At 40.8% G+C, this 144179-nt stretch overlaps 2 protein-coding genes across 2 annotated transcripts; one reads left to right on the forward strand and one right to left on the reverse strand.

Annotated features, from left to right (window-relative positions):
- Window positions 1-8666: 8666 nt before the first annotated feature.
- Window positions 8667-52687, reverse strand: b4galt5 (UDP-Gal:betaGlcNAc beta 1,4- galactosyltransferase, polypeptide 5). The gene is made up of 9 exons (XM_056233328.1): window positions 52298-52687; window positions 22491-22610; window positions 20980-21093; window positions 18552-18679; window positions 17208-17324; window positions 16745-16932; window positions 16533-16655; window positions 9441-9542; window positions 8667-8885 (listed from the first exon to the last, which is right to left on the reverse strand). Exons 1-9 carry the CDS (start codon window positions 52401-52403, stop codon window positions 8738-8740), a joined length of 1146 nt encoding a protein of 381 aa, XP_056089303.1. The 5' UTR covers window positions 52404-52687; the 3' UTR covers window positions 8667-8737.
- Window positions 52688-53380: 693 nt separating this feature from the next.
- Window positions 53381-94121, forward strand: slc9a8 (solute carrier family 9 member 8). The gene is made up of 16 exons (XM_056233326.1): window positions 53381-53681; window positions 54692-54873; window positions 58361-58441; window positions 61090-61148; window positions 73157-73240; window positions 73747-73848; window positions 74030-74064; window positions 74153-74296; window positions 87501-87633; window positions 90151-90256; window positions 90340-90456; window positions 90554-90636; window positions 90865-90976; window positions 91848-92068; window positions 93213-93359; window positions 93698-94121. The coding sequence occupies exons 1-16, from the start codon at window positions 53500-53502 to the stop codon at window positions 93809-93811; spliced, it is 1902 nt and encodes a 633-aa protein (XP_056089301.1). The 5' UTR covers window positions 53381-53499; the 3' UTR covers window positions 93812-94121.
- Window positions 94122-144179: the final 50058 nt, after the last annotated feature.

Genomic DNA, 144179 nt, shown 5'->3' on the forward strand with positions numbered 1-144179 from the left:
ACACACACACACACACACACACACACCTAACCCTGGTCTGGATGAATGTGAGTTCCCTTTTGAACGGGAACTTGCACTGCGTCCTACAACGTTTTGGGAAACGCCTCCAGCGTGACCGGTGTTCGAAGCACGTGTCTAAACTCAACAATAACGTGACGACAGTATCGGTGCGACCAGAGAATAAAAGGGCTCCTGGAGTAGCCTACACACCAACAATTTCTTTTGTCTTCAGGATCCATGTACATGTGAAGACAATCACTCAGCCAAGCGTCTCAGGAAGTACAGTATGTGCCTCTGTATCAGAGCTGGTGGGCGGAGCTGCTATCCGATCTGCTATTACTAATGTGTGAGGCCTAATTCTGTGGAATTAGATGCAGAGAGAGTGAAGACAGGTGTTATTTTTTAGATCTGCCCCTCTGCTGGCCCGCACAGTAGCAGTGCTCGTGGTGGCGATCTCTGGAACCCGACAAGAAACGTTTATTTGCCCCTAGTTTGCGAACCCTTCCTAGTTGTAGGCACCTTCGTGGGTGTTGAAGTCCAGAGAGGTCGTTTTTCCTCTGGTTCGACTGAAGAACTGAACTCTCCCCCTGAGTCGGGTCTTGAAGCAGTCTTTCAGTCCCTGGGACGAGCTCCTTCAATCTCGAGAACCTGACAGAAAGTGGGTTTTTAACCCCATTTAGCGAACCCTTATTTATAGTAAGGCACCTTCAGGAGTGAAGTGTTGTTAGGCCTCCTCTCGCTCTAGAGAGTCATCCTGCTAAGGCCTCTGCTGCCAAGAGCTGTGCTTGGATAGCAGTATCGAGTTGTCAGGCTCTTTTGTGAGCCTCCTTGGTAAGCAGTCCTTAGTGTAGAGTGTAGTTAGGCTTCCTCTTGCAATAGAGGGTCGTTATTAGGGTTGGGTACCGAAACTCGGTGCCAATAGGGAACCGGTTCCGACGTAAACGGTAGTAACCAGACCGAATAAGAACGAAAATTTCGGTGCCTGATTTCGGTGCCTAACTTCATTAGGCACACACGCACACACAAGGTCTCTCGCTCTCTCCCTCTCCGCCGTGCGTGTGCTACACAGTTTGGAGCACAGTTTCTTCTGTCTCGCATGCGCGCTCTTTCTCGCAAGGTTTGGCTGCATTTCACGTGTAAAATTACGTGTCAGAACGCCCTCTGGGTGTGCCGATAGTCTGAATCCCATATAGAATCAAGCCAATTCATTGGCTGATGGCGCGGGCGCCGCATCGACGCACTTACGTCGTGATATTATGTTGGCGCGCGCGCGCCATCTGCTCCTCTGATTTCTCTGCCGAAAAAGGAAGCTGGTCGGCAGCGCGAGGAGCTTGGCAGCGTCCCGTTCCCTATTGAGAGATATGTTACACCAGTAACCAGAGATGTTCTCTTTCATAGGTTCACTCAACGCTGCGTAGCTAAGAAGCAGTGGATTTGTATTTGTAGGCTGCTGTATCACGTGCCGTTTGAACTGACGCGCTACAGCGATCTGTCACATTTCAATGAGCCAAAACGTTATTTATTGTGTGAATCTCGTAAAAATATTGACAGAATCTGACAGCTGTGGATTTGTTCCATATCAAAAGTAACCTTCTCTGTCTTGTCTGTCCGTGTCCTCTTTGTCCGCGATTTTTCTGTGTGAAAAGGGTCATTTGCGTGAGTCTCACGGTCAATGCGTGAGAGTTGGCAGCTCTGCCTGCTAGTAATCTCTATTAATTCTCCAGTATTATTACATTGTTTGATACAATATTGTTTCATTTGATATTATGTAAATATGAATTTTTATTTTATATTGGTTTTATTATTACCATATGTTACTTGTATTTATATTGTTTAAAGATTTAAGTTAATATTGTGTCCAGTTTGGCCCTGTAAATTAAAGGGTATTATTTTTTGATAACGTGTGTGCGGTTTCATTTTCTTAAGTACCGATTTAAGAACCGTTTAAGCACCGGAACCGTTTAAAAAATACCGAGTAGGTACTGGAATCGGATAAAAAACAAACGATACCCAACCCTAGTCGTTATGCTGAAGCCTTCGCTCTGGGAGATCCGTGGAGGCAGTGGACGAACTTTAGGCTCAAAAAAGAGCCCACAACCCAAAGTTTCAAGTTTGTTTTATTTAGCACATTTAAAAACAGCAAACACAGCTGACCAAAGTGCTGAACAACACATAAAACGAAGAAACAAAGGGCAAACCACACATTCATGACAGAAGCTCACAGTGAATTGAAAGCCAAGAAAAAAAAAAATTTTGGTTTTAAGAGACGATTTAAAAACAGTTAGGGACTATGCCCATCTGATATACGCCGGAAGGCTGTTCCACAGCGTAGGGCCGGCAATGGCAAAGGCTCTATCTCCTCTGTGCTTTAATCACGGTCTGGGCACAGAGAGCAGTCTCTTATCACCGGACCTCAGATTTTGTGTGGGGTTGTGTAGAGTAGCTCAGACAAATAGCTTGGTGCCAGACTATTTAAAGGTGGGATATGTGATTTGGAAAATGACCGGCAGATTTTGAAAATACACAATTCAAATGGTCCTACCTTCTTTCCTCCAACGCTGGCCCTAACTGGGTCACGCACGCTGGGGGGAGGGGGGTATGCTAAGACCGTTTGATTGACTAACTTACTGTCCAATGATTCTAGGTGGTCTTGGAAATGATTGGCTGGAGTTTTTCGAGTCCTGCCTGTTGCACAGATGATTAAATTGCTTAATTTTCATTTCAGTGCTTCTAACTCAGTGGATGTAAGTGGGTTAGGAATAGGATTTCAAGTTATTTTGAAAAAATGGACAAAAAAGAGAATCACATACCCCACCTTTAAGGATTTAAAAAAAATAAAGAATTTTAAACTCAATTCTAAAATGCAGGTAGCTAATGCAGAGATTTTAAAATTGGAGTAATGTGATCAAATTGATGTTTGCCTTTGAGGAATTTTGCAGCCTCCCTGATCTTGTCTTCAAGGTGGGCTTTGCTAGTCTTCCTCTCGCTTTAGAGAGTCATCTTGCTGAGACCTCTGCTCTTAGAGCTCGTTCAGGGTGGCTATGCCCGGTCGTATGGCTCTCTGTGAGCCTCCTTGGCGTACCACCCTTAGGGAAGCGTTGTTAGGTTGCCCTAGGAAATAGAGTCACTAATAGAGTCCGCTGGTGCGTACCATCTAGGACAGGGAATGGTGACTCTGGACTTAGCTCTATGGAGTCATTAATGTTATGTCAGCTGTTACGGCATTCATTCCTTCAGCATGGCATGTGAGTATGTGTACCCAAAAGCGTCCTAGGATGCAGTTTCAGTTCCCATTCAAAAGGGAACATCTTGGTTAAAAATGTGTCCCTAGTTCCCTGAGAAAGGGAACGAGACACTGCGTCTCGTTGCCATGCTTCGAGTATGCCTGCACAGGTAGTGAGAGCATAGGCTGTCACTGGCCGATGTTATTGTTGCGTTGACAAGTGCTTCAGACACCGGTCAATGCTGGAGGCATTCCCCAAAGCGTATAGGATGCAGTGTCTCATTCCCCTTCTCAGGGAACCAGGGTTACATTTGTAAACAAGACGATTGAAAATGTTGTCCCAGTCCTGGTCCTGGGGTTAGCTCACATATAGTTGCAAAATAGGTAGTAGAATGTCTAAAATGGACGATCGAAATGAAGTGTTACCAAATATTTTTAAATAGTAATTATACAAATGCAGTGTATGATACAGTACATGCACAAACAGCCACATCCCATCAAGCTCTAAAACTGCTGTTTCAATTCCTTTTCTGTTCCCAACATAAGCGGTCCATTCAGAGCTCCCATTCCTTTGAATTGAATTCATTCATACTGCTTCCTGTTTGACACAATCACCATCTTTGTATTTCTGCTGCTCGTTGAGTCTCTGCAGCTGTCTGTTGAAAAGAAGCAGATGAGTGCTAAACATGGGGAGCGTTATTTTTAGGGGAGGACAAAAATGCCAATTCTGTTTCAGTTTAGCGTCTGATGAAAAGGCAGTTGGGGCTGGATGATATGTGAATGGAAAGTTCAGCGCACTTTAGTTAAAACGTAAGCATGAAATAAAAATGGACTATTAACATTACTTAACACACTTTATTGGCACAATTCATCAGTGCAAAAGAAGGAAACAATTGAAAAAAATGATGTCACTGAGCCCTCTTTACTTTACAACCCCAAACATCTGTCCCATCCCTTGTTTCTCATTGAAGATCCTGTAATATTTACATTATAAGGTTAAAAGTGAGTCCTCCGAGCATTACTTGAGTGCAGATGTCTCTTAGTGTTGATCACTTGTTGATCACTTGTAGGTATAATGCAATGAAAGACATTGTGAAAGACATTGTGTGCAATGAAAGACAAGTGACTGAATCACTCAAACATAAGGAGATATTGCTTAAACTTATTTTATTGGTGTACTTCAGTCATTTCAACAATGATAATAGCAAAAAAAGATCAGACGTCATGGAAAGTGTCTCTACTCAAATATATGTTCATACACAAACACTAAGGCCGAGATGTGTTGTCCGAGTGGCAGATGGCTTCACTTCAAGGAGACCGGGTCTCCTTATAATGGACGACAGCATCTTATCTTCTCATAACATTTCAATTGTCTTGATATTATACAAATAATGTTAAATGTTTTTCATTTTGAGATTGATGCAGAGGTTTGGTCGACAAAAGACCTTTCAGTAAGACATAAATATGATAATGTTATAAGAGGAGCTTCTTCATCATCACAAATAATCCTGAAACAGTATTTAAGGCCTGGTATGATAAAAAAAAAGAAACAAATGTTGGAGTGAATAGAAAATACATGGCATTCACAGAGAGGTAAATGGCACCAAATCATTGTCAGACTAAATGGCTCCAAACTCTTTCTTAATAGTAAATCAATCTTTTTAGTTCCTTTATATGACACCTTATGCTCCTAAACACACTACACAAATGCACAAGTGAAAAAACACATTAACATATTTAAATATATTTGCTTATAAAAAATAAAAACATGATAACATTGAATAAATTAACAGGTGTTAAGGCAGCCAGTTGTTCAAGGTACGGGTTAGTGCCGTCCCTGTCATTTCAACTGGAGCTGAATGGGTGATAGAGGAGTGTGCCAATGACGGGACCTTGAGCGCCCTATCTCTGATTCAAGACCAGTATTGCATTTTCTTTGATGTGGAAGTTAAATCAACCCAGCAGCTGCAAGAAACTTTTGATTCTGCAAACATTTTCCTTACACTAAACAATGAAATGGAAACCCATAATGAATGCTAATCATACTTTGGAACCAAGGAATCAAATACTGTTGAAATCCTGTAAAAAAAAATAAAAAAATAACGAAACAACTCTATTGAAATATTTGGGAATGTTCAAATCCATATATGATTCGTAGAGAATTCCTATTTGACGATTAGATGCGTTCCCGCCATGTCACAAACTATTCTGCAAAACCATTCAAGTCCTCGTGGAGCTCGAAATTAGCCTACAACTTGTATGCTCGGAATTTTCTGAGAGCTCCTACTTGTACCCCCTGACCGTTGTAGGTTCATTTACACATTGATAGTGTTGCAATAGAAACACATAATTCCCAGGTGTTAACAGCTCAGAGTAGACGGGTTGTCATCTCGAAATGACGGTAATTACAACCCGATCTCACAGCAATTCGTACGAATTTTACGAGGTGGCTAATTCGTACGACCTCACTCATATACGAATTCGTACGATTTTTGAAAAATCGTACATATTTTACGAATTGGCCAATTTGTATGAATTCGTACGAATGACCTACACCTGACACCCGCTCCTAAACCTAACCGTCACGTGAGCTAAGACAAATCGTACGAATTTAAACGAATTTGTACGAACTAGCCACCTTTTACTCCTCACTCGTTCGAATTCGTACAAATTGGTCACGAGATAGCGTTGGTAATTACGACATGGCGTGAACGCAGCATTTGATTCCAAAATATTCCATTAGCAATACATTAATAGGGATTTTGAACTTATAACTGTGTCCTACACTGTAAACAAAAATCTGTAGTAAAGCAGAGGTACTGGCCAGTACATTACCTAGCATTTCCATATGGGCTAAACACCGGCGAATCAATACGGAGCATAGTGACTTTACTTCTGTATTTAGATGCACAACTCAGCAACAAATTACTCTTCCATGTAAAGTCTTTTTTTTTCCTTCCGTGCATTTTTTCTTCTTCTTTTTAAACCAAATTTGACAAGTGACAGGACATTTAGTTGGTAGCTTGGTTTTTACATGGACACAGTGTAAGAATATTAAGTGTTAGCTTTTATACGAGGTAAAAAGACCCCAAACATTGGCGCAGAACTCCACGAGCGTCAAACACGGAGAGAAACAAACATTAGAGAGAAGTGCTTGGAGCGCTAAACACGCTACATAGATAGCTTACGCTGCCGACATGGTCAATGAGGGTCATTAGTTTCAATCCCGTATAATTATCTGTTACGAGACAGAAGTAGCACAATACTAATGTCCGTGAGATCAGCACCATCGGTTATATGTGCGCTCAAGAACGGTCTCTCTAACCGTCTCCTCCTCTCGTGTCTTCATACGAAACAGCTGTCCATTCAGGTTAACAGCAAAAGACTTAGCCTCACATAAGAAACATATTTCAGTGCTTGTTTTTACATCACAGTTATCTTATCGATCTGTTTCCCTCAAAATAATCACAATTACAGTAAAACAATTAACTAAAAAAAACTAAAATGTTCATAAAAGAATGAATAAATATGAGGGCCAGCCTCTATGATTTGATGAATACACACAAACACACGCTCACAAATATGCATTACGAAGCCTCTTGATCTCTAAACGGCATAAACGCATGTATTGGGAATATACTAGTAAGATGGAATGAAAGCAAAGGGCCTCGTTCATGATTCATAAATGATTGACGCGGACATCATGTTTCAGAATCGAACGAAACACATTTATGTGCAAATTGTTCAGAATGTAATTTGCATTAAGGTCAATGTGACAAATTGAAGAATGTTTTTATGAATGATAAAGCAGAAACTGAGTCTGCTTTCATGAACGTATCCTGCGGCATCGTATATTTGAACGGTTTGCACGCAAATTCCTTATGCGTTTCTTGAAAGCAACCTGACGGATAAATATGAAAACTTTAGCAAAAATAGTTTCATTAATGATTTAGACCGAAAATCATTCTCGTGTTTCATGAAGGAGGCCCGAAGTGAGAGTGTTTGGTCTAATAAACTGGCTTCTTCAGCCAAATGTTTGTTCAAGTTTAGCTCAAGAGATTAACCGGTATAACACTCAGAATTAAGCAATGTCAATTGTTAGCTTTTTTAAAACTTAATAGCGCAACAGAGTTGTATCCCCTCACACACACACCCTTTGTGTCAATATGAGGTGAGTACACACATCCAGAGAGGCAGCACATATTTCTCCAAATGCAAAGCGTGTCAATGTGTTTGTAAAGGGCAGTGTGTGGGAAACACTCTTAAAATATCAACACAATGCAAGCAGGAACTAAAGGGAAAACCCCTCTGGGAGCACAAACCACAAAATGTTTGTTCGTCAGACAATCCAACTATTTTAAACGGCCTGCAGACCCACATAAGTACAGCTTGACAAATTTAAAAACTATCCAGTCAGCTGGTCCTTATCTACCTCCCATGGACATATTATCCCAGTGTACAGAGCGAAATACCTGATCGCTCAGGCGAAAGCGCATTCTGCTGGCTTGTGTACGGCTTGGGTTTGTTAATGATCCCATTGTGTGGCTTTTAGTCCATGTCTATTAGCTCTGAAATGCTGGTGTACTCCTGAGAGTTGAAAAAATTCACTTGCATTAATGCATTAAAATGGCAAAACTAATGATGACTAATCTTGCGCTTATGGGCATGTCCAGTTTTTTGTTTAATCAAATGTCCCTCTCTCTAATACCATCTGTGATTCACATCTGTGAGATATACTAAAAGCTGCTGGCTATTTTTGTTTGTTTAAGGCATTTGATACGCCCGACAACCTGTTTTAGTGGAATATACATCAACACGTGAAAGAAAACTTTGCTTGTCAAGCCATGTCATGGGGTCATAATGTCAAGAATCATAATCTCTATTGTATGCGTTTGCCGGTAATAAGCATGTTTATATTGTACAGCTAAAAGGACTATGTGAGGTGTTCGTTTCCACACAAACGTGTGATGTTAGTAGCATCTACTGTGAGTATCAGTGCATGCTTATTTATTATACATTTAATAAATGTTTTTTTTTAGTTTTTATTAGTTTGATATTCTAACACACAGATCCAGCTGTGTTTGTTTCTGGCAGAGGAAAGGGCATAGTCCCCAAACCCTGCAATGGCTATTCTGAAGTGGTTTAGCATAACTGCCATCGACCTGTCCCACAACTTCTCTCGTTCCTGCTGTAAACATGTGACTTCCCCCTGGAGAAGTCTGATCAGAAGACACACCGCACCGTATCTGATCGGTCCGGCGAGGGAAAACCAGCGGATGGGGTTTGGGATTCCAGAACAGATCAATTTACATGATAGACAGACAGTGGATGAGTGACAAAGGAAAAATAAAAGGTCAAATATGGTGAAATTAACACAAAAAAAATATTTAAGTAAATGAAAAAAGAAAACACAAAAGGATCTGTGGAATCACCCCCTTTCCTAAAAAAATAACTTAAATGGATAACGTGGTTTGGCATGTGGCATGTGTCTCTCCGGCCGTCCCGTGTGTGATGTCAGTAGTCAGCGATGGGCGCCAGGTCTCGACTGAGTGTCACTGACACATTCGTGTAAAGACTCCTCCGGGACACTAGAGGGGAGTAATTCAAGTTATTCAGGCCATCCAGACTCTGTCTTTCCTTGGATCTACGAAGCAACTTGTATCTGAAAAGCAAAAGGAGATAATGTGCATAAGTCTTCAGCAACCAGTCGAAAACTGAAACTTGACACATGGGGCCCTATTTAATGAGGGAAAAAAGGTTGACATGGTCTAAAAGGGTTGTCTCTATTCTATAAATAAGTAAATAGCAACGTGCTAACAAATGCGCTTGAACACACACCTGGTTTTCAGACCAGCAGCCCATGGGCCATTGCATTTGCTATTTAAACAACGTGGCGCTGGAACTGAAAATGAAAAGTGCGTCGGGCTGAAACTAGCAAGAAACACTCGCTTCGTGGCTGGCGCTGCATTGCACCGGGTGTATGATAGTGTATGATAAGGCCCAAGAATGATTTAGGAAGGATTTACACAGAAATTTATCCTGCTCATGAATAAGGCCTAAACTTACAAAAGATTGGGCCTTTTTTCATTAAATACAATTCAATGCAATAATGAGAATCATGACATTCTAGAACCCAACAATCCGTCCGACATCTCCAAAGTGGAAAAGGACTACATGGAGACTTCAGACATTTAGAAGAGGCCTGTCCTGAACCTACCTGCCCAAAAACTGCACTTCTCCTCGGTGGTGGTGTGGTATAGACATGTAACGGCCGAGCTCTCCATGAGGTCGACTCACTTTGTAGCCGGCGAACTGAACCCTGAAAAGAAACACACATATTAGTGTCAACAAAGTCTCAGGCCACCGCACAAACTATCAAAGTGTTTATTTACAATATTTACTATCAACTATTTACGATACTCTATAACTACTCTATTAACTATACTCTATAGATGCAACATCATGCAAAAGCAATAGATTTTGGTTACAATAGATTTGGCCATGGTTAATTTATTCAATGTTTCATAACGGGGGTTGGACAAAACAAAGTGAGCAGTGTTTGGCTATCCTTACAAAAAGAAGTTTATTCAGCCGGGCAATTAGTGTACGTCTTTAAAACTACAGAGAGAATATACTTTCAGTCGACTTTTTATATGAAATATACTTACATTTATATAAGTGTACTTGGTTTATACATATAAACCAAGGTATATTTGGTTTATAAGTGTACTTGGTTTATACGTATTTGGCCCATACTTGTACTTAATCTTTTGATCGAGATACATGGTACATCGGGGCTAAAGCCACACCTTCAGAAAAATGTGCTTTTCACTTCTCCCATAGTTAATTATTTTCATTACACGAGAGTCGATGTTAAACCTCATGCTGATTTGTACTCGGCTTTCGCCAAGATAAGCACAAACTAAGACGTAGTTTTACAGTAACCTATGCTTCTCTCTCTCCATCTCTCCATCCATTTACGCTTCTTTCCATTTGGTGGTGTGACTCCCCTTCTGTCCGGCGTTAACGACTGCAGTGTACTTGGCGCGTCAGTACACACAACGGCTGCAACTACAGTGTGGTCTCCCCAGTGGACCAGCACGACAACCGTCTGGATTGAGCCGAGTAGGGGACATCTCTAGGGTCTTCAAGTGGGCACCTTCCGTCCTCAGTGTTTCGTCGACTAGCCCACGACACCTCAAGAGGGCTCGACAGTGACTCTGGCATCCCAGAGTCACCCCCCTCCGTCCCCCACTCAACTCAGCCCAGCTTACTGACCTTTACATCCCTCCTGCTGCTGAGGTTGCTCCTTCCTTGTAGTTCACATGTGACCTAACCACAATCTCACAATCTCTCCGCAACCCAACCATACGCGCCAACCCGTTTGACTAAGGCTGTCGAGCCCCACTGTCTTCGTTAATGCAGTTTCAGTGGCAACGGTTCCGTATGGCATACTACCTACCGCAAAACACAATATTTGCCCAAACACCAAACCTCATTCACGCAATATACACAGGAACGTAATAACTGTAATTACTATGCAAACTATACAAATAAACCAACAGACTCTTCGAGTTTTTCAAGAATTCTACGAAACCGTAGCATGGCGGCCTGCACACAGCCAGCCAGAATCTTTCCGTCTCAACCACAGCCAGTTGCTGCTCCTCTCTGCGGCTTCAGATAAGTTCTTTACTGTGTGACGCAACTCTTGGCCACTGAATCCGACGTCTCTGAGGAACCGGGTTGTAGAGTGTGCCACAAATCCTCGACAACCCACTTCCACTGGATAAACCTGAACTCTCCATCCACGCTGTTCTGCTTCAGTGGCCAGATGAGCATACCGCAGTTTCTTCCTCTCATATGCCTCATCTACCGCATCCTCCCATGGCACTGTTAACTCTATCAGTTCAGCAATGCGTGCTGATCCAGACCACAAAACAATATCTGGTCGTAGGTTAGTGGTGGCAATCTCAGGTGGAAAAATAAGCCGTTGATCAAGATCAGCCAGCATTTTCCAGTCCCTAGCAGCTTCCAGTTGTACTGGGCGAGAATTGGTTTTAACACCTTTTCTTGGTGGTTGCTCGCCTGGGCTGAGAAATATTGTCTTCTGTGTGTAATGTTTTGCTAGAACGGGTGGCAACTTATTGGTCATGTTGCGCTTGCCTTCCAATGCTAAAGCCAAACATCGCAATACTTGGTCATGGCGCCAAGTAAACCAACCTTGCCTAAGAGCCACCTTACATCCTGTCAAAATGTGCCTTAATGTGGCAGGTGAGGAACACAAAGGACAAGAGGGATCCTCTCCTACCCAGAGGTTTAGGTTCTGTGGTGATGGGAGAACATCATATGTTGACCTGATAATGAAACTGATCCTACTCTCTTCCATTGACCAAAGGTCTTGCCAGCCCATCTTGCGTTGTTGCACACTCTCCTTTCTCATCCACTCTCCCTGCTTGGCCTGGGAAATGGCCTTTATACACCTCATCCTCTCCTCCTGCTTTCGCACCTCGTTGACTACCAGCTTCCTCCTTTGAGCTGGGCCTACCTTGTGCCATTTAGGAGGAGCTAAACTGAGCCCAAAACCCCCTCTTCCATGCTGTACCTGTCCCACAATATCACCAATTTGAAGGGCAGCCTTTGCCTCTACCACAGATTTTTTTGCTGACCACTTCCTACCAGTTTTTAACACAGGTGCTGCCTCCCTTACACATTTGTCGCGTGACTCTACTAAGGTCAATTCCAGTCTGACCTTGGCGCACTTAAACTCCTCGGTTAAAGCAGAGACTGGCAGCTGCAATATTCCTTTACTATAAAGTCCCACTCTGCTGAGGCAGCGTGGAACTCCCAACCATTTCCTGATGTATGAACTTATTAACGCTTCCAGCTTATCCACTGTTGTCAAAGAAACCTCGTACTGAAAGCACCAGAGTTTTAGTTTGCCTGGTAGAGCACAGCTGTTTCTGCTCTTCAACCCTTCCACTGCTTGTCGTCTAACTTCTCCCACTCGAACTGTGTCCTTTAGATCCCCATTGTACCATCTCACAAGACTCTTCACTGGCTTCTCAGAAACTGTTGGTATTGCCTCACCACATTTACATTTATGGAGCAACACATTTTGTGTGCAAATAAATAATGAAAGTGGTTAATATTGTTTAAAAATCGTATAAATGTATGAGGTTGTGGGCGGGGCTGGGCGGGGGTTACCCCACAGACACACGGGGTAAAACCAGCAAGGGGCAAAATAAACACAGTATTTATAAGCAAAGTATACTTTAATTTAGTCCTAAGAAGTATGGAAGTGGTACACTTACAAGTATACCAGCAGTTCATTAATTCTAGTATACAATATTTAGTATACATAAAATATACTCTTCACTATACTGATGAAATGAACTTAAAGTATAGGTCTTCTTTTTTTTTAAAAGTAGTCATGTAATCTCGAAATTGTGACCCTCTCCATGTAAAATAAAACAGTTCTCTTACGAGAGGTTCTCTCGTATTGCGTAAGTTGCTTACGCTACGGGTAAAGTCATCTTTTCTCAAGATCTGAAGCCAAAAAATTATCCTTAATTTTGTATTTATTTTCAACGCAGTGCGGCGGACAGCAGACCATAGCAGGCTGTATAAGCGTGCTCATTGGCTGTCCTGTGGCAACTGCAGCAGCCTACCGGTGAGCCCTGCATGACGTCACGCCCAATGAGGGCGCTTCGCACCCTCTACGCATCACACCCCGCCAGAATGGGAGTGGCTAGCGTTTATAAAGAGGGGGTCAACAGGCTGAACTCTGATTTTCATCTCTTCAGCGAAACTCTTCGCATCGCTGGATCTTGAGAAGCTACCGCCGTCGAAACAAGTAACCAAGCAAGCTTAGGAAGAGTCTGAAAAAAAGCCGCCCGTCTTCACCTCCTTCAGCCGTCAGGGCGCTGAGAGTTTACATCACGCGCTCCGCCGCCTTCAGGCGTTCTGAGCAGCTCTTTGTTTCGTTTGGAGGGCGCACCGAGACATAGCCCGGAACATAGCCTGTCCAGATGGATAGTGGACGCTATCGCAGCAGCTTATGCATCCAAACACCTGCAGTGCCCTATGGGCCTCAGGGCCCATTCCACTGGAGGCATGGCTTCGTCGGGGGCTTGGTCCAGCGGGATTTCTATTCACGATATTTTGTATGGCGGCAGGCTGGGCCTTCCCCGCTACATTCATGAGGTTTTATAACCTGGAAGTTCCCGCCTTGCAGGCTAAACTTTTATCAGTCTAAGCCAGGGGCGTCACTAGGATTTTCATTTTAGGGGGGCTAAGCCCCCAACATGATTTTTTTTTTAAATATAAAAAAAGGTAACACTTTAGTTTAGGATCTAAAGATCACTATTAACCATCTTCATTATTAACGATGCAAAGGCACGGTTTTATAATAACTGTGATCCCAAATGTGAGATAGAGGAAATAGAGGGGTTCGGGGTCTCCCCGAGAAAATTTTGATTTCTCTGATCTACATTTGTGCATTTTAAGATGTTCTGAAGGTCAAAAAACTTGGATAGTGGGCAGCTGATTATTTTTCTCTCCACATCAGCATCACACTCTTTTTCTCTTTGTTTTTATCTTGCCCTGTCTCTTCCCCTCCTAAAGCTGAGCTTTGACTGATAAAGGCTTTTCATTTTTGTCTGTCAGTGAAGAAAGTAAACATAGGGTCAACTGATAGGTTGATTTTCCCTATGAATCATTTTCTCAGAACCGTTTATTTACTGAAAGCTACTAAATGTAATTAAGTTTATTAAATGCATTCACAATTTGTAGGCTACACATTTATTATTGATCTTATGCCTAATATAGGGCCGTAGACAGGGCTTTATAATCACAGAGGTCCTAAATTTGAGGGTGGTAGGGGGTTCAAATTTTTTATTTCTCTGATATGTGCATTTCAAGATGTTTGAAGACCAAAAAAAAGGATAAGAAATGGCTTTAAAGGAGAACTCCGGCGCAAAATGAACCTTTGGTCTAATTACACATTTTTACCTAGTCAACCGTTATCTGAGATTTGTTTTCATGATTATCGAATGTAAATAGTTTTATCTCTAAAAACAGTTTAGCCTATAAAGCTAGTATAACGCTAGTATATTGGGCATGGAGTAATGACAAATAAAAATAGCTTGTTAATACCACTAACAAGGCTCAAAATAGCCCCACACTAACACGGTAGCATAATGAGGGTCCCTACCTTCAAACCGAAGCATTGAGAACTTTGTCAGTGTCCAGACAGTTTAATAAGAAGATATTTTATACATACAGTCAACTTCGCGTATACAGGCAGAAGCCATCTTTGGAAAACAGTCTCTCCCAGTTGATCTACGAACGCCGATCCAAGTGCGCTGGTGAGATGTGAACGAGCTATAAGTTGTGATAAAGTGAGCGCGAACAGCAGGCTTGGATCGGCGTTCGTAGATCGACTGGTAGAGACTGCTCACCGGTAGGCTGCTGCAGTTGCCACAGGACAGCCAATGAGCACGCTTATACAGCCTGCTATGGTCTGCTGTCCGCCGCACTGCGTTGACAATAAATACAGAATTAAGGATAATTTTTTGGCTTCAGATCTCGAGAAAAGATGACTTTACCCTTGACTTACGCAATACTCGTTCCCTCTTCTAGAGAGAACTGAGGTTACGTTAGGTAACCGCAGTGGTGGGCCGTCAGAGCCAGCAAGGCCTTCTCTGCTGGCCTAAACACTATCAGAATCACTGACTTGCACTTTAATATATTTTTTCCATGAATGAGTATTAAATTATTCCCAATAGTTCATTCTCTTAATTTCATAGCTTTTCTCTTGGTTGCGCTGCTTCCAGTAGTGTATGTTTATTTTAGTGCTTTTATCCAATCATATTTCAGCCATCATGCGTTGCCAGGGTCAAAGAAATCTGCCTTCAGGCCTTCAGAATCGACAGTGCGGGCGCCTGTAGCTTGCAATGAATGGCAATGAAAACGTTGCTTTAACCAATCAGATAAGCAGTCAGATTTAATCAGCCAATCAGATTTCGATTTGACTGCAGCGGGGCCATCTAGCAGGCATACAATAACGTCGGCATTTTCACGTTCTTTGATTGGATGCTCAGAGCGCGTACTATTACTGGTAGTCAGTAGGCTATCCGCATCTGTAGCGAACTGCAAACTAAAATATATTCCTGTAGATTTAATAGTTTTTCAACCCACAAATTAATGTTTCTTTCCCTCCTTGACCCCCAGCAGGTTCAAACCTACCGGAAAAAATCCCTTATTCAGCCTGAGCTTAAACGCAGAGTCACGGAACTCTTCGATCTGTCCGGGTAAAAACTGACTAATGTAAGTTATGCCACGAATGATTTTGAAGGCAAAAGTCCCGCTGATCTCATTGCTTTCGTTCAAAACTCTGTGTGAGAGCATGGGACAGCTGTACACATCGTCAGGTTATGCGGTGACTGTGTCCACTGCTTTTTTCGAGCAGACACTCTATAAAGCGAATTAAAACTTATGCTAGAAATATGACGGGACTCGACTTTCAGCATTAGACTCGTTATTGTTGGAACTGAAACGCACAGATAATTTAAGTCTTCCTGAGGAAAGAAATAAGGATGGATTTTGTGTAAAAATTAATCAGTAGTTTTGGTGAGTATAATGCTTTTTTCCCCGTGGTGAATCTGATTTTCTTCTTAATTTTTCTTTTAAATTTATGATCGAAACTTAATTTTTTTTCAAACATCCATACTATTGTAACCATTGAACGACAAGATAAGGGAGGCTCCGTTTCTGAACTTATAATCGGAACGCAAGAACAACTGTACACAAACAGCAGAACTCACGCGCTCGTTTCTCTCTAACGTTACCGGCCTTTTCCAAACTCACCGCATTAACCCAATAACTGCCGGTGCAAAATAAAAACAACAATTATAGCGTCTTTGCGCTGCTACACTATTAAAAGTTATTAATTCAGGTAGGACAGAAGGCCTAGGTGTGAAATGCACGGCCCGCCACTGGGTAACCGAGTACGTTTTATTAGGCTAGAGATATGACTGGAGATATGTTTATGACATATTGAAAAGTACTATTCATCTTTTATCTGTAAACCATCTTAATTGAGGAAAAGATTATTGGGAGCAGCTTTAACGGCCATTGTCAGTAATTACTTTTATAGTATGTACTATAGATTTAGTGGGATCCAGATAGTCCTGTCCGGGAAGCATTACTGTCAGCTTTTACAGTCCTCTGGGAGCGTCTCTTCGGAAAAGACATGAGATCATAGTGTTGCAAAACCCTATTATGTGTTGTGAGGAGTTTGGACGTGTACCTGTGCCAGAGGTCGTCGTCTTCCCCTCCCCAGCCCCAGAAAGCATTGGGAAAGCCGTTTATCTTCCGGAACTGATCCGCGGTCATCCCGCTCACGCCACCGAAGAACTCCTCATAGGGAAGCCTATACAGGTCCCAGAGACAAATAATTCACATACTGAACAGCATTTCAAAATGGCATGCGAGGAAAACAAGTGTATTGTGGAAACTTACATGTAAGAGTACTTGTTGAGTTCGACTGCAAAGTGTCGTGGCATTTCACCACAGCCATAGTAGTTGCGGTCGTTCTCCAGGATGTGGTCGACATCGTGGAATATCACGCAATCCCAGTTCAAGTCCTTCATGGCCTCTTTGAACCCGACATTAAACAGCATGGCACGATTGAACGGTTCGTTTCCGGCCTGTACAGACACACACACACACACACATCCGTCTATTTACTTCCTGTCCTTTACTCTTAGCACTATTGTAAAATGACTGTTTGACAATAAAACAAGACTATTTTAGTGCTGCCCATGACAATGGCAATCTTGCAGAAGCACATATTAGCAGAATGAATTTGTGTCAATCATTTTTAGAAATGGTGTGTCAGTCCAAACTTTGTGTGTGTGTTTAGAAAAGCTAAGAGGACACCGCAGTCTCAGCCGGTGAGATTCACTCGCTCTGTTACTCTCACCTGTTCGATGACGTAGACGCCGAACTGCAGTCTCTGTCTCTGCAGTGCTGGGATCAGATGCCGGAAAAGTATCGGGAGGTGCTCAACGCGATTTCGGAAAGGTACCAAGATGGCCACCTAAAACATGTGAAATCGGAAAAACAACCGCAAAAATGAGGAAATATCAATTCAGAAAAAGCACTTGAATTACCTGTGTGTTCAACATGTGTGTGTGTGTGTGTGTTAGGGATGTACACTGAATATTTAAGATATATTTGATGTTTATTTGGTGTTTTCTAAAGGCTGTCCCAATGTCGCATCTGATTTAAAAATCACAAATATAAATTTTGATTCATTTCCATGAAATAGTTATTGTGTCCATTTTAATGAATTGTGTCATTACACTGATTCACTGACTAAACTGCTTCATTACTCAGTGTTGAAGCTCCCATGCAGCATTTTTAATGGTTTTAAATTGATGTTTTTATTTATTTATTTGTAACATATAATAATATCCCCCATTTTCACAGACAGGGTTTAGATTAAGCCAGGATTAGGCCTTAGTTTAATTAGGGCATTTAAGTAGCTTTTATAAACGTGTCTTAGAAAAAAACATAACTGATGTTCATCTTGAGACAAAGCAATGCCACTGCTATATTTTAAGATTTGCTTTCAGTTAAAACAGCTCAAACATGCATTTCACACTGTGACTATAGCCCTAAAGGTGCAGTCTGTAAGATTGACAGCCAGTGGTGGAAATAGACACTGCAGTCCAAATTAAAAATATCGGAGATCGTTGTTTCTCCCGCCCCGCCTCCTCAGACTCGACGGTTTGAGGACACGCGACAGGAACGACCGCAATGGACAATGCAAATTGGCAATGTACAGTATCACAGACCAAAACAAAAACAAACACTCCAGCCTGGAAACGCACTTTTCACAGTAAAATAACCGGCCGTAGAAGTGATTTCTCAGAGAAACGAGAATGTGAACTTAGCATGTTTCCTCAATATATGCAAACATATTATGGTATTTTTAGTAGAGTGGAAAAGTTACATACAGCTCCTTTAAGCCTCATCTGTGAAACCAGGGGAAAATGTATTATTATATTGAAGCAACGAAATTAAACAAAAAATAATTATTGTACTTCTCGCATAAAGCATTTTAAATGAACTTGGCAACTATTGCTGTTTGCAAATGAATCACTCTGACCCAAATGAACACTATTTTGAACACCGAGTCCCAGTGTGGTTTTAACCAGATGATGCAACAACCTTTTTTTCCACTGGTTGGCATCTATGACCACAACACTTCTGAAGAGAAAGTTGGCAACAGAGAGTTGTTTTAGGTTTCGCATTGACTAACCTTCCAGCGTGGGAGACAGTCGTGAGGTTTCCAGTGTCCTCCGAGAGAAAGACTCGTATCTGCCCGGTCCAGAAGCTTCTCCACGTCTGATAGAGCGATCTCACTCATGTTCACCTTCAGCCGGCCTTCTGACAGACAGAGGAGAGAATACTCATCAACAATTATTTATGTGATCTTATAAGCACATGTGTAGCTGATGACACCAGGAACACGCACAAGCTCTGTGTCAAAACCTTGTGGAAACCTATTTTCAAGTGGACTTATTTGATTTGCTAGCCATGACAGCCATATTGGATGTCGGTTTAGTTTATTATTGCACATTATTCTACGGGGCTGTTGAATGCTTGATTCTGTGTGGTTGACGAATGTTCTAAGGTGTGCAATTATTTTCAGGGAAAGTAGTTCCAGCAGGTCTTAATTATTGTTTTGTGCCACAAAATTACATTTTATTATGGATTATGCATGTATTAGTGACTATGGAAAAGCACATATCACTTACTCACACTCACTCTCCCACTCAAACACACACACACACACACACACACACACACACACACACACACACACACACACACACACACACACACACACACACACACACACACACACACACACACACACACACACACACACACACACACACACACACACACACACACACACACACACACACACAAGTGTGATGTCAGCGCTGCTCTGACGATTTTATCAGTAAAATTGTTTAGCAACTTCTACATGACGTTTCTCAGTGGTGAGGTGCAGATGAACGTAGTTTCGCTATTACTAGACGCTGGTGCTGAACACTGTTAAGAGACACATGCTGAGGTAGTTCGCACATGCTTAATCTCTTTCTCTCTCTCTCTCTCTCTCTCTCTCTCTCTCTCTCTCTAATACTGCATTAGTCTGGTAGTATCAGTGGCTCAAGTCTCTGTTACTAACTCTAAAATGGCTTTTTGTAATTAGCAACGGTGGCGAGAGATGAGATGCGTAAGAAATTGGTCCCACACACAAGAGCGTTTCAAGGACAAAAACCTGTGTGCATAATGTGCATAATTTTTCTAATAATTCATTATTCAGTCAATTATTCCTTACATAACCGGCCTCAGGGTGAGATTAGACCGTCCTGGATGATTTCCATGACGCGGCTCTGTTAATGGTTCTTCGTGGTCTACATTTGTTCCATCAGCAAACACAAAGCGCAAACAGAGGAGTCTGATTCACTGATTCACTAATGATTTACTCTCATTACTCTTTACCTAAAACGTGATCAAACTGATTCCAGTTCGCATGGATCCGCGGAAACGTCTTTAGTTCTGTGTTATGCCGGCCAGACCAGTAATTTGGCGATGTCAGTTTGTAAAGAAAGACTGCGCACATATATATTCAAACGCGCATACCTATAGACTAAACGAGTAATATGCATGTGCACGCTGTCAGCGTTTTCACAGATTCACGGTTTTGAAGTTTACACGGAGATGATAACGCTTTTCAAAAATGTTCAAAACTTGCACCAAACGCTGCTGTCGTGCAAATGAACGGCCAGAACGCATTAGAAGTTTTCTGTTTTCTGTTAGAACGGTGTCGTGTTAGCGGCCCCTAAGTTAATAACTAATGATCGTTGCGACGGAAGTGAATCAATCAAAACTAACTTTAGCTGGAAAATAACTTTATTCTAGAGCTGTCATAAAGCCAACACAATCTCTGTTACTTTAATCTCCTATTATCACTGTAAAGCAGCTTTGAAACAGTCCATATTGTTAAAAGCGCTATATAAATGAAGGTGACTTGACTAATGGGTTTTAAAATCTCACTGATTGAATGTGTCAAGGAGAAGATGTGTTTTCATCACGGGTCAGATTGACTAAAACTATTTTATTTTCAGTATTTTAAGTTCAGTATTTTATTGATAAAATAAAATAAAATTCTGTATCAAAATGTATAGGCAAGACAAGTAGTTTTAGGCATGGTTTGTAGGGAATTACAAACCTGCGCACATATATTCAAACGAACATATAGAATCAGTTCTTAATGCGCATGTGAAGGCCATCAGCGTTTATCACAGGTTCAGTTTAAAGTCTGTTTAGAGAGAACGGTGTCGTCTTAGCGGCCCCTAATTTAATAACAAATGATCATTTCAATGGAAGTGAATCAATCAAAACTAACTTTAACATTATTCAAGAACCGCTATAAAACCAAACCAATCTCTGTTACCTTAAATTATATGTTTATCTCTGTAAAGCTGCTTTGAGGCGATCTACATTGTTAAAAGCGCTGTATAAATGAGGATGACTTGACTTCAGCCGCAACAATAACCCTTTCCATGCCTTTCCAGCGCTCATTTTTCACTGCGTGTCTTTAGTAAATCCTGACAGTAGTTGTTTAACATTTTGTAAAGCTGTTAGTAACTAGTCTGAGGCTGAGCACTTACTCATGGAGGGCAGCTTCTCCGGGCACACGTGATCCGGCCGGTATGTAAAGCCCAGCGGGAGGAAAGGAGTGGTGGGAACTTCTGTCTCGTTGAAGTTAAACTCATACGTGTACTCTAAAAAACAACGAGAGAATCATACATTCATGCATCAGTGCATTACACACATCACCAGCACTATCTTCCATGAAGCCTGGCGTATCCTGATGCAGCGCTCCTCCAGTCGGGATCCACATCCCAGGATGTTTCAGACGTCTCCCTATTCAACATGCTGAGCGTCAGGGGTTTAACTAGTGAGACGTCCAACACCTTCTGGGAGGTGGATCACGGGGACTGGGGTACATACATCTTGTATATCTCGTTTTCATCAAATCAATGTCGCATAGTACTTTGTTAAACGGGTACACTGGCTTTAAAGCTGCCTTGATTTATGAATGAAAAATATAAAGTCTCTTTCTACAGAGCATGGGATTGAAAAACTTTTTCGGTAACTCTTTATAACACTGTTCCTTCATTAATGAATAACTACACAGGAACAAATGGGTATCGCACTATTAATATTCTACTAATAAGAAACTCTGATTAACACATTAGTAGGTAACAGCGCTCAGATTAATGTGGAAGTTCACTATTAGCTAATCAATAACTTTTTCATACCTCACTGAAGTCTACTATACAGGTTCATAATTGACATGAATTATGCATAATTTATAATAAAAGGTTACGGTAACCCATTAGTAATGACTCAAGTGTTACTAAATCCTTCTAAAGGAACTACTCATTATTTGGATCAGTATTATAAAGTGGAAAACATGATAACTAATATTGACTGAAGTCATTGTAAGCTTTTGAGACTTTTGTCAGATTTTGAATAGTAATTTCTTCTGATGGATTTGGCAACACTTTACTCATCACTAGTGTGTTCCCATGATCTCCACTTTACTGATCCAAATAACTAGTAGTTCCTTTAGAAATATTTTGTAACACTTGATTCATTACCATCCAAAATCTTACAAAAACCTCAAAAGCTTACAGTGACTTATTAAGCTTTTCACATTAAATACTGATCCAAATGTTTAATAGTTCATTTTGAAGGATTTAGTAACACTTGATTCATTACTAATGACTTACAATGAATTACCTTATATTACACATGATGCATTATTAATATTAATTATGAACCTGTATATAGTAGTTGTAGACTTCAGTGAGGTATGAAAAATAGTTATTGATTAGCTATAGTGATACCCACATTCATCTGAGCGCAATTACTTACTAATGTGTTAATCAGAGTTTCTTATTAGTTAATAGTAGTTACTAGAATGTTAACAGTGCGTTACTCTTCTGTTCCTGTGTAGTTATCCATTAATGGAGGAACAGTGTTATAAATGGTTTTAACTTTTTTATATATATTTGGTGTGTCTCAGGAGGATCTCATGCTGTGTTTCTCCGGCGAGGACACGCCGTTACTGTCGCCCGTGTGTCTCCGTTCCCTCAGCCGGAGCGTGTCGTACCTGTGCCGTTGACGTTGTAGGCGCTGCGCACCATCTGCTCCAGCACCTGAGCGCCCATGCTCCTCACGTTCTCCCGGATCTGGATCCCCCGGGCCTGAGCCATGAACAGGTATTCATTAACTGAGGACACACACACAGAGAGAGAGTGTGCTATTACCACTAGAATAACTATATACTGTACATACTGTACTGACACAACACATTAGTATCATCATTATGGTCATCAGTCTGCAGCTGCTGTGAGACATTTGTAACATTTGGGCCATAAGCATAGGTTCATCTTATATCCAAGTGTTCTCAAGCCATGTGATAGGAAAAGTTATTCATTATAAATTAAAATTCTTCCCCTCCACCACTTAAGTGTGCACATATTCAACTTTTGTCCGAGGAGAAGAGTATCAATGAATATCTGAAGTTTCAGTCTCACATGCTTGTGTCACATGCTTTCAGAGGACTGGTAATATAGCACACAAGATATGGACTACTTTTATAGTATTTATTTTTTTGTTGTTGTCATTTTTCGAGCTTGAGCCTCATCATCATTAACTTTCACTGTATTGAAAACAAAAAAAACAACATTTTTTGTTCCATGAAAAAAGAAAAGAAAAATATATAGGCTATGTGTGACATGACTGACATGAGGGTGACACGGTGTTATTTTAATATACTGCTATAATACACTTTTACTTAAACCTATTTTATTTCAGTTAGTTGCCAAGGCAACATATACATTTTTTGTTGACATTTGTTATCTATTAATTTTATTTTATTTTATTATATGAAACCCAATCAAATAATTTACAAGTATTGCAGGTGTTTCACATAATATATATTATCATATATCACATTGTCATATACTTGCTGCAAAGTGCAACAACTTTATCAAATCTATTTGCGTAGTGGTGTTATGTGTGAGAAACCCACAGGCAATGTGTTGCTGTGAGCTCAATGTCACACACGTTCAACTCACTAATCCATTCAAACCTTATTTTCTGGCATTAATGTTTGATTTTTGTATCAGCAAGATAAAATGTGATGAGCCATCATTTAATGCTGGACTCCGTCCTTCACGAGTATGTGTGTGTGTGTGTGTGTGTGTGTGTGTGTGTGTGTGTGTGTGTGTGTGTGTGTGTGTGTGCAGTCACAAGGCCGCACAGATAAAGCAGAAAACAATCACTTTTTATGTGCAGATACGAGTGTCCCTCAGATAACCCAGCACACATCTTCATGCTCACTCTCTGAGTGTGTGTGTGTGTGTGCATCTTTAGATATACACCTGCATCCCTCCCTGAAACACTGCACACACACCACAGCCCTCGTTCCAGTGCGATCTCCTCTCCCTGAAACACTGCACACACACCACAGCCCTCGTTCCAGTGCGATCTCCCCTCCCTGAAACACTGCACACACACCACAGCCCTCGTTCCAGTGCGATCTCCCCTCCCTGAAACACTGCACACACACCACAGCCCTCGTTCCAGTGCGATCTCCTCTCCCTGAAACACTGCACACACACCACAGCCCTCGTTCCAGTGCGATCTCCCCTCCCTGAAACACTGCACACACACCACAGCCCTCGTTCCAGTGCGATCTCCTCTCCCTGAAACACTGCACACACACCACAGCCCTCGTTCCAGTGCGATCTCCCCTCCCTGAAACACTGCACACACACCACAGCCCTCGTTCCAGTGCGATCTCCCCTCCCTGAAACACTGCACACACACCACAGCCCTCGTTCCAGTGCGATCTCCCCTCCCTGAAACACTGCACACACACCACAGCCCTCGTTCCAGTGCGATCTCCCCTCCCTGAAACACTGCACACACACCACAGCCCTCGTTCCAGTGCGATCTCCTCTCCCTGAAACACTGCACACACACCACAGCCCTCGTTCCAGTGCGATCTCCTCTCCCTGAAACACTGCACACACACCACAGCCCTCGTTCCAGTGCGATCTCCCCTCCCTGAAACACTGCACACACACCACAGCCCTCGTTCCAGTGCGATCTCCTCTCCCTGAAACACTGCACACACACCACAGCCCTCGTTCCAGTGCGATCTCCCCTCCCTGAAACACTGCACACACACCACAGCCCTCGTTCCAGTGCGATCTCCCCTCCCTGAAACACTGCACACACACCACAGCCCTCGTTCCAGTGCGATCTCCTCTCCCTGAAACACTGCACACACACCACAGCCCTCGTTCCAGTGCGATCTCCCCTCCCTGAAACACTGCACACACACCACAGCCCTCGTTCCAGTGCGATCTCCTCTCCCTGAAACACTGCACACACACCACAGCCCTCGTTCCAGTGCGATCTCCCCTCCCTGAAACACTGCACACACACCACAGCCCTCGTTCCAGTGCGATCTCCCCTCCCTGAAACACTGCACACACACCACAGCCCTCGTTCCAGTGCGATCTCCCCTCCCTGAAACACTGCACACACACCACAGCCCTCGTTCCAGTGCGATCTCCCCTCCCTGAAACACTGCACACACACCACAGCCCTCGTTCCAGTGCGATCTCCCCTCCCTGAAACACTGCACACACACCACAGCCCTCGTTCCAGTGCGATCTCCCCTCCCTGAAACACTGCACACACACCACAGCCCTCGTTCCAGTGCGATCTCCCCTCCCTGAAACACTGCACACACACCACAGCCCTCGTTCCAGTGCGATCTCGTGCAGAAGCTCTGGAGTAATGTGTATGTGCTTAACACTGCACTGTACGGAAACTCAGCTCAGAGTATGCATTTTGTTTTTTGGCATGGGCTTTTTTGTATTTTATTTTATTTAATAAAGATAATTTAATTTTGTCAATGTGAAATACATTGGACATAAACACAGTGAATTAAGTTTAGTTTATTTGCAGTAAACTATAGTGAAGCATTTTTTTTAAATGAATTTTTTTTACATACACACATGCAGCTTGTCCATGTTGAGCACATCTAAAACATTCTCTTCAAACACACTCACACTCGCACACACTCGCACACACTCGCACACACACACACACACACACACACACACACACACACACACACACACACACACACACACACACACACACACACACACACACACACACTCACACACACACACACTCACACTCGCACACACTCACACACACTCGCACACACACACACACACACACACACACACACACACACACACACACACACACACACTCACACACACACACACTCACACTCGCACACACACACACACACACACACACACACACACACACACACACACACTCACACACACACACACTCACACTCGCACACACTCACACACACTCGCACACACACACACACACACACACACACACACACACACACACACACACACACACACACACACACACACACACACACACACACACACACACACACACACACACACACACACACACACACACAGTAATCTTAGGAATGTATATGCCCACCTTCAGCTCTGATTACACAATCATACCCGTCAGTCCACTATCTGACTAATGCAGCAACATGGGGAACAACACTGAGTGCAAACATTGCGTAATCACAATTTTCCTGAAAACCGTTTAAGATAATTCATATACGTACATAATGCTCTGAACCAAAATTGGTGTAAAACAATATTTACTAGTTAATTCCACAAATAAGAAACGGAAAGTAACACAATTAATTAAACGTGAAATTTTGAAGAAGAAAGACTGTTTATTTACAACTTTGTGAAAACAGTTTTTACAGCACATACATTGGATGTTTCCTCAAACCATCAAGAATGATGGTATTAAAAGTACCTTATTCATCAATAATGTAACAAGAGGCTGTGTTATACTGTGAATATAGTCACGGCTAATGGACAACAAAGTACATTCCCAATATATCCTTGATTTTTGTAAAGCAAGTTATTACTGTGGGTGGCATGGACTCGTCGACCGGTTCTGCCAGTTGTCTGTGTTTACTAGTGTCGACAAGTCATGTATTACTGCAGTTGTGCTCGCGCTAAACCAGGAGCGCTTCCAGTCTCCCAGTGTACGCACGCCGTGGGCAAACATCCGAACGCAACACGCGCAATTACTGACAATGGATAGACGACATTCGCTAGTTTTGTTTTCAGTTTTTTCCATGCTACTTCGGTGTGAGACAACACTGCAAACGATTCAGGAAGTCAAATCACCAACTATTTCAGAACATTTCAATAGAGATTCATTTGCGAATCTGGCATCGCTAGTTAATCCCATTGTAGCTACATGATATTGTCATGATATTTCACCACATTAACACACATTAATAACTCGAACCTGCAAATACTATAAGTATATCCAACTTTTCGCAAACACACAGTATAGCCTACGCTCACATAAAGCGATATATAGCAAATCTCAACTGTTCACAAAATGCGAACTATATTATTATATATTATGCAAAATGCAACTATAAGTCATGGAGATATAAAGATATTATAAAGATTAACATTTGATTTTCTGTAAAGCTACTCTGAAACAATGAGTATTGTGAAAAAAGCTATACAAATAACATTGTATACTGCAAAGTAACCTGTAATGGCAAAATATATTTGTAGTTGAGAAAAAGTGAAAATAAAGTGAACCCGGAGAGCTCTGCATTCCCAGAGCGGCCTGTGGATGAGCCGTGTTGCTCAGAGGAGGACACAAACCAGACGCAAGCGGGACACTGTTTGCCACTGCAAGCCAAGGGTCATTTACATGAGATGAGCACTAACACACACACACTGCTTAAAGGGAGGCAATGCTGTTCATACACAATTGTTGTTACACTGGTTGAAACTCTCTCCACATCCTGATAGTAATCAATTAGAGAAGATCTCAATATTTAAAAATGTACATATATCTTCTATATGTGTTCGTCCAATCATTTGATCAGGTCCGAATCCTGTCAACATGTGTGTTTCCATCCCTCTGCGCACAACACAACGAGTTCATGTCATCCCCGTAATGAAGAGATGGCAACCCGTGGCGTGACCCGGATCTGTCCACGCACTCAGACTCTAGAAGCACTTCAGTGTCGACTCTATCAGCGCTGACATGAGTCTGCAGCAGTCGGTCTACGGTCATTATTACTGCAATGTTACGTGCTTTGAGACACGGGTAGTTTAACACTGCTTCTCTCTCCGCTGGGATCTCATGCTTTCAATGCACTGGAGAAAATGACGTGATCAATAAGTTACGACAACATATGTTTTTACATTGCTTTAACTAATTAAAAAAAAAAAAAGCAATTTTCAACAAAAAATATAAGTTATGCAAGATTCAACTCATTTTTTAACTCAGTTTAATGTAATTTAAGTTGAAATGACTTAAACATCCAAGTTGATTGTCCTAAAGGAATTAAGGCAGCTAGTTTTTTTCACAGTGTACTAGCTTCCTCTCTTCCTGGACAACTACTATAACAACTAATAATAGCAGCCGACTGAACACAAAAAAATTTATTAAAATATTTTTTACTGTGCAAATTCATGAATGTATCCCTCCTCTAGAAGATTTAGCTCATGACATGTACATTCATTTCGTGTTTTAGCATAGCTGACCAATCAGCATTCAGGCCCTTAACCTCCATTTTATAATCATATTGTTTTTCTGTTTGAGAAGCAGGAGCCTCTACAATATATATATATATACACTCACCGGCCACTTTATTAGGTACCCCATGCTAGTAACGGGTTGGACCCCCTTTTGCCTTCAGAACTGCCTCAATTCTTCGTGGCATAGATTCAACAAGGTGCTGGAAGCATTCCTCAGGGAGTTTGGTCCATATTGACATGATGGCATCACACAGTTGCCGCAGATTTGTCGGCTGCACATCCATGATGCGAATCTCCCGTTCCACCACATCCCAAAGATGCTCTATTGGGTTGAGATCTGGTGACTGTGGAGGCCATTTTAGTACAGTGAACTCATTGTCATGTTCAAGAAACCAATTTGAAATGATTAGAGCTTTGTGACATGGTGGAAGTAGCCATCAGAGGATGGGTACATGGTGGCCATAAAGGGATGGACATGGTCAGAAACAATGCTCAGGTAGGCCGTGGCATTTAAACGATGCCCAATTGGCACTAAGGGGCCTAAAGTGTGCCAGGAAAACACCCCCCACACCATTACACCACCACCACCAGCCTGCACAGTGGTAACAAGGCATGATGGTTCCATGTTCTCATTCTGTTTACGCCAAATTCTGACTCTAACATCTGAATGTCTCAACAGAAATCGAGACTCATCAGACCAGGCAACATTTTTCCAGTCTTCAACTGTTCAATTTTGGTGAGCTCTTGCAAATTGTAGCCTCTTTTTCCTATTTGTAGTGGAGATGAGTGGTACCCGGTGGAGTCTTCTGCTGTTGTAGCCCATCCGCCTCAAGGTTGTGCGTGTTGTGGCTTCACAAATGCTTTGCTGCATACCTCGGTTGTAACGAGTGGTTATTTCAGTCACTGTTGCCCTTCTATCAGCTCGAACCAGTCTGGCCATTCTCCTCTGACCTCTGGTATCAACAAGGCCTTTCCGCCCACAGAACTGCCGCTCACTGGATGTTTTTTCTTTTTCGGACCATTCTCTGTAAACCCTAGAGATGGTTGTGCGTGAAAATCCCAGTAGATTAGCAGTTTCTGAAATACTCAGACCAGCCCTTCTGGCACCAACAATCATGCCACGTTCAAAGTCACTCAAATCACCTTTCTTCCCCATACTGATGCTCGGTTTGAACTGCAGGAGATTGTCTTGACCATGTCTACATGCCTAAATGCACTGAGTTGCCACCATGTGATTGGCTGCTTAGAAATTAAGTGTTAACGAGCAGTTGGACAGGTGTACCTAATAAAGTGGCCGGTGAGTGTATATTCAAAAGGATCTTATCTGGGACTTTTCTTTCCAATGATACGATCAGATGATGAGCAGGTGCGTTTTCTTCTTCTCAGAGACCAACAGCACACTGAGCTTTTAGCATAAAATATATTATGACCAATGGGCTTTTCATTAATATCAGTCTAAAGCACTAAAGCGATAAACCTCTCCATAAACCTTTGTGATTCTAATTCCTCCATCTCGTTTCTCATGCATCCTGAATCCTGATGACCTCAAGCTTCTTAGGCAAACATTTGTGTACATAATTACATTCATGAGTGCCATTATGAGGAATTGTTTGTGTAATATCAGCACATATTTTATAGCTTTACTGCTTCATCCTGCCATGAAGCATCTGATGTCCCGTCTGGACCTCGAGCGAACCGTGCTCGTGACTTCAGTAAAGCTGCGATCACATGATCATCCGCTGCTGGGGGGGGGGGGGGGGGGGGTCTGGTTAAAAAACTTAAAGAACAAGCAGTTCAGACTGAATATGGATCTGATGGTCTATTAATAAAAGCACTGCTTCACAAAAAAAAGGAAGGACAAATAAGAAGCTCACTTAAACTGAGTCGCTAAGATTGTTTTAAAGGCTCTCATTACGCCAGTCTCCAGTGTCACATGATCCTTCAGAAATCACTCTAACACAAGTTGAGTTTCTGCTCAAGAAACATTTATTATTATTATAAGTGTGGAAAATATACATTTACTTTTCAGGATCCTTGGATGAAAAGAACAGCATGTATTTGAAATAGAAATCTTCTGTTACATTGTAAACTTACTTTTCTGTCAATCTTCAATTAATTGCATCCTTGCTAAATAAATGTATTATTTTTTAATATGTTATTATATATATATATATATATATATATATATATATTAACATATCAAAAATAATACATATATATATATATATATATATATATATATATATATATATATATATATATATTATATATGAAAAAAATGTAAAGCAGAGAGAAACATGTGACCTGATCTGAACTCTGCACCACATCACATGAAGGCCAGTCATGCTTTACTCATAAGACATCAGTGTATAGCCCACCCGTGCACCACACACACACACACACACACACACACACACACACACACACACACACATCGCAGTAGTGGAAGGGCACACAATCACAGGAACCCTTATCAACACACCAGCTCTTCACACACACAACTGAAGTGTTACTTGGAGTCATTCTTACTAACACATTAAAAATCAACTATATATGCTGATGTGGTTTATCATATCACAGCTCTAACACACACTCACAAAAGCACACACATGTCTGCTTCACTATCTTTATGGGGACTCTGCATTGACACAATGGTTTTTATACCGTTCAAACTGTATATTTTCTCCCATTATGCGACCCATCACAGAAAACACACACACAGCTTTATGAATATCGTTATCTAAATGGGGACATTGCATAGATTTCTATTGTTTATACATAAATGGCCAAAAGTATTGACAATGACATCGGTTTTGTGTTTCACAAAGTTTTCTGCTTCATTTGTTGTGATGTTGATTCTCATTGTTTCTGGATTATTGAGCAGATCACTTGGTCTAACGTTACACTATCACACTAAACGGCATTTAAATGTGTGTTGAAAGTTATAATGTTATACTACGTGTTAGTTCGTTTGCTATACGAAACTAGCAGTGAGCTAGATCAACATTAGAATGACACACTGACCATATTCTAACATTTCATCATGTTGAGCTAACGTTATATAACATTGATTTGTTTTATGTACATTTGCTCACCTGTCTAATAAAGTCGTGACTCGTGAAGCTCTGTCGAGTCCAAGTTAGTCGCGGACGCTAGCTCTCGGCATCTCGAAAACGCCACGCTGATATTGATCCTCATTTCAGTTTTAGTCATTGAACGGAAACCGAGGATAGCGTGGATATTGCGTCATTGACAGGCGACATTTGTTCCGGGACGGCCACTTATTTAAAATTGGAATTTCTCTGAAATAAAAATCTTTGGAGACTTTTGGGATATTGTAAGTACACAACTGCAGGAAATATATCACACTGTGCAAGTGATTTTTGGATATTTTATTACAAAATGCTTACATATTGTACCTTTAACATATGATAAATATCAACACCTAACACTGGCAAAAAAACACATTTTCAGTGAAAAGTGACATGTGATCTACTTTTGGCCTGTTTAAAATAAATGTAACATAAAATCACTGTCCTCTTTTTCTTGTGGCATATAGCAGTCTGACAGTTTAGGATCAGACTGATGTTCTCAAAAGGATACAATAAAACCGGCTCTATTATGACACGGTAAGCCTGAGACCTGCTGCCGTGACGACGATATCAACAGAGGTCCCAGTTGCTGTAACAACAGGACAAACGGAAGGTGCGATAGTCTTTCCTTCCTTGTTGTCAAGTCACCTTTATTTATATAGCACTTTTTACAATACAGATTGTATCAAAGCAGCTTTACAGAGATAACAGGAAAGTTTGTTTCTAGAAGAAAATAGCGTCATCGTCCACCTGAAGTAACGCAGATCAAAAATATTGTTGAATATTAAATGTTGTGATGTATATCTGAGTGACATTGGTTTTTTGACAAGAAAAAATGAATTGATTGAATGGTTGTGGTTTGCTATTGGCAAATAAAATAAAATTGTTAATACCCTAAATTGTGTTTAAAAATACAATGTAATATGTTAATGAAGTACTATAGAGAATATTATCAGCTGTACCCTAACCATTTAGTAAAAAACATGTTTCACAGGAATTAATCCTGTGGTAATTTGATCAAAACCTTTAAAAAAACCAAGACAGCACTAAACACACTAAACTTGGCAATTCATAACTATTTCGCATATTGATGAATTAGTGTCAAACTCGTGAGAATGAATAAGATCTAATCTGTACTCTCTGGTGTACAGAGCTTTACACCCACGAGGGCTTCGGTGTAGCGGGTTTTAAGGTTTTGTTTGAATGAAATCTCACGTAAAATTGTAACTATTTCATGAGATCATAATAAAACTGGTTATTGCTTTGGCTCACGTATTTCCTTGTCATTTCCCTGACAGGGTACAGTAAACTTCAGGCAGTTTACAGCTGTACTGCAAGCTGTTCTTGTTGTTTTATTTAGGCTGAGTAAGTCATTTCAGTTCGCTAGCTGGGTTAAAGTAGGGCAGACGGTTGCCCTCCGATTACGCTCTGTTTATTCTTCAGACATATTTGAGGATTTAACTTGAAGGAAACAGGATCTGTGGGAAGATTCGACTCTCGAGAGGTTCTTCAGTTCAGCAGCAGTCGGATGAGAGTAATGCTGCATACCAAGCTTGTGAACACACACACACACAGATGTGCAGGAGAGCCAAACTACACATCGTCTGCCACAAAGGCCCCGGTGGCATTTCACATTCAAACTGTAGAGTTTGTGTGTGTGTGTGTGTGTGTGTGTGTGTGTGTGTGTGTGTGTAACCCTCAGGCTTTGGGTTCTAACATAACCCTCTCAGAAAGATGGTACAAAAGCTATCACTGGTACGAATTACCGCTTTTCCACTGTTGGGCCATGTAAAAATGTTCTAATATGTACCATTAGCCGCTTTTCCACTGTCGGGCCAGTGCAAGCCGGGGCTTTAAACGGGCGGGTGGGGCTAATAGCCTCGGGCCTGGAGCACCGAGCCCAAAACCTGCTGTGTTTCCACTGTCGGGCCAGTGCGAGCCGGGGCTTTAAACGGGCGGGCGGGGCTAATAACCTCGGGCCTGGAGCACCGAGCCCAAAACCTGCTGTGTTTCCACTGTCGGGCCAGTGCGAGCCGGGGCTTTAAACGGGCGGGCGGGCGGGGCTAATAACCTCGGGCCTGGAGCACCGAGCCCAAAACCTGCTGTGTTTCCACTGTCGGGCCAGTGTGAGCCGGGGCTTTAAACGGGCGGGCGGGCGGGCGGGGCTAATAACCTCGGGCCTGGAGCACCGAGCCCAAAACACGGCGTTTCCACTGTCGGGCCAGAAGCTCCACAGCGCTTCCCTGAAACACGCCCGAAACACGCCTCTCTGGAACAGCGTCACACTAACCCATCATTAACCAACAGATGGAAGTTTTAATCAGAACGAAATCACAGGAAACTAGCGAGATCGCAAAACGAACATGATAAAAGTTGCCGTTTGTTGGCTTTTTTGTTGATTACTTAAATATTTCAAACCCAAGCATCGATGTTTTACGACAGGTTTACAATAAAAAGTGATCATAATGAATTACCTTGTGTCAAGATTGCACATTACTCACACAGAAAAAAGTGGTTTACCATTATTTCACAAAAGAAAGAGGACACGCGTAGCCTACTTATTCAGTCACGTCTGTTTCTGTTTAATTGTAGTCACCGGACCGTATGTTTACATCACATTTAGAAAGAATGATCATTTCCACAAATTTTCTTCCAAAAATATCCGCTTTTTTTCATGACATATGCGGAGCTAAATATGGATATCAGACAGTCCGGTACAAACCCAGACAGCAGCGTAGTGTCGGCCCAGATCCGGCCCACATCTGTTAAGTGTTGAATCCACATGTACTATGTGGCCCGGATCTAGGCCGACACTACGCTGCTGTCTGGGAAGAGACGAGACGCACTGACAGATAAAATAAATGCATAAAATAAAATAAAATGATTTCTTCATTGGTCGTATGTACCATGTTTACTATTGACAAAAGCGCCACCTCGTAAAATAGTCACGTTGTCCCGTGTGATCGGCTTGCCAACAAATGTTGTTCCAAACCTTTCTGGCTGACTAACCCAATCTCAATGAGAAAACGTCTCTGTTACGAGGTGACATTTTTTTTTTACATGTATTCATGCGATTTGATTTATAGGAAAACATAAGCTTTTAATTCCAAGCCTAAACCGAACCATCAGTGCGGCGTAAAGCAGATCGTATGAACACGTTTGAATGAGATCATACAAATCAGCCCCCAATTAGCCAACATGTAAATGTAAAACCATTCACTTTGACTGCATTCTTTTGTCATCTCCTTATTTGTTATTTGATATGTGCTTATGATTGTTTATGTCACACTTTATGTTGTATAGTAAATATTTAACGCCATGTGTTGTGTAGCTTGATTGTGTTTTGTTCAGTATTTGCTGGAAAAGCATCTTTTGATGAACTTTCAGTCATAATCTGAACATCTCTTGTACCAACTGTGCTAAATACAATGGGTTGGGTACATCAACTGCCAGACTGGTTGGTACATCCATCACAATCATTTCATTTAATACAGTTAATGACGTACGAGACAACTTTTCACGGTAACACTTTACAATAGTACATGAATAATCATGTTCTAATACCTGAATTAATAATTACTTAACTATGAACTAATGATGAGTTAAGACATGTACTAAAGAGGAACTAACCTTAACTACGACATGAGTCATATGAGTTCCTGCATGAATATATGTACCATCTTAACTACACGTTAGTACATGCTTGTTAATGAATGCATTAATTAGCATTTCGGGGTAAACAATAGTACGTTATTCATGTACTATTAAGTGTTACCCTTTTCACAAGCTATTTTGTACAGTGTACAGGGTGTGTACTAAATGCTCGAGTCTTGTGACTTCCACACAGTCCGGGAGTATATGTACTGTAGTTCTTCTCTCGGTCACGAACAGAAGATAAGACTGTTGATTATCGTATCACTGAATGAGTAAATAGATTAGCTCAGTCATTTTTCACGTGGCTATGAAAGAGGATTACATGTGGTGGTGACCGGGAAGGTGGCGTCTGCCTCCCACATTGATGTTTAACCAAATTCCAGTCTTAATGTGGCTGTGGGTGTCACATGGCCGTCCTCGGACCCTAACAGCGGCTCCAGCGGATGGGCTTGCCATGCTGGGACAACACCGGGTTAACAACCCGCTATATCTGAGCACTGTGAGCATCGTCACCCATGCACACCACACAGGTTATCATTAGACTGATGCTATAAGGGTTCAGCCGGCACTAGACGCATCGGTTGTGTTTCTGTTCAACAAATGACGCTGCAAAAAACAAACCTGTCTACTATAGTTCACATTTCTCAAGATTAGAATGCAAATAACTTATTCTTTAAATAAATTGCTATATGTCCAGTTTCTTTTTTCTATGCAAATAGCAGTTTTGTGGGGTGTAATCACACACTGTTGTGTCTGCCGACTGAGCTTGGGTTCTGCCAAGGTGTTTTCCTAAAAATGAACCATCGCTGAACTTACTTAAGCTGGACTGTGACGTGATTTCCTTCTAGAAACAAACTTTGTTGCATTATTTTCCTGTTATCTCTGTAAAGCTGCTTTGAAACACTCTGTATTTGTAAAAAGCACTATATAAATAAAGGTGACTTGTCACTTGACTAGCATGCGCACCAATGCGTAGGTGTAAATCTACCTCTGTCGATCCTCCCTGGCGCATTTCCATGTGGCCTAATCTTCTGTAAACAAATGGCCATGCAAATATGACACTGACCAGAGACCAGCTGGAGCGCTCTGCCTCTACGCGTCATTTCCACACCGGCTCAGATATAAACGACTTTCACCAAGATGAAACTATGTAGAAGGAGAGCGTCTGGATCCTGCATTAGATCCTCTTATAAACGTCCTTCAGTTGAAGATATGCTTGCATGTCTTTACATGCGCTGTTTCTGCACGGAAAAGTTCATTTCTAGCAGCATTTGCATGTGTCTCCATGAGTGTTCATCTAAGTAGGGTTTGTGGTGTTGAATATCCTGCACATTATAAATGCACCATGCATGCATGTTAACCAAAGCTAGAAGAGCAGAAAAGCAAAAGTCACACACGAATGATTGGCAAAGCACTTATGTTTCTCGCATTCATGCATTAATTCACATGCACCTTTAAAACAACCAACAAAACTCATTTTTATTAAATCAGTTGCTCTTTAAACTATTGCTGGTTCCCACTTTTAGTGTGTAGACCTGAACATCATTGAGTCTTGGGGCTCTTTTGGCAAAGACAAATACACCTCAGCAACACCTCCGCATTCACCCGGCAGCCACTCATAAAGGCTCGTGTGGGGAAAGGAGACAAGCAGGAACTTGACTTTCTGACTAAATAAAAGAAAGAGCTTCATGTGGTGAGTAATTGTACCTTTTGATTTCAAGTCGGCTCATTTGGCTCATTGCCCCGAAACTCATACAGTCAAACCAAAATATATTCAGAAACCCTCAACATGTCTCACATTATCACAGTTTATTCGCTATAGTTTAGAAAATGGTAATAAAATATGAGCAGAACTCAGAGTTATCAGATCAGTTGATGTTTCACTGGTTTCTGTTAGACTCCCACACATGAATTATGTTGAATATCTGTCAGCTGTTAAATTTAACATCACAATTAGATAATACCAGTTTAGGTCAAACAATTACCAGCTAATCCGTAGTCCACTGTATGAAGGATTTTGGGGTATATTATGTCACAGTTTACATTATTTTGCTATCCTCACTTACATAAATGAACTATAATAGTGTCCTGCACACACTAGTAAAAAATAACACAAACATACCGGGTGTCTGAATAATTTTTGGTTTGACTCTACATGACGGTGATGATCACCGATGTGTTTTCAAGCCTGTGTTCCTGTGTGCATGCAGTTCTCACGGCACACGAAAGCCCACGTAACCACAGTCAACCACAGGCTTCACTGTCACGGAAATTTTGCTAGACTGCCATTCAGAAAGACAAAAGCATAACCTTGATCAGTGCAACACACAAATGGGGTTTGGGGAATCAACTTCAACCTGTTTTTCTGACAGAGAGAAGGTCACCGTTCGTGTTGGGCTCGTGCTCAAAAAAGAGAGAAAAAAAAACGTTTTTACTTACTCCCTGCCAACAGTAATTCGTTACACTACTCGATATATTACTTTTCCATTACACCCCACAGAATTGGTAATTGCATATGTTGTCTATTAGGGCACAAACACACTTAGTTTGTATTTCTTCAGAAGGAATAATACTTTCTATTACTTTTCCAGTGAATCCTGCGATCTGGTGAGCGTATTGGTGGCTTCTGTAGTCAGCTGTTATGATTCAGAGGAAGGTCATTCGTTGCTCATACGTCTCTCATATTACAGTGTTGCTCATAACCTGCAATTCTCTTCCGATGACAAACACACTAGCCCAGAGAAACGTTTCTACACACGAAACATGAAACTAACAAACACATGATTACGGCAGCTTACGATTGTATTTTATTTTCATGAGATTTGGGCTATTTTTATGAGAATTAGAGCGATCTGTTATCAGAGGTGACTGTGTCCAAGTTATGTATTTCAGAAATGTACATATACAAATCACACTTAGCTAATAATGTATTCATTTAAACAATGTATTCATTTAAAGGTGCTCTAAGCGATGTCACGCGTTTTTTAGGCCAAAACTTTTTTTGTCACATACAGCAAACATCTCCTCACTATCCGCGGGCTGCCTGTCCCCTGAACACACTGTAAAGAAACGCGATCTCTGCAGACACCCCAGGCTCCACAAACAGCAACAAAAACAAACTGGGCTAACCCGCACCACGAAACAAACTGTTCCAGCCAATCACCGACAAGAAGGGCTTGGGGTGGGGTTTGGGGGGTTAGTGTGCGGATGAGGAGGAGGGAGGGTCTAGCTAGCCTCCGTTTTGTTTGAAAATAGTTCGAACGTCAACAAGAAGTGACGTCACCCAGGATCGCTTAGAGAAACAATGAGCTCATTGAAGTAATGAATACATGTTTGTTAACAAATGTTTAGGATATATATATATATATATATAAACATTTCCGCCTTATCATATGACCAAAATCCATATCGCAATCTGTTTACAAAGTTATTATTTACAAATTAATTTTTATTATTAAAGTTAAAGTTATAAAGTTATTTTGGAGTATCAATCTCACAAATTGTCATGCGTAGCTTGATGCTAAAACTGTAGCTATAATTACCTGTTACCCAGATATGATAACATGTCATGATGTATCTAGAAAGATGTGTGATAATAGTTGGGCCAATGTACCGGTATATCTTGGGATCAAAGTGAGGTGGATGGGCGATCCATGTAACGTTCAGTAATTAAAGCCTTACATTCGACAACGGTGTTATTGGCATCTTTTCTCCCAACAAAACCAAAGTAATGGCAATATCTCCGGCCGCTTTTAGATAGCTTTCTGCAATGGTGGCGTCACACAAGTCACGAAGATTACGAAAATTAAAGACTGAATTATTGAGGCAACACAAATAACATTGTAACAAGCTATTTTATGGATGGCAACTTTAATATAGTTACTGTAATATATTTACTTTGCAGTGGAGTTAAATAATTATGAGCTAAAGCAACTTTTTGTCACAACTTAATTTCATTTTGTTCAATCCACTAATATATAAAACGTAATACTGAAGTTTACTTAATTCGTTTGCACTGGGACTACATGGATCATTTTTGTTGACATAACTAACTGGGCAGAGCATCTGCAGTTCCCTGCACACTGTAAATAAATATTGTTGGTTTAACTTAAAAAAGTAAGTTCAATCAATCAATCAATCAATAATTTATTGCCATGTCAACTAAGTTGATAGGAATTTGTCTTGGTACAACTCTCAGACATAAATAACCAAAAAACAGACATCATAAGTACACCAACAATGAACCCAACAATCCCCAGCAACCATAGGACATAGGACCAAAACCCTGCAGACATTAAAAAGGACAATACCCTATGGCAGAGAAAGTGCACAATGCATACAGTTAATGAGGTGCTGCTAGCCGTCAGTGCAAATTCAGATATCTGATAGCCAGAGGGAAAGTGTTGTCTCTAAAACGTGATGTAGAAGTTTTAATGCTCCTATATCTTCTTCCTGATGGGAGTAGTTTAAAGAGATGGTGAGCAGGATGAGAGTGGTCCGCTATGGTGTTTTTAGCCTTTCTGATAATTCTAGTGGAGAAGAGTGAAGAAAGTGAAGGGAGGCTACAGCCTATGATTTTTGATGCTCTGCGTACTACTCTTTCCAACCGAGTTTTGTCCTGAGCGGTCAAAACTAGGTTGGAAAGAGTAGTACGCAGAGCATCAAAAATCATAGGCTGTTACAAGTTACCTGTATGCCTTAATATTTTGAGTTTTTTGAACTTCAAAATTTGAGTTAATACAATGAAGGAGATTCATACATAGAAACCCAAAATATTACATTATGTAAAGCACATAAATTAGTTTATTTGACAGAAGAAGAAAAAATTGCAATAACAAATTATGAAAATATATTTTCCCAGTGCATGTTTTGGACCTGCATTAGGTGTGCAGTATGTGCTTTCAGTACAGGAAAGACATGCTCGTGTTTAATGTGCAGTTATGCTGGACATTTCATTTCTGTGATGTTTGTGAATGTTGTCATCATTGTTCTGAAGAGTTGTGGTTAGACTGTGATCAGATATCTGTCTATCTATCCATCTATGTGTGTTAGTTCCTGTGTGATACTAACCAGCAATAGTGCATTTCAGTAAAGACATGCCAGGCTAGAATGACACATGGAAGTTAGGGCTGTAACAATATATCGAGTCACAATATATAATATATATTGTCCTGTCCTTTGGTTTTCCAGCACAAAGCCCAAGCTTATTCATTTAGACACACAATGTAATATCAAATTTAGCATTTTAATCAATGGTGCTTTTTTTGTTAACCTTTTATCATATGTCACAATAATAAAGAAGTGTGAGTTCAGTATCGTGATATCGAATCGTGATATGAGGGTATCGTTACACTCCTAGTGGAAGTTAAACAGTATAAGTTTAAATAAACTTATTTCATTCTTATTGTACTGAGTCTGACCTGAATTAATTGCGAGGAAAAGTATTCCTTAATTTAATTAAGTTCATTGAGCAAACTTCAACAACGCTCAACATTTCTCAAACAAACAGACCTCAACCATTAACTAAAATGAAAGGGAAAACAGTTTGACAAACTCAACCCCCGTCCAAAGCCTTCCCCTAACCCTCAAATCTGATCTGCTTAGTGGGAATATTTGTCCAGGACCAACAACGATGTTGATTGCTACTTGGCATAATCTCATATAGGAGCATCATCTCATGGGAGTCATCTAATCCCGTCGTCATGGATTATAGACACCGCTCAACAATTTCAACAATGATTTCATGAACATCAGGATTATGTCAGATGTATCCCATTGTTTCTCCAATCCCCAGATCTGACCCTTTTTGTAGATCAACTGTATATTCAGGATTGGAGCAAAGGCAGTCCTGCAGAAAGACAGTTCCTCTTCCTCTTTTGTCTGTTTTGTTTTTTCTACGAACGGAGGCACCTGGGGTCCGCGTCCGTAAATAGGACCTGTGCTCTAGCAGGATGTTCTCTAGGTTTAATTGAATAAACTGCATCAATCAGACACACCTGTGTCCCGCGATCCGTCCCCCGAGCTGCGGCGTGTGGGAAATGAGCTTTCCCGAAGGTTTCGGTGGCCTTCAAACCTTGACAAGCATTAAATACCCCTCGGGGGTCGTTACCATGGGGACACGAGACATGTATCTCCATGGATCCACTGTATTTCCAATTGAGACAAGTATAGAGATACACATCACTCTTATTGTGTGCACTTCGACAAATTGAGGTCAGTTGCATCCGATTCGTGATGCACTGAACTCTGGCCATTGTCCTTGATATCCATAAAGTCGGCATTAAAATTTAAATTCACCCGGTAACACTTTATTTTAAGGTGCTTGTAATAACAGTTAATAAGACACTTATAAGACCCTATAAGATGCATATAAGATGCATATAAGCATTAACTACTTCATATAAGGGTAAATTAAAGGTCCAGGCCCTGAAGAGATCAGGGAAACTACTCCCTCTTGGGAAGGTCAATTTTTAAGGGACTGGGAGTTTGTGTTACCATTTATGTTTGTTCGGCTGTTCTAAAAGTGCAATGTATTGATACTTGAGAAATGTATTATATAATTTTATTTATTTATTATCATTAGTTAATGCTTATATGCATCTTATATGCATCTTATAAGGTCTTATAAGTGTCTTATTAACTGTTAATTACTGCTTATTACAAGCACCTTAAAATAAAGTGTTACCTTTATTGTTTATCAAAATATCATAACTGGATCTTGTGGTGAAAACAACTGACCTCTCTCTGGTGACGTACACTGTGTCCAATAATTTAGTCCACTTCAATCCCTCCACTACAAGCTCATATTCATCCGCCTCCGACGGCCACATCTCAACATCCAATCAGAACCAACAACCAATTTCTTTTTCAATAATCTGCAACACTCGCATATACAAAAGAAAATATGTCTTACTTTAATTTTGCATGGCCAAAGACATCAGTCTGCATGTTAACTTTAAACCAACTTAATATACTGACAGCTAAAGCTAGTTTTTGCAATGTCTATTCAAAGCTTTTGTCTGCCACAACAATGTCATTTCAACTGTTGTCATTTTGGGTATTACTTGCAATCGATTCGATTAATTAATTACAATTCATTCATCTGAATTTAGAAAGTTATAGTCAAGACTTTGAGAGCAAGGTGGTCAAATATAATATCAGTTTATATAGCCTAATACAATTTAAGGATATTCCGCCCAGAATGTATAGCAACTGGTTTTATAAAATAAACACTTATTTTGCACTTAATGCACAATATAAATATAGTATTTGAAAATGCATTGTCCTTTGACAAGACTGTTAGTGAATTAGAAATCACCTAAAAACTGACCTAAAAGAGTAACCAACACTTTCGTCAATGTGACTCATGATTCGACTGTGTTTCAGGACTTTTATTTTGATATTCTTTTGTCTAGCTGTGCCTGTGTTCTCTTCCTTTGGTTTATTCCCGTTTGCCTTTGGCTGCGTCCGAAATCGCATACTTCCCTGCTGTAAAGTACTCATACAAGAGTAGGAAAAAGTACCCGGATGACCTACTACTTCCGGCAAGACGTGTGCATACGATGGACACTTTACTATCCCATGAGGCCACGGGAGAGGATTTGTGAATGGCAGTGAAACGACGCAACTGGTAGATCATGTGATAATGACAACATGGTGAATAATATACATTCATACTATATAGGTAATTACTTATTTAAAATAAGTATCTACAGAAGAGAGTATGTGATTTCGGATGCTGCCATTGTTTCCCTCATTAGTTACCATGGTGACTAATGAGCTTCACCTGTTGCTTGTTAGCCTCTTGTTACCCAGTGTATTTATACCCACTGTGTTTCAGTCCTTGTTTGTTGTTCGTTGTCTTTACACTTCAGTTGTAAAGCTGTTACATTTCCCTGTTTGGATTATTGCCACTGGCTTCTTGTTTGGATTATCTTTGTGTGTGTGTGTTCACAGAATAAAGGCTGCTTGCTCAAAGATCCTCACCGCTCTTCTTCCCTGCAGGCCATTGACAGTGGCATGGTCATTTTAAAAGTGACATTTTATTTCAATGATCCACTTTAGAGTAGACATTCTACTAACTACAAGTAACTTTGCAACTACATCTCAACGTATTCTACTAACCCTAACTCTAAGCATCTCTAACAGTCTACTAGTAGTTGTACATGTAGTCGTAAAGTTTGATTGTAGTTGTTAGTTAGAAGTATGTTGATGCAAAAACTCATGCAACCTCAGTGTTTTCATAGAATCGTACAGTGCTCAAGGGTTTAGCGGTTGACGAGGAATCTTACCAAAGTCTATAGCTCATTCAAATCTGCAAATTTGTATTACCAAATGAAGTACTTAAAGGAATTTAACTCTTAATTCTGTCATCATTTACTCTCCCTCATGTCGTTCCAAACCGACATGAGGGAGAAGACTTTTATTCAAAAGACTTTTAAACCAGAAGACTTTTATTCATCCTCGGGGCATGAAGACATTTTTAATATATTCCCTCATCATTTTTGATGTCAAGTCCATGCGACCTAAAATTTTCAAGCTTCAAAAAGTTCATAATGACGTCATAAAGTAATCCATATGAATCTGCGGTTTAATCCAAACGTTTTATATGATGACCAGATTTAATGTAAGCTTTTATTCGCATATAAAAATTTATCAACACACATATTTACAGCACACCAACCCCACTTTCATAGACAAGAGCCACTTTTCCACCGTCGGCCGAATGGTTCTCATCCCATTCTGTGCCGATCCGGTCCAGCCGGTAGAGTTACGGTTGCGCTTTCGTTTTCCACTGAGGGTCTGATAACGGAGCTGTTTGGAATATAATACAAAAGCGTCAGTCGTTGCCTTGGTAACGCAAGAGTTTACAGGCGATATGAGAGGTAAATAGTGACCGTGTTATGGAGGATGATCAGATATTTCTTTTCATTTTATTATTAATTTGTGTTTTCCGGGCGGGGAACAGTTTGTAATCGTGCCGTGCCGTACCATGGTACCAGGCTTAAGTGGAAACAAAGCTGGAACTGATCCTTACAGTTTTAAGATCCGTTCGGCTAAGGATGAGGCTAGTCCAAGACTAAAATGCACGTTTGAGCTGTTTTAACTGAAGGCAACTTCTACTGGCATATCTTAAAATGTATCAGTGCCATTGTTTTGTCTGAAGATGCACACCAGTAATGTTTTTTTTTTTTCTAAGGTATGATTATAAAAGCTACTTAAAGACCCCCTGTGGTCAATAATGTTATCCCAAAATGACATATTTAAATGTTTTTTCCTTGAAAAAAAAAATGTCTTCATGCCTTAAAGTAGCTTGAATGTAACTCGACACCCTTGCCTCATTTAGTATGCGCGGTTCTATGAATATGCAAATGAGCCCCGCCTCCACTCACTCACTCAGCTCAGAGACAGTGTTGCCAGATTGGGCGGGTTCCCGCCCAATTGGGCAGTTTTGAATTTGATTGTGCGGGTAAAAAGGGTTTGGGCGGGTGGTCAAAATTTGGGCTGGTTTGGGATCATTTCGGCGGTTTTCAAACATTTACATTTTAAAGTCTAATTGGTTAAAAAAACGAAACTAAAGTGCATGTAGTCCATAAAATCAGTCATCATGACATTACTGTACACACACGCTCATGCAGAGTCAGCTGGCGTTAGTGTTGACATCACCGACGAGCACGCACTTTTAGCCAATCAGCGATCCGCAGGCAGACGCGATTGAGCGCGAGAAGTTGTAGCTGTATATTCAAGTGATCGCTAAGGCACAGTGACATAGCCTACTATACAAAAGAGTGTAAAGTAGTGAGCAACTCTAAAAACGCACACGTGGAAGGAGATCACTATGGTGAATATAACTCTGAGAGGAGAGCACAGTTGAATGACTTGAATTGAAATCAAATATGCGACGATTCCTGATACATGTCATGTGCACACTAGCCTAACCAAACATCTGCAACTTTAACGTTACACCATCCAGACTGCACTCTACTTGTCCCTGACAGCTGCTGAAAAAGGTTTAAATCAACGATGAATCCATTTTGACTGCTAAATTCTGCGTTATGTTCTGCAATTTTGTTGGAGTGAAAGATAATTCATATAGAATGTGCGAGGACACCGACGCACTGAATCGTTCTTTGTTTTTAATAGTTCAAAGTTACTATTAAATTTAATGTGTACTTCCGAGGGTTAAAGTCATCGGTTCATTTCTTGATTGCCGTTTTGACAGTGTCCACCTGGACATTTTAGTCATATTGGCTAATTCTCCTTAATTATTGCCCTGTTTTGATCTGTTTTGGTGGAATTTTCTATTTTATTTTTTTATTTTATCATCGTTATTTTGTTTAAAGGAGATACAAATTGTGCTTATCAACCTTAAATGACATGGTAATGAAATTATATCACATTATTTTGGCAGTAAAATTTTGGGCGGTTTTTTCTTTTGGCGGGTTTTGGTGAGCTTTTGGGCTGGAAATCACCGTCCCAATCTGGCAACACTGCTCAGAGATCCACTGGTTGAGGATCACACGTTGATCTGATTGGTTACAAGGTCGTTTGTGGCGTCAGAAACACCAGCGATTTCAAACCGTGTGTTTGAGACTGTCTTTGGTTCACTGCAGTTTTAAGGAGAAAATACTCGACTTTTGAATTTGCACATGGTTTGTCTTAAAGCCCATTAAAAACACCACATAAACAACAACATTAAAAGCTTGATTTTCACCTAAATGCCTTAATTTAACTAAGGCCTAATCCTGGCTTAATCTATAAACCCTGTCTGTGAAACCAGGCCCAAATATGGTAAACACAAGTTCAAGTAATCTAATGTGCCACGCGATCGTGTTTAAGTTCCCACAAGAACCAATGAGGTTACGGTTGAGCTATTTGAGTGCTCTATATATGTGCATTCATGAGAGAATATTAATAATATCTGCATTTGTGTCCCGAAGACTAAAGGAAGCCTTATATACGGTGGCCGAGAGAGCTCAACGCGCTGCAACTGAAGAAAACACGTGCAAATACAAAAAAACACATGCAAATAAAATAAAACGCATGCAAATAGAAAAAAACGCGTGCAAATAAAAAAAAACACCCGCAAATTAAGAAAACATCTTCATCAGTTTCACAACACACGTGTGCTCCAAATACTCACAACACCACCAAATACAAACGCGCTGCAAAAGCTCACAACACAAATACAGAAAACGCGCTGCAAATAACACAGAGCACAACGGAAATGTTTCCAGAGGAACCAAATAAGTGACGAACCCGGCTGGGACGTGCGTGCTGGCAGTGGCATAGATATCCATAAATCTATGCGTGCTGGTGCTTACAGCTTAAAATTATACTTTATTTATTTATTTGTGCAAAACATACAGAGATTACATTTTTTTATGACATACAACGTGTATACAATGTACAAAATGTATTAACAATGTGTTCAATGTCATCAGAATACAAATGAGAAAAGAACAATGAGCTGGAAACTAAAATAAATAAATAAAAAAGATAAAGAAGAAAATCATGAAGGAAAGATATTTATCTATACATCAGTTACACTGTACAAATTGTTTCATGTTATTACATTTTCATAAAGAAAAGTTTCGTAAGAAATGTTAGGTAATGTAGGGTCCAAAATTTTAAAGTTGAGACACACAGATATAACGCATATTTTAAAAGCTTTTTTGTAAACTAAAAATAAAAATGTATTTGCATCCGTTATGTTGACAGCATTATATTTCTGTGGTAAGAACAGCTCTTCAGCTGATGGACGCTGTGCTGCGTTGTCATGGGAACATCCCAGGTGAAAATAATGAGGAAATTAATTTCAATTTCAATTTTATTAATGGATAGCCCCTTGAGATGCAACATCTCATTTTCAAGAGTCTCCATACATATAGACATAAAACTATATGTATGGACGCATAGATTTATGGATATCTATAGAGGGTATGCGCATGACGTCAGCGTCGGCCGGAGTGAATGCGGTCACGCCCACAAGTGGCAAAAAGACTGAGCGGCAGCATTTGTTTTCAGCGTGAACGCCGTGAAAATCACACAAAACACATCTAAAACGGGAAAGAGCTTTGCGATTGACTGTACAACTAGATTTGACCAGAAATCTGAGGTACTGTATATTTTTACAGACTGCAAAAAGCTACAGAACAGACTATATTCTGCATAATTGGATGTTTTTAAATAAACACTGACAAAAAAGTATACAAGTTTTAGGGCTGGACGATATGATGATATACAGTATAACATTAATGTAAGTGATCACTCGGATTTAGACCTATCTATATTGTATTTATATAAAACGTTTACAGGCAAATTGTCTTCATTTATTTCCCCGGCGTCGAAATCAGGCACATATAAATGTCAGGAAACACGATTCCTGGCTGCATGTCAATATCCATGGATCACTGGATCTTTGATAAGTTGTAAGGAACACTATATCGAGTCCAACTTTTAGTTTAAACTGATAATAGTTTGTTTTACTCGCGTTAACGCAGTTTCCCCTATTAACTCCAGTCACGCAGCAGCTCTTCTACTATGGCGTTATTATCCTGTCCAATGTCGAGAGCGCATTATTGTAGCGCGAAAGTACATTAATATTATGCGCGAGCGTGAATCTCTCTGCTCGCGCGCGGAATATGATGTGCCGAGCGTGAATCTCTCTGCTCGCGCGCGGAATATGATGTGCCGAGCGTGAATCTCTCTGCTCGCGCGCGGGAACTGGGCACGCGCTCTCAGATACACTTCTCTTGTAAGAATTCTCTCTCTGGGCTGAGTGGGCTCGCTGCCTCGCTCAGAGAATATGCCTGCACTTAAAACGTGTTCAGTGCAATCGCGAATCGCTCCTCTTCCCCGCAGCTAACAATTTTAGGTTATAAGAACGTTTTCATAACGTTCCCATTAAGTTATAAAAACGTTATTTCTGAATGTTCTAGGGAATTTCAAAAAGTCCAGTTTTTTAGACGTTGTATTAACGTTATTTCTTGGTTATAAGAAAGTTCAATTCTCCCGTTATGTAAACGTTGTATTAATGTTATTTCCTGGTTATAATAACGTTAGAACGTTCAATTCTCCCTTTATGTTATAAGAACGTTATTCAAACGTTCAATTCTCCCATTATATAAACCTTCTCTTAATGTTTTTCTAAGATAATGAAAAACGTTTCATTCAATAAAAAAAACATTAAGAAATGTTTTAATAATTATTAAAACCTTTCTTAATGTTTTTTATATAACAAGGTAGCCTATATAATAGGCCTAGCCTATATGAAGAACCTAAAATAAATAAAAAAAGACCCATGAATCATGTCTATAATATGTGTAATGTAGTCCACTGAAGTCGAGTTGAATTGAACCCAAGTAGGCCTATAGTTTATTCCAGTAAACCGATTTGGGTTGAAGTGACCATATGAAATTAACATGAACATAAACTTGGACTAAACATAGAATCACCAACAATGGTACAGGGAACAAAGCTAGACAAGAGACAATGGGAACACAAGGACAAGGATTATGACCAAAAACAACCAATGACATCCACAAGTTAAAGTTAATTTAATTTATATAGCTCATTTTTACAACAATTTCCAAGTTTATGTTCATGTTAATTTCATATGGTCACTTCAACCCAAATCGGTTTATTGGAATAAACTATAGGCCTACTTGGGTTCAATTCAACTCGACTTCAGTGGACTACATTACACATATTATAGACATGATTCATGGGTCTTTTTTATTTATTTTTGTCTTAATTTTAAAATCTGAAAGTTCTTGTTTTAGGTTCTATAGGCCTATTATATAGGCTACCTTGTTATGAATGAAACGTTTTTCATTATCTTAGAAAAACATTAAGAGAACGTTTATATAATGGGAGAATTGAACGTGTGAATAACTTCTTATAAGTTAACCAAGCAAGAACGTTAATACAACGTTTATATAAAGGGAGAATTGAACGTTCTAACGTTATTATCACCAGGAAATAACATTAATACAACGTTTACATAACGGGAGAATTGAACGGTCTTATAACCAAGAAATAACGTTAATACAACGTCTAAAAAACTGGACTTTTTGAAATTCCCTAGAACATTCAGAAATAACGTTTTTATAACTTAATGGGAACGTTATGAAAACGTTCTTATAACCTACAATTGTTAGCTGGGGAAGAGGAGCAATTCGCGATTGCACTGAACACGTTTTTAAGTGCAGGCATATTCTCTGAGCGAGGCAGCGAGCCCACTCAGCCCAGAGAGAGAATTCTTACAAGAGAAGTGTATCTGAGAGCACGTGCCCAGTTCCCGCGCGCGAGCAGAGAGATTCGCGCTGGGCATATCATATTCCGCGCGCGAGCAGAGAGATTCACGCTCGGCACATCATATTCCGCGCGCGAGCAGAGAGATTCACGCTCGGCACATCATATTCCGCGCGCGAGCAGAGAGATTCACGCTCGGCACATCATATTCCGCGCGCGAGCAGAGAGATTCACGCTCGGCACATCATATTCCGCGCGCGAGCAGAGAGATTCACGCTCGCGCATAATATTAATGTACTTTCGCGCTACAATAATGCGCTCTCGACATTGGACAGGATAATAACGCCATATTCTGCCACTCAGTCCCGCTGAGGGGGGCGTGTTTCGGCGGGGAAGTGACGTTAATGCATTCCCTCTATTCCAGCACGTCCCAGCCGGGTTCGTCACTTATTTGGTTCCTCTGGAAACATTTCCGTTGTGCTCTGTGTTATTTGCAGCGCGTTTTCTGTATTTGTGTTGTGAGCTTTTGCAGCGCGTTTGTATTTGGTGGTGTTGTGAGTATTTGGAGCACACGTGTGTTGTGAAACTGATGAAGATGTTTTCTTAATTTGCGGGTGTTTTTTTTTTATTTGCACGCGTTTTTTTTTGTATTTGCATGCGTTTTATTTTATTTGCATGTGTTTTTTTGTATTTGCATGTGTTTTCTTCAGTTGCAGCGCGTTGAGCTCTCTCGGCCACCGTACTTATAGGGTTGGAACGGCATGAAGGAGAGTAAATAATGACAGAATTCTCAGTTTTGAAAGAATAGATTTGCATCACAGTAAAAATATCCGATCTACATGAACACAAAAACTAACACAAGCACTTTTTTTTCTTTTTTAAAGAATTTGTTTAACAAATTCCTAAGCTTTATTTTCCAGGCGAAGGCAACCAAAAATCACTGGTTTCCAAAGGAGAGCTCATATCTTTCTATTTCATCCTGTGCCAAAAGTACAGTATGCCCCACAAACACCAGAAATACACTTGGGACTCGACATTTCCCGGCATTTACACAAAGCCTTCCTCCAGAAGAGGACATTCCCGTTTAACATGTCAGTCACCCCTCTCCATCCGGGACGCTCACCACAAGCCAAGTTTCATTCATTATTAACATACTAGAATTTCTGGTCCTTGTTCCTCTTTTAAACACCTATTACGAGCGGGAACCCCCGAGGCAGAAGGAAGCTAAAATGGTTTCTTAAGTGACTTTCTTAATAGTTGAGCGAATTTGCATACGTGGAGAACAATGCAGAACAAGGCTAAACAGAGGAGAAAGGACAACGCAGTGATGGGAAACACTGATGGTAAAAGCGCTCACAGGCCGGCACACAGTAACACACTTGACCACACCGGACTGAAGTTTACCGGGACCCAGGGGAAGACCCTTGCCCTGTGTAGCGGACATTATATTTCAGTGAGTTTCTCCCACAGCATACATGTCACAGTTTTAAGTCCGGGTGTCTTGTAGAGAGCACATTCAGGGCTTTCCAGAGACACCAAATGTGTGGAGGTTTCACCATGAAAACTCCCTCTCCTTTTTCTTTAAATATGACTGATATTAATTTAGTGAAAAATGTAGCACTCTTATTTGATCATATTTTGTAATTATCATTTAAATCTGACTAATTTCCAATTCTTTTGTCATAATTCAACATCTCAGGAAGATGTCATGCTGTTTCTAATCAAAACATGACTTTCTGTTAGAGAACATCATCCATGTCCACCGTAGACACCAGGACGCACAGCATGTCTACAGGCATTGATAAAGCGATGTTATATATCAATATTCCTAAATCTTAGATTACATTAGGAAGATATTGCCAATTATTCCTCCCATTATTACACCTCTTTTTTCATGTTTCTCCAAGAATACATTGATATGCAAATTAGATACAGTGAATAGATACATTGCATTGAATGGCGCTATTGCATAAAGAAAAATGGTATGTAAATTCATTTCGTTATATCTTTCATAACATATAGTTGATCATCTTTATACAAAGTTTTGTTAAAAAAATCCTGAAACCTATGTATTGGCGAATGACAAACATCCCATTGTTTTGCCTATCGGCCTACATGTCATTTTATGTATTTTGCTTTAACAACTGAGTGCTGGTGTACTGAGACATGGCATAACATATATGCATAACATATTTAATCTTTTCCAAAAACTTTTTATATATTCACAAAACAGCTTTGCAATGCCTCTAATTTGGTTCAGTACAACTAACAATTATAGTTTTACACTCATTTTTTATTGATTTTTTTTTTTTTACCTAATACACATCTCTACATGAATAGATTACGTCATATATGGCTTTTAAAAAGCTTTAAATTAATAACTTTTTTTTACAACAAAAATTAACCATCACTGAACGTAAGCTGGACTATGACGCTATTAGACGTTGTTGCATTATTTCCCTGTTATCTCTGTAGAGCTGCTTTGAAACAATCTGTGTTGTAAAAAGCGCTATATAAATAAAGGTGACTTGACATGACTAAAAATATACAGTTTTATATTTCATGTCATCTGTAATTATTCATATTAAATAATCTTTTAAGCATGGTGTAATAACGTCTGTTAATGTAGCCTGTTGTTAAATGTTTGATACTGCATTATTTAAGATCGTTTCAATAAAGCTAATTAAAAGTTATTCGCGAATCGACTATTAAGATTTATGATTCAGTTTTTCCTCCAGTGGGAGTTAACAAAACGACGTCAGCATGTCCTGATTGAATATTCATGTCTGAATCATGCGGTCACAGGACTGTCCTCTCTCGCTGTCGGGAAGGAGCGTCTAGTGGGCGGGGCTTTACCCAAAACCGTGCGCGTCCGAGCCAACGCACCCGGAAAGCACGGATCACCCATAGGCTATACTATATAGCACAATTCATAATTTCACCGGAATACAGTCTATAAACAAAGTTGAACGGTCCAAAAAGATAAACGCGAAATTCACCCAGTGTGTTAAATGTTCTCTAAATGGACATCTTCATAGGCTACATGATGCTTGGCAGAACGCGCTTTCCAAACACACACACCGATCGCGGATTTATTACATTAAACACGAACACAATTAGGCTATTTATCGTATGATCATCATCAATGGAGAATTCAAAAACACAGACCAGCCTAAATAATAATCACACAGCAGATTTCACATCATAAGGTCGGTGTTATTCTTATAAAACAAAAACAGATGTTGCCTTACCTATACCAGGAGCTGAATAGATGAAGTACAGTGCAGAAGTGGACAGCGAGAAGAGAAATATAAGCCCGAGAAATGACCTTCTCCGAAGTCGTATATGTGTCGGCATTATATAGACAGATCTTCTTCTATATGTGGCCTATAGGCAGATATGATCCGTTAATAGACCCAGATGGAGAGTCCTAGCGCAAACACGCTGATTCAGGTGCGATCCCGAAAGGTATCCAATCTAGAAGGATCACTCGTGTTAGCAGAGTCTCATCATCTCCATGTGTAGAAATCAGTAGGGACAGCGCGCGCGGGAGCACACAAACACACACACTCGCTCACACCCGCGCGCTGCTAATGAATGGGAGCGCATGGGACTCGCGTTACGCACAGATATCAGGGCTGTGAAAGGGACCGTCAGCAAAGGAGGGAGTGTGTGAGCATGACTTTACGCGATTACGTAACGCTGCACTCATGGTCCGGTTTCCATCAAAGGCTGTAAAACACACAGGGAGTAGCCTACTACATGCGTATTGATCGCCAAGGGCTTATTCTTTTTTTTTTTAGCTTATACAGTATGAGCTAAAAACAATCACATTAGCAATGAATCCATATGTCTTAATGAACATCGACACCACGAATAGAATAAAACAAGCTTAAAAACAACACCAAATAAAATGGAATGGAATAAAACAGAACAATATGTTAATATAACAGTGACTGTATTGCACATTTTATATAGTTAGGCGGCTACTCCTACACACACACACACAAACGGAAAATGACAATCATTGTAGGTCGATCATAAATGTAAACACTATGGCATGAAACCTTTCATACAAGACTGATGCATCACAGAAATGCGCATTGTTGACACGCCCACCTTAAATGAACTATAACTCCCAGCAACCATCGCTGCATCAGCTCCGTTTTTTAAACTAGCCTACATTTTTTTTTTCTATACAACGATACGTCATTTATTTTGTGGATATAATGTATGTGGATATCAATACAGGATATATACGTTTTATGTCATTGTTTATGCTTAAAAAAAATACCCAGCGGTTAAAACTACAAATTAAAACTACATTTCCCGGAGCTTCCGGGTAAATAATAATGACGATATATTTACTCTGCGAAACATGGATTGTGGCGACATGAGTTTAATTTTGCGGTTTTTTCCTTACGTCTAATGATCATTTGTGTTTATAAGCACGATGCGTGTCAGTAACCGAGCTGCTGTAATCGGTGTGTTATTAATAATATTGACGGCTGATCTCGCGCGGCTTGTTGCGGCAGATGATCAGACACACGGTGAAGAACCTGTCGATAATAATACAGCTGACAGTGATCCACAGGATCAGAAAACTGCTGATGGACACGCAGAACAGCTGACCAGGTATTACTGTATCACATATCTTCACATATTATCAGTTTGCTCACAGTTTAACAGCAGGAAGTGTAAGTGCGTGATTGATTGACAGCTGTGATGTGGCGTACAGTGACGAATAATATTTAGTAACATATGTTAATCATCACTAAGTTCGAATATGTGCACACACACAAACACACACACACACACACACACACACACACACACACACACACACACACACACACACACACACACACACACACACACACACACACACACATATATCAAAGTAGCTTGGTATTAACACCTGATACCTTCCCCGTACAAGTATAGATCTACAGTTATTGGCTGTAAATGTCATGTTGTACAGATAAGTATTTTTTCTGTCTTTCTGTGTAGTTAGTTAGTTTTGTAGGAGCGTTTAGAAAATCCATCTGTCCACTTTCATTGACAATATAGATGTGAATGTCATACAACTTATATGAATAATATATTTTCATGAGGTAAATACGTTTCATCATTGAGATAAATCTTAGGAGATAGTAGGCATTTAATTAAAAAAGTGATTATAAAGTCAAATATGTAATAATATATTATGTACATATATTAATCTGACAGGTTAATGTGACCCTGGACCACAAAACCAGTCACATGGGTCAATTTTTTCACATTGAGATGTATACATCATCTGAAAGTTGAATAAATAAGCTTTCCATTGATGTGTGGTTTGTTAGGATATGGAAACTATTTCAACATCTGGAATCTGAGGGTGCAAAATAATCAAAATTGAGAAAAATCCCCTTTAAAGTTGTCCATTTATGTTTCGAGATTGTGCTTCATTCACTCACAAAAATAAAAGTTTGAAATATTTACGTTAGGAAATTTACTAAATATCTCCATGGAACATGATCTTTACTTAATATCCTAATGATTTTTGGCATAAAAGAAAAATCTATAATTTTGACCGAGACAATGTATTGTTGGCTATTGCCACAAATATACCCGTGCGACATGTGACTGGTTTTGTGATCCAGGGCCACAAATGACACAGAAAGCTCCAGCAATGACACTGTTCAGAGCACCACAGCTGTGCCCAAGCCCGCGACCCCTGAGCCGCCGAAAAACGAGCCTATCCTGCCGGAGCAGACGGGGGTCAAGGCCCAGGAAGAGGAGCAGTCCAGCGGGATGACCATTTTCTTCAGCCTGCTGGTCATTGGTGGGTAGCAGCAGTTGTTTTGAAGGCAGACATGATCTCAATGTGAGAATGATGCATATTTCTTTTCTTTTAATAACTAAACTGCTTCAGAACTGTATCCGAAGCTCTCCAGTTCTCCATCAGTGACGAGCAATAAGGAAATGCAGCTACAGCATTTCCTTATTGTTCGTCACTGATGGACAGTTAAAAGGTTAAAGTCCTCCTGTAGTCGATCATTTCATCCCTTAAAACTCATCTTTGATCACCAAAATAACATATTTAAAGTTTTTTCATTGAAAAGAAATATTGTCTTCATGTCTTAAAGTAGCTTGAATGTAACTCGACACCCTTGCCTCATTTAGTATACGCGGTTCTCTGAATATGCAGATGAGCCCCGCCTCCACTCACTCACTCAGCTCAGAGATCCACTGGTTGACGATCACACGTTGATCTGATTGGTTACAAGGTCGTTTGTGGCGTCAGAAACACCAGCGATTTCAAACCGTGTTTTTGAGACTGTCTTTGGTTCACTGCAGTTTTAAGGAGAAAACACTCAGCAATGCTGTCGACTTATGGTTTGTCTTAAAGCACATTAAAAACACCACATAAACAACATTAAAGCTGTATGTTCAGCACAGGGCACTTTAAGACAGTTCCTGTAATGGGAGATGGTCAACTCTCTGAGGTTTTCCTGAGTGGTTCCCAGTCCTGAAGAGAACATGTGCCGCTCTCGGCTCGCCGGATCATGAGTGCAGAGATCTGCAGCGCTGGACACATTTACCGGCAAATTGTAGTCGTTACTGATTACAAATTACATTATAAAAATAGTAACGTTATCTAGATTTACATATTTTAGGTGATGTACTCTGACTACTTTTTGAGTACTTTTAGATTACTCTTTTGACCTATCTCAGTTATCACATATATATAAATATTTTCCATTCTTTGTTATAAACAACATGAAACGCATATTATGCCAGGGTTTCCCAAACTGGGATTAATAAAAAAAACTGCAGGAGGATTGTGAGTTGATGAAAAGCTAATGATTGATTAAATCGTAAAAATGTACAATTGAAATGAAGAAATTATTTGAAAATAAAAACAATCAAAATATTATAAAATGATAAAATTAGAAATAATTGACTGCCATTGTATGAATATGTAATCATGTAATCCATAAAAAGTAACTAATCAGATTATTAGCATTTAAAAACATAATATATTATGTAATTACAAGTACTATTTATAGTATTTTTTTGGGTAGTGTGGCTGATGGGAATGTCAAAATGGTTCAAAATGAACTTTTTTTTCTACATCTTCACATCAATTTGACCAGCAATAAATATATCTTAACACCCACGAGACTGTATATTTGATCAAATTCATGTTCTAAGATAAATACTGTTCTTTTGAACTTTCTTTTCATTAAAAAAAAATCCTGAAGAAAACAAAATATAGAAATGTTTCTTGAGCATCAAATCATCATATTAGAGTGATATCTGAAGGATCATGTGACACCGAAGAAGAGTAATGATGCTGGAAATAAATTCAGCTTTAAATGATATATTTTAAAATGTATATTTACATAGAAAATAGCTATTTTAAATTGGAATAATATTTCACAATTTTACTGTTTTACTTTAGTTTTAATATAAATATAAATTGAAATATATATATATATTTTTATATATATCTTACTGGCCCCTGCCGAAGATAAATGTAGCTTTTTTTTCCTTCGTGTGACTTGAATCGCCACATTTGATGGCAAGTGTTAATGGACTCTGAATGCTGATTTATGCATAGCACCATATTTTATGGAGAATTTATAGAGAACTCTTTTTCTATGCATCTTTTGTCATTAATGTTCAGCTGTTCCTCCGCTTCCTCTAAGCATGAAGGTGTTGAGTCATCATTTCCTCCTCGGATGCTAAGGGTTACGCCCGCTTCTGTGCACCTGACACCGCCGGACCGATGATGTCACAGCGAGACTCCTCATGTGTGTTGTGTGTCATTTAAAAGCTCCGAGGTTTCAGGTTACGTGTTGATGTTTTGGGATAGGCCCTCTGCAGTGATGCGTCTCCCTGTGATGTCATGCGTTAATGTGTGTGTTCGGTGTAGTCTTACATACTGACCAGCTCTGCGTATGACGAGGACTCATGCCTTGAATTCGTCCATAACGTCTTCATAATGTGATCCTGGAGGCTTAATCTAGGTTAAAGTGTAGCTCTAAACCTGCGCGACACATCACTATGGGTAACAGTGACAGCTCTCTCACGGCTCATCTTCCCCTGTCTCTTTACACCTAGTCTGACTGACAGGTAAAGCAGCCAATCACAGTTCGGCTTGCTCCGCGTCGTGTTTAGCGGCGTGGAAATGTAGCGTCGACGTCCCCACACCAACAGTGTAAAACTCTTGGACGTATTTTAAAGAGTCTATGCCATGAACTTCACGTACTTTTGGACATCCAGCGTTTAGTTGATCCTGATAAGCGCTCATTGTCACAGTTGTGTTTTTCCATGAGGGGGTTTGGCTTCACGGCGTCTCCGTTTCCAGGCGAACCGTTATAATCCTGCAGAATTCAACCAATCACACGACGACTTTGAAAATCTGAAGTGTTTCCAGTTTTGTGTGCCATATCAAAGACGATAGAATAACAAATATCATATGATATTGCATATTAAATAGCGATGTACTTGTTGAGTGTATAATTTATTGCATATTTAAACAAAAAACAACAACATCCAATTACAAAAGAGAGACAAAAAAAAAAAACATGACCAAGGAACAAGCACATATACAAATTTTTTTATAATTATTGATAACATAAAATATATATTTTAACTCTTTCTTTACCCTTTATTAAACACACATAGACTACCGTTAAAAGGTTTGGTCTGTAAAATGTTCACACCAAGGCTGAATTTATTTGATCTAAAATACAGTCAAAACAGTAATATTGTGAAATATTATTACAAATGAAAATATCTGTTTTCTATGTGAATATACAGTAAAGTGTAATTTATTCCTGTGGTCAAAGCTGAGTTTCCAGCATCATTACTCCAGTCTCCAGAGTCACATGATCCTTCAGAAATCACTCTAACATGATGATCTGATGCTCAAGAAACATGTCTGATCATCATCAGTGTTGAACAGTTGCGCTGATGAATATATGTGTGTGGACACACAACGCATTCTTTGATGAACTGCATCTTCTACCAATACAAGTCTTACTGGAACTTTGTATTGATCGCAAAATGTTTGTGTATTTTTCCTGTTTATCCTATATATTTACCTACATTTACTTAGAATTTTAAGATAATTATTTTAGTGCCTTAAATACTTGTTATTGCAAAACAAGGGTAAATGAATTAGATGTGTCAAACATGTATTTTATCTTCTCGGCGTGAAGAGTGTGGATACGGAGACGTCGCTGTGTTATTGCAGTGACTATAACTGTAGTGACTAGTGTGTGTGTGTGTGTGTGTGATCTCTCGATGTTCCCCCTCAGGTATCTGTATTATACTGGTGCACCTGCTGATCAAGTTCAAGCTGCACTTCTTGCCGGAGAGTGTGGCTGTGGTCTCGCTGGGTACGTGTGTTCATGATCTCACTCGTTCACCTCACAGTTGCTCTCGCTCTTTTCTCCTCGATGTCGGCCGAAGCAATCGAGTCAGTCATAATGACAGAAACACAAAACAGAATATGTTCTTGTTGCATGTGACTAACTAATGTGTCAGATCACACTGTTTTAGGAACAATCAAAGAACTGATCAATAATGAATGTCATTAGGTCAGTAGTAGGTGTGTGTGTGTGTGCGGTGTGACACAGTTGTCTGAATGAACACAAATGTGGTTCCTGTTAGATTACATGGGGATTGATCAGTTCCTCTTAGCGTACAGAAGTATTAAAGACAGTGGCTCAGTGAACATTTCAAGCGATAGTTCACCCATAAATCCTGTCCTCACCCTCATGTTGTTCCAGAGGAAGGTGTGTTAGTGGTAGCCTAACAGTTTTGACTGCCATAGACCTGTACGGGATAGACTTGTCAACTCAAGTCTTTGTTTACTGAGAGCTTGTGGAACGATCATGTTTCGATAGCTGAACATTTGGCATCTTGTTAAACCACAGTATAGTCCATTGAACACACTGGACTTCTGTCAGGCACAGCTTTGGTTTCAATTCTGGCAAAAATGTAATATGGCACTAGCCTGACTAAGATCTGTTGTATGGAAAGAAGAAACCCTGAAGGTGTGTCCCAATCCACGTACTTATGCCGTTTTGTAGTGTTAATAGTGCAAATAATAGTGTGTTCACTGAAGACAAAATAACCTCATAGAGTGCATACACTACACGGTTGAGTACATACAGGTCCTTCTAAAAAAATTAGCATATTGTGATAAAGTTCATTATTTTCCATAATGTAATGATAAAAATTAAACTTTCATATATTTTAGATTCATTGCACACCAACTGAAATATTTCAGGTCTTTTATTGTTTTAATACTGATGATTTTGGCATACAGCTCATGAAAACCCAAAATTCCTGTCTCAAAAAATTAGCATATCATGAAAAGTGTCTCTAAACGAGCTATTAACCTAATCATCTGAATCAACTAATTAACTCTAAACACCTGCAAAAGATTCCTGAGGCTTTTAAAAACTCCCAGCCTGTTTCATTACTCAAAACCGCAATCATGGGTAAGACTGCCGACCTGACTGCTGTCCAGAAGGCCATCATTGACACCCTTAAGCAAGAGGGTAAGACAGAAAGAAATTTCTGAACAAATAGGCTGTTCCCAGAGTGCTGGATCAAGGCTCCTCAGTGGGAAGTCTGTGGGAAGGAAAAAGTGTGGCAAAAAACGCTGCACAACGAGAAGAGGTGACCGGACCCTGAGGAAGATTGTGGAGAAGGACCGATTCCAGACCTTGGGGGACCTGCGGAAGCAGTGGACTGAGTCTGGAGTAGAAACATCCAGAGCCACCGTGCACAGGCGTGTGCAGGAAATGGGCTACAGGTGCCGCATTCCCCAGGTCAAGCCACTTTTGAACCAGAAACAGCGGCAGAAGCACCTGACCTGGGCTACAGAGAAGCAGCACTGGACTGTTGCTCAGTTTTGCATGTCATTCAGAAATCAAGGTGCCAGAGTCTGGAGGAAGACTGGGGAGAAGGAAATGCCCAAATGCCTGAAGTCCAGTGTCAAGTACCCACAGTCAGTGATGGTCTGGGGTGCCATGTCAGATGCTGGTGTTGGTGCACTGTGTTTTATCAAGGGCAGGGTCAATGCAGCTAGCTATCAGGAGATTTTGGAGCACTTCATGCTTCCATCTGCTGAAAGCTTTATGGAGATGAAGATTTCATTTTTCAGCACGACCTGGAACCTGCTCACAGTGCCAAAACCACTGGTAAATGGTTTACTGACCATGGTATTACTGTGCTCAATTGGCCTGCCAGCTTTCCTGACCTGAACCCCATAGAGAATCTGTGGGATATTGTGAAGAGAAAGTTGAGAGACGCAAGACCCAACACTCTGGATGAGCTTAAGGCCGCTATCGAAGCATCCTGGGCCTCCATAACACCTCAGCAGTGCCACAGGCTGATGCCTCCATGCCACGCCGCATTGAAGCAGTCATTTCTGCAAACGGATTCCCGACCAAGTATTGACTATTGAGTGCATAACTGAACATAATTATTTGAAGGTTGACTTTTTTTTTGTATTAAAAACACTTCTTTTATTGGTCGGATGAAATATGCTAATTTTTTGAGACAGGAATTTTGGGTTTTCATGAGCTGTATGCCAAAATCATCAGTATTAAAACAATAAAAGACCTGAAATATTTCAGTTGGTGTGCAATGAATCTAAAATATATGAAAGTTTAATTTTTATCATTACATTATGGAAAATAATGAACTTTATCACAATATGCTAATTTTTTGAGAAGGACCTGTAGTGCATAAGTGCATAGTGTGTCATTTGGGATGCAACTTGAGACATTTCTCAAAATGTCTTCTTTTATGTTCCACAGAAGAAAGATTCGTTTAGGAATGACATAATGGTAAAACATAAATAAGTAATAATTGCATTTTCATTTTTGGGTGACCTACCAAATATTGTTCCTCTTAGTTGGTCCAACCTATTTCTTTGTTAATAATTCATATGGCAGGTAATTACTTCTTCAAAAAGGGTAGTTTGACAGGAGTTGAACTGATACTAATATATCTGGCGTTTGTTTTCCAGGGATTCTGATGGGAGCGTTTATCAAGATCATTGAGTCTCTGCAGTTGGCCAACTGGAAGGTATGATGCTTTGGTTTTATTTTGCAACTGGTACTAACATCAGTGTTTAGTAATCCAGTAACACGTTGTCAGCCGGGTCTTGTGACCAATTGGGAATTTCATTAAGCGGCGACTGTCTCATTACTCGACTACATACTGTTCTTTTCTTACTGAGATTTGGTTGAAATGTGTCAACATTTACACTACTTTTCAAAACTTGGTCAGTAAGATTTTCATTTTTTACTTTTTGAAATAAATTGATACTTTAGGATGCAATAAATGGATTAAAATTAACAGTAAATGCGTTTACATTGTTACAGATAATTCTTTTTCAAATAATGTTATGTAAAATTTTCGATTCATCACAATATCCTTAAAAAAAATCAAAGGGGATCACGGTTTCCGCCAAAACATTACAGGAATAGCTCAGCCAAAACTGAAAATGTCCTGATTTCTTACTCACCCTTTTTCTGATTATTCACACACTCCTTGTAAACAATTCTTCGCAAAGCTAGCCTAAGCGGGTATATGTATACACGGCAAAATCCCCAGTGTTAAATCAACAATGCTCAGAGTACATTTGGTCCCACTCTACAGAGTGTTAAAGTTACACTGAAGCAGTGCTAAAGTTAATGCGATCATTAAGTGACTAATTGGGTGATGATTGAGCATTAGTGATGAACACCTGCTGTTAACAAGCCGAATCACTGAAGGAAAGAGAAACTCAAGAACTACAACTGACTTCCAGTCACAGCCTTAGATTAAATCAGACGAAGATTAAAAGAAGACATTAAATCGGTGAAGATCTCAGCAGAGGAGGATTAAACAACTCCACAAACAGCATTACCAGCTTCACTTATTACTAACCAGACTGACTTTATTTCTGTCAGACGTCTATGAACGGAGGTTTAGATGTTGATGTTTTAAAATGTTTGGTCACCATTATTGTGATCAGTTTCCTTTAGTTGAGCAGTTTGACTCTTGGCATTTTAAGTGCAATTTTGGTATATACAGGTCCTTCTAAAAAAATTAGCATATTGTGATAAAGTTCATTATTTTCCATAATGTAATGATAAAAATTAAACTTTCATATATTTTAGATTCATTGCACACCAACTGAAATATTACAGGTCTTTTCTTGGTTTAATACTAATGATTTTGGCATACAGCTCATGAAAACCCCAAATTCCTGTCTCAAAAATTTAGCATATTTCATCCGACCAATAAAAGAAGTGTTTTTAATACAAAAAAAAAAAAGTCAACCTTCAAATAATTATGTTCAGTTATGCACTCAATAGTTAATACTTGGTCGGGAATCCGTTTGCAGAAATGACTGCTTCAATGCGGCGTGGCATGGAGGCAATCAGCCTGTGGCACTGCTGAGGTGTTATGGAGGCCCAGGATGCTTCGATAGCGGCCTTAAGCTCATCCAGAGTGTTGGGTCTTGCGTCTCTCAACTTTCTCTTCACAATATCCCACAGATTCTCTATGGGGTTCAGGTCAGGAGAGTTGGCAGGCCAATTGAGCACAGTAATACCATGGTCAGTAAACCATTTACCAGTGGTTTTGGCACTGTGAGCAGGTTCCAGGTCGTGCTGAAAAATGAAATCTTCATCTCCATAAAGCTTTTCAGCAGATGGAAGCATGAAGTGCTCCAAAATCTCCTGATAGCTAGCTGCATTGACCCTGCCCTTGATAAAACACAGTGCACCAACACCAGCATCTGACATGGCACCCCAGACCATCACTGACTGTGGGTACTTGACACTGGACTTCTGGTATTTTGGCATTTCCTTCTCCCCAGTCTTCCTCCAGACTCTGGCACCTTGATTTCCGAATGACATGCAAAACTGAGCAACAGTCCAGTGCTGCTTCTCTGTAGCCCAGGTCAGGCGCTTCTGCTGCTGTTTCTGGTTCAAAAGTGGCTTGACCTGGGGAATGCGGCACCTGTAGCCCATTTCCTGCTCACGCCTGTGCACGGTGGCTCTGGATGTGTCTACTCCAGACTCAGTCCACTGCTTCCGCAGGTCCCCCAAGGTCTGGAATCGGTCCTTCTCCACAATCTTCCTCAGGGTCCGGTCACCTCTTCTCGTTGTGCAGCGTTTTTTGCCACACTTTTTCCTTCCCACAGACTTCCCACTGAGGAGCCTTGATACAGCACTCTGGGAACAGCCTATTTGTTCAGAAATTTCTTTCTTTCTTACCCTCTTGCTTGAGGGTGTCAATGATGGCCTTCTGGACAGCAGTCAGGTCGGCAGTCTTACCCATGATTGCGGTTTTGAGTAATGAAACAGGCTGGGAGTTTTTAAAAGCCTCAGGAATCTTTTGCAGGTGTTTAGAGTTAATTAGTTGATTCAGATGATTAGGTTAATAGCTCGTTTAGAGACACTTTTCATGATATGCTAATTTTTTGAGACAGGAATTTTGGGTTTTCATGAGCTGTATGCCAAAATCATCAGAATTAAAACAATAAAAGACCTGAAATATTTCAGTTGGTGTGCAATGAATCTAAAATATATGAAAGTTTAATTTGTATCATTACATTATGGAAAATAATGAACTTTATCACAATATGCTAATTTTTTGAGAAGGACCTGTAAATATATATATATATATAATTTTTATTTTATTTTATTTGTATTTTTTCTGAAAACGACTGACTGTTTTCCTAGACCCTTGTGTGTCGTCTGGGGTCGCGTGGCTCTTTGAAGCTAACTAAACATGGATCTTTGACCATCAAAAATGGTCTACGTTGGGCAGCATTCACTTGCTTTAGATGTTTTTCTCCAACACTTACATTTCTCTTCGGCTGAGGTACATAGTACCTAAGTACATATTGGATGGCCTGGGGTGGAGTAAAGAATCCGGTCACATCCAGTTTTGGCTGTACTACTCCTTTAATCAGCACAACTGTTTTCAACATTGATGATAATCAGAAATGTTTCTTGATCAGCAAATGAGTATATTATAGTGATTTCTGAAGGATTTCTGGAGTAATGCAAATGTCAGTTGAAGCCTTCATTGTAGAGGTTTTGAGAGCAGAGGAAACCATTCCATGCACCATATATCCTTCCTCTTTTCCTTCCTCTTCTCATATTTTGACTCTTTCTGTGTCCTGTTTCATTCTCTCGGGCTTCACAAAGTCTCTCTCTCTAGCATTTGCTTCTCATGCCTGCCTCTTTTCTCTTCCTCTCTCCACCTTTTCATCTCTGTCTCTGGCCTTAATTAACATTTTTGTCTGGGATGTGAGGTGATGCCAGGCTCTGTGAGTACAGAGCTTCCTTTTGTTTCAGGAAGTCTAAAGGTCAAGAGGGCCCCTCAGCTCTCGCTGTGTTTTGGTAACCAGAGACCCTCTGGATGAACGGCTCGACTGGAGCGTGTCTCCACTGCACTCGTTCTAAACTGCGCTTCAACTCTTTTCTGCTTTTTGTAGACCACGGATTCTTGAGATGTGGCATAAAACATGTTTCTAGAAGGCACATAATGTACAAAACATATTTTCAAAGTTGATTATTCATGTAACCATCTTGTCGATTTTGAAAATATGTAGTTTTGGAAGACCAATCTTCAGGACCTTTGAATATTTAGGCATTTTTGTTGGTTCATCTGACCACAGTAAGGCACTTTTCTCACTTTAGTCAGTCCCAATACCAACATTTCACGGTTCTCACTACCATTGCAAAAACACAGGAACAGTCAGGAGCTAGGAGAATACAAGTCAAGTCACCTTCATTTATATAGCGCTTTTTACAATATAGACTGTTTCAAAGCTGCTTTACAGTGATAATAGGAAATTACAGTAACAGAGATTGTTTAGGCTTTACAGCAGCTCTAGAATAAAGTTATTGTCCAGCTAAAGTTAGTTTTGATTGATTCACTTCCATTGCAAAGATCATTAGTTATTAACTTATATTTAAGCTCCAATCTCCCCTCGAAAATCCCCCCAAAAGTCCGTTGGTGCCTCAGTGACTACTTGGTTTAGAGAAGCTCAATCACACAACTGTCAATCATTACGTCACATTCCCATTTTTATGGCATCAAATAACTAACTAAGACCAAACTTATTTCAATAAACTAACACTTAAACGTACATCAGCGTGATAAAAACTACTCCAAAATGACAGAAATGGGGGCGATCGAGACGCTTTGGCTTCACTTTTCAGGACGCTTCGTCACAACACTGCAGCAAAGTCAGTTGCAACTTCTGGTTTACGCGGACTTTAATAGAAACACTCATCACGGAGCACTCACGCAAACACACCTATCAGAGGGTTTTGGATTGACCCTGTACTCGGTAGCCTACTAATGGTACTAAAGAAAGTCTGGTATCTACATCTAAAAAACAAAAGTCTATATATATATTTCGACTTGATACCTGTCACGGTTAGTGGCTGTACTAAGCACACGACAAAAGAGTCCAATGGAATAATATGTACATGTTTTTACATTGTACTTCTATTTTAAATATACCAGCATGTAATTACAGCTGTAATTAATTTATGTAATTACATTTGTAATTACACAGTTAACCAATCCCTTACACCTCCTCACCTGTTCCTAACCTCACCCGTATCACACCTCAATAGCAGCAATGTGTTTTACAGTACAACATGAACACAATTACAGTACAACATGAGTACATTGCACTTATTTTTTGATGTAAGTACATAGTACTTAAAGCCACTTAATTTAAAGTGGGGCCGACTGAAAGTGAAGGCTTAAATACATGGGGCAAACAAAGGAACTGATGGGTTGATTAACAAGTTTAAAGAATCAAACACATGGGAAAAAAACTGTTATTGAACAATAACTCAGACAAAACACGACATATCTCTGACAATACCAAAGCACCAGTACATTTGACAACACTAATATATTGAGTTGAGACAGCTGGTTTTAGGGGTTGTGAGTGATAAGGTAATGACATTGATATAGAGAAAATCAAATGAAATGGTACACTTGTGTTAAGAACATATGCTAATGATCATCTCTGACCCATTTCAAAGTAGAAATGTTGCTATTTTACAAACTAAAGACAGGTTGTGTGACATGTTTTGTCTCATTTTGCAAGAACCAGTGAGCCGACTATTAGTTTAAAGATGAGATGAGCTAAAAAAAATGAACTGAGTTTGTAATAAACTGGATCGGTTGATTGATTGAGGCTAGCCTCAAAATAGCATGCTGGTTGTTGGCAGCAGCTTGTCCTCCTGAAGCTACGGCATGCTGTTGTCCTGTCACTGCTACAGATGGACTCGACCACCTTTAGCCGTCTGCCCATATGCTCGAGTCCAGAAATAAGGCTTTGCACCCGATGCACATGTAAACCATGTGTCTTGACACAACGTTCCTGAGCCCCATTTCTAATAAAAATGTGCTGAAATATGAGGATTTTCTGCCTCGTGATGTACATGTTTCGTGCCTGAACTGAGCCTTCAGCAAGGCCTAGTTGGCTGCATTGTTGTCTGCTGTCTACACAGGCACGACCTCCTAAGGCAACACCCTAACCGAAGGGAAGCTGTTAAAGGAGAACTCCGGCGCAAAATGAACCTTTGGTCTAATTACACATTGTTACCTAGTCAACCGTTATCTGAGATTTGTTTTCATGATTATCGAATGTAAATAGTTTTATCTCTACAAACAGTTTAGCCTATAAAGCTAATATAACGCTAGTATATTGGGCATAGTGTAATGACAAATAAAAATCGCTTGTTAATACCACTAACAAGGCTCAAAATAGCCCCACACTATCACGGTAGCATAATGAGGGTCCCTACCTTCAAACCGAAGCATTGAGAACTTTGTAAGTGTCCAGACAGTTTAATAAGAAGATATTTTAAACATACAGTCAACTTCGCGTATACAGGCAGAAGCCATCTTTGAAATACAGTCTCTGCCAGTCGATCTACGAACGCCGATCCAAGCCTGCTGTTCGCGCTCACCTTATCACAACTTATAGCTCGTTCACATTCTCACCAGCGCACTTGGATCGGCGTTCGTAGATCGACTGGTAAAGGCTGTATTTCAAAGATGGCTTCTGCCTGTATACGCGAAGTTGACTGTATGTTTAAAATATCTTCTTATTAAACTGTCTGGACACTTACAAAGTTCTCAATGCTTCGGTTTGAAGGTAGGGACCCTCATTATGCTACCGTGATAGTGTGGGGCTATTTTGAGCCTTGTTAGTGGTATTAACAAGCGATTTTTATTTGTCATTACACTATGCCCAATATACTAGCGTTATATTAGCTTTATAGGCTAAACTGTTTGTAGAGATAAAACTATTTACATTCGATAATCATGAAAACAAATCTCAGATAACGGTTGACTAGGTAACAATGTGTAATTAGACCAAAGGTTCATTTTGCGCCGGAGTTCTCCTTTAAGTGGTGATTTGAAGAGCTTTTACAAGCCAAATGCTAACATGAGCGATTCCACAAAAGACTTGTTCACACCAAGAGTGAATATTTACTGCAAATATGTATCATAAATATTTGTCTCAAGTTAGACTGAATCGAAACTGGTTCCAGTGATGGAACACACATTTCTTAACCCCTCTTTACGTCTTAAGTCACGTTTTTGTCAAGTCAAGTCATCTTCATTTATATAGCGCTTTTAACAATGTAGATTGTTCTAAAGCAGCTTTACAGTGATAATAGGAAATTAAAGTAACAGATTGTGTTGGCTTTACAGCAGCTCTAGAATAAAGTTATTGTCCAGCTAAAGTTAGTTTTGATTGATTCACTTCCGTCGCAGCGATCATTAGTTATTAACTTAGGGTTATTAACTTTAACTTTATAGTTAAGTTATTAACTTTAACACGACACCGCTCTAACAGAAAACTCTTAAAGGGATAGTTAGGCCAAAAATGATATTTAACCCATGCATTACTCACCCTCAAGCCGTTCGAGATGCATATGTCAATCTTGTTTCAGACGAACACATTTTCAGTTATTTTAGAAAATGTCTTAGACCCTTCAGTGGATATAATGTGAAGCAATGGGGTCCACCTCCTTCAAGTCCCAAAATGTGCATATATCCTTCACAGAAGTAATCCATCCGGCTCCAGGGGGATAAACGAAGGCCTTCTGAAGGTAATCCGTGCGGTTTTGTCGTAAAAATATACATATTTAAAACTTTATAAATGAAAATATCTGACTTCCGGCAACGATCGACGCACGTTCACGGGTGATGTTTTGCTCTGTTCTCTGGCTGCGCGGGCGCGTTCGTTCTACGTCACGACGCTACGTCCTACCTCGTACGCCGACTTCCATCACCCGTGGACGCGCGTCGCTCGTTGCCGGAAGTCAGATATTTTCATTTATAAAGTTTTAAATATGTATATTTTTACGACAAAACCACACGGATTACCTTCAGAAGGCCTTCGTTTATCCCCCTGGAGCCGGATGGATTACTTCTGTGAAGGATATATGCACATTTTGGGACTTGAAGGAGGTGGACCCCATTGCTTCACATTATATCCACTGAAGGGTCTAAGACATTTTCTAAAATAACTGAAAATGTGTTCGTCTGAAACAAGATTGACATATGCATCTCGAACGGCTTGAGGGTGAGTAATGCATGGGTTAAATATCATTTTTGGCCGAACTATCCCTTTAAGTTCTCTCTACGCAAACTTTAAAAACGCGAACCTGTGAGAACGCTGATGGCGTGCACATGCGTATTAAGAGTTCATTCTATAGGTATACGCGTTTGAATATATGTGCATGGGCATGTAGTCCTTCCCTTAAAAACCAACCCTCAACAAACTACTAATCTGGCCTTAAAATTTATAATACAGAATTTTATCGCTTTTTATTTTGTCAAAGACCACATCCAGCTTGGATTCAGAACGATGATAAAAACACAGGTCGAGTAGATCATGTCCATCAACACCGCTAAAGCTTCACAAGCCATGTTTTCATTACTTGTTTGCGCAATATTTTCTAAATGTCGAAAAAAAAACTTTTGCGAAATGACGGCGTTTCCATTAACCGATGTTTATGCGACTAAAACGTCACTTTTTTCCTCTCGCGATAAGTCATTACAGAAATCATGGCAACAGATGTTGGTAGGTTTACGTATATCAGAGCCACCGCACTAGCCATTATGTTTAATGAAAGGAGACCGAGGCGTGTTTATCCAAGCATTAACGGCAAGGAAGTTCCTGGGAGCGGCTCATATGAGGCGTTTCTGGGTATTTCTCCCTCATATCTGCCTCAAGCTCTTGAGAAATTGTGGCATTTCTTTGTTGTTTAGAATCAGGTGTTCCCGTAATACTTTTGTCTTTTATGAGTTTAATAAAGAACTCTGTCTCGTCTTCTGTCCAAACACACCACCCCATCTACGTCAGGTGACCTGTAAATGCTTCAAAACCATTTCCATTGCAGTTTTGTGAAATATTCCTTTTCCGAATTGCCTGAAAAACCTCCTCATGTGAGTTTAAAAACGTTTGGTTCCACTTTAGACATTCTACTAACTATAAGTAACTTTGCAACTACATGTCAACTAACTGTCATTAGAGTATTAGTGGACTGTTAGGTGTTAGGGTTCGGGTTAGGAGAATAAGTTGACTTGTAGTTGCCAAGTTACTTATAGTCAGAAGAATGTCTGTTGGGGGCCATCAAAATAAAGAGTTAGCAGATATTAAACACAGTCTACTAATACTCTAATGATGGTTAGTTGACATGTAGTTACTTACAGTTAGTAGAATGTCTAAAGTGGACTATTGAAATAAAGTGTTACCAAACTTCTTTGCGATATATGGGAGTTTTTGCGAAATTGACGTGTTTCCATTGGGCGTATTTTAAATTTGCAATTTCAATTCTGCTTCTTTGCTTGTCTTTGGATAGGAGATTCAGTACTCTTTCAGAAGATGTGTAACAGCGCCCCCTACCGTATAACAGTGAAAACATGGATTGCCGGAAAATCCCAACAATGGTTGGGGAAGTGTTGTCATTAATGAAAGAAAATTCTGTCAATGCCAGGGAAAGAGTAAAAGGGATATTTCACGCAAAAATAAAAGTTCTGTCATTTGCTCTCCTCATGTCGTTCCAAACTCAGATTACAAATTAATATAATTTTAATGAAACCTGAGAGATTTCTTTCCCCTCCTTTTGATAGTTCATTTCATCAAATGTTTCAAAAAGTTCACAAAGACATTGTAAAAGTAATCCCTGAATTAAACGTGTTCATCATATGAAGCGATTGTGTTTCTTCAGAAGTCTTGAATTGAACTTCTTGATTATATACCGTAGATTACTTAAAAAATTTTCATGAACTTTTTGAAGCATCAAAATTTAGGTGAAATGGTTTCATGAAAAATATCTTCATTTGTGTTTCGAAGATAAATGATGACAGAAGTTTTATCTTTGTGTGAACTAACCCTTTAAAACATGAAATCTGGATTATTGGCTGGGTCGCTTTTTCCATTAAAGCATGTAAATAAACAGACATTTGAAGCTATTTGGTTTTGCTCGAAGCGTGAATAGACCTTTCACTAACAATTCATTTTCTTTGCTTGTTAGTTTAGTTATTGATGTTGTTGTGAACTATTTCCTTCTAAAGTGTAGAAAAGTCAGAAGCGCAGACCAGGAGACGTTAAGGTATCTTTCAAGCAGAAGTTCTTTATTGCGTCGCTGTAGCATCTCAATCTCGTCTGACTAAGGGAACTTTTACATTGCAATTTATACATTCAGGGGGAGGGATTTACATAGAGGTGGAGCAAACTCGTATACAGGTTTAGGAAACCTGTATTGAAACTGAGAGTGATAACTTATTCAAACACTGAGACTCAAGAACAGGAATGCCAGGACACTCTCTTGCTGAGACAAAAGCTCACGAGAGTCCCCAAGAGTTTCAGTAATCGGTTTAATTTAACTTACAATAGAGAGAAACGGGTCTGGCGGCTTTATAGAGAGAAACAGAACAGGACAGGAATCTCGTGCTCAACAGCTGAATGCTAAATTCAATCTACAGAACTTTCTCAGTTTATATACTATACTGGAACCTAAATTAAACATTTAAATAAATGTGTAATCCTACAATGTTAATAACCTTTCCCTGGTGTTTTGCTCACATTTCTGTTGGTCTAAAAGCCAGATGTTAAACTAAAAACTTGAAACTCTATTAAGCACAAAAAACACAACACACATTTTGGTTGAAATAATCAATTTTGAGTTGGATGGAACTGAATCTTTTAGTTAGATTTCAGAATGACATTTTTAAAATGATCATTTCCACAGAGCTTGTTGCAATGCATCCTGGGATTGCCTTGGGCTCAAGGAACGGTTAAAGGACTCCTGGTTTACACTAATGCCCAACCTTAGCAGCTCTTGTGACAACTCTGACAATGCAATGTTTACTTCCTTTGTTACGAAACGCATTCTGACAATTTTTATCAGATCAAGCTTGCGTTGAGTGTATTTGCATGTAGACATGTCTGGGTTCATCCACGAAGATTAGTGCTTTTAATTTGATCCATTTTATAAGGCGACGTCATTTTGCTGCCTTCTGATTGTAAAAGCTTTGCCGTCAGAAGCTTGCGTATCATGTCTAAAAGTTACAACAAAGATTGTGAGATGCCGGCAGAAGAAATGCTGCATTACCGCTGACTGTTGCAAAATGCGGGAGCGCTTGGTTGGCTTTCCAACATCTACCAACAACTCTCATCTAAGGGTTCATGTTTGAACAATTACACAATTCCAAATTCCTCTCATATTTCTCTGCCGTTGTCAAGACGGTTCCATGAATTTCTCTAAACGTTCATGACCCAACATGTAGCGTTTGCCTGGAGTGATGGGTCTTTCTGGAACTGAAAGAGAATGTGGTGGAGCGAGGCCTCCCTACACAGGAACGTCAAGAATGGCAGTGTGGAAGTGAGGAAATGTGATGCGCTGGTGGTTACATGCGTGAAGGGGATCTTTGTGCCTTTCGGCACACATCCCATCGTTATCACTGTCACGGGATCAACACGATTCTGCTTTGTACTCCAGTATAATGTACGTTTACTTGCACACACAAATATACGCATATGCTCGCAAACACGACACACACTCAGTCACTGACACTGTGTGTGTGTGTGTGTGGGGGGGGGGTGTTGGCAAGGGAAGTGAGTTTATAAACAATCTCATTTACAACAGTAATTCAGAGTGCCTTACATTACATTAGTATTATAAAGAGAATAAATCATCTTTATTATATAAAGGCCAGGGTTAAAATGATCTAAAAAGAAACCGGAGTTTCATCTGAAAAATATAGTTTAATCATTTGTTTTAACTATAATTTTTTTTTTTTTTTAATAAAGAGACCTAAACTAGACTAAACATGATTACCAGGCAAACTATTACTACTGTTACTGTGCTTAATATCATTGGCAATTACTATGTTAAAGGGATAGTTCACTTTGAAATGAATTTTTGGTATGTTTTAGCTTACCTCAAGGGCATCCAAGATGTAGGTGTCTTTGTTTCCGCAGTAGTTTCAATTTTGATATTTTTAGATCAAACCGTTCTTGTCTGTCAGTCATATAATGCAGGTCCATGGTCACCACCTCAAAGAGCATGCACAGAGAAGTCCAAATTAAACATGATTTAATGACTCGTAAATGTAAGTACACATTGATGGCCTAAGACACGAAACGAGCGGTTTGTGTGAGAAAACGAACAGTATTTATATCGTTTTTACCTTTTGTAACCACAGACCGAAGCGCCCGCGCCCTCAGATCACTTGGACGTGGCTGTGGTTACAAAAGATAAAAACGATATAAATACTGTTCGTTTTCTCACACAAACCGCTCGTTTCGTGTCTTAGGCCATCAATGTGTACTTACATTTACGAGTCATTAAATCATGTTTAATTTGGACTTCTCTGTGCATGCTAAAATGCATGCACAGAAATGCCAATTTCAAGATGTATACTTGAAAATGTACATTTACATTAATGCATTTAAAATGCCAAATGCATTAATGTAAATGTACATTTTCAAGTATACATCTTTCTTTCTTTCTTTTCTTTCTTTTTTTCTGTCACAGGAAGAGGAGATGTTTCGTCCCAATATGTTCTTCCTATTACTTTTACCGCCAATCATTTTTGAGTCAGGATACTCATTACATAAGGTAAATATTACTGTGATATTATTCATTTAAATAAAATAAAAAAAGAGCCATGAATAAGTTGTTGTAAAATATGTCAGCACTGTGCTTTAAGCACCCGAATCTGTCTAAAAGATCAGTAGTTACTAGTTAGATTGAGTCCTCCACTGAGTGAACCGAATGGCTCAGAGCAGTTAATGAATTTTACTGCATGTTTAGTGTATTTAAGCTTTGTGAAACTGCCTTTAGCCATGCGTGTGAAGACTTGGCCTTACAAATGATATATTGTAACGGTGAGACCGAAAGTCAAAAAGAGAAGTTTGAATGAAACACTAAGTCATGTGATGCAGACTGTTTATTGCTTTAATAATAATAATAATAATAAATATTACAAGTTGTATAGAGTAGCAAACCTTTTTTATGAATGTTATTACTGGTTGTCCTCAAGCCGTCAACTTTTGAGTCTGGATTCAGAGACTGTTATAAAGGTCTATAAATGGAATATAAACAAACAAGTTTTTATTCCACAGGGTAATTTTTTCCAAAACATCGGCTCAATCACATTATTCGCCGTCTTCGGAACAGCGATTTCAGCCTTCATCGTGGGAGGGGGGATCTATTTCCTGGGACAGGTATTTTCTTTCTGTTTTAATAGACATCAACAGTTTCCATGTAAGCAGACCTATACTGTAAGTGATCATAGGTTCAGTAAGTGGTTTATCTAGTTAGACTAGTTGGCACACCTTAACCGCTTCTTTTGCCATGATTTCTCCATGATTATGACTGTTATGTTTGGATGTGTTTCTTGAATAGGCTGATGTTATTTACAAGATGACAATGACAGACAGGTGAGAAAAACCTCCAAAACCATTGAGCAAAGGCTTTGGCGTGTACATTCATGTCTTCATGGTTTTCCTCTGTTGTTCTTCTCTCTAGTTTTGCGTTTGGTTCTCTGATCTCCGCTGTGGATCCAGTCGCCACTATCGCCATCTTTAATGCTCTGAATGTGGATCCAGTGCTCAATATGCTGGTGTTCGGGGAGAGCATCCTAAACGACGCCGTCTCCATTGTATTAACAAAGTACGCCTCACTGAATCATCATAACTCTTTGTCTGTCATTTTACACCAACTGGTACTGAAACCTAAGCACAATCTCAGCCCCGTTCGACATGTTTCCCCCTGTGGGCAGAAAGATTAGCTCTGCACCAGCTGGTCTAAAACCAGCACTACTATCATTGGCCAAGTGGTACAATTCTTCAAAAAGCAAAAGAGAACTACATTCACAGCTTCTCAAGAGAGGTTCACAGACACTGTGCTTGAGCTTTGATTTAGGAGAAAATGTTGTGTGACAGCAGTTGGTTGCAGTCTCTTTTTTCTCGTACATAAACTGGTCACACGTTGTTTCTGTGCAGGTTTGCGTGCAAGTGTGTCAGGCATTTTTCTGTTGTAGTCTGTGGCCAAGCTGCCGTTGGCTGTGTGGCCTGCAGACATCCTCATTCTGAGTGTTTCTGCCTTCCGCTCGTTTTCTGCTTCCACGTCCCATGATTTATGACCACATAAAGGTGTGCTTTCAAGTCACCTTTTTTTATATAGCGCTTTTTACAATACAGATTGTATCAAAGCAGCTTCACAGTGATAACAAGAAAATAATACAAGAAGTTTGTTTCTAGAGGAAAATTGCGTCATCGTCCACCTTAAGTAAGGCAGATCAATAATATTGTTGACTATTAAATGTCCCCAACTAAGCAAGCCAAAAGCCAAGGCAACGTTGGCAAGGAACCAAAACTCCATCAGTGACAGAATGGAGAAAAAAACCTTGAGAGAAACCAGACTCAGTCGAACGAACAGTGTGTGATTATAATTCAGGCAACATTACAGGTCAGAAGTCAGATTGGATCAGAACATTCACAATAATTATCCAGTTCCATCTGGTCGTGTCCAGGCGCAGGTTCACCATCTGATCTGGATACGGTCCGGATCAGGCTGACTTCAGTAAACCTCGGAATAAATGGAAAGACTAACATTAGCGTAGATGCCATTCTTCTTATGATGTAGCGAGTACATCAGGTGTTATAGGAAGTGTTCCCGGTTCCGGCTGACCTAATCTATGCAGCCTAATAATCATTTAACTGATTTGAATAATAGAAATGTATAATGTTCTATGTGAATGCCAGGTAAAAGAGATGTGTTTTTAGTCTAGATTTAAACTGACAGTGTTTCTGCTTCCCGGACAATGGTAGGAAGACTGTTCCAGAGTTTTGGTGATAAATAGGAAAAGGATCTCCCGCCAGCAGTCGATTTAGATATTCTAGGTATTATCAACTGGCCGGAATTTTGAGATCGCAATAGACGTGAAAGACTATAATGCGTTAAGAGCTCGCTCACGTACTGGGGAGCTAAACCATTTAGTGCTTTGTAGGTAGTCAGCAATATTTTAAAATGTATACCATGTTTAATAGGGAGCCAATGCAGTGTTGACAGAACCGGGCTAATATGGTCATATTTCCTGGTTCTGGTAAGAACTCGAGCTGCTGCGTTTTGGACCAGCTGTAGTTTGTTTATTAAGCGTGCAGGGCAACCACCCATAAGAGCATTACAATATTCTAGCCTTGATGTCATGAACGCATGAACTAACTGTTCTGCATTTTTCATTGAGAACATATGTTGTAATTTAGATATATGTTTAAGATGGAAGAATGCGGTTTTACAGATGCTAGAAACGTGACTTTCAAATGAAAGATTGCTATCAACCAACTGCACCATCATATATATGTGCTTTAATTACGCCATCTATCTATAAATTACAGGAACGTCTGTCTGTCTGTGTGTGTGTGTGTCTGTCTGTTAATCGCATATCTCTCGAACCGTTAGTCCGATGGATCTCAAACTTGACAGGTGTCTTGCTACGGGCCCGAGTAAGTGCAGTGCCGAGTTTGACGTTGTTTGGATTAGAAATGCAAAAGATATCGCTAAATATATCGCTAAAAGAAGCACACATTGGTTTTTGCCGCTCTAGCCGCTGGCCACTCCCCCTCTCACACCGCACACTGAGTGAGCACAGCGCAGGACCAGAGACAGAGGGACGAAGAAAGCAGATTTGCTCCCTGAATCGTCGCGCTTATTCATTTGTTAACTGAATCTGCAAGTCAGCTACGCTGTTTACTTCTTAATATTATATTTAATGCGTTCGCAGTCTCTTTCACGGCCATCATTTGTAGTAAATGCTATTAACGTTATGTGTCATGCGCGCTGAAGTTAGCATGTATATGTTAACTATGTGATGTTTAATATGCTATGGTAAATAGTTGCCCTGCCTATTCAACAGTATATAACAGGCTTTAACAAGCTTAACGAGTATAGTAATCCTCTTACCGATCGTGTGACAGCAAATCTATGAAGGTAAAATGATGACATCAAGAATCGCATGCACAGGGTAAGATTTGTGAAAGCGTACATAAGATTGCAAGCGTAAATTAAATTTGCATGTGCAAGAGAATATTTGTAAAGGTGTAAATCGCCCGCAAAATAAATAGGATCTGTATTCTTCAAACTTTCATTTTTCCGCGCTTATACTTTTGGCACGGCTTTTGCGCACAAATGCGGCCAAAAGCACTGCAAGCCTGTGAACAGCAATTTGCAACCGAAAACAACAGAGGCAGGAACTGCAAAACAGATTAACTGCGTAAAAGTTTAATATGTTTCTTTAAACCTACGCTGTTTACTTCTTAATATCTATCTATCTATAAATAGATATTAAGAAGTCAACAGCGTAGCTGTTTTTACTTCTTAATATATTATTTAATTCTGGTGCGCTTAACATTTTCGCTATCTTTCACGGCCATGTAAATATATTACTGTCATGCTTAACATTATCGCTATCTTTCACGGGCATGTATCTGTATCCACTCTAAATATATCCTCCAATGCATCATTATGTCAGTATCAGTATGCTTTCTACCATGCACAAATAAAAATGTCATTGAACTTTTGCTGTGTAATTGTAACAATGAGCACTCAAACACACCAAACCAACATTTGCTAAAAACACACACAAAAAAATTATTTTACACGGGCATTTTGCACTAGTATATAATAATAATAAAAATAATCAATTTTATTTATATTGCGCTTTTCTTGTACCCAAAGCGCTACAAGTACAGTACAAAAATAAATACATTAAAAAAAAATAAGATACATTAACATACACCAATTAAGACACAAACACCTTCTTAAAAAAGATGGGTTTTTAACAGTTTTTTAAAACTCGTTAATGTAGTAGCATTCCTAACCGTTAAAGGAAGTGCATTCCACAACCTGGGGGCTGCCACAGAAAAAGCTCTTTCACCCATCGTTTTCAGTCTGCAGGAAGGCTGTTTAAGTAGAAAAGAGTTGGCGGAGCGGAGAGATCGAGAGGGCATACATGGCGTAATTAAATCACATATATATGATGGTGCAGTTCCATGTACAGCTTTATATGTTAAAATAAGAGTTTTAAAATCAATACAGGGATGTACCGGAAGCCAATGCAGGTTCCTAAGCACACTAGAGATATGCTGACGAAAAGGAGTATGTGTAAGAACACGTGCAGCTGAGTTCTGTATGTGTTGCAGTCGCTTAATGGACTTTGCAGGTAGGCCAAGATAAAGGGCATTACAATAATCAAGCCTAGAGGTCACAAGTGCATGGACAAGCCTCTCAGCATCAGGTAATGAAAGAAAAGGCCTAATCCTGGCAATATTCCTTAAATGGAAGAATGCAGATTTTGAAGTGCTCTTGATATGGGCTTCAAGTGTTAAGTGAGAATCAAAAATTACACCAAGGTTGCGAACTTGAGGTGATGGAGACAGTACATTATTTTCAATGTCTAAATAAAAATTTTTGCCATTACAGGTAGCTGAATATTACAGGTTATTACAGAATATTACATATTTTTTGCCATTACAGGTAGGTGAATATATGCCCTCTCGATCTCTCCGCTCCGCCAACTCTTTTCTACTTAAACAGCCTTCTTGCAGACTGAAAACAATGGGTGAAAGAGCTTTCTCTGTGGCAGCCCCCAGGTTGTGGAATGTACTGCCTTTAACTGTTAGGAATGCTACAACATTAACGAGTTTTAAGAAACAGTTAAAACCCCATCTTTTTTAAGAAGGTGTTTGTGTCTTAATTGGTGACACTGGATGCATATTGTATTATAACTCTTTTTTTTTATTAATGTATTTACTTTTGTACTGTACTTGTAGCGCTTTGGGTACAAGAAAAGCGCAATATAAATAAAATGTATTATTATTATTATTATTATTATTATTATTATTATCAAAGGTTCCTAACCGACGACGAAGACTTGACAGAGCAGCCATCAAGTGTTAGACAGTATTCTAGGTTATTACGTGAGGAAGTTTTTTGTCCAATAATTAGAATCTCTGTTTTTTCAGAGTTAAGTAGTAGGAAATTACTAGTCATCCAGTTTTTTATATCAGCTATGCATTCCGTTAATTTTGTGAATTGGTAAGTTTCGTCGGGCGCTAAGAAATATAGAGCTGAGTATCATCGGCATAACAGTGAAAACTAATGCCATGCTTCCTAATGATATCTCCTAATGGTAGCATGTACAGAGTGAACAGCAGCGGTCCTAGTACTGAGCCTTGTGGTACACCATACTGAACTTGTGATCGATAAGACATCTCTTCATTTACTGCAACAAACTGATAACGGTCAGATAAGTATGATTTGAACCATGCTAATGCAATTCCACTAATGCCAACATCATTTTCAAGTCTATTTAAAATAATATTGTGGTCGATGGAGTCAAATGCAGCACTAAGATCGAGTAGCACTAATAGAGAGATACAACCACGATTGGATGATAAGAGAAAATCATTTGTAACTCTAATGAGAGCTGTCTCGGTACTATGGTACGGTTTGAATCCTGACTGGAAATCCTCGCAGATATCATTTCTTTCAAGAAAGGAATATAGTTGTGAGGATACTGCCTTTTCTAGTAATTTTGACAGAAAATGTAGATACGAGATCGGCCTGTAATTGACCAATTCTGTAAGAACAAGTTGCGTTTTTTTAATAAGAGGTTTAATTACAGCCAGCTTAAAAGTTTTCGGTACATATCCTAGTGACAAAGATGAATTAATGATATTGAGAAGAGGATTTATGACCTCTGGAAACATCTCTTTCAGTAGCTTAGTCGGTATAAGGTCTAACATACATGTTGTTAATTTAGATGATTTAACAAGTTTAGAAAATTCTTCCTCTCCTATAGTAATGAATGAATACAATTTTACCTCAGGGAGACTAGAATGCACTGTCTGATGCAATACTGTTGTAGACGGTTGCATAGTTATAATTTTCTCTCTAATATTATCTATTATTTATAAAGCAATCTTTAGTGGCAGAAGTGATATTTCTACCATATTTATAACACAGAGTCGGCTTTGCAACCTTGGCTAAATTAAGTATACATGAGATTAAATAATGATCTGAGATGTCATCGCCTTTGTCAATGTCTTTAAAGGCCAATCCAAATGCGTATTTTTCGTTATCTACATGTATATTAAAATCACCAACAATTAGTACTTTATATGCAGCCAGTACTAACTCTGATAGAAAGTCAGCAAATTCTTTGATAAAATCTCAATTGTGCCCTAATGGCCTGTATACAGTAGCCAGCACAAATCTCAAACAGGATTTGTCACTTGCGCTACATAACGTTACAGAAAGCACCATCACTTCAAATGAATTATATATTCAGCAACCCGAGCTTTATCATTTGTTCATCTGCATTATATTTGTTTTTTATTTGTTGAACATCAATCAAATTTTTACCCTTAAAGCTGCCGTCGGCAACATTTTTTTGATCATATTCAGTGAAATCGACACTATAATCTGACAGAACAACATAAATAAAGTGGTTTTAGAAAAAAACCCGAGCTTCTAACTCCACCTGGAGCGTGTTATTTGTTTAGCAAAAATCCACAGCTCCCGGTTCATCATGTCCAATCAGCGCAGGGGGGTGTGAGATCTGACTGTCAATCACAGATCGGGCACACGCCACCCCTCGCGCACGTTACAATCACATGCACACGCCTGAAGTTCGCGGAAGTTCGCGCAGTAACAAAGAGTGATGGCGGAAAATCAAGTAAGCTCATTTAGAGTATAAATGACGTTAGCAATTGCAATCTATCGGTTGATTAGCCGGGGCAGCATACCTCCAAATACTCCATGGTGTTGATGGATCCTGATGAGACGGGCGCGTTCACTGAAAATCTGGTGCACACGCACTGACGAGCATGAACTCGGTGGGAGGGTGTCCGTTGATAGTGGGGGAGGGGCATGAGAGTTGTAAACATTCAAAATGTTCCTAAATCCACTCAATCTGCCAGACTTGCCGACTGCAGCTTTAAATGGGTTTGGGAGTTTTTTGTATTTCCTAGTTCTGGGAACAGACACAGTCTCTATGTGATGATATCTAAGTGAAAGAGCCTCTATGTGATGGGATTTATCTGACCTCAGTGACGTGAGACAGCTGGCAGACGGTCGGTTTAGCCAGTCTGTCTGCTTCCTGACCTGAGCCCCAGATTGTCATGTTTGAGCTCTAAGACTATGTGCCATATTACTAGAGAGAAGAGCAGCACCAGCCCAGGAGGGATGAATTTCATCTCTTTTCAAGAGGTCAGGCTTGCCCCAAAAACTTTTCCAATTGTCTATGAATTCTATGTTATTCTGCGGACACCACTTCGACAGCCAGCCATTGAGTGAGGCGATTGGCTAACTCAATGGCTGGCTAACTATACTAACTATCTCATCACTCCTGCGAACAGGAAGGGGGCCAGAGCAAATTACAGTACCTGACATCGTACTTGCGAGTTCACACACCTCTTTAATGTTAATTTTATGGATGTCCGACTGGCGGAGTCGAACATCATTAGTGCCGACATGAATAATGATCTTAGAGAATTTACGATTAGCATTAGCCAGCACTTTTAAGTTTGCTTTGATGTCAGGCGCTCTGGCTTCTGGCAAACATGTGACTATGGAGGCTGGTGTCTCTATGTTCACTTTCCGTGTGATCGAATCACCAATAACTAGGGCACATTCAACAGGATTCTCAGTGGGTGTTTCACTGAGTGGGGAGAACCGGTTTAATGTTGTAATCAGAACGGAAGAGCGGTGTTTTGTCCCGCGACTACAGCGTCTCACAGTCACCCAGTTGCCCTGCTGCACTGGCTCTACAGCCGGAACCGAACAATGTACAGAGTTCACTATGCTAGTCGCATCCCTTGCACTCTTACTATCCTCGATTAAAGTTTGGATGCGTGTCTCTAGTTCTGAAATCTTCTCCATCAGCCTGACTGTCTCCCTGCATTTATCACATGTGAAGCCCTCTGCGCTGACAGAGAAGGCTATACTATACATGAAGTGCAAGTGACAATAACAGGAGAAGACATTGCTTACCGTGTTTGTTGACTGGTGCTATACTTACCACAGTTATTTGATGGATTCGTAAAAGGCGCGAGAGAAAAAATAAATAAAGAACACAGGCACAGGTTAACAGGCTAGCGAGTTACTAGCGTGTTGTGCAGGCTCAATATGATAAATGACTTTTGCGCAGTATATACATGCAGATTTTATAATCAACTAGGACTGATGGACTTTATCCCCGTATAACCTTTTTCTGGAATGCCACATTGAGTTGATGATAGTTCTCTAGAATGGCATTGTGTGGTGCTAATGCTACGTTTGTCTTCACTAGAATTACTGGAACAGCCAAACCCATTCATTAGAAGGAGGTGTCCATATACCCTTGGCCATGAGGTGGATATAAATGAATGGGTGTTGCTTTAGTCCGCTTCAGCTTTTCCAGCTGCATCAGCAGGAACACACTCTCTTCTCAGATCAGGAGATACTCTTATTTAAAGGTGGCACATCATGAAAAACAGGATATTGCTGTTTTGTACTGTATGCAGATCTAATCCTGCCTGGAAAATCATTGAAATTAATCAAATATTTTTTAAAAAAGTCAAGGAAATTTGTGTTTACGTGGAAAATGATTATAAAAAATATTTCTGTTTTAATAAGCCTTAACTAACATTAGAAAGTGGAATTCAGAGAAAAAATAGACGATAAAAACAGAATTTATGACATTTCAAGGGCTTTAACCTTCCTTTCTGCTTAGTCATTTAGCACTTCTCTATTGTGGAGGTCTTGTCTCGTCAATTATTTAAAAGCCCTGATCTTAAATTAGCCGTTAGATCCACTTACGTGCCACATTGTAAGAAGTTACCAGAACTGACTATTATATGAAACTGAACACCCTTTAGTGATCAACTTTTGTCTTTGTGATTGGACAAATCGAGCTCATTTAATGAGTTCCAGGAAATATGGAGCCTATAATAAAGTGCAGTAATGTGACTCATCTTTCACCACCTTTCCCTCCAGCTCTTGAATGATGGGAGATTACAACTGTGGATTTGGGTCAGGGTGGCCGGGCAAATCCTGAATTTGCTGAGCACGACAAGATCAGATCCATGTATAACATGAGCGCTTCTATCTTTATAACCGGCTCATAAGCATGTTTACATGTATCTCTCATACAGCGTCACATTAGGCAACGTTTGAAATAGCCATTTTATTTTTGTGCACATATAGTTCCGCATACATGATTAATGATTATAATGTCAGTCCACTAGGCAATTACACGCAGTCATGCTGGTTTTGTTTTAGCAACACAATTGTGTCTTTGTGCGTTTATGTAGAAACTGCTGATTCTAATGGAATATCAGAGATTAGAAGTCAAAACCTCATCATTAACTGTTGACCTCATGGGGAGATGTAATGTGTGAGGAGGTCATGGCCATGTGACGTCTTTTAAATGCTTTTACATGTTCGATGGGACTTTGTGTTTTTGAAGATTCACACAGAATGAATGTGACAGAACTATCTTGATGACATGACGTTGCAAACACGTTAAACATGAAGGGTGCGACGTGTGGACTTCTGCAGCACATACTTTATCTCGTCTCATGTCATCTAGCTTCATCTCTTTGGTCTCTTCTTTTCAAATCATTTTTTCTATTTTCTCTTCTGTTCATCTCTTGTCTCTTTTGCGTGTCATGTTTCTCATCTCTTCTCATCTCTTATTTGCTTGACTTTTGTCTTATCTTGGCCCTTTTGTCTCTTCTCATTTCATAGTTTGTCTTCTCATCTCTTGTCTCATCTCTTATCTTTTCTCTTTTCAAATCATCTGTTTTCTTTTCTCTTCTTGTCTCTTCTATTTTCACCTCTTTTTGTTTATTCTCCTCGTCTTTTCCATTCTTGTCTTGTGTCTTCTCTTGTAGTCACTTCTTGACGTTTCTTCTTCTCTTCTCTTGTCTCTCTCATCCCGTCTCTTCTCATCTCTTCTTTTTCAAATTTTTCCTCATCTCGTCTTTTGTGTCTGTTATTACATATAGCGTATTTTCTCATCCCCTAGTTTGTCTCAAATTGCCCCTTCTCTCTCATATCTCCACGTATATTTTTATTCTAATTTCTCATCTCCTTTCTCTTTTTTCTCTTCTCATACAGTCTCTTATTTAACTTTACTTGTCTCATCTTGTCTCTTCTCATCTCATAGTTTGTCTTCTCTTTTCTTGTCTCATCTTGTCCCCTGTCTCTCTTATACTGTCTAATCCTCTTTTCTCATTTCATCTTGTCTCTTGCTAGTCCGTCTCCTCTCATCTTTTGTCTCGTTTGTTATCTCTTGTCATTTCTTGTCTCTTCTCTTGTTCCATCATATCTCCTGTTAAGGTTTTTTTGTGCTCACTGTGAGTGTGTACTACGACTGTCTCTGGGGTGTAGGGTGGTAAAAGGATCTCCTCCATAATTGACGAGTCTGCGGAGTTGCTGTGTTTCAGCTGTTTGTGTGTTTCCTAGAAAGCAGTAAATCTTCTCTGGGTGGAGTTTTACAGGTGCAAAGCTGTCATGTCCTGGCTAATGTTCCTTTGTAATGGTTCTCTGCGCACAAAAATACATTCTTCTAAATAAAACCAGGTTCACATATACAGTGGTATACTGTAGTAGACTGGTAGGTTAGGGATAGGTGTCAGTAGAATAAGTTGACATGCAGTTGCAAAGTTACTTTTAGTCAGCAGAATGTCTGTTGGGGAGCATCAAAATAAAGTCAAGTCACCTTCATTTATATAGCGCTTTTAAGAATATAGATTGTTCCAAAGCTGCTTTACAGTGATAATAGGAAATTACAGTAACAGAGATTGTGTTGGCTTTACAGCAGCTCTAGAATAAAGTTATTGTCCAGCTAAAGTTAGTTTTGATTGATTCACTTCCATTGTATTAGTTAATAAACAACACCGTTTTAAATGAAAACTGAAAACTTTTAACGTGTTCTGGACGTTCATTTGCACAACAACAGTGTTTGGTGGCTCCAGAACGCAAACATTGAAATAGGTTCCAACAAGGTGTGAGTTTTGCACATGCATTTAATGTGTTTAGTCTATAGGTGGGCCTATGCGTGTTTGAATATATATGTGCGCAGGCGCGTAAAGGTCTTTCTTTACAAATTTACCTCACCAAATTACTGGTCTGGCCTGCATAATACAGAATTTTTAGTCGCTTCTGCGTATCCATGTGAACTGGAATCATTTTGACAACGATTATCTGTACAGAGGTGAAGGGAAGGAGGCCTTCACAGGGAGAGACTAGTGACACTTCAGGACTGCGTTGTCGTCGTGTCAGGCGCAGGTCCTTCATCAGATCTGGATACGGCCTGGATCCGCCGGACTGCGGTAAACCTCGGGATAAACAGAGAGACTAATATTAGCGTAGATGCCATTCTTCTTATGACGTAACGAGTACATCAGGATTTATGGAAAGTGTTCCCGGTTCTGGCTGACCTAATCTATGCAGCCTAACATTGAATAATAGAAGAAGTCTATAGTGTGTTGTGTGTATGCTAGGTCAAAGAGATGTGTTTTTCGTCTAGCTTTGAACTGACAGGGTGTGTCTGCTTCTAAATAAAGCTGTAGTTTGTTTATTAAGCGTGCAGGGCAATCAGTCAGTAGCATTAGCATTACAATAATCTAGCCTTGAGGTCATGAACGCATTAACTAATTGTTCCGCATTTTTCATTGAAAGCGTATGTCGCAATTTAGATATATTTTTTAAGATGAAAGAATGCGGTTTTACAGCGACTAGAAACGTGATTTTCAAAAGAAAGATTGGTATCAAAGAGCACACCCAGGTTCCTAACCGACGACGAAGATTTGACAGAGCAGCCATCAAGTGTTAGACAGTATATTTCAGTATTTTAGAGATTTTTGGTTCAATAATTAGAATCTCTGTTTTTTCAGAGTTAAGCAGTAGGAATTTACTAGTCATCCAGTTTTTTATATCAGCTATCAATTCCGTTATTTTTGTGAATTAGTTTATTTCGTCGGGGTGTGAAGAAATATAGAGCTGAGTATCATCAGCATAACAGTGAAAACTAATGCCATGTTTCCTAATGATATCTCCTAATGGTAGCATGTACAGAGTGAACAGCAGCGGTCCTAGTACTGAGCCTTGTGGTACGCCATACTGAACTTGTGATCGATAAGACATCTCTTCATTTACTGCAACAAACTGATAACGGTCAGATAAGTATGATTTAAACCATGCTAGTGCAACTCCACTAATGCCAACATCATTTTCAAGTCTATTTAAAATAATATTGTGGTCAATAGTTTCAAAAGCAGCACTAAGATCGAGTAACACTAATAGAGAGATACAACCACGATCGGATGATAGGAGCAAATCATTTGTGACTCTAATGAGAGCTGTCTCGGTACTATGGTACGGTCTAAATCCAGACTGAAAATCCTTGCAGATATCATTTCTTTCTAAAAAAAGATCTTATTATAATATTACCACCCCTTAAAACCTCATTCTTGTGTGTTACCCAGCACGTTTGAGCTTCTGCAAGAACCAACGAGGTTCATTCGAGGGCGTTGTGTGCCTCCAAAAAAAAAGAGGAGGCACACAAAACTCCAAAAGTTTGAAAAAGTTTGGAAGCCACTGGGCTAGCTCATAATATCAAGTTAGTTATCAAACACCAAAAATAAACCTGCCCACCATATGTTTTGATGTTAAAATATGTTCACCTATCAGTTAAATGAGCAGAGACAACTGAATGAAAGCATGCACACATCACTTTTAATCCATTTGTTTTCGGATGCTCAGGTAGCCTACATGCAACAGTTTGTTAAGTGTTAACAGCTCATCTGTGGCTCAGTCACTGAATCACTTTAGTGTTCAAGTTTTTGTGTAGTAAAATACTAAACCTGGTTAAGATATTTATCTGACAAAATTGTTTGGTTAAAAAAAGGGCAAACTACAACTACAGATTTTATTTTACCAACCCCAAGTAAAAAGCACAGTAAAAAGCATACATTGACTACATCATAATCAGTTATTAATTTTGCTTTGGTTCTCTCTTGTGTTTGCATGTGTTCGTAATTTCTTTGTATGACAGCCTGGCCAAAAATGATGTTGGCATGTTTCATTGTGTTATCACAAATAAAACAATTGACTCCAAGCACAACTATGCAATGCTGACAACATCTTTATACATTTTTTAAAATAATATTTCAATAATGGGTGAAGATGTCAATATTTCTAGGCCGGAAATCATGTATGGCCACTAACTGTTCAATAAATAAGGGATCTGAATGTGACTTTACTGCCCCCTGCTGACCAAATTGAAGCTATTTGTTTAAGGCTAGGAGATCAGTGGGCATGATGAACAGAAATAATCAGATAAGATACACATGATTTATTACAAAAATCCTAGTTATTTTTCTAGTACTTTGCAAATACTAAATATTGTATTGGATGTACATGATGCAGACCTTGATTTTAAACATCGAACACATTGCAGTCAAATTCTGGTTTGAGTTTTACTCTTTATTGAGTTCGCAGATGTGAGCAGTCCTTGATTATTATACCTTTATTTAACCAGGAGGTCCCATTGAGATCCAGAATCTCTTTTACAAGAGAGACCTGGCCAAGGTAGCTGCCAAATCACAACAAATGCATACATAACAAACACCAAATTACATTTTCATGATAAAAGTAGTACAAAAAGAACACAATGAGACTCTTAAGAAAAACAAGAACATGTCTCCATCACAACACTCTTTACAGTAGTTTTAAATTCATTAATGGACATAAGGGTTTCTAACCTTAGCTCTTTTTGTAGATTGTAGAAAAAGCATTGATGTGTGTGTTGTTGTTGGTATTTCAGCACCGCGGAGGGCTTTGCTGGTTCAGATGTCTCGACGGGCTGGGAAACCTTCATGCAGGCGCTCGGCTACTTCCTGAAGATGTTCTTTGGGTCGGCTGCCTTGGGCACACTCACTGGTCTCATCTCTGCTATTGTATCCTTGTGAGTTTGTGTGTTAAAGTGCCCCTGTTATGCTATTTTAAATGTTCCTAATGTTGTTTTGGAGTCTCCTACAATAGGTTTACATGCATCCAAGGTAATAAAAATAAGAGAAAAAAACTAGTTTCTAACAATATACATTGCACACCCCCCTCATTACTCAAAGTGTCTGAAAATGGTTTGTTCGACGAATCATGAGTTGCTCTAAACCACTCCTTTCCGCGAGCCTGCTCTGCTCTGATTGGTCAGATGGCCCGGTCTGTTGTGATTGGTCTACTCTGCTCTGATTGGTCAGATGACACAGTCTGGTGTGATTGGTCTACTCTACTCTGATTGGTCAGATGGCCCAGTCTGCTGTGATTGGTCTACTCTGCTCTGATTGGTCAGATGACCCGGTCTGTTGTGAGTGGTCTACTCTGCTCTGATTGGTCAGATGACACAGTCTGGTGTGATTGGTCTACTCTGCTCTGATTGGTCAGATGGCCCAGTCTGGTGTGATTGGTCTTCTCTGCTCTGATTGGTCAGATGACCCAGTCTGTTGTGATTGGTCTTCTCTGCTCTGATTGGTCAGATGGCCCAGTCTGTTGTGATTGGTCTACTCTGCTCTGATTGGTCAGATGGCCCAGTCTGGTGTGATTGGTCTACTCTACTCTGATTGGTCAGATGGCCCAGTCTGCTGTGATTGGTCTACTCTGCTCTGATTGGTCAGATGGCCCAGTCTGGTGTGATTGGTCTACTCTGCTCTGATTGGTCAGATGGCCCAGTCTGTTGTGATTGGTCTACTCTACTCTGATTGGTCAGATGACCCAGTCTGCTGTGATTGGTCTACTCTGCTCTGATTGGTCAGATGGCCCGGTCCGTTGTGATTGGTCTACTCTGCTCTGATTGGTCAGATGACCCAGTCTGGTGTGATTGGTCTACTCTGCTCTGATTGGTCAGATGACACAGTCTGGTGTGATTGGTCTACTCTGCTCTGATTGGTCAGATGACCCAGTCTGCTGTGATTGGTCTACTCTGCTCTGATTGGTGAGATGGCCCGGTCCTTTGTGATTGGTCTACTCTGCTCTGATTGGTCAGATGGCCCAGTCTGCTGTGATTGGTCTACTCTGCTCTGATTGGTCAGATGGCCCAGTCTGCTGTGATTGGTCTACTCTGCTCTGATTGGTCAGATTACCCAGTCTGCTGTGATTGGTCTACTCTGCTCTGATTGGTCAGATGACCCGGTCTGTTGTGATTGGTCTACTCTACTCTGATTGGTCAGATGACCCAGTCTGCTGTGATTGGTCTACTCTGCTCTGATTGGTCAGATGGCCCGGTCTGTTGTGATTGGTCTACTCTGCTCTGATTGGTCAGATGGCCCGGTCTGTTGTGATTTGTCTACTCTGCTCTGATTGGTCAGATGGCCCGGTCTGCTGTGATTGGTCTACTCTGCTCTGATTGGTCAGATGGCCCAGTCTGCTGTGATTGGTCTACTCTGCTCTGATTGGTCAGATGGCCCAGTCTGCTGTGATTGGTCTACTCTGCTCTGATTGGTCAGATGGCCCAGTCTGCTGTGATTGGTCTACTACTTACACCGCGTGTCAGAAACCAAGTATTCATTACCTTATCAGAATTTCAGCTCCAGAGGCTTCCTCAGAGCTTGCATAGGGATATAAACCTTAACGATGGCATCAGTTTTACCGTATCAATTTTAGTGTGAGTCCTTATCCTTTGCAGTGCAGAAAACAGCGTCTTCTCGACATGTCGACTACACGAACCAAACTCTTCCAGTCTCAGCTACAACTGCATCTGTTTGAGGGCAGGGCAAAGTAGACATTCTTTTGTGGGCAGCCAATGAAGAACATAGGCTGGCATTATGCCAATTTGTTTCATTGTAACGTAGGTATGTAACAGGAAGTGAGATGGAATTGTTGACGACTTGTTTCGGCAGTTCACAATCGATTCTTTCTTTTAGGAGACGATAACTTTATTTGTCAAGCACTTTGGTCTTTGAAACTTTGCAGACCTTTTACATTCACAAACAGCTCTATTACACACCGCATGAAAGATAATATTAGAAAAAAACATAATAGGGGCACTTTATTTTATTTTTTGTATTAATGAGTAGACAGTGTTTTTTATTAATTAGTTGAATAAATACATGTATCATTAATAAAATTGTATTAATAAACATAATTTGTTTTTATTATATAATGCTTATAATATTTGTATTCATTGTTTATTTATTATATCTGAAAGTTGGTGAAAATAATCGGGAAAAGTGATCAGAATAAACACTATTAGTATGTTTGTATTTAGTCGGTCAGTAGTACATAGATGCTTGGAGTGCTAAACATATAGTGAATAATATCCTATATTAGATTTTTTTTTTTTATTATAATATTACATTTATTTGCTTGTATGTGGGCCAATTAATGTACATTTTTAATGTTATATTGTTTATACATAGTTGTTTATTTTAAGAACTCTACTGAAGTCCTGTGAGATTATTTTTCTGAATGAGAGTTTGCAGTCTCTGAAGCACTTCGACCTGAGGAAGACTCCGTCTCTGGAGTTTGGGATGATGATCATATTTGCATATCTGCCGTACGGTCTTGCTGAGGGCATCAAACTCTCTGGTGAGCTTAAAAGCACATCCATATCAAATGTGTTGTGATTTCAGTATCAAAATCCATTAGAATTGATGTCTTTCTGCTTTTAGGTATCATGGCCATTCTGTTCTCAGGAATTGTCATGTCTCATTACACTCATCATAACCTGTCGCCAGTCACCCAGATTCTCATGCAACAGACTCTTCGAACCGTGGCCTTCATGTGCGGTCAGTTCCTCACACGCCTTTCTCAAACAGAGCGCTTCATAGAGGAGTTCTTCTGTGAACATGACCTTTACTCTTCTCTTCTGTTTGTATTCCACAGAAACATGCGTGTTTGCGTTCCTGGGCCTGTCTATCTTCAGTTTCCCTCATAAATTCGAGCTATCTTTTGTCATCTGGTGTATTGTATGTGCCTTCAAAGTGCTTGTTATCTCTGTTTGCCCCAGTGCATTACTGCTTTCTGCTCTTTAATATCTGATGACACATGGATGCTTGCTGAGGCGTGATACGTAACTGGTTCTGTAGAGTCTTATCTAAACTGAGTTGTAAAAAAACAAAGAAAAAGGTTTATTATTATAATGTTAATACGTTTTTATGTCATCAGAGTTCAGTCGAAGTGTTTTCCTGTCACAGGTTCTGATTCTTGTTGGTCGGGCTGTGAATATCTTCCCCATCTCCTTCATGCTCAACTTCTTCAGAGATCATAAAATCACCCCCAAAATGATGTTCATCATGTGGTTCAGTGGTAAGAAGACCCAGTCAAATGATATATTTGAATTTCTTTGTGATCTGAAGGTTAGAAGTGAGTTTACCTCTTTCTGTTTCAACCTTCGCATTTAAACTGCAGCCCTGCAACACTTATACTTCAAACATTCACATTTTTAACCTATATCCTCTTAAGTCATTCACTTTTTTAATCAGCAGTTGTTAATTATATGGACTTTTTTTATTGAACATCTTCTATCCAACAACATCTTAAAGTCCCCCTGTGGTCAATAATTTTTTTCCTTAAAACTCATTTTTGATCGCCAAAATTACATATTTAAAAGTTTTTTCCCACTTGTTTTTTCCAAAAGTTTTTAAATGTAACTCGACATCCTTGCCTCATTTAGTATACGCGGCTCTATGAATATGCAGATGAGCCCCGCCTCCACTCACTCACTCAGCTCAGAGATCCACTGGTTGACGATCACATGTTGATCTGATTGGTTACAAGGTCGTTTGTGACGTCAGAAACACCAGCGATTTCACACCGTGTGTTTGAGACTGTCTTTGGTTCACTGCAGTTTTAAGCAGTGCTGTCGACTTATAAATTTACACATGATTTGTCTTAAAGCATATTAAAAACACCACATAGACACATAAACTACATTTAAAAGCTGGATTTTCAAGTAAAATTTTAAGTAAAATTTTATATCAAGGTATAAGACAAAGAGATATTTTAGAGACAGCAACTGGTCACTATTCCTTCTTCCCAATTTTAAGTTACATTTGAGTTTTTTTAGTAGTTACAGTAGTTTTACCATAATGTGTAAATTGTTAGAAATACAATCGTTCCATATAGTCATAAAACTGGTTTGAGTCTAAGCCCGTGTCTTCCATGCTCGTGTGGTCAGGTCTGCGGGGTGCGATCCCATACGCCCTCAGTCTTCATCTGGGTCTGGAGCCCATAGAGAAGCGTCAGCTGATCGGCACCACCACCATAGTCATCGTCCTCTTCACCATCCTGCTGCTGGGGGGCGGCACCATGCCCCTCATCCGCATCATGGACATCGAGGAGAGCCAGTCACGGCGCAAGAACAAGAAAGACATCAACCTGAGCAAAACTCAGAAAATGGTGAGACAAATGGTATCTTTATCATTTGAAAAAAGTTGCCAGCCGCCACCGGCATTTTGGATCATTTTCACAAAGGTCCTCAGGGTATTTTGTTGTATGAATATCTGAACATGAATATATCAAAGAAAGTACAGACCCTCTGCTTTAAGAAAAAATTGATGGAGTAGATCGGGTCCATCAACACCTTCAAAGCTTCACAGTCCTGTAGCTCGTCCGGTGGGGTAAGCTGTATTTCAGAAGTGCTGTTGGAAAATGTTGATATTTGAAATCCACCCAAACAAACACACCCCTCTCTTCAATGCTCACACTCCCATCCTAACAGCCCTGCTCTTAGTCGGTCTCGAACCCCGATGCCCCGCACGCCGGTCGAGTGCACTAACAACAGCGCATTCACTAGCAGCCGTCAGCGCGACTCTGTTACGCACGCAATGCAAGAGAGGATGTTTCTTTATCATAGCAGAAGTTGACAGAATAATGCTTCATGAAAAATAAAGCGCAGATGATAAACGAATGACCAGAAGACACAAAAAAATGAACGTACAGTACACAATAGTAATTACAAACAAGAGTTGGTTGTTAGTTGCCGACAGCACAGCAGCTCCAGACACACAATGACACTCAAAGCCAGTGTTACTCGCGTGTGGAGCGAATCAAAGCAACATCCGTGTGTTAAACGGATTCCCGCTTCGCTCTCTTCAACACTGGACAGCTAACCAAGAGGGTATGGAGCCAGGCGGCTGGGGCTGGTTCACTATAGCAGGGTAAACAAGGGGACGGCCACAAAACAACCCAGATTTCACACTTTCATTTGGGGGAGGGGTTGAAAACGCAGACGTGAAGTCACAGATGAACTTTTTCACAGATGAACTGGATTACATGAAATGTTTGTCAAATACACAGATGTTTTCATGTAGCTACTGTAACACTTTTCAGTCAACTATGAATTACAACTATGTGAATTACGTGTTACCCACGCTGTGGGATCTTCTGGACTCCCTTCACAGGTTTGGTTTCAGTAAATTGCATAAATGCAATCTCTCTCTCTCTCTCTCTCTCTCTCTCTCTCTCTCTCTCTCTCTCTCTCTCTCTCTCTCTCTCTCTCTCTCTCTCTCTCTCTCTCTCTCTCTCTCTCTCTCTCTCTCAGGGCAACGCCATCGAATCTGAGCATTTGTCTGAGCTGACAGAGGAAGAGTATGAAGCTCAGATTTTTCAGAGGCAGGATCTGAAGGGTTTCCTGTGGCTTGATGCCAAATATCTGAACCCTTTCTTCACCCGTAGACTCACACAAGAGGTTAGACTGGTCATAACCTTCCTAACAGATTATTCCAGTTATGAGGCTTATAGAAAAAGTGTTTGCCTGGGGCTCGCAAGCAACCACAGTGCATATACACTACTCAGAACACCAAGCCGAAACGTTCCAGCGACTGCAGAGGAACATGCAGAAACAGGCCTCAGATCTTCACCTTAGCACCTGCATAGCAACATCCTGGCAACCAGCCAGCCACATTTACACATTTAAAATATTGAATGTGTGTCATTGTTTGAAAGTTAGCAAATTATTTAAATAATGTGAAGAGTCTACTACTTGAAGAAGTTGTTGTCATCCATTGATCTTCCTCCCTCTCTAAGGATCTTCTGCATGGCCGGATCCAGATGAAGACGCTCACTAATAAATGGTACGAGGAGGTCCGCCAGGGTCCGTCCGGCTCTGAGGACGAGGACGATGAGGCAGAACTGCTCTGAGACCATCATAAGGGGCGCACGGGTGACTCCGGACTCAAAGGAGCCAGTCTCACAGCAGGTAAATGGACTGTAACGCACAGTGATGGACTCTTCGGCTTCACACGAACTCCATGAGCAGAGCGATTCAAAAGGACAGGAGTATGTGGGACAAGACAGCTTGGGACTGTTTTGTGTAGAGTTTAGGCACTAGGAGCAAAAACACTGAACGAATAAAGATGGAAGGCTAAAAAGAATTTGACGGGGATAGCAAAAAATAAACATCAATGTTGGACACCTTTCTATTATTTGATTTATTTTTATTTTTTACAGGTTGAAGCACTGTAATATAACTAATGGGATTGTTGCGCTACTTTTTTTTTTTTTTTTTTTTTTACATACAGGGAAATGACATCAATGAATGTTTCTGTGATTGGAACTAATTTAACAAACGTAACCTATTTTTCATTTTTATTAAGTATTTATTTGCTGCGTTGTCTTTATAAATGGGAGTAAAACTTAAAAGGGTCTTTTATAATGTTTTTGTTGACTGTATTTTGGAGCTGAATTGAGTTTATAACTATCTCTAATGAAGCTGTGACTGAAGTAATAATAAACATAAACTCTATGCACAAAGCTGCAGTGGGACAGTGGTGTAAAAACAAATGTGAATAAATGAAGGATTATAAAAACTTGAACTCTGTCCAATCCCTTTCTTCATTTGCTAATACATTTAGATGCACAGAAAACAAAATGTAAGTTCTTTGATAATTATAGAAACACAGACCTTGCTGTGAGGGATAGACCGTGTTTTCAGTGGCATCCGCGGTAAAAAGCTCTAGAAAGCTCCTAGATCACTTATCATTTACCACAGCTCAAGTTTTTTGTCTACTGAAACTTCTTGTAATGATATTTGTATAGCAGTAAATCCAAAAACACATTAAATAACAGAACAACCCTCTGAAGAGATGTGTCTATCCTTCACAGCCTCGCTTTCATTCGATTCTCTTTTACAGAGTGATGTTTTATCTGGACACTAGGGGCTAGTAATATACAACGGTTTCAGTGTCTATCTATATTTTCATCATAAATGCCTTTGGTTATGAGAGCATAATTATATGAAAATGCCACATAAAGCCATCTCGACAATATAGAATAAAGGCTCACTGTGATTGACTCGAGTCTGGGAGGATACGAGAGTTTTACACTGGAACAGGCTTTCCTTTATTCTGCCTTCAAGCGCACCATTCATTTCTGACATGCCAAACATTCAGGTCAGAACATGTTTTCTTTTGAATCTTTTTTATAATCATTTATATTTGACATTATTTTTTATTATAGATAGATTGTTAATATTGAATAGCACACTACAGTACTTTACATGTGCTTTAGCAAAATATCAAAAGTGTACTTTAATGCAAAGCTAAATATTATTAAAACGGTGGTTAATTTGACATTATTAATTGGCCTTTTATTCCATTATTGTTACTTTATCTGCATATATATATACTTTCAAGATTTGAAGTGATCATTTATCAATGCATTTAACTGATCATTGAGCCATTATGTAGATAATTAAACACTTTTGTAATGTAGGAATGTAGGCATAGGTTTGTCAAGTTAAGTAACCTTTATTTTCTATAGCGCTTTATACAATACAGATTGTTTCAAAGCGTTTTACAGGATAACAGGAAAATTATGCATTTCGACTGTTGTTCAGCTGTTTTTTTAGTTCTATTGTAAAGATTATCATTTATAAAATTAGTTAATTTCATCTATAAAACAGTTATGTTATCATCCAGCTCAAAACATGCATGTTCCATTATACCTACTAGAACTAGCCGAATTAACTTCTGTTAATCAGAAGACATGTCAAGTCACCTTCATTTATATAGCACTTTTAACCAATGTAGACTGTTTCAAAGCAGCTTTCCAGTGATAATAGGAAATTAAAGTAACAGAGATTGTTTTGGCTGTACAGCTGGAAAGTCATTGTCTTTTCATTGCATGAATTAATTCACATTGTAAAAATCATTAGTTATGTAAGGCCTGCCCAAAAGGTCCAACGACAGTTTCCGATAAGCGGGTGAAGGTTTACTGCATTACTGTCTTTTCCGTGTGGCTAAGTAATTTAATTCCAATTAAACTTATCTGACTCCATTTTATCACGACCTCAAATTTAGGCTAGATTGCCAATTGGTTATTGTCATTAATATAATAGTTTAGCAATACATTTGATTATTCTATTTAACTCTTTACTTTATATTTTACTCGTTCATTAGGAATCTATGTCGCTCAGAGAGTCTCACGCCGTCCGTTCTTTTTTACGTGGATCTCACGATCACAAACTCGCCAGTCTGATAGATAACCGGAGGTTATGGCTAAAGCAGTTTAACAATGCCAACACACTTGCTATTGTTAAAAAGTACCCATGTAACCCCCTACAGTCGCCCAAATAACAACTTAGTTAAAGCCCAAACAATAACCAGAGGTTGTGGCTAAAATAATGCCACTCCAAACCCTGCTATTATCTCAATAGTATTTTTATCTAGCCCTCTATTTGCGACTGCATAACAACGTAAAGTCGAGCAGTTAGTCAGGAATCTAGAATCCCACCAGATGTGCCTCACGCTCCATCTAAACTGGGATCTAGTGTGTACTTAACCCTGGCTTTGCGGAAACATAAGACTGAAATTATTTTCTCAAGTGGATTAAGTTAAGAGTAATTCAGAATAAAATGAAATGTAACAATTTATTATGTCAGGTAAATGTATCATGCCAATTTCATAATCAGTTAAAAGATAATCAATACAATAACATGAAATGCTCATAGATAAAGAGTAAAAGATGTACCTGACTCAAGAAATGCATGATGCTGAGTGTCTGAAAGATAATGGGCCGATCTCATTACAAATCACGCCGAGCCTCTCGCTGCATTCAACTACGCAGACTCAGACAGAAACTTCTTTCACATGGAAACATTTGCTAACAATGGAAATTTGCATTCAGTTTACACCTTTTGGGAGCAGGATGCCATTTGCCTGGAAAACACACTCCTCTGTGTTAAAGTTATCTCTAAACTGTTAAAAACTTTATTACCTTTGGTTTACTTATTTGGGAATGAGACATTTGTACTGGTCGCACTGAGACATTCCAAATGATACCAAACATGTATAGTGTTGTATGATAATTGTTCACATTAACCATATAGATTTCTGGGTGAATTTCAGGTGATCTCAGCATGAGAGAGAGAAGGAATGGGGGAAGGTGGGTCAAGGGAAAGAGATGTAGATTAGGATGATGCTGAGGTGAGACTTGCGTCTCGAAAGGTGATGCTAATTTCACAATAGAGGGTTTAAATGTTATTTTCCATTTTCTCCGAGAGTTGCCCTCTCTTCCAGTTCCTCTAGTTTTTCCAGTCTTACAGTTATTATATTATAGACCACTTACATAATACCGTTTTCAACTGAAAATACAAACATTTAATGCATTCTGGCCATTCATTTACAGGAAAACGGAGTTGTGGTATGTTTCAAATGCAAGTTTTTGAAAACGAGTTTTGAAGGTAATAACATTAACATCTCCAAACTGTGAATCAGTGAAAACGCAGACGGCATGCACATGCATATTACGTATTTAGTCTATAGGAATGCATGTTTGAATGTGTATGCGCGCAGGCTTTCTTTACAAAGTGACATTGCCAGTTACTTGTCTGGCCTACATAATACAGCATTTTTAGTTGTTTCCGCATGAACGGTAATCATTTTGATAATGTTTTCATCTGTACAGAGGAAAAAACTTTTGTCGTGAAATTTTTTTTTGTCATGTCGATGAGGCCTTCACAGGGGAGTCTAGTGAAGTCTCTAGTTGATACGGTTTGTTTATTAAGCGTGCAGGGCAACCACCCAGTAGAGCATTACAATAATCTAACCTTCAGATCATGAACGCATGAACTGACATTTCCGCATTTGTCATATGTCGTTGTTTAGATATATTTTCAAGATGGAAGAATGCTGTTTTATAAATGCTAGAAACGTGGCTTTCAAATGAAAGATTGGTATCAAAGAGCACACCCATTTTCCTAACGGCTACGAAGACTTGACAGAGCAGCCATCAAGTGTTAGACAGTATTCTAGGTTATTATGTGCGGAGGTTTTTAGTCCAATAATTAGAATCTCTGTTTTTTCAGAATTAAGTAGTAGGAAATTACTAGTCATCCAATTTTTTATATCAGCTATGTATTCCGTTAATTTTGTTAATTGAATTGAAATATAGAGCTGAGTATCATCAGCATAACAGTGAAAACTAATGCCATGCTTCCTAATGATATCTCCTAATGGTAGCATGTACAGAGTGAACAGCAACGGTCCTAGCACTGAGCCTTGTGGTACACCATACTGCACTTGACACCTCTTCGTTTTTCTGCTACAAACTGATAACGGTCAGATAGGTGCTGTAATGGCGATTTTTTCCTCAACTTAAATCAAACAAGAAATAAAAATAAAATAAACAAACTCAAAATCAAACGGCCACTGAGGCACCTAAAGATCAAATCTTACGCAGGGCACAATAAGTCCAATGTCCAGGCAAGCATATCGTTCATGTGGTTTATTTCCATTTGAGCAAGCATACAAACAGGCGTCTGCAGCCTCTCTTTCCCTGGTAAAAAACCAACAACCTTTCCCAGTGCCTAGCTGTCCTAAGTGTGACCACCATTATATACACGCAAACAGGTGCGCAGTACTTTCAAAATAAAAGTCCCCAAAAAAATACTCAAATTAACTAAAATAATAACATTAATATTCTGTATCTACATCAATAAAATAATCATGCAAATTATTTAAGGTGAAACAAAATAAAGTAATTTAATTATTAACTTAATTACAAAACAAGGAAATAGCTCCAACAGGTGCTCTCACCAGTATGAGAGCCACTGGTCTGTAGTTGTTAAGACAGTAGACTGTGGCTTTCTTTGGAACAGGCATGATAGTGGTGGATTTGAAACAGAAGGGGATTGTAGCCAGGGTGAGGGAAAGATTAACGATGTCAGTGGTTACGCTGGTCAGTTCTGAAGCACATAGCTTGAGGACGCTTCCTGGAATGTTATCTGGACCTGCCGCCTTGCGTGTGTTTACTCTACTCAGTGACTTGTTAACCTGAGTAGGGGTTAGCGTTAACATCTCTTCCGCCTCGTCAGGAGCCACGTCCAGCGTTGATCAGGGCTCTGTGTTCAGTGCTTCAAAGCGTGTATAGAAGAGGTTGAGCTCATCAGGCAGAGATGCATAGCTTTTTGCAATTGTCCGGCCTTTATAGTCTGTGCTGTGTGTTAGACCTTGCCACATTTTCCTGGAATCATAGTAGTTTTCCAGTTTCTGTCTGTAAGATACTTTGGCAACTTTTATGCTCCTGCGAACTTGTCTATCTTGTCTATTTTTAAGTGTTACAACCCTTCTTTGGCTCTTAACAATCTAGGGATTGAGAAGGGGAACATTAAACCAGTTCGGACCCCTGTCCATGGGTGTCAGTTTGGTTTGAAATGTGCTGGGGACAGAGACGCATTCGGAAGGGCATTTTCAAAAGTGCTGGGTACAATGACGCATTCATTATTTTTTCTCTTTCGCGCAGGTCATGTTTTGAAAGACGATGTCATGTAGCTTACTGATGTAAATAAATAAAAATGTATACAAAGATGTGATGTCTGACCAAAAATGTGATGGTACTTTGGGTTTAATTGGTCGTACAATGAGATCTAATATATGTTGTTAGTATCGTGAATTTTGCATGTTGCGTATGTACTGTAATGGTCCAGTGGCAGAATTTTTGCCAAGCGTGTCGGAGGTTCTGGGTTCTAATCCGCACTCGTATAGTTTTTTTTCCCTCATCAAAACCGATAATGTTTATCAGTGGTTGTATATCACGAATCTTGATATACTTTATCACTGATAAACATTATCGGTTTTGATGAGGGAAAAAAAAACTATACGAGTGCGGATGGATTAGAACCCAGAGAAGCAGGGACACATTTGTGTGCATTTTGATTTGTGATTTCACCGGAACGAATAGAATCTCCGCAACGGATTGAAGCGCGCGTCCGAGTGAAGACAACACATTTTAGCGCTAGATCGCCTCTTAACAAATGAATGAAACGAATGCTGCTAGTTAACTGGAGACGTTTTATTTGTATTGGTACATCCGTGCCGCGAGATGTTTCAAAAGTGGTGGGGACAATATCGACCCTGGCAAAAAGTGGTGGGGACATGTCCCACCCGTCCCCCCCGTAAATGACGCCTATGCCCCTGTCACCAATAGTCACTGTGAATGAGATGAGAATAACGAGTGACACAAGACTAAAAGTAGAATGAACTTAAATTAATAAACGTAAAGTGATAACTATTTTACATATGATTAAAGAAAATCAATATTTACACAAAGATAAATAAACCAACCAAAAACAAAAGAAAACTAAACACACCGGCACATTTTAGGTGCTAGGGAGAACAAAGGGGAAAACTAGATTGTGCCAAACAAAAGAAAATAATCTTTAAAAAAAAGGAACTATCCCCTATATACCCTATAACTATACCCTAACTATCCACACAATAGTCAAGCTAAAATCAAGCTAAATGTGTATGTCACGTGACATGCTTACCTAACCCCTCTCCTCCATCCAACTTAACCCTGCTTTGAAGAACTGTTAAAGACTTTCAAAACTCACAAATGAGAAGTTTCTAGGGCAGTCAAAAATAGGCAAGTTTAACATGACAGTCAAAGCACTTAACTAAACTAAACCAAACAAAGAGAAACAAAACACATCACAAGTTAAGTTCAATACAAAAACAGTCTCTCCCGCTCTGGAAGTAGCATGTCCCTTAAGTCGGGTGCACATTGTGCGATTTTGGCCGCGATTGGGCCGTCTGAGACAAATTCAGCAAATCCTAAAAGAATCCTCTGATCCTATGCTAAAATCTGAAGTCTTTGATCGTTAGTTAAGTTTAACATGTTCACCGACAGCCGTTTAATGACCGTTGCGATCAAATCTTACCTCAGACAAAATTAACCAAATTGGGGCACAGCCAATCCACTCATCACGAATGATTGATAGGCAAAACAGCCAATCAGCACGTCACCTGTTAAAGTGAAAGTAAGAGAGAGAAAAAAGGAACTGAAAAGAGAAACACGCACGAAAAATCCCCAAGGATGTAACAGTAAGCTTCAGAGTCACCGGATTTAAATGTCATAGAGCAAGCATGTAGACTGTAGAGTACCTGAGCAGTAACCCATGGTTTCTGATTTGGATATGTACAGGTCTTCTGTGGTATGATATTTGTATGCATGTGCTGATGTAGGCCGTAACAGTTGATGCATATTCATCAACATTGACAGTGGAATGCTGCTGTATTGCTGCTGTCATGAATACATCCCAATCAGTACATGCAGAGCAGTCTTTCAGAAACTTACCAATTCACAAAATTAACGGAATGCATAGCTGATATAAAACACTGGATGCCTAGTAATTTACTACTACTTAATTCTGAAAAAAAAAAACAGATTCTAATTATTACAGATTCACGTTGTTGTTGTGCGGGTGAGCAGGTTAAGTGTTTTCTGTTAGAACGGCGTCGTGTTAGCGGCCTCTAAGTTAATAACTAATGATCTTTGCAACGGAGGTGAACCAATCAAAACTAACTTTAGCTGGACAATAACTTTATTCTAGAGCTGCTGTAAAGCCAACACAATCTCTGTTACTTTAATTTCCTATTATCACTGTAAAGCTGCTTTGAAACAATCTACATTGGTTAAAAGTGCTATATAAATGAAGGTGACTCTGTTCAGATGCCTCGGACAACACTCTGATGGTTGTGAGATAGCATTGTCCGGAATATCCTCACTTGTTTCAGTAAATATTAAAGGTGCTCTAAGCGATGTCACGCGTTTTTTAGGCCAAAACATTTTTTGTCACAAACACAAAACATCTCCTCACTAACCGCTGGCTGCCTGTCCCCTGAACACACTGTAAAGAAACGCGATCTCTGTAGACAGCCCAGGCTCCACAAACAGCAACAAATACAAACTGGGCTTACCCGCTCCACGAAACATGACAAACTGTTCCAGCCAATCACAGACAAGAAGGACTTGGGGGCGGGATTTGGGGGGTTAGTGCGCGGATGAGGAGGAGGGAGGGTCTAGCTAGCCTCCGTTTTGTTTGACAATACTTTAAACGTCAACAAGAAGTGACGTCACCCGACATCGCTTAGAGAACCTTTAAGGCGCAGCAGTCCCTGTACTCAGTATTGCCAACTTACCGCCTTGAAGAACTAGTTATTCAACTTGAACTTCATGCAGGAGAGAGAAGACTCTCTCACAAAGAACCAAGGACAATCTCAGGAGTTTTGGAACAACTACTCCAATCACCCACTCTTCCGACTTCCTCACTTCTCCTGGGTGCTCGGCGTGGGCCTCAACAGGGCCCCAGGCCTTGACCAAACCAGCCATGCGCTCATGGAGAAAGATAACTTTCAAACAACTTCCACTTGCCACTTCCGGAACCCTCAACGACTTCAATTTTCCACAACTTCAAGAATTGTTCCCACTACAAATGCAAGTATTCAATTCAATGAAATGTGAAAATGAAATGCTGTTGGTTCTTCTCATAGTTAGATGGATCTTCTCCATCGTTACATCATTCCATCTTTCACTCATCCTACACATGTATTTATGTATGTTTGTTTAGTTTATTCGTGTTTATAATTTAGTTAATAAAACTTTTGCACTTTATGTATTTGGTTCTGATTCACTGCTTGCAAACAAAGTCTCTTTTACGATCTTGATCTTGCTACATGCTCAAAGCGCTGTACATGCTAAGAAATAATTATTCTTCTTTGGCCATGGAAGAGACCCTTTTCTTAGAATAAATTAATAATCAAGTTCGTTGGACGAACTGATTTAGTTATTGTAATATTAATTTAGCCATGTCAAGTTAATCCAATTAACTGACCCAAATATTCATAATTAATCATAACAAGTTATTATTGATTATTAATATTTCCTATAGCTAAGTTCCTTACATACGTATACATGGCATACACGGACATATACAGGAACAGTCTTGGGGGTAACGAGTTACAAAGTAACGGATTACAGTAACGATATTACTTTTTTGGGTAACGAAGTAACGCATTACTGCAGAAAATATAAAAAATATCGGTAACTACACTACTTTACTAGACTATAGAAACATGCTTTCCTGCGTTAACCAAGCTGCGTTTGCCTGTGTGTAAAGTTCCGTCTGTTTAAGTGGTGCGTGCGTGCGTGCTGCCTGTGTGTGTGCTTGCCTGCGCACTGTTGCAAAAGAGATCGATTTGAGTGACATAGCTGCTGGTGCGAAGGAGAGAGGGAAATGGAGACGGAGACAGGGGGTTTTGGCCAGTGGCGATATTCACATTACTTTCAGTTTATTGCTCGAAAGGAGAAAAATATTTGTGTGAAATGCACTCTATGCCCAGGCGACAAGTGTCTTTCAACTGCAGCCAACTCAATGAGCAAACTGTCTAAGCATTTGTCAGCCCAGCATGGCAATACAAAACTTGTGGCGAAAGATCCTGCTCGTCGGTCATTTGAAGGAGTCACTCATCAGCCGACCCCGCCTTAACAGGCTAAGCTTTTCTCAAGTCTTGGAGCGCAGCAGGTAACACAAAACGAAATGAACAGGCTTGTTGCAGGGTTTATTGTAGAAGACATGCTTCCCCTGTCGACCATTGAATCACCCAGGTTTAGAAAAATACTAGATAAAATATCCGCGACTCACAAGCCGACGTCCGACAGGAAAACATTTTCCCATTACCTGGACAAGTGTTATTCCGACATGGAATCGAAGCTCAAAACAACTTTCGAGTCCCTGGATGTGTCCATCACCGCGGACATTTGGTCCGCCAATAACAAAAGTTACTTAGGAATGACAGTGCACTGGTTAAACAGCATTAGTTTTAAACGCGAGAAGGCTGCTCTTGCCTGCAAGAGGGTGAGAGGAAGACACACTTACCGATGTCATAGCTAGCGAAATAGAACAGGTTCATTCGGCTTTTGGACTATCACATAAAGTAACAGCATGTGTCACAGATAATGGCAGCAATTTTGTAAAAGCCTTTAGAATGTTTGAATCCCATCCTGATGATGCGTCTGACTCTGACGAGCCATCTGATGATGATGAAGAGGAGGAGGTCACTTTTACTGATGTTGCTGAAGCTCTCTCTACAGAATCAGATGAGACATTTTCACTGCCACCTCATCTGCGCTGTGTATCACATACACTAAACCTGATCTCAAAAAATGACATGGAGAAATGGCTGACCAGTAACACTGACTGTAAAGCAGTTTACAGAAGTGCTCTCGCCAAGTGTGCAGCTCTCTGGACAAAAACTAGTCGCTCTACTGTGGCTTCAGACCAGGTTAAGGATGTGCTAAAAAGAAAGCTCATCATACCCACTGCTACACGCTGGAACTCGACTCATGACGCCTTGTCTCTCATCACAGAAATCCCAATCAGAGATTTAAACACCATTTTCTCTAGACTGAGTGTAAAGGGCATCACTGAGCGAGAGTATCAGTTCCTGAAGGAATATTGTGCAGTGTCAAGACCTCTTGCTGCCGCATTAGATATACTACAAGGAGAAGATGATTGCTACTACGGCACCCTCCTGCCAACCTTGGAGATTCTCATGTCAAAGTTGCTTGCTTTGAAGGATGGCCTTTCCCAAATGAGAGCTGGCATGCCTGGTGCTATTGTACAGGTAAACACATATAGACCCTACACGGAAAAACAATAAGTTAAATTACTTAATTTTTCTTTGGCAAGTTTTTGCACGCATATTTTTTAAGTAAATTTCACATATGGAATTAAGTAAACTCTACTTAACTATGTTAAATGAAAGCAAGAAAGAAAATAAGAAATTTTACCTTGGCAAGGAAAAAGTTGAAAATCTATTTAGTTGAAGTTTCCTTTTTAATACATTTAACTCAAACAATATAACATTGAATTAAGAATTTACTTAGTTTTTTATTCTTGCCTGAACTAACTTTTTAGTGACAGACAGCGAGTCTGAGCCTCGAACAATATCAGGAAGGCTATTCCAGAGTTTAGGAGCTAAATGTGAGAACGCCCTCCTTTAGTGGACTTAGATATCCTAGGAATGACCAGAAGCCTCGAATTTAGTGATCTTAAAGAACGCGATGATTTCTAGGGCGATAGAAGGTCCATTAAATACACAGGAGCTAGACCATTTAGGGCGTTATAGGTCAGTAGTAATACTTTGTAATTGATACGGAACTTAATAGGTAACCAGTGTAGATGTCACAGGTCGGGAGGGCCGACTCAGTCTACCCCCTCCCTTTAGCCAGTACCACTGAGGAGCAGACCAGAAACCAAGCAGAACAACGAGATAAAATTTGAACAGACTTTATTGACTTAAAGAATTTGTAATTCCTAATTTTAAAACTTCTTCTTTCTTGCTCAGGATCCAACGGGCCGCAGGGAAATGCCACTCCTCAACGGCGGCGCGTACCTTGAAGGCTGAAGGGGCATTGACTGGACAACAGGTAAGTACTCTAAGCACGGTTGACTCTTCTCAGTCTCTCAGGTGCCAAAGGCTTACTCTGCGTATGGTGAACTCTTCTCAGTCTCTCAGGTGCCAAAGGCTTACTCTCAGTACGGTTGACTCTTCTCAGTCTCTCAGATGCCCGAGACTTACGGCTGTGAAAGGGGGCGTCGACTGGACAGCAGGCGAGTACTCTAAGTACGGTTGGTTCTTCCCAATATATCGGGTGCAGAAGGTTTTCGGCTGTGAAAGGGGCGTCGACTGGACAGCAAGTGGGTACTCCAAGTACGTTTGGTCCTTCCCAATATATCAGGTGCAGAAGGCTCAGACTTCACATTCACTCAATCTCTTCCTCAGAAAACTCCAACTGTAACACAAGACAAGACCGATGGGCACGTGACAGAACTCTGTACATTAAGCATGCAGCAAATTCACCTCAACCACACACGGTGGGGCACCGCATTAACACACGTCACTCTCATCCACTCCGTGAAGTTTAGGGCCATGGCCCACCTCCTCGCTCTGAACAGTGGGGGCGGTAAGACGGAAGAATTTAGCGACATCAATCATGCATCACAACAGCTGTCTTCTCATTCAGACGTCTGGACTCTTTTTTTCCCCATGCCACTCCTCCTCATATACGATATCTTCATGTGAGGATCACATTCAATACAGCCAATAGAAGGTTGTTACTTATCTTCACCCCAGTGAGTAGACTCGATGATACTTGGTATACAACTTCGCCCTCTGCCTCTCTGTTCTTCGCCTTCAATTCTTTGGAGCAGATCCCTTTCCGCAGATCGATCTCACCAGCCGATTCGTCCCACGGAAATCTCTCAGCCCATCTTGACAGGAACCAGAAAAAGGGACAACAATAACCCAACACTGCAACCCCCGGGCCGGGTCATAGCTGAATGGTTTCTGATCTCTGCCTTGTAAAGCTTCCTAATTAATATCATTAACATATAAAATAGCCCCAGTCACCGTCCAAAACCTTTACTTGAAAACAGCAAATGGCAAGATACCTCCAAATTCCTGCAGTTCTCCGGCTCTCTACCACAAGGAAAAGTGCGTACTTCTGCTCGTGGCGCTAATGTTACCCGCATCAGGGCTGGGAAGCCTGAATGAACCGGTCTGGAGAATAATAAAATAAACACTGTGAGTCAGGAGTACTGGCTGCAAGCTCCGGCAAACTCCGACTCTTTTCTTAGCTTACAGTGTATTCACAATATTAACATATTTAACTTTACAGAACAACAATTACTTTTTTCTCTGTAACACAACACATTCCATTAAAGAAAATAACATTTCAATAAAGGCTTTTCAGAAGTTATTTTTGTCTGTACTTGACTTTTTCTGCAACACATTAGAATCAATCACAATACATTGACCTGCTACAGTGTTTTCACATCATAAAAATTAATTACATTTTCAAACTGCTACATAAATGAATCTTGCATTTGGCTTCACACTAACCTCATGTTTTACATGTAAATCACCATTTTGGCTCTAGTTCACGTATACGTGCACCGCCATTTTGGCTCGAGATAGCTCCAGTTGCAAATGTACATTTAACTCGCTTAAACTTTATCATCCAATTAAAATCAATCATATAAAACACTTTAGAAACATTCCTAAACTCTTTTCACATGAGTATTTTCTCTCATTTCTCTTCAAATTCACATATTTGTCACTCATGCGTAATCCGATATATTACTACTGCATGCATATTAATAAAACAAACAGTCTTTCTCAGTAACCAGGCCCGGATTGGCTAATCGGGATAATTCCCGGTGGGCCGGTCTGTTTTATTGGCCGGGAGGGCTGGTGTTGTCATGGCACTGGGTTGAATGCTTTCCCTATTTAGGCTGCAGTCACAGCTCAACCCCACTATTTCTTTTTTATTATTTCCTCGCAGCCTCACAAAAAAAAGAGATGTGCGAACAAAAAATAAAAGATACAAAAAATGGGTAATCGTAGCCTAGGCACAAAGGCGGCGCTGAAAAGCCCAGAATAATAAAACATCTCTAGAAACTCAAGCGGCCAAATAGCCTCCGAGACAGGGCCGGACCCACCATTGAGGTCCCCGAGGTCCGGACCTCAGTAATTTTTCTGAGTGTCCCTTACGAAAAAGAAGTTTATTCAAGTGTTCTATTAGTATACTTATTTTAAACTAAAAATAAGAAGACCAATTGCAAATGTTTTATTGAAAGTGTAATCTATTAAATGGAATTAACAAATCATCTAAGAAGAAGTATCTTTATAATAGTGTTATATTTTAATAAATTGTTTTGTTTGTTTTATGGTGAGCTTGTTTAATCGGGGAAAAAAGAGACTATTAAAGTAACTAGGTTACATTTACACGACAACAATGTCAAACAGAAAAGTTTTTCCTTTGCTTTTTTCGTGTTAGTTTATTAGTTCATTAGTTTGAATATTGGAACAAACACTATAATAACATCTTAGTTGACATTTTTGACAAAACATCCCATACTATATATGTAACATATGAGCAGAAATTGGCGAACAAAAGCTTATTTGATGTGGCATTTGATGTCTTTTTTTTACAATAAAAACTTTATAATTTATCCAAAAACGAATCAACGAAATCTTGTCTAAACATTCATATTTAGTCTGTAACATTTCGTGTGTATGATATATTAGCATATAAATGTTAAATTGCAGTTTGTTGCTTATACAAAGACATTCTATTTCAACATATTTCAGTCTATTTTTACTCATCTCAGTAGGCTATAGCAATATAGTTTGGTCAAAGCTTGGTCGAGTGTGAATGAACAGCACAGATGGGCGCGCTGTACAGCTGTAGTAAACAACTACAATGTAGTTGCACAGCGCCTACATTCATATTTAAACAGTCTTTTGCGGTTTACAGACACTGTTCTATATCATGCCTGTGTGCCTGTTTTTCCTGCGTGACTGAGTATTCGCTGAGTTACAGTTCATTTTCGGACGCGTTTCAGAATGGACTTCACTGACAGAGAGACATTCATCTGTCGCATTATTTTTTTTATTTTTTTATTTTTGGCGAAAAGCACAACACTTTGTTTTTATTGTGAGTATCCACAAAAAAATAGACACTTAACAGGATCAAATGATGTATAGCACTTATATGTAAGATCAAAATCAAGAGAGTATTTTGAGTCTCTTTTGCACTGATAAGAAAAAAAGCGAGGTGGTATCGCCGGCGCGACCGCCGACCCCAGAGGGTTAAAAGTTACACTGCATTTAAATACTTTATATAGCTGAAACTTCACTATATTGAGTAAAAACAGTGAAATGACAAACTTTAAATGAACTCAGAGCACTTGCAGTTACTGCTAGCTCAAAAAATCACACACAAAGTCAAATCCAATGAGTTAAGCTAACTCATTACATTTGAGGACACCGATTACCTTAATTTATTTAATTTTAGAAACAAATAGTTATGAGTACTCTGAAATTATTTCAGTTGAGTTCACTAAAAGTAGATATACAGTGCAGTCAAGAAATTAGGTGATTAGTTAAGTGATTATTGGGCATTAGTGATGAACACCTGCTGTTAACCTGTTAGCCTTCACGAGGATGAGGACGCACTGAATCGTTCTTTGTTTAAATAGTTCAAAGTTACTATCAGATTTAATGTTATTACCTTGACAAACCATACATCATTAAAAAGATATAAGACTCAAGTTTAAGTATTTGACCACTATTTTATTCTGAGAAACTTATAGTGACAGTTATGTATTAATTTGTGTCTGGAGTTATGTAAAAAAAAAAAAAGAGTCGATACCTTTAATATGAATTATGAGTGTCAGCCGCTCTCTTTCAGAAAAAAAATTCCTGTGCTGTCGTCATGACAGCTGTCACGGGTGTGGTGCGGGTAGAAGAAGGCAAACAAGGCTCAGAGCTTCAATTGAAACAGTTTACTAGATATAATTAACACAGGTACTGACAGGCAGGCAAGATGAACACACACACACACTCTAAATAAGACTAACAACCAACAAGGACAGACTGAACAGAAAGGAACTAAATACAAGCACAATTCAAACATAACAAGGTGAAGACAGGTGACACAGATGATAACGATGAACAGGTGGGTAATTGCGGGAGTGAGTTTAGGTGTGGAGACAAGGAGGATTCTGGGAAGTGTAGTGATGACAAGGACAGAAGGTGCAGACGGTGACTGTGACATTACACCCCCCCCCCCCCCTCCGGAAGGTGCGACCTCGCGCCAAGGAACAACAGTAGGGCTGGGAGGGTGGGCGTCCTGAAGGCTGACATGGGCGAGGTCAAGGGGGAGCAGGAAGCCTCCAGGACGGAGCATGCCTTGCTGGCAGCCAGGGCGGAGCAGACGGCAAGGGCGTAGCGGAGACGTCCCTTCGGATGGCCACAGCGGAGACGCCCCTTCGGGTGGCCACAGCGGTGAGGACCCTTCGGCTGGCCAAGGCGGTGAAGCCCCTTCGGGTGGCCACGGCGGTGAAGCCCCTTCGGGTGGCCACGGTGGTGAAGCCCCTCCGGGTGGCCACGGTGGTGAAGCCCCTTCGGGTGGCCATGGCGGAGAAGCCCCTTCGGGTGGCCATGGCGGTGAAGACTCTTCGGGTGGCCACGGCGGTGAAGACCCTTCGGGCAGCCACGGCGGTGAGGACCCTTCGAGTGGCCACAGCGGAGACCTCCCTTCGGGCGGTCCAGGCGGAGGCCTATAGCCCCCCCCCCAAAAAAATACTTGGGGAGAGTGACAGGATTCGGAACCGGCTCAGGAACAGACACCGGCTCAGGAACAGACACCGGCTCAAGCTCAGGAACAGACACAGGTTTAGGCTCAGGAACAGACACAGGCTCAGGAACAGACACAGAAACAGGCTCAGGCTCAGGAACAGACACAGGCTCAAGTGTGTGCGCAGCCCACACACACCACATGGTTGTGGCCATAATGGCCAGTGTCGCGGTCACTGAGGGCTCCGGCGGCGCATACATGGTGTAAACAGTCTCCGGCTGAGCAGACGGGAAGTGAACAGTCTCTGGCTGGGCAGACGGGAAGTGAACAGTCTCTGGCTGAGCAGACGGGACGTGAATAGTCCCTGGCTGGGCAGACGGGACGTGAACGGTCTCCGGCTGGGCAGACGGGACGTGAACAGTCTCCGGCTGGGCAGACGGGACCAGTGGCGAAGGAAGCCCTCGGCTGGATGGGATCAGCGGCGAAGGCGGCTCTGGGCTGGACAGAACCAGCGGCGAAGGCTCTGTGCTGGACGGGACCAGTGAAGAGGGCTTTGAGCTGGGCGGAACCAACGGTGAAGAGGGCTTTGAGCTGGGCGTAACCAGCGGTGAAGAGGGCTTTGAGCTGGGCGGAACCAGCGGTGAAGAGGGCTTTGAGCTGGGCGGGACCAGCGGCGAAGGAAGCTCAGGGCTGGACGGGACCAGCGGCGAAGGAAGCTCAGGGCTGGGTTCATGGGCTGTAACGAATGTGTGTGCTGCCCACACACACAAAACAGCCATAGATCCCACAAGGAGCACTGCGTCCTCCAGAGCTGGCTGGACTGTCTCTGGCTGGACGGTCTCTGGCTGGACGTGAAGCGGCGAAGAGGGCCTTGAGCTGGACTGAACCAGCGGCGAAGAGGGCCTTGAGCTGGACGGAACCAGCGGTGAAGAGGGCCTTGAGCTGGACGGAACCAGCGGTGAAGAGGGCCTTGAGCTGGACGGAACCAGCGGTGAAGAGGGCCTTGAGCTGGACGGAACCAGCGGCGAAGAGGGCCTTGAGCTGGACGGAACCAGCGGTGAAGAGGGCCTTGAGCTGGACGGAACCAGCGGTGAAGAGGGACCAAAGCGGAGAATGGTGTTGGGGTCCATCTCGACCACCTCCTCCCTTGCGGCCTCCACGGGTTCCGCGAAACCTGGCCAGACGGGTTCCCTCAAAAGAACGTCCATTGGCAAAGGCTGGGAGATTTTGGCTCTCCTCGGCCAGGACGACAATTCTGACCCTATCGTCCATTTTAGGGTGGTTGGTTGTTCTGTCACGGGTGTGGTGTGGGCAGAAGAAGGCAAACAAGGCTCAGAGCTTCAATTCAAACAGTTTACTAGATATAATTAACACAGGTACTGACAGGCAGGCAAGATGAACACACACACACACACACACTCTAAATAAGACTAACAACCAACAAGGACAGACTGAACAGAAAGGAACTAAATACAAGCACAATTCAAACATAACAAGGTGAAGACAGGTGACACGGATGATAACGATGAACAGGTGGGTAATTGCGGGAGTGATGTGGAGACAAGGTGTGGAGGTGTGGAGACTTCAGGTGTGGAGACAAGGAGGATTCTGGGAAGTGTAGTGATGACAAGGACAGAAGGTGCAGACGGTGACTGTGACAACAGCGCTTGACCAAACAACATCCCTCAGGGCTTTTAGCTAAAAAATGTGCACATTTGGAGAAATATTGATATATTCTCATAGGTTTATTTCAGATTTCTATAGAGAGGAATAATATTTATTGAATTTATACCCAAAATGGGCCGATGTAATCATTATGAGCGCTGGACACTCAATGTATTGTGTTTTCAATCCATACTGGCAGCCTGAGGGCGCCCTATGCACATTTAGTCCATATGAAACACATGAAGAAGAGCCATATCATGTGACATTCCAGGAAGTCCCTAACATAAACACAAGGGGGTAATCCATCAGCCGGAAACTGAAGCTTCCCTTGGGGGCCGCCATTGTAGCAGACCATCACCTGCTGTTAGCATTCTATTGACTCCCATTCATTTTGGCGTCACTTTGACAGCGAATAACTTTACATCTGATGCGTTTAAAGACTCCATTTGTCCATTATTTATTTTAAAAGAAACACGGCAATGTATATGTAACAAATTAGCTCTATGAAATATTAATAATCAATCATAACTTGTTATAATTGATTATGAATATTTGGATCAGTTAATCGGGTTAACTTGATTTAGCTACATTAACATTACAACCAATTACTCGGTTCATCCCGTGAACACTCAATATTGGTTATTAATTAATTAATAGAATCTGGGGCATGGGAAATGTCTTTCTTACTAAGTACTACTAAGAGCAAGTAGTCAAGATCTATGATTAGTGACTCCAGATATGAGCTTGAGACACAGACAACTTTACGTTTGATATGAAAAGGACTTTATTAAGTAGACTAAACATTTAAACTACTCTAAAATGCACATACATACATGCATACAGTTTACCAAGGGAAAGAGAGCTGAAGCAGAATACAGGAAAGCAAGAAGTTATAGCATTGTTTGAAGTTCAGCAGATCAACAGCCTGAGCAAACCATCAGTTTAGTTCTAACACGGCCTTCTTAAAAAGGGGTAAGGATACTTGATGTATCAAATAATGAGACTAAGTTTGATACTTGCAGGTCTTGTCCATTTGAATTAAACTGTCCTGATGCAATTTGTTGAGGCTCCAGTTGATCTTTGCTGATGTGGTCTCGATGAGAGAGAACCAGTGGCAGTCATAGGATCTTTGGTGAATGGAAATACAAGGCCGCAGCCTGGCGCAAGCTTGGGAGTCCTTGAGGGATATAATGATTAATTTGTGTGTGTGTGATTGGTCCAGACGCCAAGTGTCTAATGGGAGAAACAATTCTGTTTGAAACTTTGAAACAGTGAATCATTTTGCAGGCAACTGGTATAATTGATACAAAGCACTCAAAATCCCACATGCTGGTGACCCCTGCTGGTCAAAACAGTGTAAATGCAACAAAAACTCATACATAAAAACACCTTTTACAGACATGTTGCAAATGTTTTATTGAAAGTGTAATCTATTAAATGGAATTAACAAATCATCTAATACGAAGTATATTTATAATATTGTTATATTTTAATAAATTGTTTTGTTTGTTTTATGGTGAACTTGTTTAATCGGGCAAATAAGAGACTATTACAGTAACTGAGGGGACATTTACACAACAACAATGTAAACAGATAAGTTTTTCCTTTGCTTTTTTCGTGTACAGATGACAACGTTGTCAAAATGATCCCCGTTCATAAAGAACCGCAAAAAAATTACTAAACCTTGTGTGCACAAAGTAGACTACTGTTGTACTCACTGTGTGAAGATGTAAGATGTGCTAAGTGACAGGTAAGTTAAGCCACGTCCAATTGTATATACGTGAGTAGTCTCTATGGGCTGAACTCAGTGAAATAAGTGAACATGCGGAGCGGGTGTCTGTCGTATCTCTGCCCGAAACAGCCTCCTATCAAAATAATTCAGAAGAGATTTGTGACCTAGAAAAAATAGGTCATAAGTGTTATAGACATTGTACAACACCACATGGTTTTTATCCATTTTTATTTGAATACTCACAGACTATACAGTACATTAGTTCAAGTGAAAAAATAATTATTGTCAAATTAGGAATTAATGAAAGCTTACACGAATCACATTGTTCAGATGACTGTTTCTTTGTGTGTGTGTGTGTGTGTATAAATGTGTCATTAGCCATTTTAAGCCATTTTGCTAACTTTAGCACAAGAGAAAAATTATTTATGTATTGTGATTATTTTTATTTTCTGCGTGTGTTTGTGTAAAGGTGTCATAAGCCATTTTGCTAACTTTAGCACATTAATTAAGCATTTGTGATTATATTTCTTGACAATATTGATGGTTCCTTTTGGATATTCTACTGACTATAACTTTGTAACTAGTGTACATGTCAACTTATTCTAACCCTAACACTACCAGTCTACTGATACTCTACTAACACTCTAATAACTGCAATAAGAGTTGGTAGACATGTAGGTTCAACATTACTTTTAGTCAACAGAAAGGGACCATCAAAATAAAGTTTAACCAATTTTTGTTATTGAAATAAGCCTCGTCTGGATATTCAGTTCAGACTGGTGTCTGTTCAGAGTTGAGCTCTATGTGTGTTTGTTTAGTCTGAGTGCTGAGATTCTCTCTACAGAGCAGCACACACTGGAGAGGCTCTGATATCACTGTCAAACTCAACAAGCAGTGAGACATCACGTACCAAGACTCTGGCCTAGGCATGTGGAAGAAGAGGATGTGAACCAACACACATGGTAAATAGAGCACAACTAAGGTAACCATGGTAACAAGAAACACCGTTGCGCCTGGTCTGTTGTCACTGACAGGTGTTCTGGCAGGAGTGGGCGGGGCTTTGCATGTGATTATGCCTGTGACAACCAATAAACACACAGGTGCCAGAATTGAGCCAACACCAATATAAAAACCATGACCATCAGGGCCACCGAAAGCAAACAATAATGCACACATTACAGGAAAAATAAGTATAATGATGGAGATTATGATGTTACACGGGGTTGAGAAAATATGAGCAGAGATCAGTGGATATTTCAGTGTCAGAACCCCCTCCAGAGCCACCAGCTGTTGCAGGTGAACGCCACAGACTTTCAGACAAAAATATCCAGGCCTTATAATGACTGGGTCAAAGCCATGGAAAAAACTGAAAGAAAGAAGTTTTGACACTATATATATATACAGGAGCAGTTGCAACAGGTCACAGAGGAGGAGGAGGATGATGAAGTCTGAGATCCGGCTTCTAGTCTTTCTCTGAAGATGCACAAAATAAAAAGCCCAAATCAGACACGGCACCCCCACACACAGAGCAGCGATGAAGAAGATGGACAGTCTGATTGCAAAAAAATAATAGGAGTGTTGATAAGAAATGTTATGGTAAATGTAACCATAAGCTCTGGTAGAGTTGATGAAATCTCTGTTGTTGTCCTCCATGGCCCAAGTTTACTGCTGCACTTTGAGTTGCTGAAAGAAAAAAGAAGAAAACAACACTTTTAAGAAGAGCACCCTGAGCTGGTCTCACAGTCTGGCTAAACAGTTTTAATGGTTTTAGAGGGGTTTCGGTTGAGAGACCAGCTAAACCAGTTTACTATAGCAACTGACTAGAGCAAACCACTATTGGTTTTATATTTTTGCCTTTCACCAGAAAAATGACAAAGATATTTATAAAGAGTGAAGATCCCTTTCACTTTAGGTAAATTAAGAAAATTCAAAATAGCATATGCCTTTGAAAGAATTCTACAGAAGAATCATAACAATATTGAAACTTGCAACATCGCTATCAAATTAAAATGCAGTTTTTGTTAACTATGTCATGATCCATATAAAGTATAGTGTCATATGCCCTGTATTGTGACGGAGACACGCTTTGGATGAGATGTTAAACTGAGATCTTTCTGTGATTATTAAAAATCAGAGGGTGCTATAAAAGAGAGTATGTACAGTATCTGCCTCTATCCTTCTAAAGCCACCAACACACTACAAGATAATCGGGTCAATTTTGGGCCCAAATCCCTCCTTCTGACAGTCCTATAAAGTCCCAATTACCTTGATGGTTCTACAGATTATCTTGTCAGATTGTCCTGTGGTGTGAGGTGTGTTAAGAGTGACTGAATCTGCTCAGAAGAAAGTCAGGGCCACAGCGATCTCAAACATTTGGTATATATTATGATCATAAAATCCTGTTGTGTGGGGTGAACCCCGAGGACAAACACACACACACACACACACACACACACACACACACACACACACACACACACACACACACACACACACACACACACACACACACACACACACACACACACACACACAGTAAACTGGCAGGAGCTGCTAATAACAGGTCACGTGACCTTCAACCCCAATTAAGACAATAGTGAAAGAATACAGATTCATTCATTTAGCCTTATTGAATCAAACAAGTTACAATCATTTTTTTTTTCTGTAAATTGTTTACAAATACTTTGATATTTTATTTTAATCAGCTAAGCCGGCACAGTTATAAGTCGCCAATCTCAAAATACTATTTCCTGATTATCTAGTTTGAGTGGATATACTGGTCTATCATTACTGTAAAAAAGAAGAAGAAAAAAAGCTGTTACTGGCTAAAAATAGTTGTGGTGTGGAAAATTAAACCTGAGAAACTTTCAGTTTTAGTCTTCTTTCTTTTTTTTTTTTTGAATGCATCGTTCAAAACTGAAGTCACAAACTCTTCACACATTCGGTGAAACAGAAGTCTATATGCAGACCAAACTGTGAATCATTTTTCATTCCTTTCACACAAAATGCATTCAATGAGCACATTTTCTCAAATTCATGAACACTTGTCATTCGTACTTCACCATCTGCAAAACACTATATATTTGCAGCACATTCTTTGAATGCTAACAAACTGATAAAAGCACTTTCAAATCAGAATGATGGCAAACTTTGCACATTTCTGCAGTAATTATATTAAAATATAAAATATAAGAAGAATATTTACAATGAAATAAAATAATAATTATTATAAACAAAATGTTTGTTTCACATGCATGAACATGGTTCAAGGGAAACACATGAGGAAAGAAGAGAGAGGGAGAACTATAACCTTCATAGTAATGTATCCATCCATCTTTTCCATCATGTTTATAGGGTTATTAGGTCAGTTATGAATGACAAAGTGTGTTTGTTGTGGGTCACAACCTTTGCCAGTGTTATGGAAGAATGACTTGATTTGAGGCATTTTTGAATTATTTTGGCAGTTTTAGAGCATCTTGAATGTGAAATTAACCGCTGTGTGAAAGTTGGTTCGGGAACTGTGTGAAGAGTTTTGAAAAAGTGAGCTAAGTATTGAGAAATGTGTAGCGATTGTAAAAACAACTGCAATTGAAGACTTCAGATGCAAAAGTCTCTAAGTCCGTCTAAAGTTTTTGTTTAATATTAACATTTTTATTAGTCTCTTATGTATAGGTTTCAACCCAAGTATTGGCATTTCTGAACGGATTGATGCTGGGATTTAGTGAGTTTGAAGTGAAAGTATTTGATGAACGTATACTATGTGCAGAGAATATTATTATTATCTCATTTTTGACAGAGGCTTTTAGAGGCTTTTTGCATCTGATGTCTTCAATTGTATCTGCATTTATATCACAGTTTTATAATATTAATTAACAGGGTCAAACTATTATGGAACATTTGGATGCACTTGTTTTTCAATTAAATGAGCATATACATTTTGTATTTACCAGCTTTTTTGTATTTTCAACAGTTTTATGCTTGTGGCCTTGTTTCTGTATTACAGTTTTTAATTAATTTATTTTATTTTTTACAATAACTACCCATTTCTCAGTAGGTCGCATAAAAAAAATATTTTTCACCAGGAACTACTGGTGATCTCGACCTTTATTTTTAAGTGGAAAATATGTTTCTCACTTAAAAATAATGATCACTAGTAATTCCTGCATAGTGACTAAGTAACGCTTGAGTATTAGTGATGCAGTTTATGATCACGTTGAGAGTAAAAAAAGACAATTGCTAACGTCTCAGACACACGTTGTAGCAAATCATAATGTAATAACTGCACATAATGTAATATGTATTACATTATTATTGTAATACAATTTTCATAATGTAATTTTTTTTCAAAAAGTAATAAAATCTTGAGCTCATGTAATAATACATTTTCAATGTATGTAACAATTTTTGGTCACACTTTATTTAAAGGTGTCATTGTTACAGTGTAATTATATATTTAAGTACTGAATAATATTAATCAAATACATGTACTTACTATAGGGTTAGGGTAGGATTAGGATTTGGTTGAGGATTTGGTTGGTTGCATGTAATTATGTATAATTTACTGTTATTACTATGGTAAGTACATGTAACATATATAAAATGACACTGCAAAATAAAGTGTTACCCAATTTTTCACATACTGTGAGAAATGTATTACATTATGAACACACCATGGAAACTTATAATGTAATCACAGTTTATATGGTAATACCAGCACATAATGTAAAACAGTGTTTGCAATATAATAATTATCTTTCAATATAATAAATTTAAGCTCAGAAAATAATAATAAAATAAGATATAACATTAAAGTAAAATTAGGCTTATTAGGCTACATTGTGAACTTTTATTTGTATAAAAATCTTACTAATTTTGTGATTATTACATGCTCCATCCTTGACATGCTTTGATACAATCTGTATTGTAAAAAGCTCTATATATAAATAAAGGTGACTTGACTTGACAACACTTTGAGTTGCTTTGACCCAAAAACACATTTTAAGTTTTATGCATAAAAAAAAAATAAAAAAAAAAAGTTTCCACTCTCTTATTATGTACTTTTTTTTTTAAGAATTTTTGAGATTTAAATGGTTGTTATAAAAATGTGTTTAACACTCTAAAGAGCATCCATAATATTCAATGTACAGTTTCTCGTTGTATCAACACTTGGTGTAGAAGCAACTACTTTAATATCCCCATCTGGTCACTCAAGTAAAGGTGAAAGGCCGTAGCTGCCAATCATTTGACCCTTATTTTACGATTTTTTTTTTTACAATGAAGGTATTTGATCATAATAATGCAGGAAATACCTGTGAAATAACAGTGTTTTTTTTTTTTTTTTTAATAGAATATTTAACTTTAATTTTATGTTTTTTTATGGTTTTTGGTTTCTGCCAGTCATTTGACCGTTTTTTAAAGATTTTTTCACTGAAGGTATATGATTGTTATTTTACAGGTATATCCTGAATTATCACAGTGTTTTTCAGTTTATTTAATTTAGGATTTTTTACTTTAATGTTACAGTTTTTTGGGGGCTGCCAGTCATTTGACCGTTTTATCATTTAACTGTTTTGTTACTGTTTAATTACAGATTATATTTGTAATTTTACATACATTTTTATGTAATTTAAGAAAACAGAAAAAATACTGTATGAAAAATACAATCAATTTCCTGTATAAAAAATGTGAATTACTGCAATTTGTCATTAATGTCACAATACCTAAAATAACAGCTGAATTTTTATTTTACAGATATTATTTGTAATTTTACAGTGTTTTGAGTACAATTTAAAATTAAAGAAAATGATCGTCAAAAAATCACAGTTATTTTCTGTAAAATTAGGATTTTATTTTACAGTGTATATAAGAAGTAAAGTATCATGATAATAATAATATCAACATCAATAATAATAATAGTAATAGCAAATAATAATAATAATAATAATTGTTATAATCTAATAATCTAATAATTGTTATTACATTGTGAGCTCAAGATTTTATTACGTTTTGCGAAAATTATTACATTATGAGCATTTTGTTATAACGTAATACTTATTACATTATCTGCATTTATTACATTATGAGTTGCTACATGTTAATTTTGTGATTAGTAATTAAATAGTAATTCTTTACAATTTGTCATTATTACCTATTAGTTCTTACTGAGGCTAATCTCATTCAGTAATTATTGATTACCTAATAAGGAATCTCCTAAATTTGATATTACTTACTGATTAGTTAAGCTGTTTCTATATTAGTTTATAGTAGTAGCTGAAGTGTTAATGCAGTACTCGTAAGTCCTGTATTACTTTCTGCACAGTTACTTATTAATGATGGACCATTGTTCTAAAGTGTTACCAACATTTCTTTAAAAAACAAGAATGACATTCTCTAATCATTTGACTTTTTCTGGTTCGGGTTCATGCACTTGAACATTAAACTCCCTCCAGAGCATCCAGTCACTTTGAAACAATGTACCTGCCAAACACAAGTTAATTTGTGCTGGGTTATTAAATATGATCAAGGTGGGTCATAAAATGTAATAATATGTTATTTGACCCAAACAGACCAGTAAAGAACTGACCTGAGATCAGGCAGAGAGTGATGATGATGATGATGATGATGATGATGATGAAGATGAAGGCAGCTCTAATTCCAGATGGACTTCAGTCTCAAGGATATTCAAAGAAACAGTCGTGTCAGATAACAGTCATAAAATGCATAGGCATATCTTCTATATGTCTCTCTCATTTCTACTTCCTTATTCTCTAAAATGGTTCCACCCATCTTCATAGCTAACAGAGCAGATAATTGTTGAGATATGAGTGAAAGACATGCAGAGCAATAAATGCATACAATCACACAATGCAGATGCACATCAGTATAGTACTACACTTTTGAGAGCCAAGCCCATATCTCAATATCCAATCAACAACCAATGCAATTAGGCTGAAGTTTCATTCGCAGAACCGTTCTAGAGAATAAGGAAACAGAAATGAGAGAGACAGATAAAAGATATGCATATGTTTGTTTATCACTGTTATCTGACACGACTGTTTCTTTGAATATCTGTGAGACTGAAGTCAATCTGGAATTAGAGCTGCCTTCATCATCATCATCATCTTCTTCATCATCGTCATCATCATCATCATCATCGCTCTGCCCAAGTTTATAAATCTTATATAGTTAAGATCATTAGTTATTAACTTAACTAGTTAGTTATTAACTTGTCGCTAAACACGACACTGTTTTAACAGAAAACTCTTAAGTTCACTCTCCGCAAACTTTAAAAACGCGAACCCTGATGGCGTGCACATGCGTATTAAGAGTCCATTCTATAGGTATGCGAGTTTGAATATATGTGCGCAGGCATGTAGTCCTTTCCTAAAAAACCAACCCTCAACAAACTACTTGTCCGGCTTTGAAATTTATAATACAGAATTTTATCGCTTCGGCGTAGCCACGTGAACCGTAATTATCCCGACAACGATTATCTGTACAGAGGTGAAGGGAAGGAGGCCTTCACAGGGAGGGACTATTGACACTTCAGGACTGCGTTGTCGTCGTGTCCAGACGCAGGTCCTTCATCAGATCTGGGTAAGGCCTGGATCCGGCGGACTGCGGTAAACCTCGGGATAAACAGAGAGACTAATATTAGCGTAGATGCCATTCTTCTTATGATGTAACGAGTGTTCCCGGTGTTTCTTTTTAGGTGGCTCACTCCTGTTTGCCAGATCTGGGCAACAAGCAGGCCATAGCAATGCCACATGTCAGCTAAGAGCAAATAAATAAAACAGAACTTGACTTTATCTGAGCCACAAAATCTGTGTATATTAAATACGGAGTCATCTCAGCCTTAATAAGCCTGTTAACAAGCAGAATCACTGAAGGAAAGAAGAGAACAGAAAAAGAGATGAGCAGAAACGTCTCGGTTCCGTATGTAACCCTCGTTCCCTGAGTAGGGAATGGAGACGTTACATCGAAATGACAACGAAATGGGGGTTTCGGTTATAAGCCTATCACCTTCGAGTGTTAAAAAATGAGCCAATGGCAAAGAAATGCCATGGGTCTGCGGAATTTGCATAGCGTAACTCCTCCCACCTCGTGGGTATATAAGGAAGAACGCTGGCAGAATGCAGACATGTTTCCCTGCTGAGGAGCCAAGACTAAGCTCGGCGTTCCAGTGGAACAGCAGAAGTGGCAGGAAGACGTAACGTCTCCGTTCCCTACTCAGGGAACGAGGGTTACATACGTAACCGAGACGTTCCCTTTCGTAGTCACTTCGAGTTACGTCGAAATGACGACGAAATGGGGGTACCAGTCTAATCACGCCAGGCTGTCTTCCAGTGCCCTGCGTAAGTGTGAGCTCCCTGTCGTGAGACTGGCACAGACGAAGGACTCCCACTTAACACAGGAATACCAAGGTACACCGGGGAGCATATCTCAGTGGAAATATGCAAACCATGAACACTGGGGTGTCCAGCCCGTAGGGTGGAATCTTTCAACTCCAGGAGTGGCAAGGTGGCTTGCCGAGGGAAAACACATGCTCAAGGAGGCTTACAGTGGAAATACACATGTGGGGGTCACCCATCGGGGGGACCATCCACATGGAGGCACCTAGCCAACTGCGAAAGCTGCTGGGGGCATAACCTTGGCGTTGATGTCAACAGTGCGGGAGGAACTCAGGGCTTCTCGGGGAAACTCACCTGAGGAGAATATCGCACGTATCCAGTCCGTGGAGTGGAATGGCGAGCAAGCGAAGACACCTGAGTGGATCCTGGTTACTGGCTAGTTGAAACGAGTACACGAGAGGACACTGGTTCCACTCTGAGATTATAGAATCTAGCGAATGTGTTAGGTGTCGCCCAGCCTGCAGCTCTGCATGTCTGTTAGCGAGGCACCATGCGCTTTCACACCAAGGGGGCAAGATCGACTTTGCTGCTGGTATGCAAAAGTAATGGCGTCCACTATCCAGTGAGACAACCTTTGCTTGGAGAGAGCCTTGCCCTTCAGCTTCCCACCATTACAGACAAAGAGCTGGTCAGAGGTCCTGAAACACTGCGTCCTGTCTACGTAAGCACGGAGAGCGTGTACTGGACAGAGCAGTGCCAAGGCTGAGTCTGCTTCTTCCGAGGGCAGCGCTTGCAGGTTCACCACCTGGTCCCGAAAGGGAGTGGTAGGAACCTTGGGCACATATCAGGCCGGGGTCTCAGGATCACGTGAGAGTTAGCCGGCCCGAATTCCAGGCACGCTTCGTCAAAGGAAAATGCCTGCAGGTCCGGTACCCTCTTGACGGAGGCCAATGCAACCAGGAGCGCTGTCTTCATGGACAGGAACTTAAGCTCCACTGATTGCAAGGGCTCGAAGGGAGCACTCTGCAGGGCAGATAAACCACTGAGAGGTCCCAAGAGGGTACGAGAGGAGGACGAGGAGGATTCCCGCAACTGCAACATGATGTGCGGCGATAGTGGCAACATAAACTTTCAGGGTGGAGGGAGACAGCCTTCGCTCCAACCCTTCTTGCAGGAAGGAAAGCATACTGATCGGGCATATTGTGGGGTCTTCTCGGTGAGAAGAGCACCAGTTGACGAAGAGGTTCCACTTCAACGCATAGGCATGTCTCGTGGACGATGCTCTAGCGGAAGTGATGGTAGCCACCACCGCTGGTGGTAGGGTACTCAAACCTACCTCGTCCCGTCCAGGAGCCACACGTGGAGGTTCCAAAGATCGGGTGAGGGTGCCATAGGGGGGCCCGTCCCTGAGAAAGGAGTTCCTGCCTCAGAGGAATTGGCCAGGGCCGAGTCGATTTCCATACCGAGAAAAGAGATCCTCTGCACGGGGCAAAGTTTGCTCTTCTCCCAGTTGACCCGCAGGCCCAGACGCGCTAGGTGCCGAAGCATTAGGGCCCTGTGTTCGCAAACCTTGTCTCGAGAGTGAGCTAGGATTAGCCAGTCGTCGAGATAGTTCAGGACGCGAACCCAGTGTAGCCGAAGCGGCACAAGGGCTGCCTCGACGACCTTCGTAAAGACGCGAGGAGACAGGGCTAGCCCGAAGGGGAGAACCGCGTACTGATATGCCTTCCCCTCGAAAGCAAACCGACAAAACGGTCTGTGTCGAGGAAGAATGGAGACATGAAAGTAGGCGTCCTTCAGGTCGATCGCTGTAAACCAATCCTGTGGCTGAACACATTCGAAAATGCGTTTGGCCGTGAGCATTTTCAACGGAAGCCTGTGAAGGGATCGGTTCAAAACGCGCAGGTCCAGGATTGGCCGTAACCCACCGGATTTCTTCGGTACAATGAAGTAGGGGCAGTAGACCCCAGACTTCATTTCGGCTGGAGGGACAATCTCGACCGCACCTTTCGCCAACAAGGTTACGACTTCCGTACGCATGACAGGGGCATTGCCACCGACCATGGTGTAGCAGACTCCCCGGAAGCGGGGAGGAGATCGTGCAAACTGAATCGCATAGCCGAGCCTGATGGTCCTGGTGACCCAGCGGGACAGTTTGGGAAGCTGAAGCCAGGTTCCCAGAAGCTGTACCAGCGGGGTCATGGGGACCACAGACGTACCCTCGGTGAGACAGCGAGGCGGTATGACTGGCTTGGACTGGGGAGGCATAGCGTCCCTGTGTGGGAGCACAGTCATAGACCGCGTCCTGCCAGAGGAGACCAGGGAAGGACGTGCGTTCCACTGGGGTCTCGTCTGACAGGGGTCTGGCGATAGAGGGGGACGCGAGTGGCGAGGCTCGTAAGTGGTGCGCACTGTCATCTGAGAACTCTGTGATATAGGGGAACGAGAGTGGTGAGGCTCGTAAGCGGCACACACTGTCATCCACGCACTCTGGGGGCTCAGGGTTTCAATTTTTATATTTTTAGGTCAAACCGTTCTTGTCTGTCAGTCATATAATGCAGGTCTATGGTCACCACCTCAAAGAGCATGCACAGAGAAGTCCAAATTAAACATGATTTAATGACTCATAAATGTAAGTACACATTGATGGCCTAAGACACGAAACGAGCGGTTTGTGTGAGAAAACGAACAGTGTTTATATCGTTTTTACCTCTTGTAAAAAGGCTCTAAAAACAGCCAGGGCTGAGCACCTCCGCAAACTAATAGAAAATAACCAAAATAATCCAAGGTTCTTATTTAACACCGTGGCTAGACTAACAAATAAACAGACATCACCAGAGCAAAATATACCGTTACAGTTTAGTAGTAATGATTTTATGAATTATTTCAATGAGAAAATAGAAAGCATTCGAAACACAATTATAAATGTACAATCCTCTATGGTCTCTTATGATTCAGCCTCAATTATCGTCCCTCAAGAACAACTACACCGCTTTGCAACGATAGGACAGGAAGCGCTAAATAAACTTATTATTGCATCTAAACCAACAACATGCTCATTAGATCCAATACCCACTAAACTACTGAAAGAAGTGTTACCTGTAGTGGAAGAGCCTCTTCTTAATATTATTAACTCGTCTTTATTCTTAGGTCATGTTCCAAGAATATTCAAGTTGGCAGAAATAAAACCTCTCATTAAGAAACCGCAACTAGATCCAAATAACCTAGCAAATTACAGACCCATTTCAAATCTTCCATTTATGTCCAAAATACTAGAAAAAGTTGTATCCGCTCAACTGTGCTCTTTTTTGCAAGAAAATGATATCTATGAAAAATTCCAGTCAGGATTCAGACCGCATCATAGTACAGAAACTGCGCTAGTTAAAATTACAAATGATCTACTCTTAGCTTCTGACCAAGGCTGTATCTCAATACTAGTCCTACTTGATCTTAGCGCCGCGTTCGACACTATAGATCATAAAATACTCTTGGATCGACTACAAAACTACACTGGTGTTCAGGGACAGGCATTAAGCTGGTTTAGATCGTACTTATCTGACCGTTATCATTTTGTCTCTTTACACGGGGGAAAATCAAAGTTAACGTCAGTAGACTACGGAGTACTGCAAGGATCGGTGCTAGGCCCTCTGCTATTCTCAATATATATGCTGCCACTTGGTAATATTATAAGAAAACATGGAATTAATTTCCACTGTTATGCTGATGACACTCAATTATATATTTCATCACGACCAGATGAAAACATTACCTCATCTAAATTGACAGAATGTCTCAAAGATATAAAATGCTGGATGACGTGTAATTTCCTGCTATTAAATTCAGATAAAACGGAGGTATTACTTATTGGTCCAAAAAACTACACACAAAACCTCTTACAATACGACTTTAATATAGAAGGATGCCCTGTTACTTTTTCCACTACAGTAAAAGACCTGGGTGTTATACTAGACCGCAACTTGTCTTTCGAAAATCATATTTCATCTGTTACAAGAACAGCCTTTTTCCACCTTAGAAACATTGCTAAATTACGTAACATGCTATCTGTTTCTGATGCAGAAAAGTTAGTTCATGCATTCATGACCTCGAGACTAGATTACTGTAATGCTTTATTAGCTGGTTGTCCTGCATCCTCAATAAACAAGCTACAGTTAGTGCAAAATGCAGCCGCTAGAGTTCTTACTAGATCAAGAAAATATGATCATATAACACCGATTTTATCATCTCTGCACTGGTTACCTATTAAGTTCCGTATCAATTACAAAGTACTACTACTGACCTATAAAGCCCTTAATGGTTTAGCTCCTATGTACTTAACGGACCTTCTTTCGCCCTACAATCCACCGCGTTCTCTAAGATCACTAAATTCAAGGCTTCTGGTCATTCCTAGGATATCGAAGTCCACGAAAGGAGGGAGGGCATTCTCGCATTTAGCTCCAAACCTCTGGAATAGCCTCCCCGATACGGTCCGATGCTCTGACTCGCTGATACAGTTTAAAACTAGACTAAAGACGTGTCTCTTTAGTCAAGCATTCACATAATGCTTACCTTTTAGTCCTCTGCTATGCCATACGGAACCGTTTGCCACTGAAACTGCTTAACGCACCAGTGGGGCTCGACAGCCTTATAGACAAACGGGTCGGTCCGTATGGTTGCGGTTGGGTTGCGGAGAGTTTGGGTTGCGGAGAGTTGTGAGATTATGGTTTTCTAACACCTACTCCCGTGTAATGGAAATCATTATGAACATCAGCTATGCTAATTATTTCCCATCTGCCTTTCTGCTGTTATCTCGGGACGCTTGTCCCGAGAAAAATGGCGTTCGTAGGCTCCAGTTTTGGTATCCTGCCTCTCACGGGGATTTCGGATGCCTCAACGCCTGTGATGAGAAGACCAACGCCTGTGAAGAGACGACTCAACGCCTGCGAAGAGACGACTCAACGCCGGCGATATGTTATCCCCTAAATATTACATGATTAACTAAATGTATTTTTTCCAGGTACTCTCTGATATGCACTTACTGTAAAGCTTCTTTAAAACCCTATGATTGTTAGCCAGAGGAGAACTGGCCCCTGACTAGCCTGGGTTCTCCCAAGGTTTTTTTCTCCATCCAATCTGATGGAGTTTTGGTTCCTTGCCACTGTCGCCTTGCTTTTGGCTTGCTTAGTTGGGGATATTTAATATTCAACAATATTATTGAACTGTGTTGTACTACTTTCATGTTATCACTGTGAAGCTGCTTTGATGCAATCTGTATTGTGAAAAGCGCTATATAAATAAATGTGACTTGACTTGACTTGACTTGTAACCACAGCCACGTCCAAGTGATCTGAGGGCGCGGGCGCTTCGGTCTGTATAAATACTGTTCATTTTCTCACACAAACCGCTCGTTTCGTGTCTTAGGCCATCAATGTGTACTTACATTTACAAGTCATTAAATCATGTTTAATTTGGACTTCTCTGTGCATGCTCTTTGAGGTGGTGACCATAGACCTGCATTATATGACTGACAGACAAGAACGGTTTGACCTAAAAATATCAAAATTGAAACTACTGTGGAAACAAAGACACCTACTGTTACATGTGTGTCCTGTGTTTCCCCCCGTCATTGTGATTTGGTTGAGTCCTGTGTTAGTTTTCCCGCTCCTCGTTAGTTCTCAGTTCCTTCACCTGTCTACCTGTCATTATCAGTTCATTTGCCCCAGCTGTGTCTTGTTCTCATTATCCGTTCTAAGTGTATTTATACCCTGTGTTCTCCCTCACTCCTTGTCGGTTCTCGTTTATGTAACGTTTGTGTATGGTGTGTTGCTGTTTCCCGTGATCCTTGTTTTGTTTGAGTAAATTATATTTGAATTGGACCTGTTGACTGCTGCCTCTTCCTCTGCCTGCACCACACCCGTAACAGAAGAACCGACCACAAAAATGGACGACCAGATGGAGGCTTTCCTCTTTGACCAAAATGGGGCCTCACTGGAGGAATTCACAGAGGTATATCTTCACCTGCACCAGGACGTATACTGGGAGGAAGATTTCCTTAAACAGCGGTTCTGGAGAGGTTTGGATGATCCCTTAGCCCAGATACTGTTGCTCGATGACCTACATCTTCCATTCTCGGAGTTTCTGGACAGGGCGCTTTGGGTCTGTGGTTCATCCCTCACGGTAACATCAGTCCAGCCAGAGACCGTCCAGCCAGAGACCGTCCGTTCAGAGCAGCCTGCACCGCAGCTTCACGTCGCCTGCCCGCCAGAGCCTGAGCCCGTCGCCTGCCCGCCAGAGCCTGAGCCCGTCGCCTGCCCGCCAGAGCCTGAGCCCGTCGCCTGCCCGCCAGAGCCTGAGCCCGTCGCCTGCCCGCCAGAGCCTGAGCCCGTCGCCTGCCCGTTAGAGACTGTGCACACCACACGTAAGTCCACTCAAGAGGAGACTGCATTGATGGTGATGTCTACGGCGATTTTGTGTGTGTGGGCTACACACACATCAGTTCTGGCCCATGCATCCAGTCCTCCCGAGCCTTCTCCGCTGGTTCCGTCCAGCCCAGCCGAGCCTTCACAGCCGGTTCCATCCAGCCCAGCCAAGCCCGCACCACTGGTTCCGTCCAGCCCAGCCAAGCCCGCACCGCTGGTTCCGTCCAGCCCAGCCAAGCCCTCATCGCTGGTTCCGTCCAGCCCAGCCAAGCCCGCACAGCTGGTCACGTCCAGCCCTGCCGAGCCTGAGCTTCCCTGCAGCCCTGCCGAGCCTGAGCTTCCCTGCAGCCCTGCCGAGCCTGAGCTTCCCTGCAGCCCTGCCGAGCCTGAGCTTCCCTGCAGCCCTGCCGAGCCTGAGCTTCCCTGCAGCCCTGCCGAGCCTGAGCTTCCCTGCAGCCCTGCCGAGCCTGAGCTTCCCTGCAGCCCTGCCGAGCCTGAGCTTCCCTGCAGCCCTGCCGAGCCTGAGCTTCCCTGCACGCCTGCCGAGCCAGAGCTTCCCTGCACGCCTGCCGAGCCGGAGCTTCCCTGCACGCCTGCCGAGCCGGAGCTTCCCCGCACGCCTGCCGAGCCGGAGCTTCCCTGCGCGTCTGCCGAGCCAGAGCCTTCTCCGCTGGTCCCGTCCAGTCCTCCCGAGCCTTCTCCGCTGGTCCCGTCCAGTCCTCCCGAGCCTTCTCTGCTGGTCCCGTCCAGTCCTCCCGAGCCTTCTCCGCTGGTCCCGTCCAGTCCTCCCGTGCCTTCTCCGCTGGTCCCGTCCAGTTCCCCCAAGCCTGTCTCTGAACCCGTCACTCCCCCCAAGAAAATTTTGGGGGGGGGATATAAGCCACCCTGGCCACCTGAAGTGGCCTCTCCACCCTGGCCACCTGAAGTGGCCTCTCCACCCTGGCCACCTGAAGTGGCCTCTCCACCCTGGCCACCTGAAGTGGCCTCTCCACCCTGGCCACCTGAAGTGGCCTCTCCACCCTGGCCACCTGAAGTGGCCTCTCCACCCTGGCCACCTGAAGTGGCCTCTCCACCCTGGCCACCTGAAGTGGCCTCTCCACCCTGGCCTCCTGAAGTGGCCTCTCCACCCTGGCCACCCGAGGGAAAGTCTCCACCCTGGCCTCCTGCACGTCCTGCTCCGCCCTGGCCTCCTGCACGTCCTGCTCCGCCCTGGCCTCCTGCACGTCCTGCTCCGCCCTGGCCTCCTGCATGTCCTGCTCCGCCCTGGAGGCTTCCTGCTCAGGGTAGGCCACGCCCTCGTCAGCCTCCAGGGCGCCCGCCCCCCCACCCCTATTGAAGTTATACGGCGCGAGGACGCGCCTTTTTGGAGGGGGCGTTATGTTACATGTGTGTCCTGTGTTTCCCCCCGTCATTGTGATTTGGTTGAGTCCTGTGTTAGTTTTCCCGCTCCTCGTTAGTTCTCAGTTCCTTCACCTGTCTACCTGTCATTATCAGTTCATTTGCCCCAGCTGTGTCTTGTTCTCATTATCCGTTCTAAGTGTATTTATACCCTGTGTTCTCCCTCACTCCTTGTCGGTTCTCGTTTATGTAACGTTTGTGTATGGTGTGTTGCTGTTTCCCGTGATCCTTGTTTTGTTTGAGTAAATTATATTTGAATTGGACCTGTTGACTGCTGCCTCTTCCTCTGCCTGCACCACACCCGTAACACCTACATCTTGGATGCCCTTGAGGTAAGCTAAAACATATCAAAAATTAATTTCAAAGTGAACTATCCCTTTAAAGCAACACTAAAGAACTTTTCTTCTGCGGTCCCCCTACAGGTTGGAAGCGGCATTGTCCGTTACCGCTGTCGTAAATAATTTAGCCTATCGCAGCCTACTGTCGCACGCATGCTCGCTGTTTATCCACTGTTTATCCAGCACCGGCTTTAGAATGAATGATGTCCAATTGTAACGCTTGCCGTAAAGCAAGTCAAATTTGTAGTTTTCTTATGTCTCATTCGAACTACAGAAACGCAACCCGATCTGGCAAACTTACATAGTGTGGTTCTAGCAAATATATTATGGAACCACAAAGCGAAGGCAGAAGTGCCTTTCACCCTGTTACGACTTGATGAACCACTGAATCGTTTTTGGAAACATTATTTTAAGGTAAAAAAATCTTCTTTAGTGTTGCTTTAACGTCAACTCACCTCAATATGTTTTTTCAGATTTGAGGGTGAAGTTTTGAATGCTGAAATTTCATTCACCCGTGGCCGGCAAAGAAGACATTTCAGCCGATAAGAGTCTCCCTTGACTTCAGTGAATTCGAACATATCATTGATATATGGCCATGGGTCATCCCTGTCGGGAATCTTGTGATCATTGCTGGTAGCGAGAGCTGCACCTTCACCTGTTTCTGCGGTCATCTTCAACTTCGCAATGACGATTCAACTGACTGCTACAGTATGTGAGTGTATGCTGGCAAAGAGCTTGCGCGTTCCTTTTTTCAAAAGAAAAACAAGTTTTTCATTGGTTTGGAAAGCCAGTGTAATAATACTTGGAGCGGGCATGGGGAAATGTATCGGAGTAAAAAGTAAACTTTGTCTTTAAAATTGTAGTTGAGTAAAAGTGAAAGTAGATGCAAATAAAACATACTCAAGTAAAGTACAGATCCCCGTGAGCGTTCAGGAGAGGGTGGAGAGTACCACGCTAACCCGACACTCGCGGCGGCCTGGGAAAGCATAGCTGTCAGGTCGGACTTGGACAATGCCGCGACCCCGGGGGGCGGCAGCACATCAGAATCCTCATCCACAGAAAATACCAGCTCGCCTTGTGATGCGGCGATCGACATCGCCTCATCATCTGGAGCACCGAATGAGACACGAGGCAACGGGGTGTGGCAGGGGGGACTCTACCTTTAATAAGGTCACGGAGTCTCGATCTTAGCGCAGCGATGGTCATGTTCCCGCAGTGAGAACATGACTCATCCATGAAAGCTGCCTTTGCGTGTTCTAAGCCCAAACACGCAAGACAACAATCATGCCCATCAGATAATGAGACGGAACGACCGCACCCAGAAATACACGGGCAGGGGTGCGTTTCCCATACAACGACGTTACTCGCTGCTTCACTACCACAGTACATAGAAGAAATCAACTAGCTAGTCACGACTGTTTCATGAAACCGTATTGTCGCGAAGTGGTCGTTCAACCACGTTGGTTTATGACGTCACGCACGTGGTGGAGTAATCACTTATTTTAATGAAACTGTTTGAGATCGAATTAATGCTAGATGTTTTGATATAAATTACAGACATGCATCTGAGTAAAAAAAAAAAAAAAAAATCAGTTATTTCGCTTTATTTCCAGATTCAATCATAGGCTTGTTCTTACATAGTAGAGCACGTTCGCTCATGCGTCTTCAAAAACGGTGCTTTAAATATCTTGACAAACTCAAAGATGTAAATGACATTTGTATGTATTCTAAATAAAAGACACAGGTTGTACTGAATGCCAGCTTGCTTATTTTGCTCAAGATACGGATTTATTGAGTCCACATGTCATGCAATCTAGAAACTCTGCTTCTAACCACAGGTCGAGATCTGTCGCTCCAACCACACAACTCAGCGATGCTGTTTGCGAATGTTCGTTGGAACGATGGTTTCAGGAAACACAGACTCGTTGAACTGCTGATAACGACGGAACTTGTGACCATAGTTGGCTAATGATGCTTACGGAAACGCACCCCAGAATGACTTTATTTCTGTTAGACGTCTACAGAAGTTGTTATTGAGAATTAACAGGGGTTTAACTATAATGTGTTTCATTTGAAGTCACCATAACAGTGATTAGTGTTTCCATTAGTTGGGCACTTAACCCTTAATCTTTTGTCTTTGTTGGCTGCTGTGACAGTGTGTTTGTTAAACACATTAGCTGACATGGCCTGTTAGGGATGTCATGAGATAGCATGGTTTTCTTCAGTTGGTTGTGTGCAAATTCATTTTGAATAGGTACTCACAAAGTCATTGATTTCTGCTTGTATACCCTTCTCTGGGTCGGGCTTCAAGCAAGCAGATGAAAGGATATGGCAATGGAACTTTACTTCGGTGACCTTGAATTGTAATTTTTTTAAGCTGTAGCTTGAGATCATAATCATTTTCAGCTTGTGGTCTGTGTCACTGCAGCCAACGACAAGTATATAATCTACGATGGGCTCAATCCCATTTAGACCTGCTAACAGTTCATGCTGTTTCCGTTGATACATCTCAAATTACAGTTGGTATCTCTCTCCTTTGACCAAACAGTCTGTCTTAAAAACACCCGTGGAGTCCAGTGACTCACCTCTGAGTACAGCCGTAGTTTGACGTTACTGGGGCGGAGTGGTGTGTGTGGTGCCTCCTTTACTTTATCTGTGTTGCTCATCACATTGCATGTTGCCCCTGAACTGACAACACAGTGACTTGCCATGGAATCACAGGGAAAGAAACTATTTTTTTTCCTTTCATGTGCACAGTGCTAATGGACTCGACTGTGTAAATATCATCATCACTGTGCCCAACCCCTCCTTGGAATCTTCAATGGAATGAAGCATCCCCTCTGTAGATCTGCTTTTACTTTTAAGGCACACTTTAGCAAAGTGATTGTCAGTTCCACAGAGTCTGCATGTTTACCGTATGCTGGACAATGATCCCTGCCTCTTGAATGCACATTACCACAACATCGGCATGTCTTGCTTGTGTCTAAGAGTCTTGGTGAATTACTCTGCTTCCGCTGGTTAGGCTTAAATGGTTTCCTAGCAACAGCGTGAACCGTTTCGTCTGGAAGCATGCATACCGCATCCATCGCTCTCATATGCTTAGCGATCTGTTCAGCTGTGCGACACATATGTGAGCACAGTGGCTGTGAGCAGTGTTAAATTTTTTTTCACTTTACTACCTGCGTCTGGTGGCTTCATTTGTAATGCGCAGTACAATTTTGTCATGAATCGTTTCATCCTTCAATGCACCATGATCACAAGCTGCTGCTTTTTTTCTCAATCATAAAATTGTCTATGAATTCGCCTTCCTCCTGTTTACACTATAGTGACAGTAAGAGTGAAATTACCTGTACATATCTTTTTGCATATTCACTGATATTGTGGTTGTAGTCCATCATGCACTAGCAATGGTTGACACCAAGGAATTATGAGAAATTCTCATAATTCCTCTTTGCTGAAAATAAAGAATTGTGTTAGACACAATACCTGGAGAGAAGGGAAAAAGCGTCGTGCCAGACACTAGTCCAAAACAGATGAATCCAAAAATAGCTAAAAAATAAATAAAACAAAATGACAAAAGAAGATCCGCACACGAGAAATATGCCAAAAGGCTCACATGAATTTATTGCCCAAAGGCCACAAATAAAGTGCAAAAGTACAAAAAGTGCAAGGTGCGCAAATCCATGTATCATTCGTTCAGTCGTTTTTTTATTTAATAATGAAAGTAGAAAAATGAGAAAACAGTTCCTTTTTCGTTTTTTTTCATTTTTTCCACGAAACGAAAAACAAGAATTCAGCTTGATTTTTCGTTTTTCGTTCTGAGGTAGAAAAATGAATAAACAGCTTGAATATTCGATTTCTACACGTGGGCGGGAATGAAACGCCCCTTTCCTCTGATTTGTCAGCCGAAGATCAAACTGTTCCGTCATCAGTTCTTCCTCAGTTCCGCACAGCAGAATAAGAGTCCTCCGCTGCTGCAGTTGTGCGGATTCTTATCGCGTTTATTGCAACTACATTTTATCTTTTTCTCATCAAACAACCAGACTAACGAATGGCTCGACACAACCCGTACCGGGGAAGAGCCTAGACAGGGCTTTCTTCTGTGTAGACCAGCAGTTCTCAAGTGCAAGGGGGGTCCGTGAAATAATTAGCTATTTTCCTATTTCCGGACTGTCATGTTTTTTTTATCATGAAGCACGCTGTGATTTATTCCTAAGTGACTTAAGCCTACATAATGCATTTTAGTTCAAATAATCTAAATGTTGACTTTCAAAAGTAGACGTGCCAAGAAGGCTATCCGCTGTATTTTGGTTCATTTTTAGTGTGCGCCAGAAAGATGTTCAAGGAGACGTAGACGCGCTAAAGCAGCGCATCATGTTGTTGTCTTTATTTTTCAAAGGCATGACATTTTGTTGTCATTTTGAATGTGCACAAATAAAAATATACATTTTAATGTTTTCGAATGACAGAGTATTAAACGACAGAGTATTAAGTTATTTCCCCAGCTGAGGAACAAATCCAAGTGATGGCGCCGGCGTATCGCGCTTACACAACATATTATCAGTTCACTTCTAGCATTGCTAACTTGACATCGCACCCAGTTCATTATTAAAATAAAACAGTCAACCAAACATATAAAAAAAGTTATTCTGCTTAATTTAATTCATCTTTTGTACGATATAAAGGCTGTGCCGGTCAGTCCTTGCTGTTATTCCAAACTCATTTCCCTTTAAGATGCTGAATTAGCCTTTGTGTATATTAGGACTCGACTGAAGTACGAAGCCTTCTTTACATTAAGTTAGCATCCACATGTTACATTGCAAATATGGAAACGTTGGACCGAATAAGAGATGCTACAGTTGTACAGTGTCAGTTTCGATTCGAAATAAATTAGTTTAGGCTTGGCGTTTAAAATAGGCTAAATGTCGTTTGTAATAAGGGGCACAATAGCCTATTTTTTTATAGGCTACTATGTATATTTTTATTATACGTGGCTGCTTATTTTTCATTTTCATGCGTAGGCCTACGCATACCCTATAAGTTATTAATATGTTTATAATGTTCATTTTGTATTTTATTTACCGGTCTTTTACACTATTTCTGAAGAGTAGCTATACATTTTTTAATATCTCTGTTGTTCTCTGTAGCTACTCCGGTTGTTAGATAGTTGTCAGTCTGAATGACAGTTCATGCGTGAACGCAGGGCCGTAGCTAGAGGATTCGGGGCCCCCTGAAAAAATATTGATGTGGGCCCCCACCACCCTCCACCAATATCATATACTGTACAATAGATGAACATGGAGGCCCACATAACAGAAGATGGTGATGTTGTTGTAAAACCTTTATTTTAAAAGTTAAATGTTTATATAAAAATTACAACTAATAAAAACTAACAAAAAGCAAGAAATTGTTAAATAATAATAAAACCAATTTTTAAAAAGTATTATTTTTTCCCCCCCATCAGTCTGTTATAATTCATAAATCAAAAAGTAAACATTTAGAAATTGACAAGAATGCAGTAAAACCATGTATTGCCTTATTTTTTAATAAAGATAATATGGAACTGGTAATATTATTAAATAAAGCGAATACATTTATTCATCCAAGTGCAGTGTGTTGTATTCGTGTTTTCTCGATGTTTTAAATATCATCAGCCGGCAGGTCAGATGCATAATGCAATGCGTCGTGACTCGTGTAATTTTTTTAAAACTCTATTTACAATACTGTCAAAAGACAGGAATTTAGACCATGTAATCATTCGGTCGATTGTGGCGCGCACCGATAATAAAAAATGACTGTACACGGCAGACTGTAGACGGAAGTTTTCTAATTCCCAGCGAAATAACAATATATAACCGGTCTTTAAGAACGTCTTGATCGACTGGGATACAACCACTCTCCTTGCCTCCCTCTCCGTCTTTTCCTGGCATTTCTGGTACCTGATTTATGTTTTCTTTTCCCCGACATTTTTCAGTCAGTCAGTCTCCTGCTCTTCCACCAAGTTCATCGTTATCTTCAGGCTGCCGCCTCAACTCTGATTGGTTCTGTTCACGAGCTGGGGCGGGACTTACAATTTTATTGGGTCCATCTGATGTTTGTCACTGACTCTGACTGAATAATTAATAAATACTTTAGGTCGGACTAAACCATTTTTATGGAGGTAAGAGAAGCAGATATTTGGAAAAATATTTACCCAAATTGCACGTTTTTGTGGTTTTCATTTAAATCTCAGGCATACAACTAATATAAATATTAGAATTATTCATACAACAGGGGCCTAAATAGTATAACTGCTGGATTTTGTGGGGCCCCCTGGGCAGCGGGGGCCCCTATAATTGTCACCACCTTTCACCCCACTAGCGACGGCCCTGCGTGAACGTTATATAGGCCTTTGCATTATTTTTTCCTTTTTGTACTGGTGTTTAAAATATTTAATTTACAATTAATTATATTCTTTTTTTAAACGTACTGGGCGAGGGAGACCGTGCTAACAGCCGTCATTTACCCTGCCATACCAAGCTGATGCAAAGCGTAGGTGAATTTACATCTACACAGAAGAAAGCCCTGTCTAGGCTCTTCCCCCAACTTCCCCGGTACGGGTTGTGTCGAGCCATTCGTTAGTCTGGTTGTTTGATGAGAAAAAGATAAAATGTAGTTGCAATAAACGAGATAAGAATCGAGATGAGGAAGAACTGATGACGAAACAGTTTGATCTTCGGCTGACAAATCAGAGGAAAGGGGCGTTTCATTCCCGCCCACGTGTAGAAATCGAATATTCAAGCTCTTTATTCATTTTTCTACCTCAGAACGAAAAACGAAAAACGAAAAATCAAGCTGAATTCTTGTTTTTCGTTTCGTGGAAAAAATGAAAAAACGAAAAAGGAACTGTTTTCTCATTTTTCTACTTTCAATATTAAATAAAAAAAACGACTGAATGAATGATACACGGATTTGCGCAAACCGTTTTTGGGTTCAACCCTTCATCAGTGACAAAATACCTGCAACTTATCACTAAATCAGTATGTTAAAAAACACAATGAAACATAGGAACCCTGACAGTTACACAGATTATAGCATGAGAAAAATATTATATTCATGTTACATTTTACATATAAATTGTGTCGGTGTGAAACATGGCCTCCTTTTTGTGATATCCTCATTTGTAATTTAAAAAAAAATATTTGTTACAAGCTGTATATAAAAGCAATAGGCAAGGCAATGTAAGTTTATTCATATAGCACATTTCAGACACAATGGTAAATTCAAAATGCTTTACAAAGAAAAGGAATTTAAAATGACATAAAATAATCATAACAGATGCATAAGGTAAAAATATCATGCATTAGAGATAAAAATAACAATAAAAGCAGAGAGTCCTGAATCACTAAATGCGGTGCGCACCTGTCTGAATGGAAGAGTCAGAGAGCTTCGGTTCGCCAGAAACACTATAACAATTCCCGACTTCCTAGTGAATGTCGCCTCTGATGGCTTCCAGTGTCCCTCCAACCCCTTACTGGAGTATTCACCCACTGTCGCCTCTGATGGCTTCCAATGTCCCTCCAACCCCTTACTGGAGTATTCACCCACTGTCGCCACTGATGGCTTCCAGAGTCCCTCCAACCCCTTACTGGAGTATTCACCCACTGTCGCCTCTGATGGCTTCCAGTGTCTCTCCAACCCCTTACTGGAGTATTCACCCACTGTCGCCTCTGATGGCTTCCAGTGTCCCTCCAACCCCTTACTGGAGTATTCACCCACTGTCACCTTTGATGTCTTCCAGTGTCCCTCCAACCCCTTAATGGAGTATTCACCCACTGTCGCCACTGATGGCTTCCAGTGTCCCTCCAACCCCTTACTGGAGTATTCACCCACTGTCGCCTCTGATGGCTTCCAGTGTCCCTCCAACCCCTTAATGGAGTATTCACCCACTGTCGCCTCTGATGGCTTCCAGTGTCCCTCCAACCCCTTACTGGAGTATTCACCCACTGTCGCTACTGATGGCTTCCAGTGTCCCTCCAACCCCTTAATGGAGTATTCACCCACTGTCGCCTCTGATGGCTTCCAGTGTCCCTCCAACCCCTTACTGGAGTATTCAACCACTGTCGCCTCTGATGGCTTCCAGTGTCCCTCCAACCCCTTAATGGAGTATTCACCCACTGTCGCCACTGATGGCTTCCAGTGTCCCTCCAACCCCTTACTGGAGTATTCACCCACTGTCGCCTCTGATGTCTTCCAGTGTCCCTCCAACCCCTTAATGGAGTATTCACCCACTGTCGCCTCTGATGGCTTCCAGTGTCCCTCCAACCCCTTACTGGAGTATTCACCCACTGTCGCCTCTGATGGCTTCCAGTGTCCCTCCAACCCCTTACTGGGGTATTCACCCACTGTCGCCTCTGATGTCTTCCAGTGTCCCTCCAACCCCTTACTGGAGTATTCACCCACTGTCGCCACTGATGGCTTCCAGTGTCCCTCCAACCCCTTAATGGAGTATTCACCCACTGTCGCCTCTGATGGCTTCCAATATCCCTCCAACCCCTTACTGGAGTATTCAACCACTGTCGCCTCTGATGGCTTCCAGTGTCCCTCCAACCCCTTAATGGAGTATTCACCCACTGTCGCCACTGATGGCTTCCAGTGTCCCTCCAACCCCTTACTGGAGTATTCACCCACTGTCGCCTCTGATGGCTTCCAATGTCCCTCCAACCCCTTACTGGAGTATTCACCCACTGTCGCCACTGATGGCTTCCAGAGTCCCTCCAACCCCTTACTGGAGTATTCACCCACTGTCGCCTCTGATGGCTTCCAGTGTCTCTCCAACCCCTTACTGGAGTATTCACCCACTGTCGCCTCTGATGGCTTCCAGTGTCCCTCCAACCCCTTACTGGAGTATTCACCCACTGTCACCTTTGATGTCTTCCAGTGTCCCTCCAACCCCTTAATGGAGTATTCACCCACTGTCGCCACTGATGGCTTCCAGTGTCCCTCCAACCCCTTACTGGAGTATTCACCCACTGTCGCCTCTGATGGCTTCCAGTGTCCCTCCAACCCCTTAATGGAGTATTCACCCACTGTCGCCTCTGATGGCTTCCAGTGTCCCTCCAACCCCTTACTGGAGTATTCACCCACTGTCGCTACTGATGGCTTCCAGTGTCCCTCCAACCCCTTAATGGAGTATTCACCCACTGTCGCCTCTGATGGCTTCCAGTGTCCCTCCAACCCCTTACTGGAGTATTCAACCACTGTCGCCTCTGATGGCTTCCAGTGTCCCTCCAACCCCTTAATGGAGTATTCACCCACTGTCGCCACTGATGGCTTCCAGTGTCCCTCCAACCCCTTACTGGAGTATTCACCCACTGTCGCCTCTGATGTCTTCCAGTGTCCCTCCAACCCCTTAATGGAGTATTCACCCACTGTCGCCTCTGATGGCTTCCAGTGTCCCTCCAACCCCTTACTGGAGTATTCACCCACTGTCGCCTCTGATGGCTTCCAGTGTCCCTCCAACCCCTTACTGGGGTATTCACCCACTGTCGCCTCTGATGTCTTCCAGTGTCCCTCCAACCCCTTACTGGAGTATTCACCCACTGTCGCCACTGATGGCTTCCAGTGTCCCTCCAACCCCTTAATGGAGTATTCACCCACTGTCGCCTCTGATGGCTTCCAATATCCCTCCAACCCCTTACTGGAGTATTCAACCACTGTCGCCTCTGATGGCTTCCAGTGTCCCTCCAACCCCTTAATGGAGTATTCACCCACTGTCGCCACTGATGGCTTCCAGTGTCCCTCCAACCCCTTACTGGAGTATTCACCCACTGTCGCCTCTGATGTCTTCCAGTGTCCCTCCAACCCCTTAATGGAGTATTCACCCACTGTCGCCTCTCATGGCTTCCAGTGTCCCTCCAACCCCTTAATGGAGTATTCACCCACTGTCGCCTCTGATGTCTTCCAGTGTCCCTCCAACCCCTTACTGGAGTATTCACCCACTGTCACCTCTGATGTCTTCCAGTGGCCCTCCAACCCCTTACTGGAGTATTCACCCACTGTCGCCTCTGATGGCTTCCAGTGTCCCTCCAACCCCTTACTGGAGTATTCACCCACTGTCACCTCTGATGTCTTCCAGTGTCCCTCCAACCCCTTACTGGAGTATTCACCCACTGTCACCTCTGATGTCTTCCAGTGTCCCTCCAACCCCTTACTGGAGTATTCACCCACTGTCGCCTCTGATGGCTTCCAGTGTCCCTCCAACCCCTTACTGGAGTATTCACCCACTGTCGCCTCTGATGTCTTCCAGTGTCCCTCCAACCCCTTACTGGAGTATTCACCCACTCTCGCCTCTGATGGCTTTCAGTGTCTCTCCAACCCCTTACTGGAGTATTCACCCACTGTCACCTCTGATGGCTTCCAGTTTCCCTCCAACCCCTCTACTGGAGTATTCACCCACTGTCGCCTCTGATGTCTTCCAGTGTCCCTCCAACCCCTTACTGGAGTATTCACCCACTGTCACCTCTGATGTCTTCCAGTGGCCCTCCAACCCCTTACTGGAGTATTCACCCACTCTCGCCTCTGATGGCTTTCAGTGTCTCTCCAACCCCTTACTGGAGTATTCACCCACTGTCACCTCTGATGGCTTCCAGTTTCCCTCCAACCCCTCTACTGGAGTATTCACCCACTGTCGCCTCTGATGTCTTCCAGTGTCCCTCCAACCCCTTACTGGAGTATTCACCCACTGTCACCTCTGATGTCTTCCAGTGGCCCTCCAACCCCTTACTGGAGTATTCACCCACTGTCGCCTCTGATGTCTTCCAGTGTCCCTCCAACCCCTTACTGGAGTATTCACCCACTGTCGCCTCTGATGGCTTCCAGTGTCCCTCCAACCCCTTACTGGAGTATTCACCCACTGTCGCCTCTGATGGCTTCCAGTGTCCCTCCAACCCCTTACTGGAGTATTCACCCACTGTCGCCTCTGATGGCTTCCAGTGTCCCTCCAACCCCTTAATGGAGTATTCACCCACTGTCGCCTCTGATGGCTTCCATTGTCCCTCCAACCCCTTACAGGAGTATTCACCCACTGTCGCCTCTGATGGCTTCCAGTGTCCCTCCAACCCCTTACTGGAGTATTCACCCACTGTCGCCTCTGATGGCTTCCAGTGTCCCTCCAACCTGATGGCTTTCGGTACTCACCGTCTCACTTCCCAATCCTCTCAACTCTTCCAACCAGACAGACCTAACCAAACTTAAAAACAGCATAAGTAAAACAGTTAAAAAAATAATAAAACGATTATACATAAATAAGATAAAAACAAAACATTCTAAATGCAACTGGAAGCCAGTGTGTGTGTGTGTGTGTGTGTGTGTGTGTACAGGCGTCATAAGCTATTTTAAGCCATTTTGCTAACTTCAGCACAAGAGAAAAATAATTATGTATTTGTGATTATATTTCTTGATTTTTTTTTTATAGAAATAAGCCTCGTCTGGATATTCAGTTCAGACTGGTGTCTGTTCAGAGTTGAGCTCTATGTGTGTTTGTTTAGTCTGAGTGCTGAGATTCTCTCTACAGACCAGCACACACTGGAGAGGCTCTGACATGACTGTCAAACTCAACAAGCAGTGAGACATCACGTACCAAGACTCTGGCCTAGGCATGTGGAAGAAGATGGTTTCCACACAGTGAACCAACACACATGGTAAATAAAGCACAACTAAGGTAACCATGGTAACAAGAAACAACATTGCGCCTGGTCTGTTGTCACTGACAGGTGTTCTGGCAGGAGTGGGCGGGGCTTTGCATGTGATTATGCCTGTGACAACCAATAAACACACAGGTGACAGAATTGAGCCAACACCGAGATAAAAACCCTCAACAGGACCACCGAAAGCCACCAATAATGCACACATTACAGGAAAAATAAGTATAATGATGGAGATTATGATGTAACACGGGGTTGAGAAAATATGAGCAGAGATCAGTGGATATTTCAGTGTCAGAACCCCCTCCAGAGCCACCAGCTGTTGCAGGTGAACGCCACAGACTTTCAGACAAAAATATCCAAGCGCTATAATGACTGAGTCAAAGCCATGGAAAAAACTGAAAGAAAGAAGTTGTGACACTATATATGTATACAGGAGCAGTTGCAACAGGTCACAGAGGAGGAGGAGGATGATGAAGGCTGAGATCCGGCTTCTGGTCTTTCTCTGAAGATGCACAAAATAAAAAGCCCAAATCAGACACGGCACCCCCACACACAGAGCAGCGATGAAGAAGATGGACAGTCTGATTGCAAAAAAATAATTAAAGTGTGGATAAAAATAATAAATAGGTTGAGGTGGAGTATGATAATAATATTCATGGTCATGTAGATTTGATAAGAGATTTTCATCACCCATGGCCCAAGTTTACTGCTGCACTTTGAGTTGCTGAAAGAAAAGAAAGAAGAAAAAAAAAAACACTTTTAAGAAGAGCACTCTGAGCTGGTCTCACAGTCTGGCTCAACAGTTTTAATGGTTTTAGAGTGGTTTGGGTTGAGAGACCAGCTAAACCAGTGTACTATAGCAACTGACTAGAGCAAACCACTATTGGTTTTATATTGTTTCCTTATATCAGAAAAATGACAAATATATTTATAAAGAGTGAAGATCCTTTTCACTTTAGGTAAGTTAAGGAAATTAAAAAATGGCATATGCCTTTGAAATTATTTCTACAGAAGAATCATAACAATATTGGGTAACACTTTATTTTGATAGTCCACTTTAAACATTCTACTAACTATAAGTAACTTTGCAACTACATGTCAACTAACCATCATTAGAGGATTAGTAGTCTGTATGTGTAATATCTTCTAAAACTTTATTTTGATTGTCGCCCAACAGAAATTCTTCTGACTATAAGTTACTTGGCAACTACAAGTCAACTTATTCTCCTAACCCGAACCCTAACACCTTCCATAACCTAACCTAACAGTCTACTGACAGTCTACTAATACTCTAATGACAGTAAGTTGACATGTAGTTGCAAAGTTATTTATAGGTAGTCCACTTTAGACATTCTACTATCGAAATAAAGTGGAACCCAATATTGAAACAACGATCTCATATCGTAAAATATCCAACATGTTGAATATTTACGATCAGAAATCCTGTTGTGTGACGTGAACCCCGATGACAAACACACACACACACACACACACACACACACACACACACACACACACACACACACACACACACACACACACACACACACACACACACACACACACACACTCTGTAGACGGTGAGTGGGGGTTCAATCTTCATCTTCATATTTATTTTCATTCACATCTGAATGTCTGGCTTCTGCTGCTCCTGGCAGTTCAGTCCAGCCAGCTGCTATTGAGCTCAAGTATAGTTAATAGTCAAATTAGATACAATTATATGATAGCAAAGTTGTACACAAAATCTGCACACAATCAGAAACTAGCCCGATTGACTTTTGTTAATCAGCTAAGTTATAAACACAGTTATAAACTGCCAATCTCATACTAACCCAGTCAACACGTTGATCTCACAGTGATCTCTCCATATGATCACAATGTGAGTTCACAGTGAGCTAAAAGGGTAACCGCACTGTGTACTCACTGTGTGCTCATATTATAGCCACAATATGAATCACCCCAGCTAGAAATGTTATTGGACATGGACTCCAACATCGCTCAGATGTCAAATTTTGGATGAAAATGAAAACTGGGTTGACATCTAAACATTTGATTTCATATAATTGATTATGACAATGCTTCTAAACATGACATCCAACAGTATTTAAATAAGGATTTTTGTTTAATAATAAAAAAATACCAAACATTTTGAACTTCTGTTTCAGCTTGTGAATCTCAATAACGGTGACATGCATCATTCCGCAATGCATTCTGGGAGCCACTGATGAGTTTTGTATGATGCACCCAGAATACATTGCACCATGAAGCATGCCATCATCATTGAGAGTCTCACGCTGATTCTTGAGGTTTGTGTTTTTCTCGATGAAGGAATATAAAACTTATTGTACTCAGATTTTGTTTTTTTTATATTCAAATGCTGCAGGATCTCATGCTATAGAAATCATGGATTATTATGATCACCTAAAATTGATACCAGAGACTAGCCCCTGGATGAAATCAACAAGTAACATACTGGATCATATTTTCTCTTGCTATA

This window comes from Rhinichthys klamathensis, unplaced genomic scaffold (assembly GCF_029890125.1).
Source record: "Rhinichthys klamathensis goyatoka isolate OS25496 unplaced genomic scaffold, OSU_Roscu_1.1 h1tg000368l_1, whole genome shotgun sequence".
NCBI classification, from domain to species: domain Eukaryota; kingdom Metazoa; phylum Chordata; class Actinopteri; order Cypriniformes; family Leuciscidae; genus Rhinichthys; species Rhinichthys klamathensis.

Bases quoted from the DNA above. Each gene is read 5' to 3' on its own strand.
- b4galt5 (XM_056233328.1), bottom strand. From the start codon at position 52,403: ATGCCGACACATATACGACTTCGGAGAAGGTCATTTCTCGGGCTTATA. The intron at 18,680-20,979 runs GTAAGTGCTCAG...TCTGTCTGTCAG, and splicing joins GGAGAAGCTGCCCTCCATGA to AAGGCCGGCTGAAGGTGAAC. The intron at 8,886-9,440 runs GTAGGTTCAGGA...TTTGCTTTTCAG, and splicing joins GAAGTGCAGTTTTTGGGCAG to ATACAAGTTGCTTCGTAGAT.
- slc9a8 (XM_056233326.1), top strand. From the start codon at position 53,500: ATGCGTGTCAGTAACCGAGCTGCTGTAATCGGTGTGTTATTAATAATA. The intron at 61,149-73,156 runs GTATGATGCTTT...TTTCTGTCACAG, and splicing joins TGCAGTTGGCCAACTGGAAG to GAAGAGGAGATGTTTCGTCC. The intron at 87,634-90,150 runs GTATCCTTGTGA...GAGAGTTTGCAG, and splicing joins CTGGTCTCATCTCTGCTATT to TCTCTGAAGCACTTCGACCT.